The sequence below is a fragment of the Eublepharis macularius genome, chromosome 13 (genome assembly GCF_028583425.1).
Source record: "Eublepharis macularius isolate TG4126 chromosome 13, MPM_Emac_v1.0, whole genome shotgun sequence".
NCBI lineage: Eukaryota > Metazoa > Chordata > Lepidosauria > Squamata > Eublepharidae > Eublepharis > Eublepharis macularius.
This window is the reverse complement of record NC_072802.1, coordinates 23,256,807-23,378,522: the sequence shown is the minus strand read 5'-3', so window position 1 is coordinate 23,378,522 and position 121,716 is coordinate 23,256,807. Positions and strand designations below refer to the sequence as shown.

Below are 121,716 nucleotides of genomic sequence, written 5' to 3'. Positions count from 1 at the left end.
GGATTCCTTACCTTTTTTTTTAAAGATAGTGTCAAGTGGGTAGCCGTGTTGGTCTGCAGTATAAGAGCAAGGTTGGAGTCCAGTAGCATCTGTAGGATCAACAATGGGGTTTCCAGGGTATAATGCTTTTGAGAGTCAAAGCTCCCTTCATGAGATACTTTGCCCTTGTTTTTCTTTTAAATTCTCACTTCTGTTCAGACCTCAGTAGTAAGGCCCACTTAAGATTCCTGCCTGGGCCCATAATGTTAAAGAATGCTCTCTTCAATTTAAAATCTATAAAAACTGGACAGGGTTTAAAGATTCAGGAACTGATTCAATCATTTTAAGGTGCGTTGTTCTCGCAAGTGACTACAGTCAAATGGGGCTAAGTTCATACTGCCAGCAGTTAAACCTCCTCTGTCTCAGGTGAGGGACACCTCTCGGCACCATTTCTCTGTCCCAAGGATGTATCCTTCTCTTACCAAAACCTCCAGCTTTCCCTTCCTCTCTCAATGCCCATGTGCATGCTCAAATACCTTTAGCGGTATGGATTCTGTCAGGAACCCTCTCAGCCACCGTAGCAGCTGTTTCCTATGCCAGTCCTAACTGCCAATGTTTGAACATCTGAACCTTCCTAGCAGGAACGGTGGTGGCATTGTTGGCCAGAGTGTGTGGGGTGTGATCCTGCAAGCTACTCTTTTCGTTTTCCACAGTGACGATCACTATGGTCGCAAACTCAAAGCAACTGTTGTTAAATTGGAAGGAAAGAAAGGTAGTATAATTCAGGTCTGGCATTTGTTTCATACGATGTCGCTGAGCTTTGGTTGCGTGCTCTTGAAGTGGTCAACATATGACCAAGGTGTCGCTGCTTCGCTGGAGAACAGGCCTGAAGGTAACTGGGGGAACTTGAGACAAAATTGCTTATAAGTGCCCAGTGGTGCATTTCCCCAGCAGACTTGTACTAAGGCAGAGATAGGCCTGAAGACAATAACCCGCCTCTCTTGGTGCGGAACATGGACCCGCTAAGTTCTTTTGCTGAAGTCCAAGGGGTTAGCTCGTCCTGCTGTAAAGCTTCTGTCTCTTTAGGTTATCTTAGGCTCAATCCGAACAGTGGGCCGAAGCATGGCTTCCATTTAGCAGCCGGATTGGGGCTAGCCTACAAATGTCGCAAGCAAACTTGGGTTTAGTACTGCTTTCATTTTCCATCTGCTTGGCATATCAAAATTCAGAGTTGCTTTTCTGCTTTCATTTTGCCTCTGCTCGGCACACCCATTTCCACAGCACAGAAGCCTCCAGAGTTGGGGCGACATCTAGAACTATGCTATGCCAATTAAGACATCACACCAGAGCACAGTAGGTGCCAAGCATGGTGGGCAAACCCACTTCAAGCCCTTGGTTTCTGAGTGTGGTTTCCTGGCAGATTCCGAACTGTGTTTTTGACAATTCAGCATCATAGCAGGCCCGTAGTTAACCTCCTTAAACAGAGTTTAACTTGGTGTCTTAATTGAGCCTAGAAGCGTGGAACAAGAAGGCCTCCGTTGAAATCCCACTTCAATCACATGCTTCAACACTCACTCCATCTGTAATATGGAGGTAATAATACTGGCCTGCTTTCCAGGGCTGTTGTGAGAATAACTGCTATAATATCTGAAAAATAAAAGTATAGAAACACCAAGTAATAATACATTGATAGAACGGAGGCATGCAGTTGAACAATTTCACTGTATCTACCATGTAAAATAGCCTCCAAAATAGATCCCAGCTTTCTCTATGGGATGGGAGGGAGGGCACTTGACTGCCTGTACATTCTCAATGACTCTTCCTAATCTGTAGCTCACAGCATACTTTCTATTCTTCTGTCATAAAGGAGTGAAACTCCAGTGACCCTTCTTCCAGCTTAAGGAAAATGGGAACATGAATGGTAACTTGGCTAGCCCAAGAGAACAGTACATGCTCTGCACTATAGAAAATCGTATGGGCAAGACAGAGTGGAGGAGTTGATGCACTATACATAACTGTTCCTGTATATAAATGTAGAGGGAAGATGTGTCGGGGATGGCCTTCACTCTGACCTTGGTAGAGGCAGATGTAAGAGGCTGATTCACACATGCATGCATATTTTTCCACATTTAACTAGCAAACAGTTGGAGCCAGTTCACACATGCATGTTCATTACTTGATGAGATGCATGCATAAATGGGCCGCTACAAATCTAGTATCAAAGAGGGAGACAAAACATCCACAGTGCCTTTTAATGGAGGCAGTTTTGTGTTCAAAGGGCACAGTAATGAAGCCGAGGGGTCCACTGAAAAACGTTGTCTCATGTTTACATGGAAAATGAGAAATGTGCACCCACCCACTGCTGCATCTGTGCATTGAGCCTGATTGGAGTATTGCTTTTATTTTATCGTTAACAGAAAATGGAAAACTGTAACTCTGGTTTTCAAATGATTTGCAATTTCTATTTTATGGAGTTGTGCGCATAATGGCCCACCACTGTTACATGAAAGTTGCTTGGCACACATTGCATGAATGAAGCATGCTTTGTATGAATCAGCCCCTAAATTATGGAAGGTGACCAAAGGGAAGCAGGGAAGTCTAAATGCAAGGTTGGATTGTTGATGGAATGTCATACATTTCTTCCTACGGTGAGAGAGGGGGGGAAATGTTCCCAGTAAGAACATTGTAAGAACCAAGAGGTAGAAGTGATGAACAGTAGGGAAAGACCATGAAAGCCCCACCTCTTGTTCCTGGGAAGACCAAAAGCAGAGCTTGCAGACAACAGCCACTTGGGCATTATGGCTGATAGCCAGAGATTAGATCCAGAGGTTAGCCGTGTTAGTCTGTAGCAGCAAAATAGTAAAGAGTCCAGCAGCACCTTTAAGACTAACCAACTTTATTGTAGCATAAGCTGTAGAGAGCCACGGCTCTCTTCATCAGATGCAAGATGTGGCTCTCGAAAGCTTATGCTACAATAAAGTTGGTTAGTCTTAAAGGTGCTGCTGGACTCTACTATTTAGCCAGAGGTTGACCACTACTCCTCTTGCCCCCTTTTGAGGCCACCTCCATTAACATCTGTGACAATATCTTGTAAAACCCTTAATGTAATTATGCATTGTGTTTACTCTTATCTGTCCTGAATCTACCACTTAGCCATTTCACTGGGTGGCACAGGGAGAAAGAAGTTTGATATTCCTCTCTCCACATGTAACGAAATTAAAGAGGGGGGGGGGGGTAGAGGGAGGGATGTTGGAATAAAGTTTTTTTAAAAACCCTCTGTATTTTCTTCTTCATTTTCTAGAGTCTGAATTGGGCAAAAGGCACGGGATTATTGCTTCTTCAGAAAAGCCTGCTGTCCCCAAGGAACCTTTGCAGTGAATGTTAATTGCAATTCGTGTATGTTTTTAATTTCTGAGAACTGCTCCATTGAATGAAAAGCAAGAATAAAATAGAAATACATAAAATAGTGACAAAGTGTTGTGGACCAAGGTAGCAAATGATCAGGCCCATGCTCAAGGGGTGCCTCCGCCCCAATTTTTAATTTCCCAGGAATTTCCCAGCAACATTTAGTCTGGGTTGTTCCAGTTCTGGACACCACTCTTTTTCAGTCTCAAGCTTTCTCTAAGGAGGAGCTCAAAGCAGTGTAGTTATTTCTCCCCTTCCCCACTTTGTCCTCCCAGCAGCCCCATGAGTTTACTTAGACAAGAGACAGTCACCCGGTGAAAGACTTACAGGGAGACTCGTAGCTGGGTGGGGAATTACATGGGGGTCTCTCTAGCAGAGTCCAGCGCTCTAACCACTACACCCCGCTGATTTCGCCCGGAAAGTGCATTTTCCTGGCCTTGGACGGATGAGGAAGGGCTGCAGCAGTGGCTGATTTCTAAGGGGCAATTTTAAGCTTCAGTACAGGAGGCCGGAGGGGAGGGAGACGCCCCTTCTGCTGCCCCTCAGGCAGACACAGTGGGTATATTTCCCTTACTCCACTTGCATGCAATCCTAAACCGAGTTACGCCAACCTAAGCCCGTTGATTCCAATCGGCTTGGACTGGAGTAACTCTTCTGAGGATTGCACCGCTGGAGACGGAGCCCCGGGGCTGGCCCTTGGAACGCCCCTCTTCCGCGCTGACAGATGCAACGTCAGAGCTCCCGCGAAAGCCTTGCGGGGAACAAAGCTGGACGGGAGCCGCCGCCGCCGCCGCCGCCGCATATTGCAAAGGCGAATGCCCGGGGAAGGAAGGGGGGGGGGGCGAGGCAGAGTCGCGGCGAGAGCTGGTGGAGCGCGGCTCTTTGCATGCTGGGAGTGAGGAAGCGACAACTGTTGACCTTACTTTGCAGGGGGAGGGGGCTGTGGCGATTCCCGGGTGTGCTTCTTCGCTGGAGCCAGGGGCCGCGTGACGCAGCTCGGCCCCTGCTCACTGCAGGCTCAGGCGTCCAGCCCCGCCGCTCTTTGCAGCCTTGGGCGAGGGCAAGTGCCTCTGAGCATGTGCAGAAGGCTTCCCCTTCTACTTTCCTCCCTACTTTCTAGCCTACCTGGCTACAGTTGAGAAACCAGAAACCTGGGATTGTTCTCTACCAGGGCAGACCAACGTTAGCATTTCATGCTTTTGAAAGGATGAGCAAGATTCGGCTCCAGGAGCACCTTAAAGAACTAGATTTCCAGGGTATGAGACTCCTACCCCTAAAATCGCATACCCCTAAAATCTAGCTGTTCTTTAAGGTGCTCCCAGACCCGAATCTTGCTTTGTTACTACAGACCAATGCGGTTACCCACCTGGAACTATCAGGCTGGGTTTACCTTCTCCAACACCTAAGGCTGCCAGCTCCAGGTTGGGAAATTCCTGAAGATTTTGGAAGTGGATCCTGGAGAAAGCAGGGTTTGGGGAGACAAGGGGCATCAGCTGGGTATAATGCCATACAGTCCATATTCCAAAGTAGCCATTTCCTCCAGGAGAACTGATCTGGAGATCAGTTGTAATTCCGGGAGATCTCCAGCCACCACCTGGAAGCTGGCAGTCCTACCAACACCAGCTTAGGCCTTGGTTTCTACCTGCTTGGTGAAATGGAATTCCCTAACTTCAAGTATTATTATTATTGGTGTTGTTGTTGTTATTAGAGACCAAGATCACACCTCAAAAAAAATAATATAGCACTGGAAAAAGTGGAGAAAGGGGCAACTAGAATGATTAAAGGGATGGAACACTTCCCCTACGAAGAAAGGTTAAAGCACTTGGGGCTCTCTAGCTTGGAGAAATGACGACTGAGGGGTGACTTGATAGAGGTTTACAAGATTATGCATGGGAAAGAGAAGACAGAGAAAGAAGTATTTTTCTTCCTTTCTCACAATACAAGAACTCGTGGGCAGTCAATGAAATTGCTGAGCAGTCGGGTTAGAACGGATAAAAGGAAGTACTTTTTCACCCAAAGAGTGATTAACACATGGAATTCCCTGCCACAGGAGGTGGTGGCAGCTCCAAGCATAGACAGCTTCAAGAGGGGACTGGATAAACATATGGAGCAGAGGTCCATTAGTGGCTATTAGCCACAAGGTATAGATGGAACTCTCTGTCTAGGGCAGTGATGCTCTGTATTCTTGGTGTTGGGGGGGGGCAATAAGTGGGAGGGCTTCTAGTGTCCCTTTCCCACTGGCAGACCTCCTGATGACACCTGGTTTTTTGGCCACTGCGTGGCACAGAGTCTTGGGCTGGATGGACCATTGGCCTAATCCAACATGGCTTCCCTTATGTTCTTAAGATGCTTAGTTTATAAGCTTTTGAGAGTCAAAGCTCCCTTCTTCAGATACCTGACAAATCTGAGGACAGGAGGTTTGACTCTCAAAAGCTTGTACCCTTCTTGGTCTCTTAAGGTGCCACTGGACTGAAATCCTGCTGTTCTACTGCAGACCAACATGGCTACCTACCCAGAATTATTATCATCAACATTCTTTTTATAATAATGATATTTTTCAATTTGAAAATAGCTGTGCATTCCCATCTTTTATAAGATTGTTAGCACCAGGGCTTTTTTTCAGCGGGAACGTGGTGGAACGGAGTTCTGGCACCTCTTAATAATGGTCACGTGGCCGGTGGCCCTGCCTCCTGATCTCCAGACAGAGGGGTGTTTAGATTGCCCTCCGCACCGCCAAGCAGCATGGAGGGCAATCTAAACTCCCCTCTGTCTGGAGATCAGGGGGGGGCACCGGTCACGTGACCATTTTCACCGAGGGCAATTTAAACTTTAAAAAACTCCCCCCTTGTTCCAGCTGACCCAAAGTGACGTCATTGTGCGGTCTTGAGTTCCACCACTGAGTTCCACCACCTTTTCCCAGAAAAAAAGCCATGATTAGCACCCTAAAGTCTAACAGGCTTTTATTCTAGCATTTTTTAATTTGTATCTCCCTGTTTTCTCCATCAGAAATGCAGAGCAGCCATACATTGTTCTCCCCTCCTCCATTTTATTCTCAAAGCTGCCACCCTATAAGGTAGGTTATGATGAGAGACTGGCTAGCCCAAGATTATCCAGCAAGTTTCCATGGCAGAATAGGGATTAGAACCTGGACCTTCTAGCCCAACACTTTAAGCCTTACATCGCCACAGTCCACAAAAGCTCACGAGGGTAAAGTGCCATCAAGTCACAACTGACTTATGGCGACCCCTGCTGGGGCTTTCAAAGCAAGTGAGAAGCAGAGGTGGTTTACCATTGCCTTCCTCTGCAGAGTCTTCCTTGGTGGTCTCACATCCAAATACTGACCCTGTTTAGCTTCCAAGATCTGACGAGATTGGACTATTCCATGCTGCATTCCCTCCATCCACAAAAGCTTATGCTAGAATAAAAACTTGCTAAACTTTAAGGAGCCACAAGACTCCTGTTTATTTTTGGTGCAACAGGCTAAGATGGCTATCCCTCTAGAATAATTACCCGTGTGTTCGTTCTCATAATGACACAACACTCCTCTCACAAAACAAAAACCAAGAACGTTGTGGAACTTTAAAGGTTTATGGTGGAAGAAGTTTTCTGTGGACTACAGCCCACTTCATCAGAAACAGTACCATCTTCAAATGGTACATATAAACACACCTTGGTACATAGACAAAATGGAAACAGCGGGCCAAAAGGCCACAAAATGCAGCAAGGCAGGTCCAAGACATTTGTAGTCCACGTTTAAAAGTATATAAAGGCACTGCGACCTTCCCAATCAACTCTAACACAATGTTGAGCATGCCATGATAGCTAAACAAAACTTCAGTTTACAGAAACAGAACCCCCTTGATTACAGATCTCGAAGCATCAACTCCTTCTTGTCTCATTTGTGAGCACTCAAAGGCATCTGACCTGGATGGCCCTGGGTAGCTCGGTCTTGTCAAATCTCCAAAGCTAAGCTGGGTCAGCCCAGGTAATACCAAACGTCATCAGCTCATCTCTTGCCAGGGCTTTTTTTCTGGGGAAAGAGGTGGTGGAACTCAGTGAGTTGCCCTCGGAGAAAATGGTCACATCTAAACTCCCCTCTGTCTGGAGATCAGGGGGCGGGGCCACCAGCCATGTGACCATTTTCAAGAGGTTCCAGAACTCCGTTCTCCCACGTTCCTACTGAAAAAAAGCCCTGTCTCTTGCCTGGAAAACTCCATGGGAAGGATCGTTGTCAGAAGCTGACTGCAATGTGGCAGCAACTTACACACACAGACATCTGACCACCCACCACTGTGAAGCAAATGCTGGGGAGACCTTAGTCTGATCCAGCAAGACAGGTGCAATAATCTCTATGAGTAAGGATTTGAACCTGAATCTCTTGAGGCCAAATCCAGCATATCAGCCCAAGGCGAAGATGATGATAAGGGACTCACTGAACCCAAAGAGGTTCCATGCCCAGTGTGCCCAGAATGATCAGTTAGCATCTCTCATGCTGTCTTGGATCTTCCCAGTAAGAAAAAACATCACACACTCTCAGTGCTCATCAGCGTGAAGAAGACCTGGGCAAGAGTCCAGTAGCACCTAAACAACTAACAAAATTTGCAATAGGGTATGAGCTTTTGTGAGTCACAGCTCTCCTTCAGATACCTGAAGTGAGCTGTGACTCATGAAAGCTCATACCCTACCACAAATTTTGTTAAGTCTTATAGGTGCTACTGAACTCTTGCTCTTTTCTACTGCTACAAACTAACACAGCTACCCATCTTGAAGAAGACCTGGGTGGGTGGGAATTAGGAGGTCAGAGGCCAATTGAGTACAGGGGAAGAAGAGGAGCAGCCCGCCCTCCAGTACAAAGTAACAGCAATTCTCTCAGTTTCTGAGCCCTGCTTCTCTCTTCCCACCGCCTCTTAAAGGGACCAGCTAATGCCGCTTTGCCTGAGGGCTTCCCAAGCCTTGGAGTTTTACTGTTTCCCACTTGGGGAGGGGGGAGCTGAAAATGGAATGTTGGAACAGGCCCGAAGTTCTCTGCTTGCCAAATTCCAAAACATAAGCAGTTTATAAATCAACACGTCACAACAACATCCACATCAGTGTGTCAAGATCTTTTCAAGCCGTTTTCCAACCAATTTAAAAAGAGAAGTATTTTAAATAAAAGGGGATGTTGTCAGTTTTCCATGGGAAGGCTGATGCAGACAGGAGGGAATGAGCGGATGGGATATCAGACAACCGGGTCTCAAAGGAACATCTGGCTGAGCAGTTTGAACCAGTTATGATGATCTGAGAGTTCAGACTGAGAATAGCAGCCACTGCTTTTTTAAATTTCTCCATATGCAACATACTTGCGTAATGCAAAATCAAAGTAAGGCGGGAAAGCTGGCTAAATGATATTTCATTCACTGGAACTGATCTCAAATGGGGTGTATCCAGGTAGAGTCTTAGCTGGACTTTTCCTACAGTCAGTGCTGTTTTTCAGAGGAAAAGCTGCATTATTACAAGATGGGTAGCTGTGTTAGTCTGTCTGTAGCAGTAGAAAACAGCAAGAGTCCAGTAGCACCCATAAGACTAACAAAATTTGTAGTAGGGTGTAAGCTTTCGTGAGTCACAGATCACTTCTTCAGATATCACTTCTTCAGGTATCTGACAAAGTAACTCACAAAAGCTTATACCCTACCACAAATTTTGTTAGTCTTACAGGTGCTACTGGACTCTTCCTCTTTTCTACCACATTTGATGAAGCGGACTCTCGCTTATGAATGTTTACGCTATGATAAACGTGTTTGGTATTAAGAGGCCAAAAAGCTCTTTGTTATACTTGTGTTGTTTCTAAAAGCTGCAGCCTGGAAAGTAGCACAAAAGCAATGCTGCTAATGTATTACCAGAGTGCTATTGGGGTTAGTGTGTCAAATTACAGATCAGAGATCCAGATTCAAATCCTTGCCATCAAGCTCAATAGGTGACCTTAGGCTAATCTGTCAGCCTCGCCTACCTCACAAGGTTGTTGTGAAGGTTTTTTGTTTTGGGGAATAATGGATACTGTCCTGTTGGTCCTTGGAGGAGAGCAAGATAAATGTACAGTCTTAATAATGTGCCTAGATTAGAGAAAGTGTGGCTGGACCCGACCAGACCTTTCTGCAGAGCACAAATCAGTTAAAAGTAACTTAACTAATTGCACCATCTCTGAAACTTTCTTTTCCAGGAGGCTTGCCAAAGTCCAAGCATGGGCATTTCAAGAAGAGTTGTTACAATTTCCTTGTTCAGGCTTGCTTTTAGCAGAAATGGTTAAAGTGGTAGAATTTAAAAGCACTTTCTAAAGAAACCCTATTGGGTTGACGGTCAACATTGGAGTGGTGTTACCAAGCTTTTAGGCAAAGCCATAACCGGCAGTAAATTAATAATCATCTCAATACTATAACCTGTCATCTAGTTAAAGAAACTTTAATCCATTAATCGTATGAACTTCACTGGAGCTGGCAGGGCATAGCGGTGAAGAAAACGAGCTCTGAATTCTGGAGATAGCTGGCTAAAAATATCATGCCACAAACTTACCAGGTGGCTTTAGGCAAGCGATTCTAACTCAAATTTGCCCCTTACTAGCTTTAAGGAGATAATCATGCTGGCCTAGCTTACAGGGCTGTTGTAAAGATTACTCTGCAATATATCCAGAGGAGTTAGCTGTGTTAGTCTGTAGAAGCAAAATCGAAGAGTCCAGTAGCACCTTTAAGACTAACCAACTTTACTGTAGCATAAGCTTTTGAGAACCACAGTTCTCTTCGTCAGATGCATCTGACGAAGAGAACTGTGATTCTCGAAAGCTTATGCTACAGTAAAGTTGGTTAGTCTTAAAGGTGCTACTGGACTCTTTTCGATTCTGCAATATATGGGAAACATTCTTAGTTTCTCAGTGCTGCATGCATATACTGCAGCAGGCACCATCTCACTGGAAGAACTGCCTTCTATGTGACAGAGGAGAAAGAATGTTTCTTCTAAGAGGGCATCTGCCATATGCCATTTTGGTAAAAAAAATTAATTAAACTTTAAAAATTAATGATCTTTTTAAAAAATCTGCTGTCCAATGACTCGGAGGGGCTCTTCTTTAATCAATTAATCCAACCCATTCGTTGACAGCATCCTAAGCAGGTCTACTTAGAATCCTACTCAGGTCTATTCAATGGGGCTTACTCCCAAGAATGTATTCTTAGCATTGCACTATCAGTGCTTCAGTCTTACTAAGTAGTAAACACACAACTATTTATTAACTCAAATGTAGGTTTCTGCGCATGTTCCTATTGAGGATATTTGCTGCTAATGTAGAGCAGTGACTCTCAAAACTCCCACTATGCGCTGTGAGAAAGCTGCTAGTGTGCCATGAGAAAGAAATTAAATATTAGAGGCTCTTGCAAGCCCAAAGTACACATTCTCAGAAGAGGCTGTCTTTCATATCTGTGCATGAAGTATTATTCTTGGAGTGTGTGGAATAATTCTGTCCTATTTCTGCATTCAGTGTGCATTCAGTTCCTCCTGATATACAGCGGCAGCAGAACTACCTGTCTGCAAAAGAGTGTGCCTGTTGCATATCTGCATGAATGTCTTCCTCTAGTCTTGTCTCCTTCCAACTAACCTCCACTGGGGGGAGCGGGTTAATTCTGCCCCATCTCTTCAACAGATAGCACTGCAGCCTTCAGTCAGTTTTGATGCACAAATGCAGAATAATGCACAAATTTACATTATCATCATCAAATCAAGTTTTGATGCACAAATGCAGCAGAGGGCAACTCTGCCCTCCTGCATCTCGGTATGAGTTCTCCCTTAGTCAACATGCCTCCATACAGAAGGGTACCTCTGATCATTCTTGCACATTCCAAATGCTTATGTTGTCAGGTGTAAAAGCAAAGTCTGCCCTTTTTTTTTAACGGAGAAAACTTGTGTTTCTTTGATCTCGGGAGTTTTGGGCAACACTGCCACAGTGCTAAGCAAGCAGTATAATGGAGTCTCGGGTTAAATCAAGGAACATGGAGATTTTCAAGAAGAAATCCCCCTGTGGCACCCAAATTTGAAAAAGAGCAGACTTTTGGGGTGAAGTCCTGGGAAACCGTGTGAGCAGCACAGCCAAGCAGGCGCACACCCGCCGCAAAGCTCCCGTCTGCGTCCAGGCCAGGCAGGTTTGCACATGCAAAGGCTCCCTTTCTCTTCCCGCAAAGTCTCTTCATTCCCAAGCGTTCTCTTTCCGACCGAAACTTTCCCGCAAAGTTGCACCAGCCTTACAAAACCAAAACCCACCCAACCCAGCCAAGGGCATTGCAAAGCGAAGGCGCGAGGAGGCGTTTTTTCTGAATCACGTGCACGGACTCCCCCGCGCCCCGACCGCGCGACCCCGACACGAGTGTTCTTCCCCACCGGCGCAGCCACGTCCGAACAGCTCCGCACGCAGCAGGCGGCTCCCGGGCGTCGCGTGGGTCGGAAGGCTGGTGGCCCGGAGGCGGGGCCTCGGCCGAATGTGCGCAGGCATCGGAGGATTGTGGGAGTTTGGGGGAAACGGCCAGGGAGGGCTCCGGGGAACGTGCGAAAAGCCGGAGGGAGGCGAGGGCGAGCGCGGGCTGGGAGTGCCGAAGGAGCCGGGCGGCTTTGGCAGCGCGGCCCAGCGGCTGGTTTCATGCGCTGCCAGCTGGGAAGGCGCAGGGGCGCCTTGCTTTGAAGCACGCCTCTTCAAAACAACAACAACAATTAGTCGAATTCAGAAAAAAGACTGACAGGATAACCGAATATCAAGATCTGCTTTGAAGTCCAGCGTCTCTGGAAGAAATGTGCAACGGTTGTTCCAGTTGTGATAGGAGTGATAGGTGCTATATAGGATACTGACTAGCCAGTTGCAAAAAGCCACACTTCCTAGAACATGCTATATACGAAGGAAATACCTCACTCGCGCACACCTTGGATAATGCACTTCCAGTCCTCTTTATAGATCATTTGGAAGGGATTTTTTTGAGTGCGGAACAAAAAATCCACCTCAAACAATTGATGAAGTGCATTGAAAGTGCATTATCCAACATGTGCAGAATCAGCACTAGATTGACGGGTAAAATCCGGATCAGTGAAGGGCCAAAAATTCCAGCCCAAACATCTGGAGGACTGTGGAATATATAGAGAAACAAGAAGTCAAATTGAGAGACAAGAGTCTGAAAAGGTAACAAAATATCAAGATCTAATTTGAAGTTCAGCATCTTTGGAAGCGATTTGAAGTTCAGCGTCTCTGGAAGAAACATGCAAGTTATTCCAGTATTGATAGGAGTGGTAGGTGCCATTCCAAAACACCTGGGCAAGATTGGCATAAACAAGATTACAACTGGCCAGTTGCAAAAAGCCACGTGTCCTAGAACATGCTACATACTAAGGCAATACCTCAATGAGTCCTAGATTCTCAGGTAAAATCCAGATCAGTGAAGGGCCAAAAATTCAAGCCCAAACATCTGGTGGGCTGTTGAATATATATAGAGACAACATTGAATTGAGAAAAGAGACTGAAAAGATAACAAAATATCAAGATCTAAGATTTGAAGTTCAGAGGCTCTGTGAGAAACATACAACATTCCAGTAGTGCTAGGAATGCTAGGTACAATTCTAAAAGGTCTAACTAAACACCTAGATGATACTGGCATAGACCAGATAACAACAGACAGTTGCAGTACTTGGAACATGCCACATTCTAAGGCAATACCTCGTTGACGCCTAGATTCTTGGGTAAAATCCAAATCAGTGAAGGACCAAAAATTCAAGCCCAAACATTGGGTGAATTGTAAAAAATATAGAGGTAACAACAAAAACAATAATAAAGCAAGCAGGAGAAAGTAACCGAGTGTACACAGCATTTGTGAATCACCAGGATACTTCTCCCAGTGCTGAGGTCTACAGTGATGAGTACCTTAAAAGCTGCAACTTCTGTAAAAACTGGAGTGGCCAAGGGGGGGAAAGCCAGCCAAGGACTATACCTGGATGAGGCACACCTTCCTGTCCGGTCCTTCTAGGGTGGTCAAAAGATCCTTCTTACGGAGGGCAGAATTAAGGAGATCCTGCCCCCTTTGTGTCCTGTTTCTGTGATGTGAACATGAAGGATGTGCTAGAAGGACATGGCTCGGATGTTTCAAGGCTCAAACCAAAACATGAGTCCAGAGGAGTTAGCCGTGTTAGTCTGTAGTAGCAAAATCAAAAAGAGTCCAGTAGCACCTTTAAGACTAACCAATTTTATTATAGCATAAGCTTTCGAGAATCAAGTTCTCTTCGTCAGATGCCTGATCAAAACTGGGCAGATACAGAAGAGGAGGGGGAAAGAGAGAGAAAAAAAAGGGAGGGGGCATAAATCACAAGAAGGCAGAATGCAATTAGCATGGAGGCTATCAAAACATTCCTTTGCTTGGAAATGTAAACATTTCCTTTTGGTGTGCAGTCAGTTTGTAGCAGTGAAGGTATCCAATTCCTATGTAGTATAAGCCTTCGATGACCACAGCTCTCCCTGCCAGCTGCATCTGACAAAGAGAACTGTGGTCCCCGAAAGCCCACACCAGGCGTCACTGGGCTCCCCCAGATCACGCCTCTGTAAAGAGAATCTGTTACCTGTGGTAATGTGATAACCATTCATAGTCTCTATTCAGTCCCCGCTTGACAGAGTCAAATTTGCATATGAATTCCAATTCAGCAGCCTCCCGTTGGATTTTGTTTTTGAAAGGTTTCTGTTGAACCACAGCGACCTTTAAGTCTTTGGTGGAATGTCCTGGTAGATTGAAGTGTTCTCCCACTGGTTTCTGGACGTTTCCATTTCTAATGTCAGATTTGTGTCCATTTATTCTTTTGCGTAGAGGTTGGCTGGTTTGTCCAATGTACAGAGCAGAGGGACATTGTTGGCACATGAGGGCATATATCAGGTTGGAGGATGAGCAGCTGTAAGAGCCAGAGACAGTGTAGTTGATGCCATTTACCAAAACATGAGTGTTTCTCTTCAAAATGGTATTTTTAAAATTTTATGTTTATTAAAAAGATTTCTGTGCTGCACCCAAAACCCTTCCAGGCTCACAACAGTAAAACCACAACAGTAAAAATAAAATGTAAGAACCATCATTTAAAAGTTAAAACACCTGGATGAAAAACCTGCCATCTTTTTTGTCTCCCTCTCTCCCTATAGCAGGGGCCGTCTTCACTGATGACATTGTGTATATAAGATACAATAATTTGGGTGCGTACTGAAATCTCTATTGGTCAGCCGCTGTTCCTCTGGCAGCTGCATGACAGGTGAAACTCTTCTCAGCATGGTGATTTGACGGGGAGGAAAAGGTCACACCTTACATGTTTTACTCCTGTGAAAGCACCTCACCAAGAAAGGGCAGCCATATATGTATAAACATACAAAGTTGCCTTGTACCATAACAGGTGCCCTGTAGGATCAGACCAGTGGTCCATTTAGTCCAGCATCCTGACTCACATGGTGACCAACCAGTTAACCTGGAAGGCCAACAGACAGAAGGCCTTCCCCAATGCTGTCTCTAGTGCTGGGGTTTAGAGGATTACTATCACCAGATGTTGCAGTTCCTTTTAGTTGTCATGGCTAGTACCACTGATGGACCTATCCTCTATCAATCTGGCCAACCCTCTTTTAAAGCTGTCTATGCTTGCAGCTATCACTACATCCGCTGGCAAGTTCCACAATTGCATTACTCATTGAGTAAAGAACTATTTCATATTGTCTGTCCTGACATTTTGCACTGTCCATCAGTTTCATTTGGTTGCCTCTGAGTTCTGGTATTATGGAAGAGGGAGAAAAAGACTGTCTATCAATCTTTTCCCCTCCTGGTTTTAAAAAAACTTCTACAATGTCCCACGATTAGTCATCTTTTCTCAAAACTGAAAAATTTCAGACTCTTTAGCCTTTCCTCGTAAGAAAGGTGCTCCAACGCCTTATTCATCATGGCTGCCCTTTTCTGCACTTTTTCCAGCTCTGCAGTATCTTACTGTGGCTTTCTCTCGCTCAGCACTGTTTGCTGTGACCTCGCAGGGTGTGAGGATGAGAAGGCTCTTTCCCAGTACCCATTACCTGGGATCCTTTAAGTGGAAATGTTGAGAACTGAACCTGAGGTCAGCCACAGGCAAAGCGTCTGCTCCATCCCTGAGCTGGGACTCCTTCCGTGGCCCTATTAATTAATACCCGGTGCAATATCAAGATGCATTCTGGCAAGCAGAAATGTGACCGAGGTTGCTTTTCTCCTTGTGCAGCTTCATTAGAAAAGAAAGCAGTGCCTGTTGAATTTCTCAACATGCCATCGTTTCTAGGCACAGACGCCTCTGTCAGGAAAGGAAGCAGCACCTCCGCCACGCTCTTAAGCAATTTACTTGTGCTGCAACCTCAGATCCTTATCTGTCATACGGGAATAGCAGTGACCCGCCTCACAGGGTTGTTGAGAGGACAACCACAAATAAAGAAAACGAAATGGCAAAGCCAGCAAAATCTCCCACTTGGCAAAATTCCTTTCTACCACATCATATTACAGACAAATCTGTGGAGAACGTATCGACCAGCAGCTAGCTATACCAAAAGCTTAGCGGATGTTCTGGGTTGTTTCAGCGGTGGTGTGTCTTTGAATACTAGATACTGGGGGGGAGTCAGTCCAGGAGGGCCTGCCTGCCCTGATTTGTGAGTTTCTGAAAACATCTGGTTGGCACTGGCCATTTAGTCTACAGGGGAAATTCCTAGTGGACCAGTAAACAAGAGGGAGCCAAGCCCCGATAGTTTTGCCAGTACTGCAGGGACCACTCTAATCAGGCCTGCCAACACAACACTGGATGTCAGCTCAACTTGTGGCAGCACATAAGGACGTATCTGCTGAGCCATAACCATCATTGATGCTGCTGGCCAGGTCTGATTGAGTGGCCCAGCAGAACTGATGTGTAGCACTGCAGGGACCGTTCCTGGATCATTCTGACTTTCCAATCGCCCCCTGCAAGCTGGCCACTGCTGGAAACAAGATGCTCGACTGCAAGGACCCTTGGTCTTATCCAGCAGGGGTCTCCTTACATTCCTCAAACAGTTGTAATTACTTCATGCCATGCAGGAAACAAAAAAAGCCTTCGTCACTTCCAGAAAATGAATTTATGTATGTATGTGCCAAGTCACACCTATCATAGTGACTCCAGCAAGGGCTTTCAAGGCAAGTGAGAAGCAGAGGTGATTTGCCATTGCCCTCCTCGGCAGAATTCTCCTTGGCAGTTCCCCACCCAAGTACCAACCCTACTTAGCTTCTGAGATCTGATGAGATGGAGCTATACCATGCTGCCCCCCTTCCCAAAATGCATTTAGGGCTGCTTAATGTCTAAAAAAAAATGTCAGGATACTAGCCTGCCTTAGGCATCATGGTGCCTTTTCCTTCCAATCCCACAGGGTTACTCGCCGGAGGGGAAAAGTTATCCTGCAATGAAGCTTAAGTAGCCATTGCTGAAACGAAGGATTCAATCTTTACAGTACATAAATCATAATATAAGCTAATTGTGCCAGAACTCTTTAATAAATAGTTTCCGGGTCCAAAGCTATATAGAAACAGGCTTACTCGGAGCTAAATCTGGAATACCCTCCAAATATGTCGCAAACAGCATTTTTTCCCCTTTGGTCATAACCCGCTGAAACAAGCAAAACAAATGTTTAAAAGCGGCAGCAGCCATAAAAATATCTTTTTCTCAGAGGCTGCATCTTGCAAACCTAAGACTGCAGCTCAGCTGGCTTTCTAGTTCGTTCTTGGCATATCGCAAAAGGAATCAAGCAAAAGGCAGAAGGCCTGATCCTGCAGCTCATTTGAACGAACAGGAAGAGGGGAACAGCCTGTAGCAGTCCCATTTACTTCAGTGGGCCTAGGATACTATCCCATCAATTGTGCCAGAATTTTAAGAAGCAAGAAATCCTTGCATCTTGCCTCGCCCGTTTCCCACCTGTTTGGCTACCTTGGCCAAGCCCCTTTTTCCTTTCCTCTGCCGTATTTCCCGAACCATCGTGCTGTATTCTAGTGACATCATCAATAACTTGGACTCACCTAAGCTTGAGAGGCCCAGGTAGGTCCTGGGAACTTGTCGTGGTCACAAGTTTGGCCCAACTATAACTGAGCCAAAGGTCAGTTCAGAGGCAAGTGAAAACATTGTTTACGAATGGTAAATGTGGAGTCCTCCCAATAGTGTACCCCTAGGCATGAACAGAGTGTATTTCCTCCCATGCTGAGGAGGGGCTCTGGGACAGTTACCGAACAGCATGGGAGGAAATACGCTCTCTGCTTTGCATGTAGATCCCAATTCAATCCTAAGCATCTCATTTTTTAAATTTATTTTTATTTGCTTCACTTATGCCCTGCCCTTCTCCCCAAGGATGATCCAAAGTCGCTTGCCTCATTTCTCCTCTCCCCTTTTCTTCTCACAACAACCCTGTGAGGTAGGTTAGGCTAAGAGTGTGTGAACGGTTCCAGGTCACCCGGCAAGCTTCTATAGCAGTGAGGGGATTCAGACTTCCGTCTCCAAGATCCTCATCCAACACACCATCTACTACGTTATGGTGGAGACATGAAAGACATGAGACCAGCGCAGACGATACTGGCCTTGACAGACCCATGGTGTGACTCACTGTGCGGCAGATTCATGTGAATTCATTTATCTTCAAAACTGATACACAGTTCTCCAGGCTCTTGCAGCTATGGCCCCGCTTCACATTTCTGAAGTCCGGCTTTCAGGTCTGCCTGTCAAGAGTTCAGAGTCTACCAAACCCATCCTTAAGAGGCTTCTTCGCACATTACCTATATTGGCAGTCCAGAAAGGGCTTCCATGTAGAAAAGGGGCACACAAGTCACCACTTGTACTGAGGCCCGGTCTATGCAACGTGACGAACTGTAATGGACCAAAGGAACAAATCATGATCACGTTTATGAATCCTTCCCTAGGACAGGCAATTTTTCTATTTGCAAAGCATTGTCTATGTGAGGGGGGCTATGCAAAAGTGGTACCCCCCAAAGAGGTACAAACCATTTCAGGACCCCAGTAGGGTTGTCAATTTCAGGCTGGGAAATTCCTGGAGATTGGGGGGGGGGAAGTGTGGGATTTGGCGAGGGGAAGGACTTCAGTGGGGTATAATGCCAGAGTCCACCCTCCAAAGCAGCCATTTCCTCCAGCCAGGTTGCAATCTTTGGGGAGAGGAGGGACCTCTGGTGGGTATAATGCCATAGAGTCCACCCTCCAAACTGTTATTTTCTCCAGGGGTAAGATCTTGTTTAAACAGCACCTTAAAGATCAACTGTATTTGCAAGGTCTGCGTTTTCGAGCACTAAAGAAAGGCATTTTGACTCTTGAAAGCGCATACCTTGGACATCTCGTTCGTCTTTAAGGAGCTATTAGAACCGGACCTGACTCTTCGACTGCAAACCAACACGGCTACCCACTGAAAACGATTTTCTCCAGGGGAGCCGATCTCTGTAGTTCGGATTAGCTGTAATCTTGAGAGATCTCCAGCCCCCTCCCCCCTCTCCGCCAGGCTCGCCACCATTCTGGCCACAGCAGCAAACATCGAAAGGCCCCTTTTGGGGTGGGGGGCATTCACGCTGCTAGGCGTCAGAACCGAACACGAGTCTCCGTTTGCAGGCAGCGACGGTGCAGCAGGGACGGCGGTTGCTACTCCCACGTGAACTGCGTGTGCGGGAGAGATCCGTGAACTCGCAGGGCCAGGCGAAAGTGAGGCGGAGTGACGACTCCCTTTCCTTGGCCCATGCCGCCCCCCCCCCACCCGCCCCGCCAAGCTGGGTCTGGATACGGCCGCCCTCTAGAAAGTAGGCCAGGAAGACTGCGCGGCAGGCTGCCGTTCGCCTTTGCAACGCGGCGGTGGGCCTGCGCTTGCAGCCCGAAAGGCGAACGAGACGCGGGCATTCGCAGATCGGGGGCGGAGGGGCGGGGAGGGAGGCTGCTTCCTCCTCGACTTGCAAGTGCTGCGTTTAGCCACGATTCACCTCGAACCGGCACCCGGCGTCGCCCTGCACCTTTGCCAATACATTTGGCACACAGCAAAAGGGAGATCGGGACTTTCACGCGTGACGCCGGAAGCCTCTAGGGGCGTTAGCCTCGGCGTAAAGTGCTGATTTTTGACAAAGAGGCGACCCTGCTCTGCACCTCCCCTAGAAGCTATGATCGGCCCCGGAACACGTACTGGCGGGTGGCTGGATGGGCTGGGGGTGGAAGGCACATGCGGGGACATTTGGGAAGCGGTTCTTCCACGGCACCCTCACTTTAGATGTAAGAGGTAACTTCTTTATCGGAATCATCCATTGTGGTTCCATCCATATATTCAGCAAAGGCCGACTGACAAATCGAGTGTTGATACATGAGAGGAAGCAAAAAGGAGGAGTAAACTTAAAGCTGGCTCCTCGATTTAATGCAATTAAATTGCTCAACGTTTCTCCAAAAGCATCCTTAGTGAGGGCAACTGTAGATGACAGTGTTACGAGAATAACGCCATAATTCCATACCAGACTTGAGTAACACTCATCAGAGCACAAAATGCTAAGGCCCCCAATGGACATGCAGCGCATAATTACCTTAACGTAAGGATGGCATATGGAATCCAACTTTAAGAGAATATTGACAGCATATTTATAACTGAGTAATTTTCAACAACCTTCCACGCTCATGCCTCCAAATACAAGAATGTGTGAACCAACCGTTCACATAAGGACATATGCAGATTGCTGTGTTTCCTAGCGGGAAGTGATTTCCACATAATCACAAATGCGTGAAACAGCCTTCATGGGTGCCTGATCTCTAAAACAAGATGCCCAGAGCCAGTACTGAAGACAAATCCCAGAGTCAAGGGTTACCAGAAATTAAACCCTACTGGTCCGGCACTACCTGTGTACATTCATGAACAGTGGATACAGTTTTGAATTGCACAGGCTTTTGGTTTTTAAATGAACTGGGGTCAGGCATGATGGTGGGCTGACAACTGCAATTCAGCCTTCCCATACTTTTGGATTCAGCAGTGCTTAGCGTTCTGTCAAATACATATCATTGCTCTGCTGTCCATGTAGAAGGGGCAAAATGTGGGTGTGGGGGGACAAGAGGCCCTTTGCTGCACTAGCTGTGTAGGAACCCTTACAGCAGAAGTTGCACATGCAAATAGACATTGGTTGCCCTGTACTGAGGTTTCCTGTGTACTCCAGGATTCAGCGCAACTGGCAGGAGTCACAAACTAACTGAAGTTTGAGATGCAAAAACTTGGGCTATGGTATTTATCCTTGCTCTGTTTTCCTTTTGCTGTGCTGGTTTCATTTGTAGGTTAATTAAAAGATTAACTCTTTTAATGATTATTTCTAAAATTAGAGTGCGTTTGTCCAATCTTAATTCCTACCAGGTATAACCTGCTGGCGGTTACTCAAGGAAACTATCTTGCTCATGAGAAAAAAGGGGAAAGTACTCTGCACGTTACCTAGAGGCACTATTGTTTCATAGCCGTTTATGCTGAATATAGGCTCTTTCACAGCATTTGCTATTTGTAATCCAGCATGCTGTTTTCTCTAAGCAGCACCATCTTATGCAGCGATTCCTATCTAGCACCACTGAAGGAAGGTCAGAATAAAAATATAACATTATAACATACTATGGTTAGGATACAGTCAATGCTTTGCAATGTAGAAGCTCCCAGGTTCAGTGGCTACCATATTTAATTAGCAAGGCTCTGACCACGATGCTGGAGAGCTAGCCAGAGCAAACAACACTAGGCTGATTCTATGCACAGGAGCTTTCTATTTTCTCCGGAATCTCCAGAAAGAGGGAGAAAGTAGACAATGGAAATTTTATTGCCTTCTGTCTTCTGTTTACCGTTGTTATAGAGAAGATGCAGAGTTTAACCAAAGGATAGAAATGTATCATGGCAAGACCTCTTTTATTAGTCTTTAACAGTAGTCTTAGTATTGGCAATTCATAGGAGCAGCAACATACTCTAGGTAATTTTGATGGTAATTTCCCCCCTTCTGGAAATGGCAGATTTAGAACATGGCAATATCTTTCAGGGTCCTATCATACAGCGATCAGGCATTCATTTTGGTAGGACTTCAGATGATTTTCAGGAAGTTTAGATGGGGCAGAAAAAGTAGCGAATACAAGGTAGTGATACGACTGGGACTCTGCAGATTTTAAATACATGCACACTTGTTACCTCTTTTTATGATGCTCTTTCGATGTGCCATTAGTCTTGGAAAGAATCATTGGCAGAGTATCGGGGGAATGCCATCAAAAGCTTCCTTGTAGCCAGAAATTCCCATAGCACGGGATACTGTGGAAATTCACAAAGGTGATGGCACCACTTGGGTAATTTTGCAGTTGAATTTCGTAGTCAGCACTAGGGTAATGTGCTACAGGGAGGTCATTTCGATCCTGGCTCCTGGTTTCCACCTTTAAGATGGAAGAGAACGCTGCCATACAGATGTTATGTTTTTTATTGATTACAAACAGTTAATAGCACCCTTCAATAGCAGCTCACCAGGAAAAGAAGGATTTGCACAAGGCCCAAGTCACCACCAAGTAAGATTATTTACTTCCTTTACAACCTTGTTATTTAAGGAAGAATTGAACCAAAGGACAGAAACAGAGCTGGTTCCCGTACAAAAAAAAAGGCAGAGGCCAAAACCATCCCACTTGAAGGGGGCCAGGGGAATAGAACCGATGCTGATCCCTTGTGGGCAGCCCCAGGCAGCAACACCGCTTACCCCTGCAACATAGGTATGGAAGATCCTCAGAAAGAAGAAGGGAAAGGGACTGAGTAAGGTAAGCTCAGCGCTTCCAGGATTTCTTCTTCGAGGCCCTGCGGCGATCGTGACATTTGGAAAGAGAAATCAAATCCAAGGCAGGTTTCTGTCCTGCTGCTTTTTCCTGATCTGTTTGACGGATCAGATTGGCATCCTCAGCACTGATGGGTTGGATGATGTGACCTGGCAGGGTGATCACTTGGGGGGCTGTCAGCCGCTGAAAAGCACGCTGGGTGTTCCAGGTAGAGCCCACAGGTGCTTGGATGCTACGTTCAAACTGCTGGCTGCTTTCAAAGGGGAATGGCAGCTGGTTCACCTGTGGGGCAGAGAGGCTCAACATCAACCCACAAGCAGAAAGAAGGGCGCAACGGCAGAGTCTGACGGCTCTTCTCCAGCCCTCTACTTAATGACTCACAGGCACAGGGATGAAGAAGAGCTGAACTTCTATCCTCAACAGCACTGGACAGATAAGCCAAATCTTGGCTTGTAACTGAATAAATAGATGCCCAGTGAAAAAAAATCTCTAGGTTTGAACATAACGTTCCCCCCGCCCCCCTTCTAGGTCTGAACACAACACCACTCCTGTTATGCCCTCTGCCCTCCAGCTTTCCCACCTGTGTTCCACTGGCCCTGCAACTGGAAAAGCAAAGGGCAGCTCCCCCAGCTGCAATGATTTCCTCACCTGATGAGCGGCAGCTGAAATATTTCGCTGTTCACTAATGATCACGTGGGGCAGGTGCTGATCTTTTCTTGGGGGTCCAGGGGCTGGTTTGATAAGGAATCTTTTAAAAAGGACAAAGAACGAGGTAAGACAATAGACTAGAATAACGATGGGCACCAGGCCTTGCTTGCCCGCAAACATACCGTCTCCGCTTCTTAGTGCTAGGCTGCAGGCCAGTGCCGCCCCATTCACCCCAGCCTGGGAGCACCAAGTCGACTGCTTTGGGTTTGCCGTCCTGTTCCGCACGACGCTTCTCTTTCACGAAGTCGGCCACGACATTGTCACTAGCAAAGGCCTCACGGATCACCTGTCGCTGGTCTGTTGTTGACTCCAGCTGCAAAGTACAATAAGATCAGCTGCAGAGCTTTCGTATGAGCAAAAGGACTCGCTGGTTTTTCAGATAAAAAGTGAATAAATGTACAAAGAGCGTACCTCATGGCATCTTTTACGCTTTATTTCTAGCTGTCAGTTTAATATACATTTTAATGGGATAGATTTATGGTTTAAATAGCCTCTGGATTACTTTTATGAGAAGCAGTTTAAGTTGTCCTGAAGGTTCTATTGGACTCTAAAGGCAAATATAAATTCAATTCAAGAAGAAATGAACTTGCCCCCACCTAAAAACTAGTAACAAAATGCACAGAAGTGCATTAAACAACATTTCCTTTGGGTGATTCAATAAATTAGAGTTGCTCGCACTCAGTCTGACTTGACTCCAGTATTCTGAACAAAAATGGGTATTTTGCAAAAAAAGACTTAACAAGGAATCCTGTTCTTTTAATTGCCATTTTACCCCTGCAACACGTGGCTAGATTTTCTTGCTCTTAGTCCCAGAAGCATTTTTCCTCTTCAAATACTTTTCTATAGCACAAATTCTCAGTGCTTGAGAGCACATAATTCAACCTGTGAAAGGGACGATGGGCAGATGGTGGCTGGACTGAGAGCCAATTTGTACCAATCAAAAAACTCCAATTCTTGGATGATACAATTTCAGAGTGACGTTTGGGGCACGGGGATATGAACAGCATTCAGAGTCACTCTGACTGGCACAGGCTTTCTAAGCTCATAGGCAGAAGATTTCTCTCAGCCCTGTTCCTTGAGATCCCTTTCAAACTGGGGAAACCAAGGTAGCAACCCCTCTGTACACAACACGTGCTTTTCCCTTAGTCCCTACTACACTGCATCTCTGAATATTCAAAAGTAGAACATCCTGCGTATAGGAAGTTAAAATTAAGTAGCTCAAACTAGTCTTCTTGGACTAGTTTTCTATGCAGAAGACCCCCACAAAAAAAGAGAAAGACATACAACCCCTACCCATACAGCTTTGCCTTTTGATTATTCCACTTGCTGAGACTGCCCTGCGCTTCTATGGACCCTCTGCTTCCAGCACTCACCTCATCCTGTACCACCCTGGGCACAAGCGGACATTGCATGGAAGTGGATGTATCAGCCAGGACTGCCTTCAGGTCGATGAGTGACTGGCGCTTGCCTGTCTTCTTGGCAGCTGCGGTTCTGCCACCATCGGCTTGAGACAATAGCTCTGCCTGAACTGGTTGCAGAGGTTCAGCACCCTCTGATTGCACTGACTGCTCTCTCTGTACAACTTCCTCTGGCTCCAAGGCCTCCATATCTTCCAAGGTACGAAGCCGCTCTAACTTCTCTCTTAGGAGGGGCTCCTCTGGCCCAGGGCTTGGGGGTGCTGGTGGGAGCACATCAGGCAGCATGAGGGCAGCCTCTTCTCCATCAAGACCTGCAGATGGAACACCACAGGTGAAGGCTCCAAAATGCTTCAATGCAAGTATGTCCTACCACCCGCATGCGCTCTGGCTGGTATACGGTTTTGGGCTGCAATATTTAGAACCACAAAACCCTTTTGATGCATTTTAGAGAGCTGATATGGTGCAGTGGTTAGTGTTTGGACTATAAATAGATTTAAATCCACCCCCAGTCATGAAGCCTAGAAATAAAAATATGATTGGTAGGAAAAGGTGCTCCAAATTAATCAGACAGCAGAGTTCTTAATGCAAATACTTATTCCTTGTGTGTCTCACTTACACGAAGGAATGCTTGTTCTACAGGGACATCTGCTATGATGCATGTCATCCAAAAACAAAGAAAACAGGCTTTTGTTTTAGTTCTTATTTTCACTCAAATGCAAATTAAAGATTTCTGTAGTTGGGCAGCAGCTGATACAGCCATCTGTAATTTCCCAAAACAGGAGCAGAAGCACCTTAGAGGTGGCTTTTCCCAGAGACAAAATGCCAGGGGAAGAAAGGGTTAAAGTGATGCCCATTGTCTTGCTTGAGAAAAGCAATCAGAGGAGCTGCATTTACAAAAGGGAAAAAAGTCTAACATAAGCATGGAACAAAGCATAATTGTAGCTGAGCTCTGAGACAAGATTTGAATCTGGATCGCCCGTCTTACTCTAGCCAATACACATCATTACAGAAACCACAACCTCGGACCTGTGGAGCCCAAAGCTGAACATGAGACTCTAGAGGTAGCTGAAAATACACCCAACTCCACCTTTCCACACCCAACCAGCTCACCCTGTGCCTCACTAGTGACTTGTAAACAACGCAGGCCCTGCCGGCGTTCTGCAAAGTCTTGCAACAAAGCTTCCTCATTGGACATGGTCGGTTCTTCTTCCTCCATCCCATCCCCTACAGAGTCTTCTGGAACTCTGGGCTCTTCCTTAGACTCTGCAGAGGCCTTGCCCAGCATCCAGGGATTGTCTGGATCCACTCCAACATGCCCCTCATTGATGACATCGGGGACAAGGCCTCCATCTGCTTCCAAGTCCTTGCCATCTTCCTCGCTGTCCGATGTTGGCTGTGCTTTCTGTGTCAATTCTTTGTTCCGGGCCAGCTGTTCTTGCATGGCCTGCCTAGCCTGGGGAGAAGGAGAGGAGTTGGTGATTCAGTAGGCAAGTTTAAAAAATGTATTGGTTCCACTGCTGTTACAATGATGACTGTAGACCAACACATTCCATTCCAATCACTGACATCAACTAATACCATCAGCCCCTGGGGGGGGGAGGGGAATGTAAATCTTTAGCAGTTGCTGATGCAAAAATAGCGCCCCCCCCCTTTCAGAAAGAATGTATCTGATAGAGAGCTGATATTTTGGAAAGTTGTGGATTATGATTTGGCCACAAAAGTCTTTTTTTTAATCTAAATTCAAAATCCAAAGATGATAATGGAGATAATAGAAAGGGAAGCATTCTATTATCTCCCATCCCAGCACATCCAGGGCTGGCACCAGGGTTTCTGGCACCTGAGGCATGGGGGGGGGGCAGCTTCAGGACTGTCCTTGCCCCTGCCCACACACACATGTACACACCTGGACTGCAGGGCAGCGGGCGGCTGGGTGGGAGGACTGTGAGGCTGCCGGCCCAGCCAGGGCAGGTGACAGGGAAGCTGGGAGGCTGCAGTAGCTGCGGGCCAGGTGTGGCAGGTGGCCGGGATGGCGAGCGGGCAGCTTCCCATCCCTCCCGGTCAGCTGCCTGCACGCTGCTGCCGCCAGCTCCGTGGCACACACCCCCGCCCCCGCTGCCCCCGCGCTGGAGGCGATTGCCGGGCTTGCCTCAATGGAGGTGCCGGCGCTGGCCACATCACAGTTCAAGTTCCTTGCTTGTATCTCTATGGGAATAGTATGGAGTTGAAACCCTCCTCTGAGGGGCTACACTTCAAGCTTGATCTCAAACATTTCTCAATAACAGTTAGTACTTAGCACTTATGTAGTATTTGCAAAGCAGTGCACACACACAATATTGCAGGAACATTTTCAACAGTCCTGTAAGATAGTGTCTTAGTGTTCCCATACTGTAGATAGGGAGATTGCTAAAAGCAGTTCTCACACATAATATTGCTGCAACATCTTCAATATCCTTGTAAGGTAATGTCTCAGTGTCCCCATACTGTAGATGGGGAGACTGAGACCAAGGGAGAGAAGACACCTTGCCCAAGGCTGTTACATGGGTACACAACAGAGGTGAGATTCAACCTGGCAATTTAAGAATCTGAATTCTCAACCACTCACCCTTGGTGGCTGCTCTTGATTTAAGATGTTAATAAAGTCTTAAGACTACAAGCTCTCCCTCCCCAGGCCCATCAATCTTGCAGCTCACCTCTAGGTCATATTTTGCCATGATGACTGTAGATTTGGCCCACCGGCCTTTGTTCTGATGCTTCAAACTCATTCTCTCCTGTCCAAAGACATAAAAGCAAACATCAGCACGGCAACAACAGAGTAAGTGTTGAGTTCAAAGTTCCATCTCAGTGCCATAGGAAAAGGGCCTGCCCCACCTCAATACGGGCTCTCTCCATCTTTTCCAGCTGCTCCAGGGCTGCTTCAGGGTTGCATTTCCGCAGCATCTCAAACTCCTGCAGCACCTTACTACTCTTGCCTTTCCTAAGCAATTTGTGAAACCTTCAGGGAGAGAAAAACAGCTATGTCACGGGCACAGGTAGCCAAGCCAGTTCAGAACCATCACCAACACCTCCTGGGACAAAAAGCAATACACTTCATTACCACCCCCCACCATTCCATTTCTCGAAGGCTGCTCTGCTGTCAGTCTGGGGATTCATGTGTTCTTTCCCCAGTTGCATTTCAGTCAACATGCCTGTGCTTTCAAATTTGGCATTTTCCAATCATCCGAGTTTTTCCAAGAGCAAGATTTTAGGCCCATGAATATTTTTTACTCTGTTTCCCACAGCTTGTACACCAACAGCCTTCCCAATCCTGGCATCCATGTCCTTAGTCTCCTGCAGTCTCCCCAGCCCTAGCAAAAGTCTTGTTCTTTTCAAAACTGGCATTTGGAAGTTGCTGAGCACATGCATATGGCTGGGTATGTGCCATACAACTGCAGATTCTTGCTGGTTATGCAAATGAAACTGAAGTGTACAGTTTTACTTATTATGCATAATGTATGCATCCCCCAGTCACAAGGAATGAGCAGAAATGACACAGATCACTGGAAACCTTTTCCCCCTAGTGCCTTACTATTTTGGCTTTTGACATTTCAAACACTGTGCAACATTTTCAAGTCTACCTTTGCAGACTTGGGGACTAGGAACTTATTGGGGGAAGGGGAAGAAGAGCTGAAATTCTGCATCCAACAGCAATTTATGTACTTGTACATACTACACATAGCCCTGAACATAGACGTCTGTGTTCAAAGTTGCATGGTGGCAGCAGAAAGTGCCATCAAGTCATAGCCAACTTATGGCAATCCCTGCTGGGGTTTGCAAGGCAAGAGACTAACAGAGGTGTTTCGCCACTGCCTGCTTCTGCATAGCAATCCTAGTCTACCTCATTTACTCCGATTGAAGAACTTGAGTTTTCATGGTGCAGGAATCATTCAAGTCCTAGCCATGTTGACTATAAATGTACTTGACCAAACCTTCTTACACAGGAACACCCAAAACTAAGCTGTATCACTGGCCAATCAAAGCCAATACAGTCTATACTAACTGGCAGCAGCTCTCCAAGGTGTCAGGGGTTGTGGGTGGGTGGGTGTGGGGGGGGGGAAGAGGACTTCCAGGTCACCTTCTACCACGACTCCTTTAACTGGAAATGATGGGAACTGAAGCTGGCACCACCTGCAAGCAAAGCGGATGCAGTGCCAAAAGTGGATAGCCATGCCGACGGTGCAAAATGCTGTAGTCAGAGATGGAAAAATAAACGGAGTGGTAGGGATGGAGTGCCTTCTGAGGGCAACTTCCCCTCATACCATAAATGATCCTTTGGGGGAGGCTCAAAGAGATCTCTACCAGGTCCAATTTCCTCCCACCCAGGCTAAAGAGACACAAAGACTGGGCTACTCATTGGCTTCCAGACTAACTCCCAGCCCCAGTGGCCAAAGCTTGTGTCTGTACACACCTCTTAGCTCCTCCCAAATTTTGGCAGCTTGTGAGCAAAAGCAACTCCTGGCCCCAAATCAGATTTGGGGGGGGGGGTCCTACAAAAGGGCTCTTCTCCTACCCTGTCCCCCACCTTGCATTTTGACTCCTATCCTGTTCCCCATTAAAACCCACACTTTGCCAGTTTAGGGAATGTCTGTGCATTTCTAAGCATTGTGTTCCCCCCTCTTCTCAATCCCCCAGAATATGAGAACACAATCCCCACCCACAAGAGATGCATCTGCCTATAACATAGGCAAAAAGGGCCACAAAGCACCCAGCAACTTCGTACTTTTTGCTCTTGATTTTCCGCTCACGGCGTGCCTTGGCTTCATAGTAGGACTGCAAGGCCCGGGCCCTCTGGAGTTCCATCCTGCGCAGCTGAGCCTGAAACATGCCAGACAAGAAGAGCTGGTTGTAGACACGGGACTAATTTCAAAGCAAAGTGGGACAACGGGTGGTAGGGAGGGAAAAAAGCAGAAACTCACCTCTTCCAGGCTCATGGCCTTCAGTGAGGCCTTCTCATGGGGAGTCAGAAGTGGATCCTTCACTGGCTGCTGTGTTTTGTGGAGAAGGTTGAAGATCTCTTCCTCCAGTGGTGTCCGGGGCTTTAGGGTTGGGGAAGGGGACAAGGGCACAGGAGTAAGCTTAGGTTTATTTACATTATGTATAGTCCCCCTTTCTTGCTGAGACTCAAGATGGATTACACAATGTAGGATTAAGAGTCAATGGCTGGAGCATTCATTAAATAATACAATCAGGTAAGAACTGCTGAAAAAAAACTGCAAAAATCTGATACAGAGCTGAAAATGGTGCTGAAACAAACATAAGCAAATTGATATGACAACTCAAACAACACAGAAGCTATCCAGTAGGAGCACATGTACAGTACCAGACAGTACACAGTAAAGGCAGAGTGATGTGATTCAATAAACTTGAGAGAAGGAACTGGAACATAAGGAAACAGAGGATCTCACTTGCAGCTAATGAGATTTCTTTCACAGCTGGATCCCCCACCCCTTTATTTACAAGCCAAGATTTTTGTCGGGGCGAAGAATCCTAGCTCCCCTTCTGCTGATTAAATCAGTTATTATCAATTGTGAATGCATTATTCACTCATTATAATCCTACTGCACTTCTTCCTCTGACCAGCCACAAATAGCTTATAGATGGTTCCTAGGCTAAGAACTAGTTAAGATTGAGCAGAAGAGCCACATCAGGTACTGTGCAGGGGAGGGGGGAATTCTGGGGCTCTGGCCGCAGCTGTTGCACAGCTATAAATCTCAGGGCTCCTTTACGGGGGAGGGGGGGAGGGGAGGGAAGGGGGCAGCATAGTCTTGACTGTCATTCTCAGCCTAGCCTACCTCCCAGAGATAGCTGAATACTGTCCTGAGCTCCTTGAAAGAAGGGTGGAATATAAGTGCTAGGAATGAGAATGATGTACACAGAAAAAAAGTAATCATGCATTCCTACTAAGGGAAAGGTCTGTGATTTAGCTTTGTAAGCTTGGGTTGGGACATGGTGGTATGAAGGGGAGCCCCAAAGGAAGAGTTGTGTCGGAGCTAACGGAGACTCTCAGCAGCCGTGCTCTCAACAAGACAGCGTTCAGCCTACAGGCAGCTGCTGTCTCACAAGCACCTGCTGTACTGCATGTGCCCCATATTTCAGTGGGGGTCAGTAGAAGGGTCACCGAAGGTAAGACTGTGCATTCCAAGATGTCAGGGATCGCTCAGTTCCTTCACCCCCAGATGCTGCAAGAAGGTTGGGGGTTCTGCGCAGAGGAAGTTTTAACAGGAAGGAACACTAAGTATAAACAACAGGCAGCTGCCTAAGTTGAGGAGGTGGTGTTGCATAAGGGCAGGTTTGTGGGCAGCAAGCTGGCAGGAGAAAAGGCCTCGGCGGGGGTGCGGGGGCAACAGAAGCTTAAATAGGCACTGTCTGAGGGTGAAGCCAACTTGCCACAAGGATTACTCAGGGCCCACCATTTTACCTTTTAAACTTTACTTCTCATTATCAAAGGCACCACCATAAGCTTTGTAATTTATTTTATAATAAAATCTGATTACTACCTCAAATCAATACAAAACCTAAAACATTATAGGTACGGCTGGAGCCCAAAATGCCCACAGACATGCTGCTTCTGGAGAACAGAGGGCTGCTAGGTTGGGCTCTGGGGCACACCCTATAGGAACACCCTTCTGAATTCAAGCTTATATTGATCATTCTAAACCACTGTGTACAAAGACCATCCTTCTAACAAACTGCCTTACTCTCTAGCAAATTTGGAGGTAAATGGAACATTCTATATTATGAAGGTAATGGTGAAAGGATATTTTTCTTTCAACAACATTCTATCACCGCAGTTATTAGACTAGTCACCAGATCTTAATCTGTTTTTTCAAAGATAACCCAGAAGTGTAGTGACACGAACAGACAGAATCCCAACCGCCCCCTTGGATGTGAGCATTTGGCCTCACAATAAATCTGTTAAGGTTTTCTTGTTTTCGAGAAACCAGTATTTACCCAAAGCTACACAGCTTTGTCAGACTCAGAGGCGAGATAAGAACATCCAAGTCAAATTCTACTCACCAGATCACGGGCATCCTGAGCAGCAAGAACCTCAAGGGGCTGGATCCAGCTGGCTGTTACACTCAGATCCCCTCCATACTATATTCGCTGTTCCACATGCATTTTTCTCATGAGGGCCCATAATCCCCAGCCTAATCCTCATGGTGGTCAAAGGGTACACCCTCCTCTCTTTTTCACCAGGAGAAAAGCTAGTTTGATCCAACACACTGAACAGCATGGCTTGCCCTGTGCATCAAGCCACAGAAGGAGACAGCAGATACCGCAACAGGGTTCAGCCCAAACTCAGCCGTCAAACTCACTGCCTGGCCAAAGTGGGACTCACCTTCCAATTGCTTATCACTTCTTCAATGGGCGCAACGGTCACACAATCTTGCTGCAGCGGAAAGACCAGCTGCTCAGCATTCCGGTTTTGCCGCACTATTGGATCCCACTTAGCCAGGGCTTGGGATGTCTGGGTATAGGCTGCTTCTCTCACCACCTGCAGAAAGACAGCAAGCCCCTCAGCAATAGAACCCCAACAGCAGTTCAGCCATAAAGGAGGGGTGGAAAATGAACATCTGCAAAAATTCCTTTTTGTTAAGTCCTCACCAACAATGCAATGCTATCAGATTAACATGCATTAGCCAGTGAGGCTATCAACCTATTAAAGTATGTTTAGTTAGCCATTTGTCCTTTATATTCATATTTGGAAAAAAAAACTCAGTACAGATGTCTTTTTGGGGAAGAAAATGTAAATTAGTGGTCCACTGTCCAAGAAGGAGATACTTTAAATTTCAGTATTTGTTGCAGTAATTCACAAGAATCAAAACAGCAGTTAACTTTAGTTGAATAGCCTCTTAATTACATCTTGCAGCCCTCATTACCAGATTATGTGGCTATGAGGGGCTTTGTATGAGCACTTTTGCATGTTACTTTTCATGTTCTCAAGGATCAAGATATAAAAATGAGGAAATATGGTGAACTGAGTCAAATTTGAAGAACCCAGTTAGTGAATCAGTTTCAGGGAGTTTTTTCCCCCAATACAGAGTCTACTTGCCTGTTACTTAAGTGCCCCTTTCCCAAGTATCGGAAAACTTCACAGCACCAAGATGATGTTAAGCTTGACAGTGGCTATGTAGCCAGAAATCATTATTACTAGCCACAGTCTCCTCTCTGCCTTTTGGCTGAGAAATACCCAGGATCCCCAATCTACCTGTTCATAAGAGGACCGAATTGTCATACTGGATCAGATTATCTAGTCAGCATGACCAACAAAATCCAGCCAGATTATTTGGAAACTCACAGGCAGGTATATCATTGCCTGGTATATTGCCACTGAACATGGATATTCTATTTGGCAAATAGCTTCAACAGGTCTCTTGGTCATGAACATGTGTAATTGTTTTGGAAACCATCTAGTGAACCCTACCTTATTGTGTGGTAATAAATTTTTTAAGACAAGGTAGTGATTCATAATACCAAGACATATTTTTGTCATTCTGTCAACACCCACCCCTTCTGCAACTTCTCTGGCCCCTCTTCTACCTTCAACGCACACAGCCAGCTACCTTCCAACTGAGCTCACCCGTTCATTCTCCTCCTTGCTCAGTGGGAGTTGGACAGCCTTTGTCTGTCGGACTTTGCTCAGCTGTTTCCGAATGGAGCCAAGAGCTGATGATGTGGAAACAGGCTTCAGCAGCTCCGAAAGCAGCACTTTCTCATTAGCACCTGTGGCAAACAACAGAGTTTGGCACTGAGGATTGGAAAGTGCCCTTTAAGCCAGATCCCCTATTTCCCCCCTACCCATGCCAAAGGATGACAGAGGATCTGCCCAAGGCAGGAAGCCTCCATTGAGTCTCTCACCTCCACCACCCACATCATATTCTGAGATGTATCTGCTCGCCTCAGTCCTCTCAGCCGCTCGTGGTCTGCAATAAAGAGAATAAACAGCTTATAAATGGACCAGGAAAACAAGATGTGCAGCTAATTCATTCTGTTTCCTTCATTCAAAGCACAACAATATCTCATTTTTGCTTACCTCTTCCCTCCAGCCAAGGTGCTGAGTGTCTCCACCAGCTGCTGGTGCTTCTTTGCAGCCACTTCATCATCCTCCTAGGGAACAAAAGGCTGTCAGCAACAAAGGTCAAAGGAACATCTCCTTAAGGGCTGAGCGTGAACTCATCTGGAACAACAGAAGCAATAATCAAGAGTGCCTCTGAGCTCCCCCATCAAACCCACTTTCACCATAGCACCCCAGTGCTATATTATAAGAAGAAACACCTGCCAGCAAATCAGAATGATCCACTGTGCGTTTCAGATGCAGTACGTTAAACACAGGTCAGGGATAATGCCAACTGCCCGAGAGAGTAACCAAAGGGAAATTCTGTGTTTCCTCGGTGGAGAGAGAATAAAATCAACAGCCACTATACTAAAATTAGAAAGCATGGCATGATAGAGAGTAGGGAGGCTAGCAAAAAGTCCTAGCCTTTTCCCCTTTAGACATAAATTCTAGATTCTTTAGAAATAAAGGGTGGAAGAGAAAGTAAGAGTTCACCTCCTCTTCCTCTTCGGGATCACTCAAGGCCGGCTCGTTCTTCACCGCTTCTTTTTCAGCTGCCATTTAGGAATTACAGCGACCAACAACACAGTCTATCTCCCCACTTCCCTTCCGGTCCCGGGAAAAATCGCCCCACGTGCAATCTCCCCAGCAGGGAAAGCCATGTAGTGCCTGCCGTAAAGGGCGACTGCGCTTCCGCCTTCGAAGCTGGGCGTTTGCAACATTTCCGCCCTTCCTCCCCATCCAGCTATAGGGGTCACTATTGCGCCGTTCTAGGCAGCGACGAATACGTCGCTTCTGTAATATGTATATGCTTATTAGTCAAATACACGCAGATTTGCAACCTTACACAGAAAAGCAAACCCAATAACTTAACATTCCACCGCCCCCCTCCTTTGGTCAGACTCCGCCTACGGCCAATTTAAATCTAAAAAAAGAGAGCCGTGCCGCTGCCAGGCGTTTAACCACGCCCTCTTTAGGTGGTCATCACCAGAGGGCGTGGCTAATCCAGTCAACAGTACTTTTAAATGGTGCCCGACTTTCTCACTCCATCTCCCTCAGTCTGACATTTGGACGTAAAACATGTTTTCCTCAGCCCATCAAGCCTTCCCGCCTGCAGTGATCTTTTCGAATGACGTGCAATCGGACCAAAGAGCAATCTCGTCCCAGGCCAGTAGGCTGACCTCGGACGTGAGCGAGCCAATGGAAAGAGGACTCTCTCCTCCACCCAGCGAAAGTCCAGTTCTTCCTCAAGTTAATCGCTGTATAAATGTCAAGCTGCCCTACCTATAAGAAGCCGTCTTCTAGCACAAGAGGCGGGCCCCAGACTCAGCCTCGCGCTCGTTCCTGTTATCCCCCACCCCGCCTGTCACATTTGAGACAGACGTACCCATCGGTCCAATAACCGGTCTTTCCTTGACCTAGGAGGCGGTGCCAAAGGAGAATTAAACCAATGACATTCCGAGTTCCTAACAGCCACCCCCCATCCCCCCTGTCAGTGTTCCACCAAAGAGAAAGAAAAGGCCTCAGGAAGAAGCAACTGGCCCCATCACCCGTCAAACAGCAGGTAAGAGGAAGAGGCATACGGGAGAAAGGCACGAGGGCAGCGCTGCCCGGAGGAGCAGCCCGTGGAACTGGGCCCGACGGCCGAGCGGGGGGCGGGGCCGAGCGACCGCCTCAGGGAGCGCCTGACGCCCTCCGCCCCTCCCCGCCTGTCAATCACAGGGGCGGGGCGTGCCCGGGGGCGGGGCGCGTGGCTCGGCCCTTCCGGCGCTCGGAGCTGCCCCCGCCGCGCTCCCCTGGCAGCAGCCTCCGCGCCGCGCTCCCTTCCGAGGCGCTGGGTGTGTCCTCTGGATGCACGTGGGGGCAGGTCGGGAGAGACGCGTGTCGGGCCAGACCCTGCCTCGGGTCGTCGGGATTCCGCCCGGGGAGGCAAGGTCACGGCGGGAACAATGGGAGGCAGCCCCGCCTGAAGGCGCGCGGGTGGCGCCCGGCTCGTGCGAGGAGGCGGCGGCGGGTGGGTGGCAGCTGCGGGCGGCCTCGGCTCCCCCGCTCGCCGCTCCCATTTTCTTCTTTGTTTGCTTTGGGCATGGGTGGGGCGTCGCGGGGGAACCGTCCCGAGTTTCTGCGACGCGTCGGGATGGTCTGTGAGCGAGGAGGGGAGTGAAGGGGGGTGGGAAGGGGAGAGCCGTCGAAGGAGAGTTGCCAACTCTGGCCTGGGAAATTCCTGGAGGTTTGGGGGCGGTGCCTGTGGGGAGGGATTCACCTGGCGCCTCTGGCATACGCCCTCGGGAGCATCTGTTTTGCTCCAGGGAAGCCGATCTCTGTAGTCTAGAGATCGGCTGTAATTCCGGGGGAACTCCAGGTCTCACCTGGAGGTTGGCAAAACTAGAAGCGGTCTAGATTTTCAGTCTTAGTCAACCCCCCAAAACAAATCGAGGTGCTCAGGCAGCTGCTTTTTAATCCATGAAAGGGGGAGTTTCTTTGGTGGCCTTTTTTCCCCTCCCGTGGTGAGGAGCATTGGAAAATCCGGTGCTTTCCCAGGTGCTGAAAAATGGATTAAATGGCCCTGAAACAGGAGCCCATTTTTTGTTTTTTGCTTCGGTTCAACCAGCTTGGAGTCTCTCCCTCCGCTGTTCCGTTCCCAGTCATTGCAGTGGAGTAGAATCGACACACTACAACTGTAGGCATGCTTTTGAATGCCCCAAGAGAAATCTGCCTTGTTACTTCCTTGAGTATCTGCTGATGTGAGTACACAGGCCTTAGAGTATGTTAACAGAACAGATCAGTGTCCTTTGGTTTTAATTTCTAGCCAGAGTCTTTAAGAATCTATAAACGTCCCTTTCTTTTCTAGGATTATACTTTATGCCTCAAATATCTTTGTACGTTAAACTGTTGTGAACCTTTAAGATTGTGCTGAGCTATAGAAGAAATGTCAATTAGGTTTTTTTTTCTGGTGGGTAGCTGTGTTGGTCTGCAGTAGAAGAACAAGATTTAGGTCCAGTAGTACCTTCAAAAACCAACTAGATTTTCAGGGTATGAGATTTCAAGAGTCAAAGCTTTCTTCTTCAGATAGGTTTAGAAATGGAAGTATGCAAGTTTTAAAGAATTTGTCCATTTCTGACATTCCGACTGTTAGATCTCTGTGAGGGATGCATTGGCACAGATAAGAATAAGGGTGGGGCAGGAAAAATGGAAGAGGCTTTTGGCTTTTAAATAAACTATTAGACCATCTTCTGTGTGCCGGGGATGATGACTTTGTTGCCAGATATTTCTGGAATAAACCAGTAGAGGTATCTCTAAAAGCTGTGCTGGAAGGCCTGGACTCAGCAGAAAAACTACTAGCCAGTGATTCCTCTGGTCGGTGGGATTGCTGATTTAATGTTTTGCATTTGGCCCAGAAGTTTGATTACTATAAAAATCCCTGCCCCCTGACTGTAAGTCTTGCCTAACATTCTTCAGTATGAGCAAGGCTTCAGTCTGCTGTAATCTTAATTGGCTTGCCATTTGCTAAAGCACATATTTTGTGTCAGGTGCCACTGCTGTTGTTCTTGGTGGTCTGCCTTGCATTCACCCAGGTGGTTTGAGGGGAAGTTCTCTCATAGGTAGGTGTGTCTTGGGGCTGTTTTAGCCAGACTGCAGCTATTTGTTTGCCATAGGACAATTGCTGATCAGTTACAAAGCCCTGGGAATATGTAAGGTTTCCCTAGTGGTAGGAGTTGTGGCATGAGCTACGTTCTGTGCTTCCTGTTGAGTCGGACTGGATCCTTCAGTCACTTACAAAAGTGCTGTACTTTGAGTGACTAAACCTAGTGTAGGATATGGGTGTGCCAGGAAGGATGTAATCCCTCTAATCATAGTTGAGACACTTTTTGTGTCCCCAATGTAGGTGCCTCGTGAGGAGGTATACTGACTGGTTTCTTTGTCTCTCTTATCTTTCCAGGGACTGAGGCTGGGTCTCTGAGGATGGTGTGTACATTCCAGTGGCTGGAGTGGAGACGGACCATAGCTCATCTGTCCTGCCTTCCGTGAAGGTGCAGCCATGTCTGTGATGATAGCAAGAAAGAAGGTGACGCGGAAATGGGAAAAGCTGCCAGGGAGGAATACCTTCTGTTGTGATGGGCGTGTCATGATGGCCCGTCAGAAGGGCATCTTCTACCTGACCTTGTTCCTCATTGTGGGAACATGTGCCCTTTTCTTTGCATTTGAGTAAGTTCATAATAGTTGAAACTTTATGCGTTTTGGAGATTTTTGTGTGGGTTGTTCTGGCTGGGAGCACGAAGCAACGGCTGTTCACAAGTTATAGTCTGGGGAGAGGGAACATCTGTAGGAGAAGACAAGATTGTGGTGGCGGCCCTCCCCCTGTGTTCAGTATGACTTGCAAATGAGCCTTAATGCATACAAGTGTGTGTGCAAAGATGTGTGTGCACGTGTGATCAGGACCCTTTATTTGCCAAGTTTCTTAGTTGCATGATCAGTGCCTCCATGAGTACTTTTTGTATCTTTTCTTTGCAAATTATATCAAATTCATAGGTAAGGAACAAGGTATCCAGGTGCAAAGATTCTCCCCAAACTGAAGCATGTGAGCAGCCCTATGAATTGAGCCCCAATTCTACATTTTCATGTGTTAGAATGGTGTTTCCTTGCTAGAACGTTTACGGACTCTTAGGGCAGGCCGTGACAAATTTTCTTTGGCTTTAGGAAACAGACTCATTTTTCAGCTTTCACGGTTTTGTAGTTTAATTACCCTATTTTCTAATTATTGCTACCACTTGATCAAATCTTAACCTCTTCACAATTTCTTGTAATTTAATTAAAACTATGACAAAATGAATTCATCTACTGAATGGTATAAAGTTAAGTTTATATATGAACAAGTAATGGCAGAAATTCCATGTACTTTTTATTTCATACGAAAAAATGTTCTGCAGTGAAATGATAAACTTTGTACTTCCGCTGAGAATTGCTGGGAGATCCTACAGTAAAACAGTTACTTGAAAATACTAGCTGACCTAGCACCTGATCTTTGTCAAGTCCTGTCTTAGGACGTCAGTAGAAGTGGGTGCTTGTTCATCAGCTCTCTGAATGGCAGGTGACAGCAGTCTTTTTCTTTTTTGCTTCCTGAAACACTAGTACTTTCTCCAGAAAGTTGATTCTGGTACCTGTTTTTGGAAGGGCACAACAAGTGATAAGAGTTTTTGGGATGAGACTTGAAAAGGAGCTTGAACATGGTACCCATGAACCTCATTTTAGGCCTGTTTGGTGTATAATCTGACACACTGAATCAAATGTGTACGTATTTAAAGCTGTACCGTTGTGTCTTGGTCCTGTGCCCGCAATGAGAGGAAGTAGCTGAGCACTTTGAATCACCGGTACCTGTTCACCAGTATGGAGTGCTGTACAAAGTACCAGGTGAGGTTTTGTGTGTTGCTTTTGGCTGGTAGAAAGGAGATGGGTTCAGTTTTGGTTCAGTTTGGTGACAGTTTGAATGGTCACTGTTTGGATTTTTTAGCGTAAGAGCTCCCATTTTCATACCCTGAAAATCTTGTTGGTCTTTAAGGTGCCACTGGACACAAACCCTAGTGTTCTACTGTAGACCAACAGCGGCTACCCACCTAAAACTGTTACTCTGAATCAAATCTGAACCATGTTTGAACCAATTCTATTTTTTCTGTACTATGAGTTGCTTTTGAAAATATGCCCTGAAGGTAGAGGCTTGTAAATTAATTAATAGCCAAACAGAAAGATGTTGCTTCAGTTTATCCCTGCTAATTATGCTTACAGTATCACTTCTGAAAACTGCTGGTTTGCTCTAGCAAGGAAGTGTTCAGTTAACAAGTAGGTTGTTTGGTAACATAGGTAGCTTAAAGCTTGTTTACCTGCCTTATACTGGGACCCCAGGTTATGTAATCTTGTGGCTAGTCATCTGACCAGGACAAGTGAGTACTCTTTCTGGGAATGAACTCTTCATTTCCACTGCGAAGGCTGTTCTATAATATATATTGTACGTAAGTATAACATGGTATACATAAAGAGTTATTTGGGTTCTAATCGAAAGCAAGTTTGGGAGTCAACTTTTGCTGAAGTGTAAGGTCTAAACATAAGGACTAATATTGTTGTGAGTCATATAGTTTTACCCAGTGGCATTGCTGAGAACTGAAACTAGGATAGTCTGTTTACAAATGTGTGCTCTACTAAAATTCAAAATCAAGATGGGTAGTCGTGTTAGTCTCTGTAGCAGTAGAAAAGAGCAAGAGTCCAGTAGCATCTGTAAGACTAACAAAATTTGTGGTAGGGTTATGAGCTATCGTGAGTCTTAGCTCACTTCTTAAGATACAGCATCTAAAATTCAAAATGTTAGCATCTTGAAATCTTATATTAGACCAAAGCATTATAAAGAATACTGTTACTCTTAATCAAAGGACCTTTTATGCATATATGTTATACTGACCTCAAGAAAATGTTATGAATACTTCTAATAGTAAAGTTACTATGAATACTTATTATGTAGCCAAACATGAGGTCTAGTGAGTAATTTACTGCAGGTTTCTGTCCTAGCTGATTAAGTCAGTATGCACCTTCCATAATTAGCGATCAGATTCCATCGTGGACCTGAAAACTGGTCTATTTTGTTCTGTATTCTAAATTATTTTTCTAAACCAATAATTCCAGCCTTTCTTTGCTTGGAAATGTCACATTTTTGAGAGCGTAAACAATGTATATGAAGAATCCAGTCTTTTAACAAAGTTTGTGATCATCTGGTTGTTCATTCTTTCATTCTATACATGTTCCCTAAGAGTAGTGTGAAATATTGGGAGCCAAGAATCCATATTATATAGGTTCCGCTGTAGGTTTAGTGTTTTAGAGATAGTGAATTCTCTTTTGGCCTTTTCTATCTCACATACGTCCAGAGGCTTTGTAAGAATGACAGTCACAAGGATGATAAAGTGATTGACTGGTTTCTACCCAGCACAGCAGTTCTGGTATTTCTTGTTGGAACTCACCTCCTTGCTAGGTCATCTTGCTGAGTACTCAAGCAGCTGCTGATGAGATGAAGTTAGGTTGGTCTGAGTTTGTATTTCATTCCCATGTGGAGCCTTCAGATGTCCTATATTTAGGACATCTCTCCTAAATGTAGTGTGGATAAAATGATGGAAGTATTCCTAGACACTACCTGTTGTGTCTACACACACACACTGTTCTGATACAAAACCATACAGGGTTCCTTATGATGAGGAGACGTTGACTGATCTTGGTGCTGTTAGAACTGGCATAGTGCTTTCCAGCTAGACGCCCCCCCCACCCCCGCATATCTGGAATTGATAAATAATGGGACTTAAGAGGGAAGAGATGTTGGGTGTCTTGGGCAAAGAAACAGAAAATAGCGTGGTATGTTTTGTCTGTTTAATGTGAGTTGTTAACAGGTTAAGTCTAAACTCGGGATCCTTTATTGCTTGTTCTCTCCTCTTCCCTGTCCATCCTTGAGTGTAAATATTTGCTATTCTTGTTCATTGTTGTTTCTTTGCTATTAACCAAAGCCTCCCCTTTAAAAAAAAACCCACCACCGGCCTACTGTCTTCCTGTTGCTCGTCTAAATTCAGACTCTGCTACTTAGATCATCTATAGTGTCGTGAAATGTTTATGGGATATTTACATCTTGCCACCCCTTAGGTTCCTTTGTGTTTGCTCAAGGCCCAGCTGAGTAAAATCCCAGCAGCCACCTCGGTACATAGATAAAATAACATAGGTAAAAATCTCTATGGTGAAGGTTAAAACCAAGGACTGCTATGTACACTTGGAGTATAACTATTTAGCACAATGTTGATTTTGCCACAGCTTTTCATACTGCTGGAAGGTTGACCGGCTTGTTCTGATTGTATCGCTTCTTGTGAACGATGAAAACAAAAATAAAACACTAATTGTGCTTCTAATTGAAGCGGTGTTTATGAAGAAAGGGTTTGGAATGTTTGGCATTTGAAAGCAGATTTCACAGGAGGTCAAAGCAATGGCAATAGGTTCTTGTGAGACTTTTTATGACTCATTCAGGTTGCTGATCAGCCATCATTCAGGTAGAGCAGTCAGTGTCCATCAGATGCACTTATCACTCTAGCAATATTCTTTTTACTTATTGGATTTTAATTTTTTTCTAGAGAACTATACGAGAAATTACTAGCATTTTTGGTTCATTTACTCTTTAAATATTCTTCTGTAAAAGCCAGATTCTTGATGCTTGGGGTTTCTGGATCACACTCTTCCCCTTTAAAAATGTGTCTGGATTGTTTTTAAAACTGATAAAGTTTTATTTGTGTTTTGCATGATTTCCTGGAATTGCTGTCTGTTACTGACATCACTTGACCACTTGGGGTTTGTCCTGGGCAAGGTTCAGTCATGTTGTGTACCATTCACTTCTGTTTCTGTCTGTACTTGTTCATCAGGTGTGATGCTCAAAATGTGGTTATTCCAAAGCTAGTGCAACGAATAACAGATCTGGTTATATCTCTGGAATATTTGCAACAGTGAAAGAGGATATATATATTTATTCTGCTAGTGTAGCCATGCAACTTGCCCGCACCCATTTGGGGCAAGTTAGCAGTCACCACTGGGTAAACAGAGTTATGCCTAACTGTAACTTGACTATACTGCCTGATTTTTTTGTTTGTGCTAGTGGAGGTATTCTAGCTATGTAAATCTGTGATTGGTCAATTGAAGTGTCCTGTACCTTGGTTTCTAGGCTGGAAGCCATATCCCTATGCTCTGTCACCTGGCTAAGCTGCTTGTTCTTGCTTCATACTTCAAAGAGCTCTTGGCCTTTTAGGGCAGAAGGGAGACAAATAGCCACTTGCCTAATTGGCATAATTCCCCTTTTTAGATGGAAACCCAAAATGTAGGCCCAATCCAGGCTCTGAATTTCTAGGACAATTGGATTTAGTGTATGTGCAGAGATTAGAATGTTGGACTAGGATTTGGGAGACCCAGGTTCGAATCGCCATTCTGCTGTAGAAGCTTGAAGGGTGATCTTGGGCCAATTACACTCTCTGAAACTTAATTCACAGGGCTGTTGTAACCAGGGCTTTTTTACAGCTGGAATGCGGTGGAACAGAGTTCCGGCACCTCTTGAAAATGGTCACATGGCCGGTGGCCCCGCCCCCTGATCTCCAGGCAGAGGGGAGTTTAGATTGCCCTCCAAGCCACCAGCGCGGAGGGCAATCTCAACTCCCCTCTGTCTGGAGATCAGGGGGTGGGGCCACCAGCCATTTGACCATTTTCACTGAGGGCTTAAACTTTAAAAAACTCCCCACTTGTTCCAGCTGACCCAAAGTGACGTCATTGTGCGGTCCTGAGTCCCACCACTGAGTTCCACCACCTCTTTTCCCAGAAAAAAAACCCCTGGTTGTGACAAAGAGGAGAATGATGCTTTGGGTTCCCATTGAGGGGAAAGGCAGGTATAAAGTAAGTTAGTTAGGTAAGGTGTAACTGGTATGGAGTGGAACCAGAGAGGGATTACTATGATCTATAACTTATGAGGTTGTGTTTGTTGTATGTCTGGTTATTTGCCAGTCACAAAGCATTGCTTCAAAATTGGATTGCATTGCAGTCTGGTTGCTTCTAGCAACTCTTTATAAGCAGCACGATGTGAATGTGACAAGAGGTAGTTGCTTGGAAAGACCATATGATTTTCCTGTAGTTCGGTTCATCTGTTTCTGTCTCTATCTTTGTTTATTAAATTGTGCTTAGAATTATGGGGGAAGGCTTGGGCAGTAGATGCTGGTAAAAAATCTTTTAAGAATGAGAACTTGACATGATAGCTTGGGGCGGTAGGAGGAATATCCAGGGGCAGCCAGTGGGCTAGCAGGACATGCACTTGATGCCTGCATATGTTACTGATGTGTCATATCTTTGGCCATTTGGCTTCTGAAGCTTCTCCATTAGGAGGACTTCCTTTTCTTAATCAACATTTGTTTATGTGGGTAGAAAAGGGTCTTAACATGCATGTCTTTAAAACATGACAGGTTCCTTTTATCCTTGCCAGTAGGACCAGAGATCCACATGTAAGAGTGGATCAAGAGTGAACCTGCAAGTGTTGCCAGTTTGGTTTCATAATTGTAGCTTGCAGCATTGGTGGTACGTAAAACTGTTGAAGCACCAAAGCTTTTGCATCATCCCTGTGTGAATGTGTCAGAGTCATGTGGTTGTACTTCCGAAATGCTTTTGGGCCCTCTTTGCCCAAGCTTTCTAAACAAGTTTCCAGTCAGAATTTGTATACTCTTTAAAGATGCAGCCCTTAAATATCAGGACAAGCCTTATGTCAAACAAGTTCTCCCATACAAAGCCACCCGACTTCTGAACTCATTGTACTCTCACTTCAGAGGGGTGTATCAGTGGCTACCAGAAGAATCACCTGATTCCATCCTTGCTAAAAAGGCCAAGTTTGTATTTTGAAAGCTTAATTTTAGTCAGGCAACAGTAGTGTGTCAGATGGGTAATAAGTTTTTGAGAAATGCTTGGCATACCAAAACTGTTTTAGTAACAGGTTTATACTACGAGATTACAGGCTGCTGGAATAGATCTGTAATGCCACCTGCAAGTTACCTGGTTTGAAAGGTTACAGTAGCCCGGATGGGATGTTTTGTTTATTCATGATGTTTTTATTGTTTTAAATTATGTTGTAAATTTTTGGTTGTTACACCGCCCTGAGCCCATCTGATGGGGAGGACGGTCTAGAAATGTAATGATGTAGTAGTAGTAGTAGTAGTAGTAGTAGTAGTAGTAGTAGTAATAAATAAACTGCTCTGAAAATGTTGAGAGATGAATCCTTGATGCACTGGTCTGGTTCCCACTAAATACTCTAAAAACCTCAGTACCCAGAGATTCATCTCTGAAGGGATGTATGCATATGTTATGCCATTGTCCTCACAATGCCACATTTCAGAAACTAACATGGGGTTTCCAGCTGGAGTGAATTGGCCATTTAATTTACATTGAAAGTTCCCAACAGGCTGCTGCCCTGGAGGGCCTCTGGCATGTAGGAGGAAGCAGAGCCAACTCCTAGAAGCTCTGCCAGTTGCTGCAGGAGTCATTTGGTTAGACCCTCTGCAGCAACAATGATTGGAGTCAGCTTCTCAGCTGCAGGAGCTGCCAACAGTTGGTGGTAGTGCAGAAGGAGGCTGTGGGTGAACCTCTGCGCATCACTGGTGTGCGTCACTGGTTTAGTTCTGAGCATAATAGCCCCTGCAGATCTGGCTTGTAACAATGTAGGGGCTGCTCAGCTTGCTCCCTGGCCATTTTAACCCACCCTCCTCGCTTCTAGTGATTTGTGATTCTTTTGTGACCTTTCCCTTTCTTTGGGTCCATTGACTAAGTTCACTGGCTCATGAATGCCAGTCTGTCTGGATCCATTTTTTAAAAAAAACGAGCACATGCATTTAAAACTCACCCACATAACTGGAATTATTTATACAAAATATATAAATGTCTACGCATCTTTATAGAACAGTCGGTGCAGAGTTTGAGAATCTCGGCACAGCGTGAGTGCTTTATCTAGAGGGGCAAGCTGAGAAACTGCGCAATGGCAGCTCCTGCTCCATAGTTGCACCTTGGTGGGGTGTGAAGGCAAAAGAGAGGCAAAAAGCACAGGGGGAGGGAGGCTGCAGAAGCCTGTGGAGTTGGTTGGTTTGCTCCATGCAGAGGCGCTTCCCTGCAGACTCCAACCGGGAAGTCAAGTCTGCAGAGCCAAGTGTCAGTATCCTGCTTCCGGCTCTTGTAGCAGGGGAGGCGCAGTCTTTGGCAGCTGCAGCCAGACGATTGGTTGTTGCCTCTCCTCCCCTCTTGTGTATTGTACTCTGATGCTAGAAGCTGCTGTTGGTTTGGACCCCACCTCCTTTAGCGTGTAGCTTACTTGCTGCCTGGCTGTTTTTTTATCAGGTTGGCCCTGATTCTCCAAGGGAGGGCTAGAGGAGGCATGGCAGTGTTCCACACATCTGTGTTCTATCCTGTTATTTTCTAAAGGAAGTGCATTTCAACAGCTGATATGAAAGAAGGCAGCAATTCACCGGTTTCCATGCAGGGCTGTTGCTGCCCCCTCCCCCCAGCACTCCTGTCTTTGTAGTTCTAGAAGGAGTCGCCCTTTGGATCCCTGCGTGTCGCTGCACAAGGGGCTCAGATGCTGGAATATAGCGGAGGAGAATCTCGCCTTTGTTTGCTGACTACATGATAGAGGCTTGTGTCAGGTGCTTGGACTAGAATAAATTATGTAACGCTGTAAATTTTTGCCAGTGTCATACCTTTAAAAGGGCTGCTTTTTAATTACAACCCTTCCTGGCACTTGCTATCACTGGAGTAGAGCTATATTCCAAGATTAATTTTCAGTAATGGCCCCAGTAGAATCCCAGGGAACAGTGCAGGATGTTGCATAAATTGCCTTTGGTTGCAAGCCTTCATTGGAAGCTGCTGGAATACCACTAAACTCTTCTTGTCGAAAAGCACAGATCGGATCTTGCACGGGAAATGACAGGATCCTAGTCATGTCAGTGGTTCTTCAGAAAGTGTTATATTGGTCTGGCTTTGCTTCCGAAGCTTGGAAGTTAAAATATTTTATTTTTGTCTTTGTAATTGGGAGATGGTCTTTCTAGACTACCCGGGTAAGCAACCAATTATGCTAGCTTTTTACACATTCCAGTGGCCACCTAGAAATTCAATTAATTCTTATGGCTATTTGGAACATTGGTTACCATCCAGTATTCATCTCTGCGATTTGTTTTAGCATATCTCTTCATCAGAATCTGCTTGTATGTGTCTAAATTCTTTCTCATAAAAAAGGCAAAGATTTAAAAGTGTTGTTTGAAAGTAACTGAGGGGTAGAAGTAAAATCCGTCAATGGCTCGTGGTTTCCACACCCTCGTAGTAGGATTTCTGAAATGCTCAGGCTTTTTACAGTCCTGATTCGTCTGGTAACGGTGATATCTTTCTTGTTCCAGAGGCACTGAACCTCAGGGAGAGATTTAGTAAAAGGTCAACTTTCTAAGCCATGGTACTATCTCTATTGTTTCCTGAAAGCTTAATTTGGCCCGCAGTAGGCTTTGTCTGATTTGCAGTCCCTCTGGGCTTCTCTCTTGCTGTAGATGTCGCTATCTTGCTGTCCAGCTGTCCCCAGCCATCCCTGTCTTTGCTGTGGTCCTCTTCCTGTTTGCAATGGCCACACTTTTGCGGACAAGCTTCAGCGATCCAGGGGTGATTCCACGAGCCCTGCCTGATGAGGCTGCTTTCATCGAGCTGGAAATTGGTAAGTGGGTGACCACGTCTTTGGCCCTTGTGCTCATCCATCAGCAAACTGGACCTTTGGGTGTGAGAGTATTTTCTGCACTACTCCAGGATGGGGGGTGGGTGGGGAGGAAAAGCCCTGAAAGATGAGCTTTTTTGCCCTGAAAGATGAGCCTGCGTCACTTATTACCACCCCTATACAAACAATAATCATAGATTGGTTTGTATGTTCAGAAGCAACCAATGGAACTGTGCCTCCGGGCCAGCGGCCACCACCACGCATTAAGAACTTCCAAATCAATAACCAGATAGTGAAGCTGAAGTACTGCTACACGTGCAAGATCTTCCGTCCACCCCGTGCCTCGCACTGCAGCATTTGTGATAACTGTGTGGGTGAGTAGTGGAACTGGGCCCAGAGCCCTGCGGGGCTGTCTTTCTAGTGAAAGAGGAGGCTTATTCAGGGACTTCTCCTGGCAGAAGGGAATAGGAACTATGAGCAGTGTTGTTGTATACTGTGCTAAAAATACAGTAATTTCCTGCCAACAAACATTGCATTCTGTGGCTTGTATAAATTTTCACTGTGCTGGTCATGGAAGGAAGTTGAGGATTTTTGTGCTAACATCGGAATTCCTTTTCAGCTGCGACGTCTAATTACGTGATTTCCACACACACCCCTTGGAAAATAAAGCTAAGATTCTAGGATACTGAAAATCTGTATCCAGTTGTTAGTGCTGCCGTGCGCTGTGACCATGAGGGTAGTCCTTGAGGCAGTCCCATGGATGCATTGTGATCTGGAGCCACCACATAGCGGGTTTAGAAGAATTCTTTCTGACATTCTTTCTGTCTGTCCATTGCAGACAAAATTGTGACCAAAGAGCATGCAAACGTCTCCTTGATATCCATGTATAACATCACTAGCCATAACTGCAGAAACCTAGGAAATAATCCATTTCTTTAGGTTCTGTTAACATGAGAAGTGTTTGAGGGTCTTTCACAAGACTATTTTTTTTTTAAATGTGAAATTGTAGAGCAAAGATGCCACTTTCTTAACAGTCAGTGCAGAATCAGTATACACTGGGCATAGGGCACGGAACTGGTAACACATTTGGCCTGTTAATAGAATACAGATATGTATGTGCTGACTCTTGCTGGGGGTTTTATGGCCAGCAGAGAGAGGCTTGCCTTTGACAGTGCTAACTGCCTTGCCTTGTCTGTCTTCTGTAGAACGATTTGATCACCATTGTCCCTGGGTGGGGAACTGTGTGGGGAAGAGGAACTACCGTTACTTCTACCTCTTCATCCTCTCCTTGTCTCTTCTCACCATCTACATCTTCTCCTTCAACATTGTCTACGTTACCCTGAGTGAGTCCTGATGCTCTTCAAGTTTGGAGCAGAAGGGGTGAGGCTGACTGGAGGTTGGCTGGGTTTCTGGGCCGGGAGAGCAGTCCCAGCCTCCTCCTTTGATGTATTTGATTTATGTGGACTAATCACTTTCCTCCTCCATTCTCTAGAATCTCTGCAGATTGGCTTTTTGAATACTCTGAAAGAAACCCCAGGGACATATCCTTTTGGCTTCGGCAGCAGCTGCCTCTCTGTAACCTGTCCATGGAAGGAGAGAGTGGTCCAAAAGGGGGGCGAGATGCCTACCACCTCTCTCATTGGGCCGGAGTTTGGTATGAGGGGGAACAGGGCGGGCTGCTCCCAGTGAAGGGAGGAGCTAAGCAGCCTGCCATGTGACTTATGCTCCTTAACTTAAGTGCTTACAGTCCTGGAGGTTCTGATCTGCTTCTTTACTCTGTGGTCTGTGGTGGGCTTAACAGGCTTCCACACTTTCCTGGTCGCGCTAAACCAGACAACTAACGAAGATGTAAGTACATTTCTCCACACCCTTCCAGCCTCTTACGAGTGACCAGCTTCTTTCTGGCTCATTCTGCCTGCCTTGCTCTGCAGTGGATTACAAGATATAACTATCCACAATCTCAGCAGAAACATTGTGGATGGGGAATGCTGCTTAGGAAGTCCATTACGAGTTGAAACCCTTTTTCTGTTCCCTTAGGCAATAGTAGTTTAAGTTCTGTGGAAACAGTGTCCTTTGGATGAACTTCCATCCCAGTACATGACGGAGCTTTCTAAAAATCAGTGTCTTGGTGAAGGGAATCTCCCTGACCTTTCCTCTTTCTGTTGCCATTTTGGGGGTGATTCTTTCCTGCATCCTGTGTTTTTAGGGCACAGCCTTTACAGAATGTAAGACTGGAGGTAACTTGGTATTTGAGAAAGACACAAAGCAAAAATAATAATAATCTCATCCTGTATAAGCAGCTAAGCAGCAACTTCTGTTAACTGTCACAGGTAAAGAGTCTTTGGTGGATACATCAGACTCTGTTGGAGCCCAACTGTTTTGTGAATGAATTAGGGACTCAAATAATTAGTAAGGCAGTGTGTGCCACACTCTGAAAGAAGCATGACAGGAGAACCAGCATAAAGTGACAGATGCACTTTCCTTTGTGGGGGGGGGGGCGCATCCTGTGGATTAGTGCTGGCAACGGCTCAGGTTTCTTCTGGGGCACCTTCTGCCTCGTGCTGTTATTTCAGATCAAGGGTTCCTGGACTGGGAAGAACCGTGTGCAGAATCCTTATAGCCATGGCAACATCGTGAAAAACTGCTGTGAGGTTTTGTGTGGACCCTTGCCTCCCAGGTAACAATCTGATCTTGATCTGGGGATTGTGTGCGTCTTAAGCTGGGCTCAGTAGAATGCTGGTGTACAGCTAAGTTGAGAGAAGTGTTGATTTCCCCCCCCCCTTTCAAGTACATACGGGGTGGCGATTTCTCCCCACCCCCAGGCTAGTGCCTGCGTAACTTCTCCTTGATATCTCAGTCTCACTTAATGTTGGGGTTGGAGATGACCTACATTATAGCCATTTTGCTGGGTCCGTCTCTGGGCAGAAAAAAAAGGGTTCTTCTGCTTCCTTGATTCTCCTTTCTGCAGTGTATTGGATAGAAGGGGTATCTTGCAGCAAGATAATGCAACCCAAGAGGGCAGCAATGGTCTGGAGCTGAAAACACAGGGAGAGAGGAGTACAGACGAACCCAGTGCTCAGGAAGCCAGCGGTGTCCCAGAAGAAGGCCATGCCCTTTCGGAGGACAGAGCAGTAAGTTTGGTGGACTGGCTTGCATAGAATATGTTTGGCTGAAGTTCTCCCATGCTTGGCCTTAGATGTTCCTTTTGTTGATGGGCAGGGGGAGTAGCTTGAGGGCTCTTTGGGGAACAGTTTCTACCATTCAGGGCTTCTAGTCCCACATGCAACATCCCAGGGAAGTTTCCAGGATTACAGGGGTTGGCAGTCTTATTTTTTTCCTGAAGGGTATTTTGTCGTTTACCTCTCCTTTGAAGCATTGGGTTTTTCCCTCTCTCCCCAGCTCCCTGTGCCAACGTGCAAAGTGCCACAAGAACCGGTGCAACAACCTGATGTTGTGGAACAATCCGTTCCATCCGTGGATCATGGGCAGTCCACGCATTAGCCTCTGGAGTAGACATGAACACTGCTTTTGTTTTGGCTTACTCCGTGTGGAGCTGCAGGGGGGACGTGGATGGGGACAGCTTGGGTGAATGGTGGCCTTCCAGTTTCCCGTTTGACTGTTTGTTCATCAGTGGTGATAACCAGTATCTACAAACTAAAACTGAAGTATGCCAACACTCCCTTTCTAATGGATGCTGAGCACCCATTGTGCTGCTGAGAGCCTCCCCCCCCCCCCCGCCCTCAAGAGGCTGCTGCTGGCTGGGGCGGGCCCTCTTCCCCTGTCTTCAGTCTCTGACACTGAGTGCCTCTCCGGCCCCATCCCTGATATCGCTGAAGTGTGAAACCTGCTGGGAAGGAGCAACGACTGGCGGCAGCGTTCTGTCCCATCTTTCCACTCGTGGCTGCAGTATTGCCTTTTGTTTTAATCAAGATGACTTTGCCAGTGGAACCAGGTTGCTGGCGGGAGCATAGCCAACCAGCTTATAAGCAGGACCCTTCATAAGTGTTCCCTAACTACCAGTGCCATATGGTAGCTGGGCGCCCCAGTGGCCCTTCGTCACAATAGCCAGATGGGGATACTCAGAGTGGTGGTCTTGGCCCCCTCTTTCTATTATGTTGGAAATCTATGATGCAGTGTGTATTCACCCCGCCATGTGTCTTCATCTCTTGTCATTTTCCTCTCTGCCCACTTCTCTCTCTTTCCTGTATAAGTGCTTGCATTGGCTAGCAGTTCAAACTTGGCTGCAGAAAAGATGGTGGGGCCATGAGGTAGCAAAGTTCCATGGCAGCAGGAGAGCCAAGAGCTTTTAAGATCAGGTATCGTCATTGTGGAAGTGTAGGAGTTGGAGGTATGACCAGAGCCCTATAAATCTCAGCCCTCTGCATTCAGTGCCAATTGATGCCCTTGGTATTGCTTGGCTTTATGGTAACTGCTCTTCTGCTATTCTCTTGTATCCTCCAACCCATTCCCTGAATTATGATACAGGGGACCAGCTAAAACTAGGGCTGCCTGGGAAGCCGCCTTGTTCAAGGCAGACATGGCAGACACCACAAGTGGTGGCTAGTCAGGTTTCCTTCCATGCCATTTCAGGTCTTCTCACTCTTGGAGATGAACTGCATAGCAAAACTGCATGGGGCTACGTTTCCTGGATTGTGCCATACAGACTCTTGGTGAGGAGTTACATTTTTGCATGTTCCCCCACAAAAGGTTCATCATGCAGATGGACTCCCAACTTCCTACTTTTCCATGACAGGGAGACTCTTTCATAGAGGATGATTCAGAAAGTACTTCTCCCCCCCCCCCAGCTGCTCTCTAAATGGCGCGGTCCAGAAAACCCCTTTAATTCTGTACATGCAGTTCAGCTGTTACCAAGGGCCATTCCATCTACCATGAGGGGTGTAGATTATTCCCACTCTTCTCTCCCTGTAAAAGTTCTACCTTAGATGCGGACTGTTGGTGAAAGAAGGGGACTGGAAAAAGCTTTTTGGCTTCCCAGAGTGCTGAACTGAATCAAGCACACCCAATCTCAATATATTCCTACTTATCTTAAGAGCATTGAGAAATCCAGCTCTGCTTGGGCCAGGGGACACACACACCCCCGCAGCCTTCCACAGTGTTGCTCTGCCTAGGTTCTCTCTCGCTGTGCGGAGGAAAGATCAGAGAGTGTTTCCAGCACGGCCCTTCCGACTGATGGGGGCTGCTGGTTTAGCACAGAGTGGGGTCTATGTGACATCATCGTTTCTGCTACACATGCTGAGCGCCAGGAGCAGGCAGATGCACATCCAGCAGTGTTCCTCTGCCTTTATGTTGCCCTCCTTCCTGAGTCAAGGCAGAGACTTCCGCCAATCTCCCCTGTTAACTGACCAAATCTCACCAGTGTTGCAACAGTCTTGTTTGGGGTCTGTTTTTTAATCTACCGTGTCAAATTGCTCCAGGGAGCAGGATGGTCCTGGCTGCCTTGAGGCTTCAGTGTGTTCCTCTGATTTCAATGAAGGCATTGGAATTCGTTTAGAGTATTGTGTGTGTGTGGTGTTTTTTTGTGCCGGGTTGGATCACACCGGGGATAGCAACTTGACTTTGCTTCTTTCCCTTCATGGTGAAAGGCTTTGTGGTATAAACTGGGCCTCAGTTGATCATTGACTTCCACTACTGCTCTTAAGAAAACAAGGAACAGTTGTAGGCTTGGCAGGGCACTGCTCTTGTTTGACATTAGCAAGCGGCCATGTTGCGGCCTACTGGCTATGCTTGTTGGCTTTTCTGGCTCCCAGCCAGAATCCTCAAGCCCTGCTTGGAGAACCCATGATTTTTCGGTTCTCCGAACTGTGGCTTCTGAGGAGGTCCCTAGGCCAAATGGGGCAGAGATTGGGGTGATGGACTACGAGCATGAGTTGTTTTAACATTTTGTTAAGAAGTCATCATTCCTTTAGAGGCCTACTCTTCCCAAAAGGTATTAAGATGGCAGGCAGTGCTGTGCTAGGCAGCGAGATGCGTTTTATTTGAGAGTCCGGTGCCACGGACTGAATCATGGGCATCAGATTCAACCCCTTTTGCAGTATAAAAACCCCTTCCCCCGGGCTGTGACAGCACAGACTGCTTAGTCCCAGTGGTGCTTATCAGCTCTGTTAGTTGCGCCTACCTGATATTGACCTTTGCTTTGCCTTGCTACTGCAAGCATCCAGGCATTTATTAGCAATGCAAGCAAAATATCCATCCTCTGTTCCCCAGTCAAGGCAGGCTGCTGCTATGTTGCCTTCTCACTTGGTAGCTGGCTGCTGCTTTCAACTCAAGGGTCGTCTTTTCCAGTCATGCAGCACAAAGTGGAGCTGCAGCTGCAGAGGTTGCATTCTGTGTTGAGTACGGCTCTCGTTGAGTGTCTGCTGCTCCTCTGTGGGTTGAAGCTGCAACCCTCCCCTGAAAGGGGGAAGGACGGGAGACTTTTTTCTAAATCAAGTAGGGGTAGGTGCGAGACATGGTAGCCCTCTTCTGTTCAATCAGCTCCCTTTTCCTGAGTTGTGGGTATGTTGCGTCCATAGCTGGAAAAAATGTCTGAAGCACAGCCTGTTTCAATGCAAAAACACTTCCGTGGGCAGATCCTTTTGCTCAGACTGTCCAGCTGGAGGTTTTGCTTGTCCAAAGAGGAAGATTGTGCTTTGTCCTTGCAGTGCAACTGCGACTCCCGACTTCAAGGCAAGGAGGCCCAAGGGAGGGGCTCCACTCAGGAGGACCCAGCCAGTGATAGGGACTGCGATCCTTCCTCTAACTGGGAGTCCTCCCGCACATTGTCCAGCATCTCTGCCCCTTCAAAACAGCCAGAATCCCGCGGGATGTCCCCCTTTGGCTCTTCAGGTGCCTGCTGAGGCTCTAAGCTCCCTCCTTCTTCTTCAGCTTCGCTGCTTGCTGTGGAGAGAGAAATTATACAGTGAGGATGCATGTTCTTGAAATTACAGCTGCCAAGAATATAAGATCCTAGTAAAGGCTCTGGGTCACTATCCTGATGCACCTCCTCCCCACAGTTAGTCCTCTTTGCCTTGGCATAAGAAGCCATGGCTACAGCAGTTGTGAAAGGGCGGGGGGGTAGGATCCCTGCTACATTTGGAAGCCCCCACCACCACCATGGCCTCCTTCTCAAGGGATTATTAGTCCTTGTAGCAGGGTCAGCCTTAAGGTAAGAGGAAGAAAGGAGCTCTGGGGGTGCTTACTGTCATAATCCAGTAGTAGATCTGCAGCCGTAAGGAGCTTGGCACGGTGTTGGGGGTCAGTGATGTTCAGCTCGTTCAGGTGAGTCTCCTGTAGCTCCTTGAAGTCCTCCAGGGTCTGGTAGCCGTTCAGGAGTAAGGTCGAGGAGTGTTCCTGGGTAGGGAGCACAGCCAGCTGGGTAGGGTAGTTTTATTGGACCTCAGAACTTCAGTTACTGTGGCTACTACCCCCTCATCCTTACTGAGTTCGGGGAGAGTTTCTAGACTATGTAAAGCCTGCCTGCAGGGCATTAGGGTTACTTTTACACAAGTGTGATTCCCCGTTTTGCTCTGATTGCTGCTTTGAATACAAACGCAATGGGGCCACAGGGATTTTCTATACACTGTAGCTTTTTTGCGTGCCATCCTTCCCATCTCCCCCAAACCCTTCTGGCGTGCTTTTCCCCCTCTTTAAGAAAAGGCAGCAGGAATATTGTTAGTGTAATGACACATAACAGTATATCCATTACTACCATTTTTTAAAAAAGTTAAAAAGCCCAGTGGTGAAAGGGGTGGTGGTGGCAGTTGCAACTGGAAGGGGTGCTGAATTGGGGGGAAGGGGGCAATTTTCCAAACACGGGAAAGATGGTCCCAAAACAGGTTTAGGAAAGTGCAGGTGAAGCTGGAGGAAAGCCAATGGGTGGGGGGGAGGGCTGTATGATGGTTTTGTTTAGCAGCCTAATTTTAAACTGCCACTGTTTGCGAGGGGAAAAGGAGCAAGAGTTCTTCACAAAAGCAACTTAAGTACAACTGGTGAGGCTACCCCTGGCTCTGGTGTGGGTCAAGGTGAGGTTAAGAGTGATACAGCAGATCTTGGATAAGGAAACTCATCTTGCTGGTCCTTCGCAGCTTTCCCACAGGTGAGCTGAAAGTGAATGAGCTTGTGACCCGGCCCCCCTGGACCCAAAAGAACTGCTTTTAATACACAAGAGATGGGGAATTTCTGGATTAGAAGCTAATTGGGCTTAGGCAAAACAATGTGGTGAGATGGTTGTGGGTTTTCCGGGCTGTATTGCCGTGGTCTTGGCATTGTAGTTCCTGATGTTTCGCCAGCAGCTGTGGCTGGCATCTTCAGAGGTGTAGCACCAAAAGACAGAGGTGTGATACTGAGAGATCTCTGTCTTTTGGTGCTACACCTCTGAAGATGCCAGCCACAGCTGCTGGCGAAACGTCAGGAACTACAGTGCCAAGACCACGGCAATACAGCCCGGAAAACCCACAACAACCATCGTTCTCTGGCCGTGAAAGCCTTTGACAATACAATGTGGTGAGAGTTAGAATTCTGTCATGAAACGGGGGCTCAGAAGTGCAACCTCTTGGAATCTGAAGATGACTGGGGAAGGCAATGGCAAACCACCCTGTAAAAAGTCTGCCAAGAAAACGTCGTGATGCAACATCCCCCCATAGGTCAGTAATGACTCGATGCTTGCGCAGGGGACTACCGTTACCTTTTACCTTGCTACTCATTAATGCCATGTCTAGGAAAATTTTGGAATGACTGGTCACTATGTAGGGAATGACCTGGTATATGTATACATGAACTACTTCTGCACCAGTGCCAGGCAGTCACAAATCTGTTCTTGGCTCAATCCCCCTATCTCCCCCCTAAGGAACAGTAGAATACACAATCGCCCTGCAAACCGCCCCTGAAAATGCTTGAAATGGCAGCTTTAGTGCATGGACTCAGTAGCCTTATTCAAAAACCCATTAAACTGATCTCCTGCCCTGTTCCATCCATGGTGGAAAAACAGTTATCATTTCGGTCTGGTGGGTTTTTAAAACGGTGAGTTCCAACTTCTACACAAAACATCCCAGGTTCTGCTACTAGAATTTTTTCCCCATTGTTGGAAACATGATGGAATGGAAGATGTTCCTTCCAGAGCTGCTCTGAAGAACGTGTTGCTGCTTGTGAATGGCAAAAAGCTGGTACAAAAATGTACTTGCACTTCTTTCTGCCCTACTTGAAACGGCAACTTCATGCCCGCCCTTCCAAGTACTAGCAATAAGTGGGAGCTCATGTGCTTTACAGGGCGCTGTTGTTCAAGTTCCTTTTCTACATATTAAAAGTAAAGTGGTTTGTGTGCACAGTGTAAACAATCCTTATGATGGGTCTGGGCTCCTGGTCTCTCCCATAACACTAGAACCCAGGGGAGCCCAATGAAGTTGATGGGTAATAGCTTCAGGATGGACAAAAGTGTTTCCTTACTCAACAACTAATTAGATATTGTTGAGTAGATACGTGAATACACATGCCAGGTCATTCCCTACGTCACGATACTCTGAATCCCAGTGTTGGAAGGCCCCATGATGGGAGGGCCATGGCCTCTATACACTTTTCATTGGCCCTCCAGGACAACTGGTTGGCCCTCGCAGGAAACAGAATGCTAGACTGGACGGGCCACTGGTCTGATCCAGCAGGGCTCTTATGGTCTGTGTACTCCGGGCAGTCTCTCAATTCTGGCCACAGTGCTTTGAGACGCAGTGTTAGCGCTGCTGCATTTGTGTGCTCGTGGATGCGCACGCGCCTGTCAGACTTTGCTCAATGAGACAATCCTCTCACCTGCAGGTTCATGCGCTCCAGCAGTTCCTCCAGGGTCTTGGGCTTGGGCCTCTTGCTCCTGCTTCGTGAACATCTGTTTAGGACTGGCACAGGGTCCTCTGGGATGATATCCACATAAATGAACTTGAAGGAGCCCATCTTGTTGTTCAGAATGCCTGTCCACGTGCCTACAGGGGGCTTGGCGATGATACGGATGATGTCCCCTTTCTGTGTCAAATGCAAAATCACACCTTTTAGTAGCATCCCCCACAGATGTGCCCCCACAGATGTGCCCCTCAGGATGAGCCAGGTTTTCATTCAATCCTTCCCAAGATCGCTGGCAATGATGTGGCCTGCAGGCATTTCCATGTTTTGGCTAGGAGAGGATGAAAAGGCTGTGGAAGAGGGCCTTGGTAGCTCCTTCCCTTGCTTGTTAGGATTCCAAATTGTTAGGTGGAGGCAGCTAATAAAATGCTTTAGTAAAGGGTTGGCATTGCTGCCAGCTGTAGCAAAAGCTACAAAGCAGAGTTCAGGAAGGCAGAGCTACAAAAATATTGGACGGAGCAGTGGTGACCCAAAAAGAGCCTGGGCAATTTTAAAATTAGTAACAGCAGAACTTCTAAGAAGTTGTGATTGGAGTATTGGGGGGAGAGATCCAGCCAGCTTGGCACAAAGGCACATTGTACTGCAAGAGGGTTGGGGAGGGGGGGAGTCCATGTTTCTGCTTATGGGAGGGATGCCTTGAGGGCATCATTATTAAAGGGAGGGGAAGGAGAAAAGAAGAGCTGAGCTAAGCTAGCCCTTTCCTGTCTTGCCAGTAGTTAATCTGCTGCACATCAATTGTAGATGACAGTACTATTGAGGGGGGGGGGGTGAAGCAGAACTAAAATACACACCTGGGGGTGGGGGGAAAGGATTTTGAGCCTCCCTCCCTCCTTGCTTTCATCTTGGTTTTTGAGCAAGAGAATCAACATCTTCCAGCTTCTGGGCACCGGCAGTCACAGCTGGAGGGCTCCTGGTCCTTTGAAATGCTAATGAACAGTTTGGCTTGAAAGAGAGGGTTGTGTGCGAAAGAGAAGGACCCCTGGCTGCCAGGAACAGAAATGCAAAGCAGGCGAGTTACCCACCTGAAGTTTCAGCGAGTCCTTGTCATAGGGGCTAGGGATGAAGTCTGTGTGAACTCTGGCTTTGCCGCAGAAAGGGCCATTGTATGGCACAGGGCTGTCCTCTTCCATCTTCTTCCTGCCGCTGCTGTGCCCCATCAGTTTGGGATCAAACAAATCACTGCCTACTGGAGGAAGAGGATAGGAGAAAGGTGGGAAGCAGGGAGAGGCGGGTTCAGTTTGCTCTCCTGACTTCTTCTTGATGGTGTGAAGGAGAGACGCAACAGGCAGAAAGAGTCTCCATTCCTTCCTATTGCTGCTGCCTGGGACAAACCCCCCACCCCAACCCTCCCTGAATTCACAAGTATCACACCCCAGGCTGAGGAAAATGGCTGACTTTCTCCCGATCCTGCACACAGTACTGAATTCCAGGCTTGTGGGGGCAAGAGCAGGCTGCACGTGGTCTCATATCAGTCATGCCTGCTGTCACAAAACAAAAAGCGTCTCTTGCCCAAGCCTGCTGCGCAATCCAGCTAGCAGCTAGCCAGGTACACAGGTAGCTGCTTACACAGCAAGAAGCAACGTGCAATGCAGCCACACATCACAGGAAAAGAAGGGTGGGGGAAATCCTTGGCAGCCTTTCCACCCAATCTGACCGACTCAGAAAAGCCTTTCCACCAAGGCATACAAAATCCACCTGTTGGCTCATGCCCTGGATCCCAGCCCTTTGAGCCCCCCTCCAACTTAAATAACTGGGATCTTCAGTGCAAAAAACAGTCAGAAGGGGAAGGGGATCAACTTGCATTCCCTGCCAATCTGTCCTGAATGTCATTCAAAAGAACAAGGGAGCTGCAGCCTCTAACCCTACATGTTCTGGAAGTAGAGCTGGCTGCAGGGCAAGATGGGGGCGGGGGTTGAGGTGGGGAAGGCAAAGGAGAAATTATTTGTCAAGGCTGAGCTGACCTGCCCAGCCAGGAGCACCGGAAAGCAGTCCTGGGAACAAAGGATGGACACAGGCTGCTGCTCCTAGCTCTAAGCAGCGAAGAGCAGAGCCTGAGAGCCAAGCAACAAGTGACGCCTGACACAGGTTGGACACTTGTCAGCTTCCCTCAAGTTTTGATGGGAAATGTAGGCGTCCTGGTCTTGCAGCTGTAATGGAGAGCCAAGCTGCAAGACCAGGACGCCTACATTTCCCATCAAAACTTGAGGGAAGCTGAATAAGAGTCCAACCTGTGTCAGGCGTCACTTGTAGCTTGGCTCTGAGAAAGGATTCAGCTTTCAATTGCATGTTTTAATCTCATGGTGGGAGGTGAGGGGAAGCTGCTGAGGTTAGGGTCTGTTTGGCTCAAGAGATGTCTGGGTGGAGAATGGGGTTCGTGCACACACAAATGCATGTGTCGGTTTGTCTGCCCTACATTCTCACCTCCAGAAAAGCCTTATAACCCTTAACAACGAGGTCTAGTTCTCGCAGAGATCTGATAAACCCATGTCTCGCCTGCACCACTTCAGACTGCGGGTGAACAGCTCACATGATGAAATTCTAAGAAATGCCTTGCACACAGAAAGCTAGTATATCAGATTGGCTTGGATTCTTGTCCTTGGTATATTAGCTTTTCCATGTGTGGGGATATTATGTGACACTCCCCCCCCCACTCACAGATCCCTACAGTCTGAAGTAGTGTAACTTCAAGAAGAACATGCCATGGAGTTGCAATCAACAGGGTGACCCCATCCACAGGGCGTTCCTGGCAACAGACGAGCAGAGGCGGCATAGCAACCTCAGTCTCATTTGGTGATCTCCCATCCAAGTACTGACTGTGGCTGACCCTGCTTAGCTCCCAGGCTCCGACAAGCCCAGGCTAAGCTGGGATACTGAACTCCAGGATCCGGTTCTATATACTTTCCATGCTGGGCTAGGAGATAACCGTGCCATTTCTTGCTATCTTCAAGCTGAGCTTTGCCCCCTGCCCCACTCACCACTCGGGCTCTGAGGAGTGCTGGGTGAGTGAATATCTTCCGCTGGTTCTGGGAAGATGAGGGCTTCTTTATCCATAGGGCTGTGCAGGAGAGATCCAGCTGTGTCCTCATCAAGCTCCCCCTGAAACAAAGCAAGATTCCTACCATGTGTCCCCCTTTATTCTTAAGGCAGAGAGCCCAGACTGGGTTGATGGCCTTGGCTTTATTACCCATTCCTGACTAACCACAGGAGTGGTTAGTCAGGAATGGGTAATAAAGCCTAGCGTGGAATCAGTTTCCAAGCCTAAGCCAAAGATTCTTCCCCAACTTTACAACTTAAGGTCCCTTTCCCAGGAGGGCTGGGGCAGGAGGGGAGAACTGAATGTACAACCCTGTGAAGGCAAAACACACACTTATTATGGCAGAGTCATGCCCATCACTCAGTTCCTCAAGTAGGGCTGCCTGCTTTGGGTTGGGGAATTCCTGGAGATTTGGGGGTGGAGCCTGTGGAGGGCATGTTTTGGGGAAGGGAGGGGCTTCAGTGGAGTATAGTGCCCTTGAGTCCACGCTCCAAAGCAGCCATTTTCTCCAGGGGAGCTGATCTCTGTACTTTGGAGATCAGTTGTAATTTTGGGAAATCTCCAGGTCCCACCTGGAGGTTGGCAACCTTATGAAGGCATCACTTTTAGCAGCATATATACAAGGACAGGTGGCCTGGCCCCAGCTGTCTTTGGAAGCCCTGAATGTCGGTGATGCTTTCTGAGCCAGACCATGGTTGGCCAGGAGATTTCCACCCCCGCCTAGCCCAGCTTCACTGCTCTGCTCACCTGCTCAGCCAGCGCTCTGGCTGCTGCCTTGCCGGTCTTCCGGTTCATGGTGCGAGAGATGGCAGCTTTCCACCGCCGGCCCAGCTTTAAGCTGCTGCTTTTCCCGGAGTCATCTGGGCTGGGCAGAGCATTTGGAGTGTTGCTTTCTGAGACCTGAATAAAGAGGCAATTGGTCTAGGAGGCAAGGTGCCAGGAGATTAAAATCCACTGCTGGGTCTAGTTGATCCCTTCCCAGCCTAGACCCTTCTACCGATACCCAGCTTCAAATGAAGATGGCTGCCATTCTGTGCAGCTGTGGGATTTCAGTTTCAAAAAAGGATAGGTCAGGTTGTGGCCCCCTTGATGGAGCATGTGCACAAGAGAGAATACTACTGGGAAAACGGTAGTCATTGTTTTGGTTTAGGGTGCTGACCAATGAAGAGGGAAAGCTGCAGCCAACCACCACGGCTAGGTCTGAAGACTATTAAAATGACAGCATCCAGGTGCGCAGGAGAAGTACTCAAGTAGGGGTAGTGGTGGCAAAAGTCACGTGCAGGGAAAACAAGGAGCTAGAAGGGGGATCGTATGGCCGATGGCAGAGGGAAGCGGCCAGCTGGGGTGGGTGGCTGAGCTCGCCAAGGCCGGGAAGAGCTGGGAGACTTGCCTCCTCCTCCAGGCTGAACTCCTTCTCACTTGTAATGGGGGAACTGGGCTTGGTCTTGGCGAAGTCCTTGAAACTGCTGGACCGCTGCAGAGACAGCTGGCGGAGGAAGCAAGAGATGGACGGGTTACTAAGAAAGAAAAAGGCCACCCAGCGAAAGCAGGGGTGATGGCAAAGGGTGGGCAGATGAAGCTGCCTCTGACCATTCTCCATACTGCCTACTTTGGCTTTCTAAGGTGTCAGGCAGAGAAAGGGCCTTATGTTCATTTAGGTGGAGATGCCCGGGGTGGAATGTGGGACCCCTGACCCAGCAGGGTTCTCTCTGAGCCGCAGCACCTCCCCAGCTATTGAGGGACGAGTTAAAAACTAGGCTAGGATCGACAGGAACAGGAGTCCAGGCAGCACTCAAAGGCTGACAACCTTCCCTCCAGCACGAACCTTCATGACTCAGAGCTCATTTCATCAGGTTGTGAAGTGTCTCATTTGTTAACCTGGGAAAGGGACCTGTCTAAGGAACCGTGAGCTGGTGGAGGAAAAGGGAAAACTCTTCCCTGATTCTGCTGTCCATAAGACTACCATTCAGGATACGTTTGGACAGAGCCAAGGGCTATATTTCCTTCCTGTGTAATGTAAACAGCACTGTGACTCCCCATAGATAAGGCAAAGGATGCTCAGTAGAGAATGACTTCGTCTTTGTCTCATCTGACAAAGAGAGCTGTGGTTCTCGAAAGCTTATGCTTCAATAAAGTTGGTTAGTCTTAAAGGAGCTACTGGACTTTTTACTAAATTTTTTGGGCAAGCAATGTGTGTCCCACCTGTTTCCACTGATCTGCCTAGTCCCAAGAAAGACCATGGCGGTCAGCATCCTCTTGGAGTGGCCCCAGCCATTTCTTTCTCTGCGGGCACAAACTCCCTATAACCATGTTTAAGATATACTTTGGAGCACTTGGTGTGGCCTGGTGTCAGAGAGAGGATCCTGGGTTATAGACAGACGCATCACTGATCTAAGGCAGCCTGGCTGTTTCCCCATGTCCTTGGGCCCCACGCTTTTGTCTGCTGCTCAGGCCTTTTTGAAGTGTTGCTCAAAGTCAACACTTATTCAGCAGTAAGCAGAGGAAGTGGCTTAGCGCCTGCACCTCTTGATACTCAAACACCTGGGAGAGCAGCAAATGTGGAGGAAGTTTCTGGGTTGTTTTTTCACTCACTTCACAACAGAGGCACTGCAGACACTATCAAGCTTATGTCGAGCTTATGCGCATTCAGGGTCTGGAAATGCAAATATCAGTGAACCAGAATGCACACCTCAATGCGTTCAGCAAAGTGGGGGTGGGGGTGGGGATTGCAGTCCAGACACACCGGATTTGCAACGCCAAGAGCAAAGAGCTCTCGTTTCGCACCCGTGCAAAAGCTGATTATTGCAATGACCCAACGCGAACTGTGCATGCCCTCTTCCTTGGAAGAACAGGAACCACAGTGCAGCACACCCAATCGTACACTCATCTATTGCACTGGTCATACTTCTGCAGATTTGTTTTAACTTTGCCTGGCTACAGCTCGAAACACTACAAAAGCCTACAAAGCCGATTTGGCCAAGAGACGGCTGCGGGACAATCAAAATGAAAGTGTGTGCGGTGCATAATGGCCAGTATTCTCTGAAAAGCTATTTGCCTGTACTCAGCCTAAGGGATTTAATGTGGCGTGAGATCTGGTAGGCAGCAGCCTGTTTCATCAGAGGCGTTCAGTGGTCTGAGATGATGCTACGTGGATGCAGCTGATGAAATAAACTGTTGCCTAGCAAAGCTCAGCCCTCGATAAGCCGGTTAACTCTTGAAACAGTGCCATTCTTTTGGAATTTCTCACTGTGTTTCTGTGGCCCTCCGAGAGGGAGAGTATGTTTGAGGGAGGAGCAGGCAAGGATGTGGACGGAGGGAACAGCATCCCTCCAGCAAGGAGAAGGAAAGAGATCCCATCCCTGGGGAAAAACGGACGAAGTGGAATGTTAACCTCTCTGGTTTCTGGGTTTGGATTACAGGGATCCATTATTGCTCCCTGCTTCCAGTGCTGCGGTTCTGAGATACAGGAAGTGCTAGCTCCACTTTTTCCTTCCAGCAGAGCCTCAACAGGTGCCATTTTCCATGGTGTGAGGCTGCAGTAGGAGTAGGGAAGGATTTCCCTGCAGAATTACTGTCCGTCATCCCAATGAATGAACATGGTTACTGCTGAGGAAACCTCTCATTCCCTTGCAAAATGGGCGTTGTTCTTGCAGTAAACAGATCCTGGAAACCAAGCAGGCAACCCCGATCCAAGATCGGCCGCTTAACCCAGTGCCACCAGATCAGCGCACTGCAGTGTCCTGTGCAGCCGCATTGCATCACAAGAGACGTAGGAACGCACTTCTCTGCTTGCCCAATGTTATGTTGGCAACCCTAAAAGAATATTGTGGCCCCCAAACCATCGGGCCAGTCCTGGCCGAGCATACTCAGGTTAACGATGCCCAGGTGCCATGGCCACGTTTACCGAGACGTGATGGTCTTAAGGAAGGGAAGGGAGCCTCAGTGCCTCCCACACTTACCTTCCTCTTCTGGGTTGGATCCTTCTCACTGGCGTTGGACGGCTTGCGGCGCAACATGATTGTCCCTCCAGAGTGAATCAAACAGCAGGCAAGGCAAAGCAGCACCAGAGATTGAAGGTGAGCACCCCGCTGACGCACGCTAACCTCAGAGGCCGGGAAATGCACAGGAAACGGCTGCATCACATGGGTTGCTCTTCCAGCAACTGAGCCTCAAGCAGCAGAAGATGGGCCTAGCCCTGTGTTCGCACAGGAAGGAAGTGGCAATTTTGTGTTGAAGATGACTTCTGAAAGCCTGCTAGGGGCCAGAAGAAGAGGGGCCTGCAGACGACTGAAGGGTGGGCCACTTGCCTCGGTGGGGACGGCTTGGGGAGGAGAACCAGGGCACTTAATAGGGTATCTGGGGCGGTGGGGGGGGAGGTATCTAACATCTCCTCTGTCTTGTAGCTCTGAAGACACACACATGAAGGCTTTCCAGAAGAAGGAAGGAGCTCTGTGCAACTTTCAGCAAACAGACACCCCTGGGAGTTAGATCTGATCTGATTTTTTTTTGAAAATATAATGTAATGGTGAAATTTACATTTTAAAATTTTCAAGTAAGGTTTCAAATTTTTGATTTTTGAAGCATGCTCTCCATGAAACTCAGCAGAATAAGTTGTCCTTTCTCCTTGCTAATATTAAATTCTGGGTGTGGCCAGAAGCAGCAGTCCTTGGGTGTTAGCCGTGGGGCAAGAATGAAAGGGCCTTCGCCCACGGCCTGTGTTAGACAGCGTCGTTCCTCAAAACCAGCCCATGATCCGTTTGTTTTGTTTAATTGTACTCTTTTGTTTGAATTGGCAAATTGTGTTCAGTCTGTTGCTGTGAATTCCTTAGGGTCCCTTCAAGGAGAAAAGCAACCTACAAATGCCATAAACAAATGTTAAAAACCACTTTTTAAGGAAATCTAATTAATATTTCAACCTGGGTTTTTTTCTTCCCCCAAAAGCTCAACTTCAAATGCCACTCATTATTGGTAACATTGTAACAAATGCAAATTTACACTTTTAACAAAATGAAAAATTGAATTAGAATGGCCTTGAAATCCACCCCGGATTTGCTTCAGCTGACTTCCCACCCCAGAAGCTACCTGGAGCCCGTTGGATGAATCACTGCAGGTCACGCGGGGCGGGGGGGGGGGGTTTGTAAGAGAAGAGGGACACGTTTCCTGGGCAAACCGGTGAGGGGGGAGCCCGCTGCTCTTCTCCTATGACACCACTGGAGGCGGCCAGAAGCTGTAACATTAGTACATCAGGGGTATAGAGGCAAAGGGCAGCAGGTATCCTTAGCTGTTGTCTTTGACGCTGGATGCTGAGTTAGAACTGTTTGCGGAAGATCGTTATCTTATAGAATTTTTGCCCACCTGTCAACCTTTAAAGTAAGCATATCTATTTTCACTTCTAAGCTTTTGGAGTGCACTCTTATCAACCTATTGCTTAACCAATAATATTAACAATGGCTGAATAGAGGGACAGTGTTTGGTCCAGTAACTTTGACCATTTCTGAACTACTATTTACAAGACTAATTACAAGTACTATTTTACAAGAGCCAGTTTAGTGTAGTGACGGGACTCTAATCTGGAGAACCGGATTTGATTCTCCACTCCTCCGCTTGAAGCCAGCTGGGTGACCTTGGGTCAGTCACAGCTCTCTCAGAGCTGTCTCAGCCCCACGCACCTCACAGGGTGATTGTTGTGGGGACAGTAATAATATACTTTGTAAACTGCTCTGATTGGGTGTTAAGTTGTCCTGAAAGGGCGGTATATAAATAAAATGTTGTTGTTGTTATTAATGGTGCGATCTTAAACAGAGTTACATGCTTCTCTTTTTAGGATTACACTGGACTGCAGAACAATCCTCAGTAGATCTACTCAGAATCCTATTGGGATTCTGAAGGATTTACAGGAAAGTGCTTTTAAGATTGCATTGTAGGTCTCATATTAGTGAAAAATGGGCCCAAAGTTAGTGGATGGTTTCACTAAACACTACCCACTTAGCTTACTACTGTTTGATACAAAAAATATTCTTTTATAACTTGGTGGCTGAAAGCACACTTTCACACACCATCGTGGTGCAATGATGTCATAAAACGCGCCAGGAAGACGCTATCATTCCGACTGTTTAGCACTATGCCGGTAAGTGTGGATTCAGCCAGGTGAAGACTCGCAAACCCATCCTGTTCCTTCTGGAGGGACCCTTGAATGTTAGAAAGCCCCTGCAGCTATCTCAAGTCCCTGTCCGACAATGCCACCTCTACCCCTCACTCCCAAGGAGTGCCAAAAGCAAACTGGTATCTACTCACTGCCAGTAATGACTATAAGAATATCTCCCGCCAGACATGGTCATACATCTAAGCACTCTTTTGCTGTTTAAAGGCTCTGCCTAGCTGCTGTACTTTCAAGCTCCGAGGATGGTGTGAGCTGACTTGCTGCCCCCCACCACATTGCCACATTTCAGATAGCAAGACTAAATAGATATGCTGTTTTTGCAGAGATTGGACTTAAAGAGTGTTTAAGATATCAAAGTTTAATAAAAAGATTACACATGGTCTTTTCGCACATTTCCAGCCGATCAATGGAACAAAGGAAAAGTGAAAACATTCAGTATCTTTTCCCTACCCTACACTCGGTTATTATCTTAATGCTGTTTCAATAGGACAGACTCGCTTCTCTTGAAGTTGAAGAATTCCTGAGCGGTGGGCATTTCTTCACAACATCACTAATGAAGACTGAGCCCTGATTATGAACTAATGAACTACCAGGCAGAATTCATTAATGGTGGACCATTAATTAATTGATTTGGGCTTTCGATGAATTTAGTTAATGGCTGCTGATTTTTATTTAACAAGTAATTATGCCTGATTTGAAGAGAGGCTGTCATTATTGGTGGTGTTTATTTAAACAAAACTCTTTTTTTCTCTCCTCTGTATTTCTATATGATTCATCATGTTGATTATCAAGGCTATGATTTATGAAATCCATGTAAAATCTTCTCATTGGGGCCAATCCAAATGACCCAAAACATTGTGCGAGCTTTTGAGTTCAACAAAACTCTTAATCGGGGTAAATGTCACAAAGGAAGTAGGAAGATGGGTTGGAAGAATGTGGGAGAGTTCAGTCATAGTTTTGGATAAATCAGTAAGAAATTGAAGATAAAATTAAATATTTAGATACCGCAATTGGTATTTAACAAGAGGTAATGAAACACAAGAATGTTAAAAAAAAGTTAGAGCCCCCCCCCCCCAAGTGTAGGAATTGAAAGCTAAAACAGAAAAGCTAGAAGTAAGAATTGGAGGTTATAGAATAGGAACAGAAAACAGTGTGAAATTTAGAAGTATTCCTGAACGATTAGAGAAAAAAGATTTAGTGGGATTCCTTGAAGAAGTATCGAAACATTATCTGGATGTGGAACGAAGTGGATCTCAAGGCAGCTATAAGAATTAAAATGGCCACCAGGTTAAATAAACCTAGAGACATATTGATGGTTGTTGTGGGTTTTCCGGGCTGTATTGCCGTGGTCTTGGGAGTGAAAGACCACGGCAATACAGCCCGGAAAACCCACAACAACCATCGTTCTCTGGCCGTGAAAGCCTTCGACAATACACTAGAGACATATTGGTAACCTTTCTAAGGTTAAGAAAGATAGAACAGTTTGGAACAGTAAAAAAAGATTGCTCAAAGAAACAACAGGTTTTTGAGTGCTTTGCATTCAACCCCCCCCCCCCCGCCCCCGGTCAAAGGGACAGAATCTTTAACACATTTCCAGCCGGAAAACAGATCTAATACAAGAGAAATGGAATACCTCTTTTCCTCTGAGTATCTCAAGAGATTATCTCTTCTCTTGCCTGGGCAGTTAGTTCATCATCTGGATGACCCACCATGTGACATATAGTAGGTGTCTTAACAGTGCGGTTTGCAGTTACATCCTTCTATGCCCATTTATTTCAATGGACTGAGAAGAGTGTCACCTCTTAGGGCGGTGGGAGTGGGAGATCTTTCTTGAAAATGGCACACTCTGAAATTCCCTCCCAAGCGAAATCCACCTTGCTCTAGCCCTGTAGTCTCTCTGTCATATAGTGAAGATAGTCCTTTTTAGGAAAGCCTTTGCTAGTTATTTTGCCAAGGAGTACTTCTGGCTGTCTTTGAGGCTGATTGTGAATTTTGCACGCTGCTGCCGTTTATCAATGCTTGTAAAAGAAGAAATTGGAGACTGTTTCACTGATTAGTAGCAGAGTTTTTATTACAAAATTGTTATTTGTGTTTTTAACTTGGAACCTTCACAAAGAGTCCATTTTTGGGATGGAAAGATGGGATAGAAATTGTTCTAATAAAGAAAAACCCAATAGGGATATATAAAATCCCCAAGAGGAACTCATCTTGAAATCAATTCCCTGGCTTAGATGTTGTCTCCTCTTCTTCCTTTTGTGCTCACAGTCACACTGCATCATGGATTTTTAAATCTTCAAACTGCTTAAACAGGCCGCAATCCAGCACCAAATTAGGCATGCTTAAATCCAGAGAGAAAAATGGGCTTAACTGCACCTTATTCTGTGTTGGATCATGACCTTCCTAGTTCTTCTGTGTGATGGACCAAGAACACAAAAGTTTATTGTACTGGCGCAAAATGACAGAGAAATTTCTTCATTCTGGATACAGTTTATAAGATCTCGTTTTGCATTGACAAATACCCAATACTGACCCAAACTCAAGTTTAGACCAAATTCAGTCAGCAACCTGCTGACTGGGCCAATCACAGATGCCACATAGTTTGTGTGCTTGGGGTCACGTTGCAACTATTGCAATCCTCTTATTACTGTAGATTAATTTGATTACAAACAATGAAAAATAAAAGTCCAAAATTCTCACGCTGGAAACAGGAATGTCTTTAAGTATAGCGGTGGGAGAAGAAATTGGTTATAGTCCATCACTGCTAGTAGATCTAGAAAGTCTCTCTACACAAGACATCTGGCACGTGTTCTTCAACTGTTGGGTTACACTATTTCCTGGGAACTGTAGTTTTAAAAGAGTCGCTTAGGATCACTGTGGAGAGGAAGGTTGAAAATGCAAGCAAAATAAGTTAAAAGAATTTTTCTAGTGCAGTTTGTGGATGCCTTTAGTGCCCCTGCTCACTCTGGGTGGAATCTGCCAGGTCTTAAAATAAAAGTTTCTCTTCCCCCACCCATGGCACTCTGAGTGGAATTGCAAAGTTCTTCTCTCCTTCTCTGAGCAGCGGAGACCCTGCTCGGTCTTTGAAAACTTTTAAGACCTGGCAGATTCCACCAGAGTGTGTCTGTGTGGGGGAGACTAAAAGCTTGCGCCGATAAAACTACACTAGAAAAATGCATCTAACCTAATTTTGCTTGTACTCTCAACCTCCCCACAGCGACTCCAAGCAACTCTTTTAAAACTACAGTTCCCAGGAAACACTGCATCACCAAATACTTGAATAACATGTGCCAGATGTCTTGTGTAGAGAGACAAACTCAACATCCTGGAACGTATTCAATCCTGTCTCCAACGAAGGCACAAAGCAACAAATAAAGAACATACTTATAAAGCATCCTGTGAACTTAGTAACTACCATGAAAAAGGACTTCAGAATTTTTTCCAGCAACTTCAGAATTCTGAGTATGTGTGATAAACACGAAGCTAGCTTTTACAGCATTAAACCTAGGGCCTGAACTTGGAGATCCTATCAGTGAGTGATGGCTCCTCATTGAGCTTACAAATTCATAGTAAAGCATGTAAAGGAATGGCAGTGCAGAGCAGTGGTCAGAGAATACCCTCTAGCAGGGGTCATGGCTACGACTTGATAGCACTTTCTACCCCCACCAACCTTTCATGAGTCAAAGCTCACCGATGAAGTCAGTTTCAACTTTTGAATGCTTAGACCCAGGAAATTTTGTTGGTCTTTAAGACTATTGGACTTGAATTTTGTTCAATACTGAAATACAGTTGTGAATCCACCTTCCTGCATGGGTGTAAATCAATTCAGGATGCTGACAGAAGTGCATTTAAAACTTTGTTTTCACAAGTGCACACCAACAGCGCGCAGGGGATGGTGGAAGTCAAAATTGCTTTAAGTGGCACGTGTGAAGTCAGCCTAAAGGTTCACTTTTATATTAAGTTTTATTAGAATAAAGCCACAAGGAGGACACTGTACTCCGTCCTGATACACACAACAAACCACATGATTCACTAATTAATTGAAGAGAAGAAAATATATAGCTTTAGGGAACTAATTGGGGAAAAACAATTTATACAGCCAGTAAAAGTCATCCTATTATCAGGAAGACATTCCAAATATACTAGATGGAAATAATCACATGTAGCCAAATAATTAACAACATCAATATTCCAAAATTAATGTGTTCAGCTAACTCAGAGTACATAAGATAACTGCTTGTATGTATATCATGCCCCTTCTACTGCAGATGAGGGGAAGGAATGTGATATACACACAACTATTATTTGCACTCTGGAAACTACAACATCTTAATTTCAGAATATGGATGGTGTTAATTATCAAGTTACATGTGATCATTTTTGTATTCAGCCAGTTTCTGAATTTAAGCCAAATTACACATTATGTTGGGGGTCCAGGATTGACTTTCCCAGCCAAGAGGGATCCCCAAACCGGACTGGGGCCATGGTAATGGGGAAGAGTTATCCCCCCCCCTCTTCTATTCCCCCAGTCAAAATTTCCTCTTTCTCCCTCTCTCTTCCTGGGCTATTAGCCAAGGTACAGTAAAAAGACAGTCATATGGGGGAGACTCTTTTTTTCCAATGAGGTTAACAGCAAACCTCTTGCCCTCCAGTTTTGATTGGGGAAATGATGTGGTGTGTAGACCAACAGACCACACAAATGGGGTACCTGCAAGGGCTTGCAGGAGGCGTCTCATGTTCCTCTCCCACATCACGTCCTCTTTCCCTTCCCTGCTCCCCACAGCCTCTCCCCTTTCCTGCATCTTTTTCTCCTTCCCACCCACCTTTGTCTGTCCCTGCTTTCACTTTTCCCCCTTACATCTTAGGCAGCCCTCTCCAGTATGGCCCAGTTGCACAATGCCGGCTGATAGAGACCCAGTTGCATGGTGGGGAACCTGTGAGGACTTGTGTGGGGTGCTTCACTTGCCCCCGTATCCCCTTTCCCCACTCTATTGCCTCTTTCTCTCCTGGCAGCCCACATATACTCACCTTTCTCTATGTCCTTCTCTCCTTCATACCCACTAAACAACTCATCTTTTATCTGTCCCAGATCTTCATCTAGGTTTACAAATTTATTCCATTTATATAGTGCCTATCTCCACAGTGGGGACCCAAAGAATCTTACATCATGCTTCTTGCCTTCATATTATCTTCACAACAACCCTAAGAGGTAGGTTACACTGAGAGGATGTGACTGGATCAAAATCACCCCATGAGCTTCTACAGCAGAGTGCCGATTCCAACCTGGGCCTCCCAGATCCTACTCTGAAACTCTAACCACTACACAACCACTGGCTTTGGAGGGAGCTGCAGTTGAACAGCGGCAAGCAGTCAGGCCTGGGTGAGTCATGCAAGTCACGTGGTATCAAGTCATGTGGTGGTCCTTCCTCAAAGGCCAAAACAACCTTAGAAATAAAGGAAGGACTTATTGGGGCCAGGCCCAACAACAAACAACGGAGAAAATGGCCCTCCCCTTCCTCTGCCTTTTCATGACAGAAACCAAGCCTGGAATACTCTGTCATGGTTGCCTAGCAACAGCCACTGAGGGCTTCTGGTTAAAGCTACAGGAGCTCCTCTAATCAGTTTGAAGCTTTTTAAACCCCAGTTGTATTTGTTTAGATTTCAGAAGTAAGGAAGTGACATCACGCCGGCCACAGGACTGCTTCCACATTCTGTGTGGGGCCAATTCGGCCCGTTTGGAGCCCAAATTGGCCCAAACTGCAGGAACACTCCCATGGTCAGCGCGATGATGTCATTTCTGGAAGTGATGTTGCCGCGCACATTCCTGAGGTGCCTACGGTGCTGGGCAACCTCCGGGAGCTTGCCACCTTCCGCTGACCATTGGCAGGCAAGCTGGCAACCCCCAGGAATTTGCCCACCACCGTGAGCACCTAGGAACCTTAGGTGTGTAGGAAAATCTGCTAGCCCATTCATGGCTCCAGTCTCCAGATTTAACTATCTACAGATCAGGGCCACTTCACTATTAGTACATAAGATGGCCTAGTACAGAGCAAAAGCTTGCCAAGCTCTTGAGCAGTCCAGACAATCCCTGCTCTCCTGAAATCCTTTAAGTGGATGTGATGGATTGAACCTTGCGATATGTAGGAGAAAAGTACGTGCTCTGTTGTGTTATGGGAACTGTATACACAGTCTGTGGCACATTAACTAGGAGCCATTTTATTTACAGAAGCTATCTCGAAGATCCAAGGTAAAACTTAAAACCGGTGTAATCAAACAACAAAACATTTATCTTATCTCAGCTTGTCTTCCTGCCTAATGTGTTCTTAAAGCCTTGAGAGGATTATGGAGCAACAGCTTCTCCCTGAAAGGAATTCTGTGTATTACTGAATCGCAGTGCTGCTCTCAAACTGCTGGAATTTGTTAGTGGTGTGAAGCTTTCTGCCATAAAGTGGAAGGGACCCGGGCTTTTTTTCTGGGAAAAGAGGTGGTGGAACTCAGTGGGTTGCCCTCAGAGAAAATGGTCACATGGCTGGTGGCCCCACCCCCTGATCTCCAGACAGAGTGGAGTTTAGATTGGGCGCGGAGGGCAATCTCAACTCCCCTCTGTCTGGAGATCAGGGGGCGGGGCCACCAGCCATGTGGCCATTTTCAAGAGGTTCCGGAACTCCGTTCCCCTGCGTTCCCCCTGAAAAAAAGCCCTGGAAGGGACTACTGCTGTGGGGGGGGGGGTGGAGGGGAATCAGTAAGATAAAACAATGACCAATATGTTGAGAGCTCCCTTTTCAGTATGTTGCACTTAGATATGGGGCTGTGGTTCAGAGGCAGAGCAGCTGTTTTGCATCTAGAAGGCCCCTGGTTCAATCCTTAGTCTCTCCCTTAAAAGGATCAGGTAGACGGGGATGTGAAAGACCTCTTCCTGAGACCCCGGAGAGGTGCTGCCAGTCAAAGCAGACAAGCCTGACCTTGATGAGCCCATGGTCTGACTTGAACCAAGACAGCTCCATGTGTCATGGCTCAGTGGTACAGCATCTGCTTTATATACGGAAGGTCCCGGGATCAATCCCCGGCATCTCCAAATAAAAAGATTGTGACAGGGTGATGTGCAAGACCTCCACCTGAGACCCTAGAGAGCTCCTGCCAGTCACAGTAGACAAGACTGACCTTGACGGACCAAAGGGTCTTGAGCTAAGGCAGGTTCATATTTATGGGGTGAGGCTATGGCTCAGTGGTAGAGCACTTTGCTTTGCATGCTGAAGGTCCCAGCATAAACCCTGGCATCTCCAAATAAAAAGATCAAGTGACCCTGGAGAGCTACTGCCAGTCAGAATGGACAAGACCAGATTTGACAGATTCATGTCCTGGCTCAGTAGAAGATAGCTCCGCGCGTGTGTTTCATGTTTGTCTTGGCCAATGCAGAGGGCACAAATACTCAGGGAAGCGGGCAACCCAGGCACACTGCCCTCCACTGCAACTCAGCTAGAAACTGTTGGCTCAGAAGTAAAAATATGTCCTTGTTTATCATCAGTCTTTGAGGGAGACGCGGTACGGTTTGATCCCAAAGAAAAAGGATAGTAGCAGTCAGGTAGGCCAAGATGCTCTTAAGCTAAAGGCAGGCAGCAGAGGGAAGTTCTGAATGCTACGACCGGTGAGGCTTAAGAGCAGGGGTGAGGGGCAATGAGATAATGTTGGGTGCCCCTCAGTCCTACACACCAGTCACAAGAGTAGAGGCCAGGGTGCTCATGGCAAGGGTGCCCAGGGAGGCGGCCATCAGAGAAGCAGGAGAAAGGGGCTTCGTATTCTCCTGCAGCCAACGGTACTCTTCGTATAGTTGGCGTCTCTCCAGTTCAGGCCCAACATGTTTGCGGATGGTCTCGTAGTAGCTGTTGAGGTATTGGATCTGCGCAGAGAGAGAGAGAGAGAGAGAGAGGAGGGAGTAGCTGCCTGTGCTTCTGGGTTCTCACTCGGCACCACCCTGCCCTAGCCCGTACGCACCTGCTCCTGTGATAGAAGCTTCACATCAATAAGGTTCCGGTCATAAGGCACCAACGAGATAACCTTGAAAGTCAGGTAGGGTGTTTCACTCACTTGGTGCTGCAAGCAGAGAGAGAGAGGAAGGGTTGCACCAAGTTGGAGGGCCAACTCCAGTTTTATGTGAGCCCTGACCAAGAGTGCTCTGGGTGATAAATAAATTATGTATGCTCAGGAAACCTAATTAAAGGATTCCACGTTTGGGCTGTTAGCACAGTCTATCATTTGGCATCGGAAGCGTTATTAAAGGTGGTTGTGAGCTCATTCTGCAGGCTGGTGTTGTGTGCAAGAGAGAAAATAAATCATACACTTGCATTATGTTTAGAAGCGAAATAAGAGTTCTTTATTGTAGGAACTCCATACTCTGATAGGAAAGGAGGAGAGATCCTACCTACCTATCGAGTCTAAGGATGGACATGGATGGTAGGACAAATGCTGCATCCATGCTGCCAAGATGGAGGGAAGAGAAGGAGAGATGTTGCCTGGAACAATGCCAGGGAGAGAAGAAGCGAGAGGGAGGAAGTCAGGAGGAGGAAATCCTGAGAATAGCAATCTACCTATCAAAGGACAGTCAGAGCAGTAAACAGCAAACAGTAAACAGAGTGCCCTGACCTCTATCTTTCTAACTCTAACTTCGTTTGTCCCCCTCTGAAACCTGAGGAAAGGGACAACGCTGAATCCCCTTCTTCCAACACTGGGGACCACCCCCTTCTCCTCTAACCACTCCTCTTCCCCACCCTAGTTCATCCCCTTTGGCTTCACTTTCCTCTTTCTTGTGGCTAAAGGGACTGGAGCTGACTGGTGGGAAGCGCTGACCTTTCCCCCTGCTCCATCCATGTTGGCGATGGCAGCAGTGGGCCCCCAGGCAGCTCTCAGGCCCTGGCAAGTGCTCCACCTTGCTGAATGCTGATGCCGGCCATGGCAGATTCACCCACGGCATGTTCCTTCACCAGATGAGACTTGCATATGTGAACAAGCAACTAAGCCTGAACCGTGCAGAGCCTTGTCAGTGGAGTCAGGACATCCTTTCAGCTGCCGGTTGTCAAGATGATGATGGAAATCAAGCCATGCAAATGTATTTGCGTGAAATTATCCTTCTGCTATCCTACTGGCCCCAGGTTCAGATCTCATCTTATAAGAACTCCCTGTGTTTTCAGCAGGACTGGTCATAATTTCCTCTTTCTGGGCAATGGGCTCTGAGATCAGGAAGTGCAAGAGCATCATTCATTGGCGCATGTTTTCACAACTCATGCAAAAAAGGGGGGGTGCTTAGAAAAGGGAGTGGAAGTGAAAAAAACTTCAGGAAGACACAAAATCCTCAAAGACCTGCTCAGTATGTTGCAGACTCTTCCCTGCTGAAATTGCAGCTCCAAGCCTGTACCCACATTACCCAAGTGCTGTACCAAGCACACTGTCAGTTGGCTAGACACTGTGGCAGAATCAATCAACAGCAGGCAAGAGAGTATCACCTTAGTTTCCGCTTCTACCACGAGCACAATATCCTCCAGACGGATCCCAAATTCGCCATCCTGATAATAACCTGGCTCTAGGGGGAGAAAAGTTGAGGTAAGGGTGAAATTAAGGAAAGAGTGTATTGTCGAAGGCTTTCACGGCCGGAGAACGATGGTTGTTGGGGGTTTTCCGGGCTGTATTGCCGTGGTCTTGGCATTGTAGTTCCTGACGTTTCGCCAGCAGCTGTGGCTGGCATCTTCAGAGGTGTAGCACCAAAAGACAGAGATCTCTCAGTGTCACAGTGTGGAAAAGATGTAGGTCATTTGTATCTACTCAGGAGGGGTGGGGTTGAGCTGAGTCATTCTGTAAGAGTTTCCCAGGGTGTGGAATGCTAATGGCGGGAGGCTTCACTGTAACCTGAGGAGGTTCTTTTGCATATGGATTGGTGCTTGATGTGCTAATCTTCTCTGCAGGGCTATTGTCGGGTGTGGAGTGTTTTGTTGGCCTGGTGTTTTTCAGAACTGGAGCCCATGCTCTGTTCATTCTTAAGGTTTCTTCTTTCCTGTTGAAGTTTTGCTTATGCTTGTGAATTTCAATGGCTTCCCTGTGCAGTCTGACAAAGTAGTTGGAAGTGTTGTCCAGTATTTTGGTGTCCTGGAATAAGATACTGTGCCCTGTTTGAGTTAGGCTATGTTCAGCCACTGCTGATTTTTCAGGCTGTCCAAGTCTGCAGTGTCTTTCATGTTCTTTTATTCTTGTCTGGATGCTACGCTTTGTGGTCCCGATGTAAACTTGTCCACAGCTGCAGGGTATACGGTATACTCCTGCAGAGGTGAGGGGGTCTCTGCTGTCTTTTGCTGATCGTAGCATCTGTTGTATTTTTCGGGTGGGTCTGAATACTGCTTGAAGGTTATGCTTTTCCATAAGCTTTCCCATCTGATCAGTAATTCCTTTGATATATGGCAAAAACACTTTTCCTGTAGGTGACTGTTTTTCCTTGGTTGTTTGATTCATCCTGGGTTTGATTGCTCTTCGGATTTCATTTCTGGAGTAGCCATTTGCCTGAAGTGCGTGGTTTAGATGATTAATTTCCTCATTGAGAAAGCGCGGCTCACATATCCGTCTTGCACGATCCACTAATGTTTTCATTATGCCTCTTTTGCCATATGCAAAAGAACCTCCTCAGGTTACAGTGAAGCCTCCCGCCATTAGCATTCCACACCCTGGGAAACTCTTACAGAATGACTCAGCTCAACCCCACCCCTCCTGAGTAGATACAAATGACCTACATCTTTTCCACACTGTGACACTGAGAGATCTCTGTCTTTTGGTGCTACACCTCTGAAGATGCCAGCCACAGCTGCTGGCGAAACGTCAGGAACTACAATGCCAAGACCACGGCAATACAGCCCGGAAAACCCCCAACAACCTAAGGAAAGAGTGCTTCCCCCCCCCCGCCCCCAGTGCCCATATACCCAAGCTCCTCTGCATCCTGCAAAAAGCCAGAAAACCTACAAGAGATCTATTGGTACTCAGACCACTAACAATACTTTAAAAAAAGCAAGACTGTGCCTGAAAAAATTCTCACTCTTTGATTGCCCACCCCAATATGTATCTGATGAAAGGAGCTTTGACTGCCAAAAGCTCGTGCCCTAGAAATCTAGTTGGTCGTTAAGGTGCTACGGAACCTGAATATTGCTCTTCTAGTACAGGCCAACAGAGCTACCCTCTTGAAAGCACCCCAATATGACATGTGCTCTGGAAATACGTCTGCAGGCCGAAGCTTTGTGTGAGAGTCACCCCAAGGTGGCTTGAGAGAACAGGCTGCTTATTCAGAGCCAAGCTACAAGTGACGCCTTACACAGGTTGGACACTTGTCAGCTTACCTCATGTTTTGATGGGAAACGTAGGCGTCCTGGTTTTACAGCTTGGCTCTCCATTACAGCTGCAAGACCAGGATGCCTACATTTCCCATCAAAACTTGAGGGAAGCTGACAAGTGTCCAACCTGTGTCAGGCGTCACTTGTAGCTTGGCTCTCATGAATTTAAAAATTCCCTCTATTAGGAGCAGAGAACTGGAGAGAGGGCTCATATGTTACAGCATTTTCTGGGATCCCTCTTAGGGGAGAAAGGACAGCTTTTACACTGACCCCTTGAAGGAGATAATGGCAGTCATTAGCTCTTATGGAAGGAAGTAAAAGATGTGTATGACGCAACTGTAAGGGTGAGAGCAAAGCCTGCCCTTTGGCCCACTGAGTCCCCCAGTTTCTCGGGGAGAACACGGTCTGCCTCTTTCCCGGCAGGTTGGCAGATAGTGACTTCTTCACATTACCCTACAGACCTCGGTGGGCATCACTGAAAATGGAGCTCGATCCTATCTGCATGGACCCATCCTTTCATTTGCAGTCTGGGTTCCATTTCTTGGTCACAAAATGCGACGGCGGAGTGTGATAAAAGAGTCAGAACGTGGAAACTCTTTTCTCCCCCCCACCCCGCCAGATTCTCCTTCCCCCTCTCTCCTCACATCCCTTATTTATTGTATTTATTTATTTATTTATTCGATTTTTAGCCCTGCCTCCCCGCGAACAGGCTCAAGCAGCTGTAGCGACCCATCCCAGCTGCCCTCAAGTGCAGCAGCCACACCACTCCCCAGGAAGGCTGAATACCGGACGATCTTTTGTGAGTTGCTTTGACCCCGCTCCACTTCATCAAGGGAAACTCGCAGGCAAAGCAATGACGGCGCACGTTTTGTCTTGCTGCGTGATACGGGGGAGAGAGAAGCAGATCGCTGGCCCTGCTTCCAGCAGAGGTTGTAACGTGTCGTTCCAGTCCGCCTCTCCCTTTTGCAGCCCCTAATCAGCTGCATCAGTCCCTTTTGTCTCTTTTCGGATCACCATCCATTTGCTTTCTGCCCTGCTGTTCTCCCTTCTGCCTGGAACAGCTCTCCCCCACCGGTCCTTCCAGCTGTCTCCTTTTCCTCCTCCAGCCCTTCGAGCAAAGCATGTGCTTCATCCCTCCCCACCGCAGCTCGCTTTGCCTTTATTTATTAGCAATTTATACCCTACTATTTTCCCCCAAATAGTAGAGTCCAATAACACCTTTAAGACTAACCAACTTTCTTGCAGCATAAGCTTTTGAGAAGCACAGCTCTCTTTGTCATTGGTCACCTAGCAAACTGTTGTGGGAGAATGGGAATTTGAACCTGGCACTCCCAGATCCTAGTCAGCCCCTCGAACTTAGGGGTCACCAATTAAAAATACCCCAAACCCCCTCCCCATATGTTACTAACATTTGTTCTGCCCTAGAAACACAACGTGGACTAAGAAGAGCACTAGAAACAAAGATAAGTTACACAGAGAAAATCCTTTCAACCAAAAGTTTTTTTTTAAAAAAAGCATCACAGAGAAGATCTTTTTGCGACCTTTTTCTGGGTCTTTCAGGGGGTGCATGAGCTACTTCGGATACAATGGTATGTTTATTTCTGTTATAAGCATTAGTATACTGCACCTAGCACTTTCAGAAGCACTTATAAAGTACTTTACATGGTTATTTGGCAGTAGTCGTAATGCGGTGGGGGTTTCCCTTTGTATTGTAGATTTACTGTGATACTCCTCTATTTTTGTCTCATGAGCTACTCTGCAGCAGTCAGCAAACTAGCAGTAGCTGTCTCTTGGAGACCCCCCTGCTCTAACCACTACACATTACTGACTTTTCTGCGCCCAACTCTCCCCTCCCTTTCTCTATTTTGTCTCCCCCCCCCCCTTACCTCTCCTCCCACTCTCCTATTGTCTGTTTAAGTTTGTAAGCCTTTGGAGGCAGGGACCATGTCACTCCTCTACAACCAGGGTTGGCTCAAAGACTTTGGGTACCCTAAGCAGAGAAAACAGCAGCTTGCCACATCCCTGCACTGGGGTGCACAGTTGGGATGCAGCTGCAACTATACTGCAGTGAGGTGAGGCAGCGGCAAGGCAGCAGCCACCTCCTGTGGCCTCTGACAGGGCAGAGAAAAGGAGGGAGAGGGGCAGGCTAGGCCCCCCTCCACAACAGTGGGAGGGAGGGAAAGAGCATGCTCCCTGCAGCCACACACTGGGCCAGGGAGTGCCTCCTTGGGCTGCTGTTTGCAGCAGCACTCTCAGATGCAGGGTGCATGTATGATAGGGCTGGTTGGCACCCTCCACCTCTGGTGCCCTAGGCAATTGCCTAGGTCCATCTAGTGGACAGGCCGACCCTGTCTATAATGCTGAGAACATGTGCTAATATCAAAACAAGTAGAAGTAACTCCCGACACATTACAGGACAAAGAGAACATCTTGCACACCCCCATTCTCAATCTCAGAAACGGCAAACAGCCCCTTGTGCAACACGTACCTATCGAAGTGAACATGCCCCTTTCCAAGGGTATGTTGTTGGACATGAAGCCCACAGGCCCTAGGAGTGAGAGAGAGGCTATTTTTAAAAAAATTACATTCTTTATCTTGTTCTTTCGCCAAAAAACCCAGTGCGATGTTGCTTGGGAAGGGGCTGTGGCTTAACATTACAGCCCATGCTCCAGTCTCTGGCTTCGCCAGTTAAAGGATCTAAGGGAGTAAGTACTGAGAGAGTTCTTTTGCTTGAAGACTGGAAGAGCTGCTGCCGGTCAGAGTAGGCAATACTAAGCTAGGCAGACCAACAACCTGACTTTGCATAGAATAGGTTAGGTTACCCAGGATGAGCGGGGATTTGAACCCAGATCTCTATAGGCCAACCATTCCACCACACAGGCTTTCAATTTTTTCCAGCAGCCTATTACCTAGATGTTGTGCCAACAAACAGTTATATGACACGGCCTGAGAGTCAGAGCCCAGCATGCTGTGTGGAACTGCCAGGAGATTCTTGGTGCACAGGTAAGGTTGCTTGCTTTTTCTTTGGTACTCCAACCAGCCATTTGTGGCAGACAAAGGCCAGTATCTCAACTACACTGTTGCACAAAGACAGAATATGTACCTTTGTCATTGGTATAGAATGTCAGACTAGGACCTGAGTTCAAATCCTCACTCTGCCATGCTTATTAGGTGACCTTGAACCAGTCATCATCTTTCCTACCTCACAGGGTTGCTGTGGGGATTACATGGGAGGAGGAGAGAAGAATCATCAATGCCTTCCTGAGCTTTTTGGAGGAAGCCAAGGATAAAAATGAATGGATGTTTGGAAAACTCAAGACAAACCTATGCTAGCAGAGTTGGAGCAGAATGTGCTTCATTTGGATGTCCAGAGCAGAATCAATAGATGAGCAGTTGGTAGGCAACTAGCCCACAAGAACGGTAATAATAATAATAATAACAACAATAACAACAACATTTGATTTATATACTGCTCTTCAGGACAACTTAATGCCACACTCAAAGCACTTTACAAAGTATGTTATCATTATCCCCACAACAACAATCATTCTGTGAGGTGAGTGGAAAGAGCTCCCAAGGTCACCCAGCTGGCTTCAAGTGGAGGAGTAAGGAATCAAACCTGGCTCTTCAGATTAGAGTCCTATCGCTCTTACCATTACATCAAACTGGCCCTTTTCCCAAAGCTGTCTATAGTGTTCAATGTCACTGTGCAACAATGTAGTATCGGACACAGAATTCAGCATCGCAAGAATTTCAGCGTTCATTTTAACAAAGAAAAGTTTCTAGCCCTCAAGATTGCAAAGGTAAGACTGAAAGCATGTACACAAGGCCTTGTTAAATTTTCAACAGCCAGCTGGATTGGGGAAGGACTTCAGGGATTACTTTGCACAGAATCCTGCTGTCGGAGGGGCTGAACTCTGCAGATTGCCCTCAATGACAGCAAGTCGAACCTGCACTCTGCAAAAGAAGCAAACAACCTCAATTTATGCCATTTGCAGAATCCCGCTGAAGCTGGGTTGTCCCAGCACAGAACTTTTAAAAATGTTTCCCCCCCCTCAGGCTAGCCCAATCTCATCAGATCTCAGAGGCTAAGCAGGGTAGGCCATGGTTAATACTTGGTTGGGAGTCCACCAAGGAAGTCCAGGGCTGTTCTGCAAAGAGACAAGCAAAGGTAAACCACCCCTGCATGTCACTTGCCTTGAAAACCCTACGGGATAGCCACAGAGCAGAGAATGCACAGTCCAGCCTGTTTCTGATGACACTTACACTCGTGGACAGACAAGAAGTTGCCGATGCCGTGGCCAGTGCCGTGGCCATAGTTGAGTCCCACTTCCCATAAGGCTCGGCGTGCGACAGCCTCCACCACTCTGCCTGAAGCACAAAAGCCAAGTCATGCCAGGGAACAGCTGGGGAGAATAAAGGGGTCTTCTGTACACATTCATATTAGTTATTTGTGCAGCACCGAGAAAGGAACTGAGAGTTTCACAGAAAAACATACACATACCTCCACCCCCAAAGGGTCACAGTCTACATGTTAACCCAGAAGATCCATCATAGATTTCCCAGTTCTATCTCATTTTTTACTAAATGCAGTTGTGGAGGGCTGCTAATTTTAGCGGGAAAATGGCATGGAGGTAGAGGGTGTTTAATCCTTCCCCCACCCCCGACACTGTTTTCCCAAACTGAATCATAAACATGAATCTTGAATGTTGTCTCCACAGGGTAAAAAACCAGGCACCTATAAACATTTTGGGTAAATAAAGGGGTAGATGGGGCAATTGAGATCAGGAAAACAGCTTGTGGGTAAAGGATTAAGGAGAGCCTACCATCCCCGTAAGACTTCCCCAGTCATTTTATCAATCTTTTCCCACCCTGACTGCAGCTGCAATTTGTAAAAGGATATAAACCTGAAAAAACTCAGGAGATGCAATCATGGATCTCTCAGCATTTGGCCCTTAAGGATGAAGTGGAAGAGGGAAGGAAGCGAGATTGAGTAATGCTTGAGGTCTCCTGCCAATTGCCCTACTCAGGGCTTTTTTTCTGGGAAAAGAAGCGGTGGAACTCAGTGGGTTGCCCTCGGAGAAAATGATCACATGGCTGGTGGCCCCGCCCCCTGATCTCCAGACAGAGGGGAGTTTAGATTGCCCTATGCGCTGCTTGGCAGTGTGGAGGGCAATCTAAACCCCCCTCTGTCTGGAGGTCAGGGGGCGGGGCCACCAGCCATGTGACCATTTTCAACAGGTTCCGGAACTCCGTTCCCCCGCGTTCCCGCTGACAAAAAGCCCTGGCCTTATTACAGGTTCCAGGATCCTTCCTCCACAGGGAGAGTTGGGAACAACTCCTTTCCCATACAAACTTATCAGAGCTTAAAACTAATTTGGAGAGTGGTGGGGTTCTGGATGCCAGAACTGCTGGTTCTTTTTATTCCGTCGGACATAGGAAACCAGGTTGCTTGCGACCTCACCTGATGTTTTTGATGGAAAGGTAAGTCTGGAAAGGTCAATGTTTCCCATCAGCACACGTGTGTATGCTTCCTAAGAAGAAAAGAGAGACATCGCCTTTTTATCGCACCCTTTCGCCAAAGAGCTCAAAGTGACATGAGCTCAAAGTCACCTCCCATTTTATCTGCACAACTACCCTGCAAAGTAGTTAAGACTGGTCGCAAAGCCAGCCAGCGAGCTTCATGGCTAAGTGAGGATTTGAGCGCAGAACTCGCCGTCCTCCTATGACACTCTAAGCGCTACACCAAACTGGAGATTAAGAGAGCAATCCTAAACAGGTCTACTCAGAATTCAACTCTGGCTTATTCAATGGGGCTTGCTCCCTGGAAACCATTCTTATGATTACACAGTAAATGACCTAAAGCTGCAAAGCAGGAAATGAGAAAGGATTTGAAAAATACTTGGAAAGGAAAAGACCTCTCTTACAAAGCTGCTCAGACCATCTGACCCTCTAACCCAGCACTGTTCATTCTCACTCGTGGCAGCTCCCGAGGTTCTCAGGGCAAAAGTCTTCCCCAGGCCTGGCACCCGAGTTCCTTTTAGCTAGTGATTGATAGGGAGATGGGTTGAATCTGGGGTCTTCTACCTGCAAAACTGCTGCTCCCATGCTGAGCTTTGGCCCTTCCCTCTCAATGGCAAACAGCAACAATAACTACTAAAAAAAGAACTTCTCCAGAAATAGTAGTGTCCAGTAGCCTCTTTAAGACTAACCAACTTTATCATAGCATAAGCTTTCGAGAACCACAGCTCTCTTCATCAGATGCATCTGACAAAGAGAGCTGTGGTTCTCGAAAGCTTATGCCACAATAAAGTTGGTTAGCCTTAAAGGTGCTACTGGACTCTTTACTATTTTGCTACTACAGATTAACATGGCTAACTCCTCTGGATCTTCTCCAGAAATGTATATGAATTTTTTTAAAGCATGGAAAAAGAAAAATCAATCCTACGTGTTCATTACCAAATGCTGGGGGAAAGCCACAGGCAACCTACTGTGCTTGCAGCTTTCCCCAGGAGCATTTGCCTGGCTGCTGTTGGGGATAAAGTCCTGGACCAAACAGACCTTTGGTCTGATCCAGCAAAGCAATTTTTCACTAGTGTGATAGAAAGAACTTTTTCTTTTCCTTCTCCCATAATACTAGAGCTCAGGGTCATGCAATGAAATTGACTGTCAGTAGATTCAGGATAGACAAAAGCCAGTATTTCGGCACACAGAGCACAATTCATTACTTAATTCAAGGGCTGCAAGACGGAGCAATAACCACTATCTTTGACAGCTTTGAAGATACACAAAATTCATGGAGGATAAATCCATCACTTGCTAAATGGAACCTCCATGTTCCCCTTCACCAGTTGCCGGAGAACAATAATAGGCTATTGCGTTCTTGCCCTGATTTTTGGCATTCTGGAGATATCTTGCTCTGGAACGGGGAATTCCTGGAGATTTTAGGGGTGGAGCTTGAAGAGGGTGGGGTTTGGGGTAGAAAGAGACCTCAGCAAGGTACAATGCCATAGACTCCACCCTCCAAAGCTGCCATTTTCTCCAGGGGAACTGAGCTCTGATGTCTGGAAATTTGTTGTAGTTCCGGGAGGTCTCCAGCCGCCACCTGGAGGCTGGCAACCCTACATTGTGACTGGCCACAGTACGAATCAGGGCGCTGGATTAAGTGGACCTCTGGTAGGATCCAGCAGGACTTTGTGGGGAGGATACTACTAACAATACAAGAGCAGGAAGGCTGTGATGTCTTTGGCACATAGCCATGTCTTCCCTTCTAGGTGAGTCAACAGATGCACCTAAAACCTAAGTGGTGGTGGAAAGTGCCATCAAGTCGTAGCTAACTTATGGCGACCCTTGCTTGGGTTTTCAAGGCAAAAGACTAACACAGGTGGCTAGTCTGCATAGTGACTCTGCTCTTCTTTGGAGGATTCCCATCCAATTACGGAAAGGCCAATCCTGCTTAGTTTCCAAGATTCGCCAAGATTGATCTTGCCTGGGCTATCTAGGTCTGAAGTCCTAAGTAAGCGTCAGTAATCAATTAAGGCTAGAATTTTATATCTGGACCTGCCATCCCTTCCCACTCAAACAGGAAATTACTGGCCCTTTGCATAACTTGCAAAATGCAGACTGCAATGTCTGCCACAAGCAAAGGACAGACGAGTTGCCAGATGTGAAATAGCCCTGGACGACCAATGTAAGCAAGTCAAGCCACCCCCACTGCAGATAAAGATCTAAATTAAAATAAAATATGGGGGGGAATCAAACAGTAGATCTCCTAAGACCCCCTCCTCCCATGAGTTAATTTATTCAAAGTTTCCTATTGTTTCACTCCAGATACACACATATTTTCTAACCCTTGCAAAGAAATCGTAGTCAGCTTTATTATTCCAGGTTCCATTGCATTGCACGGTTTGGAAAGACAGCCACTGAGCAGGAAGCTAGTTCCAGTTCAGTGTACTTAACCAACAGCCATAGCTAACTTTGCATTGTTTAAAGGAAAAACTTCCCCCTTTACAGAGGGCTCTGTACAATTTTCCATCAAATTGCATAGGACAAGTAGAGTTACTGTGGGCCACTGATAGAGGATCACAGACATAGATTCCACAAGAGATGGGGGACAGAGATACTGGCTAGGTTGTCCCTCGATTGGACCCCCCCAAAGTAGGGGCAGACAGCATGAGGGCAGTTTGGGGGCTGAGCCAAAGGCATCCCCATGGCAGTGGGGTGGGGGGAGAAAGAGAAAGCAATAAAAGGAGCAACGTGGGGAAATAGGGTATGAGCAGGGAAGCACAAAGGCTGGGCTCATGGATTTCCCGGCGTACTCATGTTCCCAATCCAGGTGTGTATGAAGAAGTAGGCTTACCTTCTGAAAAGGAGTGGGCTCCCCCCAGTGGACAGTCCGGGTTATGTCTGTTGTTCCATCCCTGCCGCAGAAAGAGAATCAAAACTGAAGGGTGATTTGCCGGGTGTCGCTAAATGGACAGAATTCCCTTCCCTAAGCAACATACCATGCCAAGGGTATTCAAAGGATCACCTGATAGACTTGTTAAAGCCCCAGTATTTTACAGTCTAAAAGCAGAATTCGGGAACAACCCTTTGAACTCCCCAGAACTCTTCTCTCGGCAGGATGATCACCTTAAAAATTAAAGGGGTGGGTGGAGGTGGGTAGATAAGCCTGGGGGCAGGATGGAAAAAGTCTCAAAGCCTGCAATTGATGATGGTTTTCAAATGGAAAGCAGGAGTTGTTGCAGGCTTCGCTGATGCTACACTTTGCAGAACAGATTTCAGGTTGCACCAAGTGCTACTGAGGCTGCTTCCACACTAGCAGGCAGGCTTGGGGGCTGCTCAGCGGTTCCTTTCCCACAATAGTTTGGGTGCTGAGCTACGGTGTTTTTTCTCCGAGCTGCCTCACAGCACCGTTGTCCATTTGCGGTCTTTCCAGGTTTCCCCCATCCCTTCTCTGTGCTTTCTTAAACCCCCTTTGATCCAATTTTGAGAAAGCATGGAGGAACAGCAAGGAAACCACGGGAGGGTAACAAACAGAGAACGTCAAGAGGAAGCTTGGAGAAAAGCCACTGGGCTCAGCACCCAAACTGCAACAAAAAAAAACTTGTGTGAAAAACCCAGCAATTCCACACCCCCATTTAATAATAACATTATATATTCCTTATAAAAATTTAGCAATGTTCCATCCTGTGGGCAGGATCCTACCATTACGTTTACTTTGAGATAAAGTGAGTAAATTCCATTGAGCACAGGTTCCACTTCATCCTGCAATTGCCCCTCTAAATAATGCAATTGCAATTTCTCTTTTGTTTGAGCGTTTCTGCTTCACTGATTAACACATTCATTCCTATTAACTCAAGGTGACGCCTTCAGGCTTGAGTGCCTCCTCAATCAACTCATTTTCCCAAGGAAGAGAGAGCAGCAACTTTAAATGCTTTTCCCTTTGAAGCCAAAGTGATTGTTCATTAACTTTATTTTCTTCTTTATTATCTTAATTTTATCATTGCATGGCTACAGGAGGACAAAACAATTAAATTAGCCATCATTTTTGCTACAAAGAGAAAAGCAGCAACGAAACAAACAACCCCTCCCAACAAGAACTGATTAAGGAATGCCAGTAAACAAGGAGTAATTAGACAGAAGCAGAATTCACTTTAAAGCAACAGCGGAAATTTTAAAGGGACAGTATCTGCACTTGCTCTTTGTCAGTGTACACATGAAAGGCTGGTACTGCAAAATGGAAATCTGGTATTAACAAAGAGATGGGAAAACAACACTGAAAGTACTGGAATGCAATGGATTATACGTGACATAGGGTTAAATCCAGCCAACTTGCCCAGTTTTTACTATAGCTGGTACCTCATGACTATTGTCAATGCAGGTATCACAATCTCTAGCATAGCTTTTTGAGTAGTCGAAGAGGATTCCCTTATCCCTTTTTAAGAAGCTGAAAAGGAGGTTGGATCCAACCCAGAGTCTAGATTTTCCATTAAAAAAAAATGAGAGAAGGGAGGATATCTATTCCAGACAGAACAGCAAGACTGGAAGCAGTAGACGTAAGGGAGAGAAGAGAAGCCATTTCTTGTGATTAATTTGTTTATTTATAGTCTTTCTCACTGAGACTCAAGGCGGATTACATGGTGTGAAACAATGTAATCAAATAGCATGAGAGATCTAATAAGCAATGCGATAGGACTAGGATTACACAAATTAGAAACAATGCAAACAACTATCAGACATTTTCAATGCTGAAAATGGAATTACAAAAGTAGAAAGCAGTGCAGAAAAAGCAGGATAATACATGCAACGAATAGTAGCACAGGCTGCAGTCCTGCTCTTTTTAAAAACGCACCTTCCTGAACTGTTGTGTTGTACTATAGCAGCTGTACTCTGCTTTAATTGGGTTACAAACTTTAGCACTTCTCCATTATGCTCTGAACCACTGGCCCATTTTACCTTTTTGCTTTTTACTAGGTAAACAGCCTGAAGAAGACATCTGGGCAACTCAAAGGCTTGCTTGCTGTCTTAGGAGTGGATATATTACTGCGGCTTTTACATTTGATGCTTATGGATTTACATGCCTACCTGCAATTTTTTCAGTTGCTGAGTCTATTACCCACACCAAGTCTGAACATTTTTAGGACAAGCCTTCCTCCCTAGTGATACCCTAAAGCAGCTCCTTTAAAAAGCTCTCTCATCCAATAGCAGACATTCCATTAAATTCTTCTCATTTGTATCCAGCTCTTCTTCCGGGGAACACTTTTGCTATTTTACATTTCCAATATGATATTTTTAAACTTTATCCTTCCATTGCGACTGACTTTGTATGTTTTAGAGTGCTTACATTTGGTTACCCTGCTTTATGCCATTTGAAGAAATGGTGCATAAATGAATATGTCAAACCCGACAAAAGCCACAGCTGCTGTCTGAAGACACCCGTGGTACCCCAGGAGTCTCTCTGCAGGCAAACTGCAGACACTTGAGCCTGGCCTAAGGTGAGAAGTTACTAGATGCCTCATACGCACAGATACTGGCCTCCAGAATCCACAAGGTACATTTCATCCACAGACAGTGTCCGGCTGGTAGTATTGGAGGGGCTGGAAGAGGAAAAGAGAGAGGTATGTTACAAGTGTCATCCTGCTACAGTGACTGGGTCTTTGATCTCAGCAGCCAGCTACAGGAAAATACAAAAACAAGGTGGCCATATGTATATTATGATCTTAAGAAAACCAACAGAGGCTCTTTCTATACACTCAGGGCTTTTTTCTGGGAAAAGAGGTGGTGGAACTCAGTGGTGGAACTCAGGACCGCACAATGACGTCACTTTGGGTCAGCTGCAACAAGGGGGGAGTTTTTTAAAGTTTAAATTGCCCTCGGCAAAAATGGTCACAATGGCCAGTGGCCCCGCCCCCTGATCTCCAGACAGAGGGGAGTTTAGGTTGCCCTCTGTGCCACCAAGCGGCGCGGAGGGCAATCTAAACTACCCTCTGTCTCGAGATCAGGGGACGGGGCCACCGGCCATGTGACCATTTTTAAGAGGTGCCAGAACTCCATTCCACCGTATTCCAGCTGAAAAAAAGCCCTGTATACACTTACTCTTAAATGTCAAGCGGTCATTAAAAAAGAGTCTCACTCAAATTGAGGACACATAGGTGATTCCATATAGCAAAATGGAACTTCCATGTTCAGAAGTAGTATACCTTGGAGTGCCAGGTGCTGGCAGTGGGGAAGCCAAGTGGAAGGTCTCTTGACTTCGTGTTCTGTTTAGGAGCTTCCTAAGAAGCACATGGCTGGCCACTATGAAAAAGATGAGGAAGGAGATGGTTCTTTTTTTCTTGATCAAACTCCTCTGGGGTCCAGAGACACACAAGGGACCCACAAGGACAGGCAACTACATGCACTGTAGTTTGTATCAGGGCCCAGGATTTTTTTAGATTTGGTTTCTTTCGTTCAGAGTCCTCGGTGGTGAATGGTGCACTTTATCCTTTGTAGCAGGCAGTGCTCAGCTTTGGGGCTGGGTCTCTTTCCACTAATTTCTTAGGGCACATCCACAAAGACAGTCGCTGAGTGAGCCTGTAAATGGTTTGGAAGGCAAGTGCAAGGAAACAAGTAGAGGCTAGGCTTTTCTGGAAAGAGGGACAGGCACTCTTGCTCTTTGGTTGCATCTAAGCATGCCCCTGAAACAAGGCCTTCTCCAGTCTTATCAAAAGTCACTCTGTATGGTGGTTAAATGACATTGCTTCTGGATTTTTATTTTCAAACGCACCTGGAATAATTACCCACAATTTGCATTTGCTTTGAGAAATACCATATTTAGCTACCAAAGAGAGAGATTCATCAAATGGGTCCACCTACAATGGGGCGTTATTCTTATGGCATTTGTACACCCTCTGACCACTAAGAGATAGCTACACCATTGGCTTCTCGACTCTTTGGCCATTTTCACACGTCTTACTGGCCACACCACAAACCAGAGTCTTGATGGGAAATCACAACAGGAAGACACTGTCGTTCCAGGAGTCCTGTGCGATTTTGCATGGACAGTAAGACGTGTGAAAATGGCCTTTAACTAGGGAACTATCTAAAATGTATCTTTGGGTTTGCTAATAAAAGGCGAGTCATGTTTTTCTTTGCTTCTTCCTCTCTGTTCTGATTAGTTCTGGAGACAAGCCCCAATGAGTACTGGCTTTTCTTGTTTCCCAAGTCAGAGGCACCACGGAGGCATTCCCCCATTCATTTCTGGTATAGTCAGAGATCTTTTTTGCACCTAGCATGGCTTAACCCAGTTAAGTCTTTGTGACATCTGTACTCCATCTGGTTACAAACTGCAGCCTTTGAGGGTTCCCCCCCCTTTTATAATGAACATCCAGCCTTAAATGTCATTGATATTTTAATGGATCCTAATAAAAGACATTACACTGCTGTTGCTTTCAGGTCTTTTTCTAACAGGCCAACCGATGCAACCTGTGCTTTTTACTTCTTTTCAAGGAAGCAGAGAACTCTTCTCTGCCTTTTGCTCAGCATCTATATGCCGCCCCTATTTCCGCCTCCCGATACCTGTAGTGGGCCAGAGCTGCATTCAGACCGCTGGCAGAGATGGTCTCAAAGCTGGGTCCATGGCAGTACAGCTCCTCCCTGTGGAGGAAAGGAGAAAACCCTGGGAATCTTGTCTGGATGTGATTAGATCCTGTAATTCATTTGTCCTATGACAGGGTATCACTTGCACAGATTGACCTTTTGGCTTTTCTTTGTAAAAAGAAAAACACTTCTCTCAGCTTTCAAGGTGTGTGCATGCACGCGCACACACACACACACAAGTAACTACTTCATGCACCTGACAAAATGGGTTTCCCCCTTAAAAAATGGATTCTACATTTTTCAGACTTTAAGATGACACAAGACCTGCAGTTTTGGCTACAACAAACTGTCAGCCTCCCTTCTATGAAACTGTAATCATCCTGAATGTATCATCCATTGACCGTTTCAGACATCACACCAAACCACAGTTTGCATTAATTATCATTTAGATACCAAACCATGGTTGAGGTTCCACACATGCAGGCTGTTTGCCTGCTTTCGACTTCCATCTGCTCAGCACTCATTTTTCCATAGCGCAGAATCTCCAGAGAGGGAACAGCAACCATAGCTAACACAAACCATGGTTTGCACTCCAACCGTTCCTGAATCTCATTTGTTGGTGGGCTGCAAACCACAGTGTCATTTCAGCTATCATATGAAACCACAGTTAAGCTTCCTTGGCATGAAGTCTGACTTGAGCCACTAGCTCAGGGCTGTTTCCCAGACCCAGCTTGAGTTCCTTACAGCCACAGAGCAGCTTTGGGGAATGGCTGTTAAAAATAAAGGAAGAGCCCAAACGGCCTCAGCATGCCTCAATGGGGGAGAAGAGGCTCCTCCCTCCTCCCTCAAGCTGTTTTCCCATGTCAAAATAGCATGGAAGGGAGGTTTTTTTCTCCTGTTTTTACTGCTCCATATGCGCAGAATACTCCACATGGAGCAGAAAAATAGGAAAAAAGCATCCCTCCTGTGCTGTTTCGGCACGGGGAATCTGCATGTCTAGCTTGACCTTCAGTGAGCCTTACAACAATCCTATGAGGTAGCTCAGCATTAACAACTCCATACTGCTGACTGGAGGCTGAGAGACGAACGGCTTGCTGATGGCCACCGAATCAAGGAGAGGACAGGAGAGATTTGAACCAGGAACTTGAACACTGCCCAGGCATTACACAACAGCACCCATTCATGTCTCATTTCTATCCTCCCATGTTTTAGCCCCATTGCCTTTTCTCCCAATTGCCCCCTTTCTTTCAAATATTCTTGTAAATACAACTCAAGGAGGCTGCACTCTTTCAACTGACCTACGTAAGCGATCCACGTAGTGTGCCCCAGAGATTTCATCCACAGAACCGGTGGGAACATTCTTTTCCAGCCAGACCAAGTATCGGATCAGTGCTACAGCATCTCGTACCTGGGAGAGCCCATGGCAGAGAAGAGACAGATTATCCTGGGACCAGTTTGTGAGATGGTGTTGGGGAGGTAGGATGAATTGGCGCAGTTCTGACCAAATTTTAGGCTTTATTTGAGCATGCATGGTGCCCTGGTTGATCTTACTATGCACAAAGGCAGAATTTGAATAATGCTTAGTGAGGCTTAGCTCCAGAAACTATTTTAACTTTCAGGGTGCAGCTACAAAGGCTGTGAAGTTGCACCAAATACTTTCAACGTGTGCAATTGCTGTTGTAAACCTGCATTTGGAACCCTGCAGAGGGAGAAGCAGTTCCGTGTGTTTGCATGCATGTGAACAAAAATGCAGATGGGCAGGGGGGGGGGAGCATGCACGTGTATGTATGAACACACACACACCCTGTTAAAAATGAAGCAACCCTGGGCTGTATTCTGCTAAAAGAAAATGGTAAGAGTTTACCTTTGTTTGTAATGTTATACAAATGTCTTTCTATGAAAGCAGTAAGAATTATCTCCTACGTATCTGGGATCAAAGGTGAAGAAGGGCTGCAGAGTTCAGGGTGTGACTTCTAGATAGGTCGATCCCCATTCACCACGGTATAAAATCAATGACATACTATTCAGACACTCAAGCTCTCTCTTGCTCTGCTTCCAAGGCGCTCAGGGCAGCGAACCTAGTTCTCCTCTCCCCAACTCAGGGATTTTTTTCTGGGAAAAGAGGTGGTGGAACTCAGTCGGTTGCCCTCGGCAAAAATGGTCACATGGCTGGTGGCCCTGCCCCCTGATCTCCAGACAGAGGGGAGTTGAGATTGCCCTCCATGCCACTGAGCGGTGCGGAGGGCAATCTAAACTCCCCTCTGTCTGGAGATCAGGGGGTGGGGCCACCAGCCATGTGACCATTTTCAAGAGGTTCCAGAACTCTGTTCCACTGCGTTCCTGCTGAAAAAAAGTCCTGTCCCAACTGATCTTCACCACAGCATTGTGGGGTAGGTTGGGCAGAGACAGTGTGAGAGTGGATCTGAACCCAGACTTCCCTTATCTGCTCTCTAATAATCACTATACTCTGACATACGTGGGCGGCTTGCAGCATCTCCTGCTCCTTGGCATTCTTCACTCCTTTGGTTATCATGACAGGAGAGTAGTCCTCTGCCAGGAGTTTCTCCTGTGGCACAAGAAGGGGAAGACCTTGTCAAGAGGGCCTTTCTCCACTTACTGCAATGTTTCCTGCGTGTGACAATCTCTTGCACGACATCCTTCTTACCTGGGGGATGTTCCTATAGAGCTCCAGAGTGGTGTACTCTGTTCCGATCCAAATGCGAACACCGTCCTGCTGGGCATAAGATGTCACAACAGCACTTGCGTTTTCATAGCTCTCCACCCGAATGCACAAGGAATCCAGGCACTGCGCTGTCAGCAACTGGAGAGCCTTTTCACTCAGCCGACGCACATCCACAAAGAGACTGAGGCCAAAGCAAAGGAGAGAAGAACACCAAAGCAGAGGCCGTTGAAGGTGGGGCAGAGAGGAATGGGCTTATTCTGGGTGTGAAGGGAGCCTTTTTCCAGCACAGGGCCATTTCCACATGGCTTACCTTCCCTCGGAACAACCCGGAACATCGCACAAAAAACGCGGAAGGTCGCGTTTTCTCGCGTGAGATTTGTGCAACATTGTGCAAATCTCGCATGAGAAAACACAATCTTCCGCGTTTTTTGCATGATGTTCCGGGTTGTTCCGAGGGAAGGTAAGCTGTGTGGAAACGGCCCAGGTGTCACTTTTTCCAAAAAGGTAAACAAGAAAATGGCCACTGATTGTCATACATCTCTAGGTTCATTTTAAAAATATGGAAATGTAGCTATTTATTTACTTGTTTGTTTGTGTTTCTATTCTGCCCTCAGGCAGGCTCAGGGTAGATTACATCATTTAAAAACACAACACAAAAATAAATATTCAATGATGCATAAAAATTCATAAAATTCATAAAACCTTAGAGCTTAATTGATTATAATAAAATTAATATCAAGATGGCAGCAAACCACGACATAGCTGTTTGCTTAGCTTCACTTGGATAAACTGATGGGCAATGCAGACGTCATTCCGGGTGCAATTAACTGTTAAAAAACAGGGTGGTGGTAAAAACATCTAATGGGGAGGGATTAACTCATTCATCCACTCCCTCTCCCTACATGGTCGTGGAGGCCTAGCCCAGCCTCAGCCATATGCCTGGAAGAACATCTCTGTCTTACAGGCCCGGTGAAAGGACAACAAATCCTGCTGGGCCGTGGTTTCAATAGACAGAGAATTCCATCAGGCCAGGACCTGAAGGACCCAAATGGCCCTGGCTCTGATCGAGGCCAGGTGGGCTTCCCTGGGGCCAGGGAATAGCTGCCTATTTCTCCAATGGGGACCCAAAGGGGCTTATATCATTCTCCTTTTCTCCATTTTATCCTCACACTAACCCTGTGAGGTAGGTAGGCTGAGAAAGAGAGTGAGTGGCCCCAGGTCACCCAGCAAGCCTCCATGGCAGAGTGGGGTTTTGAAGCCAGGTCCCCAAAGCCAAGTCCAACACTCTCCAGGCTAATACTGAGAATGAAAAAGAAAAAAAGCACCCCTGCCCACCATCATAGCCTTTGGTTTTACATGAACTGAAATACACATGATGACCAAGTGGCCAATTTTTAAACAAATGTTTTGGGAAATATTTTAAAATAAGCCACTATCAAGACCCACTGTGTTTAAGGCAGTTTTTTAAAAAAACGACCCACTGGTTTTTGCAATTCTGCATCTGGGCTGCTGTAGCACAGCGGTTAAGTGGTTCAGCTGTGAATCAGCCCTCTACTGGTTCAAATCCCACTACTGCCACGAACTTAGTAGGTAGCCTTGGGCAAGCCACTCCTCTCAGCCCCAGCTCCCCAGCTGTATTGTGGGAATAATAATAATAACACTAACTTGTTCACCGCTCTGGGTGAGGCACTAATCTGTCTAGAAGAGTGGTATATAAGTGCAGTTATCATCATCATCTTCTTCTTCAAAATACAGTAGACTGAAGAGTCTTTTCCAATTTTTCCCCTACATCAGTAATTTTACAAATGACCCATTTCCACACTGCAAATCCCAGAATTGTCTTGCTATATCAGGCCATGACTCCACCTTGCTTCAAAGTTCTATCCAGCCCTGTGGGTCACAGCCTTTACTTGATTTTGCCCTCCACACCAGCTCATCAGAAGTATACTGCCTCTGAATATGGAGGTTCTACTTGGCTATCACAGCCAGTAGCCATTAACTGACCCGTAATCCATGAGCCAATTCAATTTTAATAGCATCATTTGTGAAAAACACCCTGATTCCACTTTGGAGACAGCTTAAGTTGAACCTTGGCTCTGTCTGGGCACTTGCAAAGTAACAGGAGAGAACTGACAGCAGAGTGCCTTTGAATACACGTGTAGTTTTCTCTTTTATCCCTTTTATAATGGGTGCTACATTCTTAAGGTGGTGCGGAGCCCAAGTACCTGATATTCTTTGTAGTGAGAAGAGTGTAAGCATAGAAGACGGGTGTGTGAGGGATGTCATCTCCTCGAAGATTGAAAAGCCCTGTGGAAACAAAGGAGTTTTACGTGCCTTTCCTGTGCTGCTCTTAGGTGACTGAAGGAGGACTGGGTAGTGGCTTAGACAACAGAGCCTGTTGCAGACAGAAGGAACCATGTAGAAGAAGGCCCCGATACAGGAGAGGGAGATAGGGGAGCCATAACCGGTGCAGAACCAAGAGGAGGATATGAACAGGTAAGATTAGATCTTCGAATGTCCTAAGATTTGGATCTGGAGCACCTGGAGCATGTCACATAATATACAATATTATGTATATTAATTAGGGTTGCCAGCCTCCAGGTAGTGGCTGGAGATCTCCTGGAATTACAACTGGTCTCCAGGCCACAGAGATCAATTCACCTGTAGAAAATGGCTACTTTTGGGGGTGGGCTCTATGGAATTATGCCATGCCAAGGTCCTTTCCCTCCCCAACCCTGGTTTCTCCAGGTTTAACCCCCCAGCTCTCCAGGAATTTCTCAACTTGGAGCTGGCAACCCTAATATTAATATACAATTTAATATTTAATATATTTAATGTATATTAATATACAATAATATACAATTTCTCATGACAATTCTTTCTTACTTAAACAAGGCTCAGGGTTGCAACGTCTAATGGAAAAAGTGTGCTGGGTGGGAGAGATGGGGAATCTTCTCCCGACCTTTTCCCTCCTCCAAACTGTCCTCCTCCAAGCTGCTTTCAACATGGGGAAGAAGTGGCTACTATATACGTGATAACTGTCACATGTAGTTTGAGCCCCAGTTTTCATTTTTGAAAAAAAGGTTCTAGCTCTCAAGGATGGCCATTTCCACACTACTTACCTTCATCTGGAATGCCGCAGAATGTCGTGAAAAAATACGTGGAAGATCGCGTCTTCGCGCGTCTTCTCGCACGACAAGACACGATCTTCTGCGTTTTTTCGCAACGTTCCGTGGCGTTCCGGATGAAGGTAAGCAGTGTGGAAACGGCCAAGGTTGGAAATAGCAGATTAGTTCCGGTGAAATTGGAGCTTAGTGTCTGGTGGTAAACAGGATTACCCACCGAGGGGGTGGGGCTACAGTGCCCTGAACAGCATTTCATATAACATATGAAGCTGCTTTATAAGAAGTCAGACAATTGGTCTGTGCATAGCCCAGTGTTATCTCACCTAACTGGCAATGGCTCTGCAGTGTTACTAGCAGAGGTCTTTTTAGGCCAGCCCTAAAATGGATGACATGATTTAACCTGGGACCTTACACACGCGAAGCTCGTGCTCTGCCACTGAACTCCAGTCATTATCAACTTAACATTATCAGCCTAACAACCTGAGCCGCAACAGAGCTTAACAGAGTACTCACAGGCCGTTTCCTCCAGACCAGAAAGCAAGACTGCAGTGGGTTTCTTGATATGATTCTCCATCTGTTTCAGGATATTGGAAACCTTCTCCTGCCAGGTGCTCCCTGAAACAAGGTAAAGAAAGTGATGGAGGGGGGAGGCTTCCAATAGATGAGAGCACCTTACATGGTTTTCTTTCACTTGCCTCCCATGTGGATAGTGGTTGCCATGTGGATCTTGAAGGATAGATAATGGAATATGATGGGGTTGGTTCCTATGGAGGATTTCAGTGGACAGAAGGGATTTCCATTCATGAAATGCACTCTTCTTGCCCTTCTGCTCCCACGCAAAGGGCTTCTCAACATACCACTCTTGGGCAACTAAGGACGCCAGGCACAGCATGAGAGGGGAGTTGGAAGCCTGGCGCAGGAAGGGAAGATCAACAAAAAGCACCCCTGCTTCTGTCTGTGGAAATCCTCCATGGGATAATAGCCATTATTTATAGCCTTCCTAAATCTAGATGTTATACAGTGATGCAATGTTAAAAAAAATACCCAGCTTACAGTCTAAAAAAAAAATTCAAAAAAACATACCAGATTGTAAAGCAGAAGGGATCAAAAATCAAGGGGAAAGGAGAATTGAGAGACAGAGATTCGAGGTCAAAGTTTCACGAGAAGAGACAAGATTTCAGAGACTGTTTAAACATTTGCAAGGAGGGAGAGATAGGGTTGTGGAGAGGCAGAGATTGCCAAAGAAAAGACGTAGTAAGAAAGAAAGCTATGAAACAGGAGGTAATCTGAAATCTAGCCAAGGGGAAAGTACTGACAGGGCGAAGACAACTAGAGAGCATATAAGAAGAAGAGAGAGATAAGTGGGAACCAAGGAGATTTAAAAACAAAGAGTAGTAATTTAATCTGGACCTGATGGAAGCGACTAGGTTAGAGTGTAGGCTGAGTTAAATTAGATTGGGGTAGAAGATCACAAGCTTTTGAATGTCACAGAGAGCCAGTGGGGTTAGAGGGTTAGACTAGGAAGTGGGACACCTGAATTCAGACCCCCTTCAGCCACAAGGTGACCTTGGGACAGATGCTCTTTCTTAGCATAATCTACTTCACAGGGGTGTTGTGAGGCCAAAGTGAGGGGAGAACTATATGATGCTCTGAGTTCATTGAGGAATAGCTAGATTTCTTCCATGCACCAAATGGAACGGCAACACACTTGCAGGTGTACATTTGAAGCAAATTAGACAAGAAGTCTGCACTGCTTGACCCAGGGTAGATTAAGGAATCCTGGTCAGACACCTGACTGACTGTGCACATGTGTGGTACATATTTATTGGATGAGTCTGTAATTCCTTTGATAACCCAGATCCACAGTTTGGGGATGTTGCTGCATCTCCTGGTTGGTTGGATGCTGTGACCAAGAATGTCTTGAATCAACTTTGGCTGGTCAGGTAGCTATGCCCCTTTCCAGACTGATCAGATCTAGCTGCGGTTGCTTGTGTCTTAGCATCATCCACACCAGGGCTTTTTTTCAGTGGGTTGCCCTTGGAGAAAATGGTCACATGGCTGGTGGCCCCACCCCCTGATCACCAGACAGAGGGGAGTTTAGATTGCCCTCCGCGCCGCTCCAGCAGCGTGGAGGGCAATCTCAACTCCCCTCTGTCTGGAGATCAGGGGGCGGGGCCACCAGCCATGTGACCATTTTCAAGAGGTTCCGGAACTCCGTTCCACCGCGTTCCAGCTGAAAAAAAGCCCTGATCCACACTAAACTACTTTAACACATTATGCTTGAGATTGCCATTGAAAAGTGTTTGGAAACATCACCTGGTCTGGATTGCTGGTAGAAATGAACTACTACGAGCATGTTAGCCTTACTCTGTGCAGTCTACACTGGTTGCCAGTCCATTTTTGGGTCCAGTTCAAAGTTCTGGTCATTGGCATGTATCTTACAATGTAATTCTTCAAACATTTGCAGAAGAGAGGGCAGCAATTTCTGTTGATTCCTGTTCCCACTGCAGACCGCCCTCGCCCCCCCTGCTTTGCCCCCCCCTGCTGTTCTGAAGGGTCTACTGAAGCCAGGAACAAAATTTCAGGAGGTTCAGTAAGTTGGAGCAGGAGAAAAAGTGGGACAGAACTGTTCTTCAAAGTCTGTGAATGGCTGAATACAAATCACTACCTTTAAAGCCCTAAATGGTCTGAGGCCACAGTATCTCTAGGATCCTCTTCCCTTATACAGAACTGCTTGGGCACTAAAATCATAATTTGAGGCCCCCTCCATGTGCCCCTCAGGTCTCAAATATGATGGGTGGCCACTGGCCATGAACGAGAGACACTGTAACTCTGGAGTGCTCATCCCCAATAATAACAACAACAACAACAGCAACATTCGATTTATATACCTACCATCCTTCAGGACAACTTAATGCCCACTCAGAGCAGTTTACAAAGTGTGTTATTATCCTCACCTCCCCTGTGAAGGGGGTGAGGCTGAAAGAGCTCCAAGAAGCTGTGACTGACCCAAGGCCACTCAGCTGGCTTCAAGCGGAGAATCAAACCCGGCTCTCCAGATTAGAGTTCTGCCACTCTTAACCACTACATCAAACTATGAAATGTTTTAAATGTTTTAATGTTGTTATCCGCCCTGAGCCTGCTTGCGGGGAGGGAGGAATATAAATACGATAAATAATAATAATAATAATAATAATAATAATAATAATAATAATAATAATAAATAAAATAACTGGCCTGTTGATATTTTGCAAGCTGTTGAAGAAGGTAATCTTTAAGACATTTACATCATGGCCAGTTTTTGTAAGTAATTTTAAGCTGTGGTCATGTTCTGAAAGCATGGAGAGTATTATTTTTTAGTTATTTATCCTGTTGACTAATGTCTTTCTTTAATGTTGCTGGTGATTTTTTTCTTTTAATTATATTTGGAAATTAAAGGGCCCAAGAGCCTGGCTGCTGTTTTAACCTGTGTCATTGTTGTGTTTTATATTGTTTTAACCCTATTGGAACCCATTCGGAGGATCTGTTGTAGGATGGCTATAAATGCTTCTAATATACACACAAACAAAAACGTTGTTGATAATGGTCTAATGTACAATTTTGAAAGCAGTTGCACCATCATGATAAACATTTTTGTGGGGGGACAGCACTCAGCATTCACAAAGGTGTTAGAACTGCTTTGAAAGTGACAAAATTTCTACACAAAGTTTTCTTTTCTACATAAGCAGCCTGCACATAGATTATATGTGAATGAGCCAATGATTTTGCTACATGCGCTGGAAAGCTAATCACTGTTTTTGCACTGGTGCATGCTCGGCAAAACAGACATCTTTGCCATTATCCAGTGAGATGATCTACATAACAAGGAGGGTAATTTGTAACCAGAAATGCCCTTTTTGTAGGAATTCTCTTATACTGAATGTGGACCATAGAGATGATCACCACAATCTAGGTATGAGGAGACTGTTGAAATAAACCACACATTATTTAATTTATCTAAAAGTTTCCTACCCCTTCTTTCCACTGAGACTGACCAGCTAACAATTTATTTTAAACAACACAAAAGCTCACCTTATAAGCATCTTAAAACAATACAACCTAAATTTCAAAACATATTGGACAACCATAGTAAATAGCAGTTGGAATAATAAAACCGTTCGTATTATTTGCTACCAAAGACAAAAGAGAACAGGATAGTTTTAGGTTGGCACCAACAAAATAACAATTTCTGTGTCCAAGAAGCGTTCCTGGGGAGGCAGTTCCACAATTAGGTTACCAGCATAAAGATGTCCCATTTGAAGAAGGGATAGCAACAGCAGGGTCTCAGGGCCAAGCTACAAGTGACAAATGACACTTGAATGGCAAGTGTATTTCTCCCTGTTCACTTGCCCTCCACTCAATCCACTTGCCAGGCAAGTGTCTTTCGTCATGTGTAGCTTGGCTCTCAGATGACAATCTCAGCCATCAGTTGGGTTCACAAGGCCATGGAGCATTGCTGAATCGCATAAGAAAATCTCAGGTCCCTGCCCTGAGAAGCTAACGCTATTTAGACAATGGAGATGGGGAGAAAGGCAACAGAATGAGAGACAAAGGAAGAGAGGGCAGGGCACACAACCGATGGGGGCAAGAAATGTACACAACAGAGGTGACCTGCTCAAAGTTAGGCCAAGGCAAAAAGAAAAAGAGAAGAGAGGCTAGTCCGAGCCAAGTTTTGGTGCCTCTTCCTGGCTTCTCTGCATTTCTCTAGTCTTATACTGAAAACAGGTCAATGCTGCCAAAGAAAGAGGCATTCATCACGTCAGAACATACCCGTGAAGTTGTCTGGGAGTGCGTAGATCTTGCTGGTGGGTGGAGGAGGCCTCTGTGCACCCCACACCTGGTCTACTAGGTTGCCGTCTATGGGGATGGGGATCCTATCTGAATCCTGGAGGGCCTGATTGTAGCTTTTCCAGTCATCTGAGGAAAGAGATTATCAAGCAGGCAAGTCCAGAAAGTCACACCCCAGCTGTTCTACGATTCCCAGGGCAAGGGATTAGCCAGAGGGGTATAACGGTTGACAGACTAGAACTGGGGAAACCATGGTTCAAATTCCCACGAAGTTCACCAAGTGACTTTGGGCCAGTCTCTTTCACAGCCTAGCTTACCTTACAGGTTTGATGTATGGATAAAACAGAGGGAGAACCCGTAGCAGGTCCTCCTGAGCTCTTTGGTGGAAAGACGGGATAAAAACCCTCATAGATAGGAAAGAAAGAGGAGGACCAAACACCCAACAGGACCTTCCAAAGGAAAGGCAGGAAACAGAAGGCAAGGTCCTCAGGACACACCAAGACAAGCATTAGTGAGTGTGGCTCTTTGCTGTGGAAAACCCCCTTCTCCAAATCCACCCCATTCAAGAGGTTTTTCCTACCAATGGAAATGAGGTAGGGATCCAATCCAATGTTCTCCCCAGCAGGAACTTCCTTAAGTATCCACTCCCCAATAGATGAAATCCAAACTGCAAGAGAAAGGAGACATCAGCAACGGGATGGCTGGGGGCTGTGCGGCTCATGACACAGTGGCTTGCTCTGATACCACTGGATGCAACAGCTGGATGCTGAGGGGATGTAACAGAGTGGCTAAGGGAATGAACCACAGGAAAGATGAAGGCATGAGTGGATGTTTTCTGGTGCAGGGCAACCTCTGGCTCTTTCTTTTAAGAATGTATTAAAATGCAACAATACATAATCAGAACCAGTATCTAGAGCAAAGAGCATGTCAGGTTCAGAAATTAAAAACAAATGAAGGAAGAGAATGAACACAGTTAAATATCTAACAGCCAAGTAGCCCTGACATGCGGATATCGAAATCCAAGAACTGGGGGCACTTGGCTACACGCCAGATGGTTCTGCAAACTTGGGGGAACCTAGAAACTGGAAAACCTATAAAAATACATTGTGGGGTTTAAAACTGGGGGGGGGGGCTTAAAACTTAGAGCGGAACCACGTGACAAAAGGCACAGGTTGGACACTTGTCAGCTTCCCTCAAGTTTTGGTGGGAAATGTAGGCAGCTTGGTGGAATGTTGGACAAGTGACAGTTGAAAAGTCCACTGGACAGCAGTCAGAGAGCCAAGCTGCAAGACCAGGACGCCTACATTTCCCATCAAAACTTGAGGGAAGCTGACAAGGGTCCAACCTGTGCCTTTTGTCACTTGTAGTTCCACTCTTACTTACGTCTCCTCTATCAGACAAATCATTGAGGTGGCTGGACTGAAGGGTGGCCGACAGGCCAGGCGAGTTTCTGGAAATGGCAGCAGAGCTACAAGAGGATTGGGGAAGTTGCTGGGCAACTGGGAGAGGGCAGCCTGGCATAGCTCCCTGCTTCGCTACTGGATAAAATTAAGGAGCCTGGGAGAAGAGAGGTGAACAGAGCACTGGAGCTGGGGGGAAGGGGAGGCAATGGGGTTGCCAGCCTCCAGGTGGTGGCTGGAGATCTCCCAGAATTACAACTGATCTCCAAGTGACAGAGATCAGTTCACCTGGAGAAAATGGCTGTTTCAGAGGGTGGACTCTATGGCATTATATCATTTTGAGGCCCCTCCCCTCCCCAAATCTCACCTTCTCCAGGCTCCACCCCCCAAATCTCCAGGAATTTCCCAGTCTGGACCTGGCAACCCTAGGAGGCAATGCCACCACAACCGCCTTCTCTCTGGCAGCCAAAAGACCACAAACAGCAGGGGGCAACCCCGGATTCCCTGGAGATAGTGGCAACCCGGGCTTCCCTGGCCTGCCTCCTGCAGGATTGCTGAGGCTGCTGGGCCTGGAGGATGCCTTGCCTTGGAGCCCTCTGGCCTGTGGTGGTGCCCTCAGCCAGGCCAAGGTGGCCGTGGAGATAGCGGGGTTAGCCTGGAGCTTCATGGGCAACAGGTAGGAGGAGAGTGATTTAGTTTGGGGGGCTGGATAGGGGCAGGACAGGAAACCTGGCAGTGATGGTGGGGTAGCCTGATGTGGCTCCCTACAAACCCCCCCCCCCCATGATTCTCATGGGGTCCCCACTTGATCATTTCTAACAGCATAAGTCTTTTTTAAAAAATGCAGCCAATTGTTATCACCTAAAATATTCTTAGAACTTTGTATTGCTGTTAGTTTTACTATTGATTCCAGTTCCCACATCTTTAAGAACCATTCCAATTTGCCAGGCAACGTCAGTTGTTTCCAATAATGCACAAACACCATCCTGGCAGAGGTCACAGCATCCAGCAGTATCTCTCTCGAATCAGTAGTTACGATACTTACACACAAGGATCATTTTGTAGAAAAAATGCTGCGGGAACTCATTAGCATAACTCATTAGCATAACTCATTAGCATATGCCACACCCCTTGACATCACCAGAAGCATGTCATTAGCATAACTGATTTGCATATGCCCCACCCCCTGACATCCCCTATCCTGGCTGTTTTGGACCCAATCCTGGCCATTCAGGGCTGAAATTGGGCCCAAAATGGCAAAAAGGGGCTGGAAATGGCCAAAAAGGGGCCCAAAATGGTCAGTATTGGGCTGCTGCTGAGCGGGAGAGTGATCCACCACCCATCAGAGGCCTGATCCGGGCTGTTTCAGCTCCAATCCAGGCTGAAAAGGGCCCAAAATGGCCAAAAATCAGGTGGGCGGGGCCATCTGTCATGTGACTTTTTTGGAGAACTACTGGAACTGCGTTCCTGCGTGTTCCCCCTCAAAATGAGCCCTGCTTACACAATTTAAAAAGAAAACTGTCAGGTGTCAGGGCTGTGTTTCTTCCTTCTTTTGCTCTTCTACTGATACTCATACCCCACTCCAACCCAAACATGGGGGTTTGCCCCGGCCCCTCTGTATTAGGTATTTTAAGACTTTTTTCAGGTGTCCAACATGTTTATCCTTTTTTTGAAGTTAATTTTTGAAAAACGAGAAGCATTGCTCTGGGTACAGCAGGGGAGGTGGCTACCACAAGGGCCAGGCAGTTAACACTCCGTATAGCTGTATTCTCTTGGAAACACAACAATCCGGCTGTGGATCAATGATGGAGAACCTGCTTGGCACATAGGAGGTTGCACCTTCAGTCCCCGGCATCTCCCATTAAAGATCAGGAAGTAGTTGATGCAAAAGACCTCAGCCGGAGAGCCACTGCAGGTCTGAGTAGCCATTACGGACTCTGATGAACCAAGAGTCTGATTCAGTGTAGGGATGTTCCATGTGTTTATACGGCAGCTTGTGGGATTGTTTGGAAATTTGTATGAATGATCAAAAGAGGTTAGCACAAATCCATAGCGGAGGTTTTGCTCATGCTACATACATCTCTGTCTTCACCCAAAGTCCCTGGTTTAATTCTCACCAAGAAATTTCTGGGCGGGTTAGGCGAGCTGCTGTCTCTCAGCTGCCCATTGACAAAATGGGGAATAACAACACAGGCCTCTTGCTATTGAACTGTTGTAAAAGTTACATAGACAAAAAGTATTGTCACTACTACACAGGGGTCATTTTGTAGAAAAAGAGCGGGAGGAACTCATTAGCATGACTCATTAGCATATGCCACACCCCTTGCCATCACCGGAAGTGTGTCATTGGCATAACTGATGTGCATATGCCACACCCCTTGACATCACCTATCTTGGCTGTTTGGGACCCAATCCTGGCCATTCAGGGCCAAAATTGGGCCCAAAATGGCAAAAGGGATGAAAATGGTCGAAAAGGGGCCCAAAATGGTCAGGATCGGGCCGCTGCTGAGCGGGAGAGTGATCCACCACCCATCAGAGGCCCAATCCGGGCTGTTTCGGCCCCAATCCAGGCTGAAACGGGCCCAAAATGGCTGAGAGTCAGGTGGGCGGGGCCACCTGTCATGTGACCTCTTTGGGGAACTGCGTTCCTGCGCATTCCCCCTCAAAATGAGCCCTGCTACTACAACATCTAGCTGTAAACTAGCTGACATCCACAGATGAGGTTAGGATCTCTGCACACTGCGATTCCCCAGATATTCAGGAAAACATGACTTTGTAAATTAACCAACAGGAAATAAAAAAACCCCAATAGGAGAACAAAATAAGGGGATCCCAGCAGAAGGAATATCTCAGAGCGGGACCACAAGTGACGCCTGACACAGGTTGGACACTAGTCAGCTTCCCTCAAGTTTTGATGGGAAATGTAGGCATCCTGGTCTTGCAGCTTGGCTCTCCGACTGCTGTCCAATGGACTTTTCAACTGTCACTTGTCCAACATTCCGCCAAGCTGCCTACATTTCCCATCAAAACTTGAGGGAAGCTGGCAAGTGTCCAACCTGTGCCAGGCGTCACTTGTGGTCCCGCTTTCATTCTCTGGCCTGCTGATATTTACCCAGGGGAGAATCCTCAGGTTTACAGAAACCTGGTAAATTTATCATAAGGCAAAGAAAGCCCCAAAATGACTTGAAAAGGACTGAGCGTGCTTTAGAGGGGAGAAATGTTCACAGCAGATGAGTTCAAGTTAAAGGGAAAGAAGTAGGGTTGCCAGCCTCCAGGTGATGGCTGGAGATCTCCTGGAATTACAACTGATCTCCAGGTGACAGAGATCAGTTCACCTGGAGAAAATGGCTGCTTTGGAGGGTGGACTCTACGGCATTATACCATTCTGAGGCCCTTCTCCTCCCCAACCCCACCCTCTTCAGGCTCCACCCCCCAAATATCCAGGAATTTCCCAGCCTGGACCTGGCAACCCTAGAAAGAAGGGAGGGCAGGAAAGTAGCCTACTCAGAGAACCTGAGAGATCCTTGGAGGGGAAAGATTGGGGGAGGGAATTACAAACTGTGCCCCTCCCATGATTCTTCATGGGCCCCAACACTGTCACTCTATATAATAGTAAAGAACATAAGAGAGAGCCCTGCTGGATCAGTCTAGTAATTCACCTGGTCTAGCCTCCCATTTCATGCTGCTGCCCATAAGTTGCCCTGGGCAGTCAGCAAACAGGGCACAGACCCCAAAGGCCTCCCCTCAATGTTGCCTCCTAGCACCGGGACGTGGAGCTTTGCTGCCTCTGAAAGGGGAGGTTCCTTTCAGTCACCCTGGAGAGTAGCCACCGATGGGCCTTTCCTCCATGCATCTGTCTAACCCGACTTTAAAGTCGTCTCTGCTTGTGTTCGTGGGCAAGTGCGGGTATGTGTGTGCATGCGTCACGTTGACTTATGGCGACCCCAGGGGCCATCCAGGTCAGGGCATCTATGCTTGCGGCCCCGTCACCAAGCCTTCATGCCTATCACAAAAGCAGCATAATGGGGCCACCTACAGACAAGGAAGAGGTTTACTTCCCAGGTATGCAGAAAAGCATAACTTTGCATATTAAACAACAGAAAAAAGTTCCACTGTGATGAGGACAAAAGAGGCTTCAGGAGTACAGATACGTGGAGCGCTCACAGTCAATTAAAAGAAGGAAGGAGTGGGGGACAGAAGAAACCAACCTGCTCAAGCACCTGAGAGTTTACTGAATCCTGCATGGGGAGTCCAAACTGTTCCCCCCACCTATGATTTCTCATAGTATGCCATTAAAGGTATTTGAATTGAATTGATTTCTCATAGGCCCCCGAGTTGTTGTTGCTACTCTGTCAAAGCCACCAGACAAGCTTGCTTTAAAAATAAAGCAGTAGTAGGCTGGAAAGTACAGCATTCAGCAATTCCTGCCACTGGGAGCCCCAGATGCAGAAGAAAGAGCTTTTGTAATTTTCATAGCTGCAAAGAGAGAATGCTGGAAGATCCAATTCTCTTACTACTGCAGTACCACAATACGGCAGGATGTACACCTGCTCCAAACACTCGCCTCTGCACACCTGCTAAAGGCACATGAACTCCTACTGCATCTGGTAACCTGTTTTACAGCCCGGCCTCCAAACCCACTGCAATACACTTACATGGGCTTGCTGGGTGGTGCAACTTGGTCAGAAGGGAGAGCAGCACAGAGGCACAGTTTAAGGTGGCGACTGACCTAATTTCTGCAGCTCCCAGTTGCAATCCATCTGGCGTTCAGCCTGGATCCAGTAGCGACTGTCAGTGAAGAGGGCCGCCTTCTGCAGGGTGACCACTCCAGTCCCTAGGACAGGTGGGTAGAAAGAGTCAGCAGGTCTTGATTTCTAAAAGGAGAGGAGTCTAAGCATCACTGAGAAACTAGTCCCTCAGTGTGAATGGCCCCGTCTCAGCTATGCATTTGTCGGATGTGTTTACCCACTGGGGAGGGAACAGCACTTTGCACATGCTTAGAGGAACAAGCCAAATTATTATCACTCAGACTTTTCTGCTGAAATTAGGTTCCAGGGCTAAATCTACTTGAGTCCTGGTTCTAATTAAATCCTGTTTCCAAAAAAGCCTAACAGTATTTTCACAACTGATAAGATAAATGCTTTTTTAAAAAATGTGGAGTGCATCACTTGGGACTGTTGTTAATGCCAACAGAGACTGGATTAGAGCCATTTTTAAACCAAATGCACATTTCCGCCAATGGCGGTTTGACACTCAAATTACAGATGCGGAAAACCAGATTTAAGTGGTGCTCCAGAAAACCACCCAAGTCCTTGAGTCTGCTGAATGACCAGGGCCCTTTTTTCTGGGAAAAGAGGTGGTGGAACTCAGTGGGTTGGCAGCACAGGGGGCAACTCTTGGCGGGAGGTGGTGCCCCTGGCACAATATGTGCGCGCGCAAAGTGCGCACACGTTCCCAGGACCAATGATGTCACTTTGGGTCAGCTGGAACAAGGGGAGACTTTTTAAAAGTTTAAATCGCTCTTGGCGAAAATGATCACATGGCTGGTGGCCCCGCCCTGGATCTCCAGACAGAGGGGAGTTTAGATTGCAGGGATGGTGGCAACCACTGGAGATTTACTACCCACAAAACATCCCAGTGGTGCTGGCAGCCACTGTGGAACTGGGCCAGACTTCTCCTGGAGACAGGCTGCCAAGTGGATGGAAAGGTAAACATAGCAGCAGATAAAGGTATGTTGGCTAGTGGGCGGAAGGAGAAAAAGAAGCAGGAAAAGGGGAAGGGCTAGGGGGGCTGCCAGGGATGGGAGTAGGGGAGGGCAGGGCAGGGCTTTTTTTCTGAGAAAAAAGGTGGTGGAACTCAGTGGGTTGCCAGCACAGGGGGCAACTCCTGGTGGGAGGTGGTGCCCCTAGTACCACATACGTGCAAAGTGTGTGCACACTCCCAGGACTGCACAATGACGTCACTTTGGGTCAGCTGGAACAAGGGGGGAGTTTTTTAAAGTTTAAATCACCCTCGGTAAAAATGGTCACATGGCTGGTGGCCCCACCTGATCTCCAGACAGGGGATCTGGAGATCTCTGTTAGATCCCTCGGCAATCTAAACTCCCTTCTGTCTGGAGATCAGGGGGCGGGGCCACCAGCCATGTGTCCACAACTTCTCACTTTATACAGAAAACACAATGCTGTGTTTCCCACAGGAAACATGTCCACTGGGAGGGGCATGCATGTAGCTGGGAATTCTGAAGCCCTTAGGCATGTACACAGAGGAGTGCCTCTGCTGCTTACAAATCTGTTTGCTGAAGGAAATGCTGGTGCACTCACAGCAAGCATGCTTGCGCCATAAAATGTGGAGTTGCCCAGTGCTGGAGGCCCCACCTCCAGAGTACTGGTGAGTGGGCAGGTGAGCTATAATTACCCAATGGAGCAGGGGATAGCCACCATTCAGAGCCAGCCTAGTCAACGTTCAGCACAAGAGCGCAACAAAGCGCCAGTATGAGAAAAGCCCCATTTGTATACCATACAACATTACTGATAATGGACTTGTTGATTAATAATCCATAAAGTTTTACCAGCCCAAACAATGGTTGTTGCAAGGAAATGGAACACACCAAGTCTCATTAGGTAATAAAGACACACAGGAGCACCTTGCAGGGTGGTTGTAGTGCACAGTCTGTGTGACTGTTCCTCTCTATCATTTCCCTTTTTGTAAAGCATTTCTAAGAATCCCTTACATCCCATAAAAATTGTTGTCTGCCATTCCCTTCACAGACTGGTTATTCTAGCATAGCAGTGATGCCTCCAATATACCTTTACTTAAGAGTTCATTCCATTTTTAAAAAAACAATCAGATTGTTCTGTACGGAGCCACATTTGAGCTCTAGAGCCAGAAGATGCAGTGGCAGGGCCCTGCAGTGCAGAAAGAGAAGTGCATTCTCTACATGCTCAGATATGCTCTTGTTCTAGGATTCAGCCCTGGCATTCAAACCTGTTTCTAAGACCAGGTCCTCCTCTGGAGCAGGTTTTTAAAGAGACTTGCAGGTTTTTAAAGAGTCGGGTCTGAATTCTCCAGACTCGACTTGGGTTTCCGCAGCCATACAGCAGTTAACAAGTAAATGGCTGTTAAAAAATAAAGGAGAACCCAAAGAGCCTCAGGGCCAAGCTACAAGTGACAAATGACACTTGAATGGCAAGTGACTCCCAGTTCACTTGCCCTCCACTTGCGCTCCACTTGATCAAGTGGAGCACAAGTGGAGCGCAAGTGAACAGGGAGGAACACACGTGAGTCTGTTCACTTGCCGTTCAAGTGTCATTTGTCACTTGTAGCTTGGCCCTATGAATGCCTCCGTGGAGGGAGGAGGGGCTCCTCCCTCCCTCCCCCTCAAGCCTTTCCTCCATGTCAAAATAGCACAGGAGGAGTCCCCTCCTCCCGTTTTTACTGCTCCATGTGTGCAGAATACTCCACGTGGAGCAAAAAAGCAGGGGGGGAAACCTTCCTCCCCTGCTATTTTTTAACATGAGGAAACAGCTTGAAGGGGGAGGGAGGAGCCCCCCCCCCCAGGGAAGCATTCTGAGGCCGTTGGGCTCTCCTTTATTTTAAAGAGCTGTTCCCCAAAGCTGCTGTGAAGCTGCATGCAGGGAACTGCATGTCTAGCTTGGCCCTCAGCCATGGGTCTAGGAGATTCGGAAGCGAGCCAAAGTAGATGAGGGAAGAAGACTGGCAGATCTGGAAAGAATATTCTCACCTGATGATCCGGTAAAGCCTGACATCCAGGATAACCTTTTGTCCCGTTCTGCAATGTACTCACTCTGGGAAACAGAAAAGTAATCCAAATTATTTGTCAAAAGAGCAGAATTCTACGACCAGCACCAATGATAGAAATCATGCAAGAAATATGCAAATTACTTCTGCTTGTCATTGGACAACCGAACAAGTTTGAGGGATACGATGCCCCATGTTCAAGAAAATCCTCTTTTAGCAAGTGATCTTTGCAGCTTTATGGGCTGAAAATGGTAGGGGTAGGTATGGTAGGGGTACATGGGAGCTAAACAAAAGCTGAAATTCTTATAATGATTAATCCTATATGCAATAGCACATTCTATGCTCGCACAGTGCAAAATTCACACAGCATGGCCACTGATTAGTCCTGATAGTCAAATATTTATATTTTCCTCTCAAGTTCAAGGCAGGTAACAGAATGTTAAGCAAAGATAGTGACATTAAAAGACTGTCCATGTAACCGCTTTATCACCAAATGCCTGTTTTCAGTTTCAGAAGCTGCGTAAGACCCTTCTGTTTAAAAGGCTCTTATGATGCTAAATATGCTCCACCTAAAACTCTGGAGAACCTCCAGGGAAGGGAAATGCTGGCTCTTTTGGCAAAGTCTGTCGGGACAGAAAAAGACAGGCAAGATTCACAACCCCAGGAGGATGTTCTTCATCTTCTACTATAGTGAGGATGAAGCCCATTTCATATTACAGAAGAACTAATGTGACTTACCATGTGCGCATCCGTGGAGGGAATGATGTAAGCTGTGATGTTGTGGGAGCGCATGAGCTGCCGCAGAGTGCTCAGTCGCTCGCTCGTGTTGGTCACCGTAGGAGGCAGATGCTGACATCACAAAATGACAACAACACGTGAGCAATACAGCACGGGGTGCAGGAGGAATAGAGGCTGGACAGGTCAGCCATCCACTCTGTTCCTCTATTAGCTTCTTTCAAGTTAGTTCATGCTCTCAGTACACGTCTAGCACGTTCTTAGTATACTTCTTGCACTTTGCTGGGTCTCAGGCACAATCTCTTTGGGAGGAGCTGCCATGGACCATCAGCAATTTGGTGGTCCAGAAAATACACACAGGCATACATACACAGTAGGTCCTGCCTACTTCCAGCCATGCTGAAGAACTCACCGGAGGCATGATTGTGCAGTTCCTGACACTTCCTGATTCCGAGGTCCTTTGCTTGGAATATCCTGTGACATAGCCTAGAAAGGAAAGACAGAAACTCCTTAAATGCATAAACCCTGCTTGGATGGGGGGACAAAGCAGCGAAGGGCTTGTTAACCACCCCAAGATATTTGAAATTTAACATATAGCATTTGACAAGTCACTATTAACAATGGGCTGGTTCACACATGGAAGTACCCCACCTGAATTCCCACTGAAGATTATGAACTGACTGTCCCATCCTGAAAGCTATTGCATCTGAGTTGGACATGGATGTTCTGTCTGGCGTGTGAACCCCACATACACCAGAATGAGAAGTTATAGAATTGGAGGTAGGTGGGTTGCAAAATGAACAACACCACTCCAGGTTATGGGTAGAGCATTTTTTAAAAAAGGGATCCCCTCAACTGCATTCTGAAGTGGTACAATCCACCTCATCCTGCTGTATGTAAAGCTTGGGCCTCTGATGCTAACTCTGTGATGACTCATTCGTGCACCCAAACCGCCAACTGATGCTGTAGCCATTAGCATACTGGCTAAGTTGCAAAGCAACACGCTGTTGGTTCGGCTCTCACTACTGCCATGAGCTCTGCAGGTGGCCTTGGGTAAGCTGTATGGTGGAGATAATAACAACACTGACCTTGTTCACCACTCTGAGTGGGCCACTAATCTGTCTAAAAGAGTGGTATATAAATATTCATGGGTGAGCCAGCTCAAATAATTGCAAAACCCATCACTTATATGTCTTAAATCACTCTAATCCAACCTTGATGTCTCTGTGTAAGGCTACCTGGCTGATCTCAGGTGCGGGGTCCCGAGATACTTATCTGAGAGTAAATTCATATGTGCTACTTACAGCATCTTGCTGCCCCCTCCCATGGTTGGTATGCACTCCCAGAAAACAAAAAGTTTTCACTGGCTTTTTGAAATGACTAACGGCCACGCAGGGCGCATTTCAGCCTTCCTGCACGTATGGTTTTAGTACGAGCATCTGAGGTTTAACCTAACGAGATTTCTGATTGTGCTAAAAGTGGAACCAAGGCAGAACTGACTCTATTGGCTTAACAGTTGACATCAGTGGGTGGCTTCCCGGAAAGGGCATGCTTTGTGTGGGAGTATGCGAGCCGTTCTTCAGCAATGATGGTGAGCAAATAATCAGAATTGGCACCAGATGTGCCACGTTCTTCCTATTGGCAATCGGTAGGGGTTGACATCATCAGGGAAAGAGGTTTGCCGCACTAGAGAATGTGGTCAAACCAGAGGCAGGAGAAGAGCCTATCCGGAGCGAGCCAGGGGAAAGAAACAGCAGTGAAGGGGGGAATAGGGATATCAGCTTATATCCTATGCATGTTTACTAGTCAGAAGCAAAGCTCGTTGAGTTCAATGGGGCTTGCTCTCCAGTAACTGTGTATAGGATCACAGCGTTCCTGGCCCTGCACCAGCAACACCCTGGTAATAGGAAGAAGTTAACCAGAGAGGGTTTACTTTGTCAGTTTTTTTCTCTATACCAAGAAGAGTTTGCCCTGCTTCATTTCCTTGTGCAATTCTGCTATTGAAAATATCAGAGCAGGGCCAGGGGGAAAAGAAGGCCACTCCTGAAGCATTCGGGCTTAGGTGCCAGGAGAAGGAAGAGGGCGGCATCTAGTGAGTCTGCAGATGCTAGCTGCTTAAAAAACTGTGCCAAATTTTTGACATACCAAGCATAGATTACCACTTTTGACACTGACCTAGTGACCTTGAAAGCTTCAGTAGCTAGTTTGTGTTTCTGCACTGGATTTATTTATTTTGTTTAGTTACAGAAGAGTAACTATGACCATGAAAGCACACCTTTAGTATTTTTAAAGCTCAAGTCCTAAACGCGCACACACTGGCCCACTGAATTCAACAGGGGCACATCTTGGAAGACAGCGTCTTTGCGCGCAAAATCGTGCCAGGAAGATGCTGTTATCGCAGAAGACAGCATCTTCTCGTGTGATTTCGCACGATAACAGCGTCTTCCTGGTGCGATTTCGCACGCGAAGACACTGTCTTCTGTGATGTGCCGGCAAAAAGTAAGACGTGTGAAAACGGCCAGGGTTACCAACAAGTAAGCATGCTTAGATTGGTCAGCAGCATCTCCTGTTTTCAGGATATCTATCAGGTCAAAATATGTACAAATTAACTGTATTATAAATGAATTGAATCTAAGGAGGGGCCATGCTCAAGGGTTGCCAGCTCAAGGTTGAGAAATGCCTGAAGATGAGGGGGGGGGAGGTATCCTGCCCTCTGTAAACAGGCCTGGTCTCCTCTCGAGTAAGGCCTCAGGCCAGGTTGGATAGACTTGGGAGACTCTACTGGAGCTGGAGGTGAGACGTTGGATCTGGAGCACAGGATTTGTGACCAGTGGACTGGTAGGTCCAGCAAGGCAGCCTTCTCAAACCTTAGCCTAAATAGGCTGGTTGGTAATCAGGCTCAACTGTACTTGCTGGCAGGCACTGAGGCTCCTGAGACTAGGCTGGGTGGGCTTTGTCTGGGATCCTGCGAAGAGTGCCCTGTTCTGGATCTAGGGATCCCATTCTCCTGGTGGGGGCAGGGATCTCCTGCTCCCACCATTTGCCCCCACCACCGCTTACCTGGCCAGAAGGAGGAAAGGTGGGGAACGGGATCTCCCTGGCACACTCCCAGGGCTGGTGCAACGTCACTGACATCATCACGCTGCCCCGAGAGCACTCCCGTGCTTTGCAGTGGGTTGATTTGGGCCCCAACAAGCCGAATGGGTCCGGTTTGGGGCCCAAATTGTCCCGCAGCAAAGTGCGCGCATGCTCCCCAGCCTTGTGCGATAACTTCACTTCTAGGGTTGCCAGCCTCCAGGTAGTGGCTGGAGATCTCCTGGAATTACAACTGGTCTCCAGGCCACAGAGATCAGTTCATCTGGAGAAAATGGCTGCTTTGGGGGGGTGGACTCTATGGAATTATGCCATGCCAAGGTGCTTTCCCTCCCCAAACCCCACTTTCTCCAGGTTTCATTCCCCAGATCTCCAGGAATTTCCCAACTTGGAGCTGGCAACCCTATTCACTTCCCAGAAGTGACATCATTGTGCCCATGGGATGCCATGCACGTACTTTATCCCTGAGCACTGAAAAGGTGAGTGCTGGGTCTCCCCTCTCCTGCCAGGAGGGTAAGGGAACCTGGCAACCCTATCTGGATCCAGGATGGGATTGCCCACAGTCAGCCTGGCACTTTGCCTCCTTTATACTACTACGGCCTGGGACTTCTGCTGCTGCCACTCTTGTGAAGTGGGAGCAGGTCCTGAGGGGAGTTGGGCTTGGCTTTGCATCCTGCCTGGAGGAGATTTGGCAGCTATCTCTGAAGCTAGTGGCAAGGTATCTCTTGCAGGCTCTGGCAGAGTGGCCTCTGGCACCACTGGAGCATGGTCAGCAGGTGCCTCTGCAGCGTCAGGCCCTCCCTGATCCTGCCAGCCCTCCTGGTTCCCTGGCCTTGGCTCCTCAGGCTCTTCCTCTGAGCACCCTGAGTCAGAGTCACTGGGCTGGTCAGAGGGGGTCATCATGACAGATGAAGCCTGGGGAAAAATGAGGTTTGGGGAGGGGAGGGACCTCAACAGGATAGAATGCCATACACCCCATAGAGACCAGCCATTTTCTTCAGGGGAACAGATCCCTGTAGCCTGGGGTTGGCAGCTCTTGGTTGGGAAATTCCTGGAGATTTGGGGGTGGAGCCTGGATAGGGCGGGGTTTGGGGAGGGGAGTGACTTCAGCTGCCATACAGTCCACCTTTCAAGGCAGCCATTTTCTCCAGCGTCATAGATCCAGAAGAGTTAGCCATGTTAGTCTGTAGTTGCAAAATAGTAAAAAGTCCAGTAGCACCTTTAAGACTAACCAACGTTATTGAGGCATAAGCTTTGGAGAACCACAGCTCTCTTCTGGCATCTGACAAAGAGCGCTGTGGTTCTCCAAAGTTTATGCCTCAATAAAGTTGGTTAGTCTTAAAAGTGCTACTGGATTTTTTACTATTTTCTCAGAGGGAACTGATCTCTGTCATCTGGAGATCAGTTGTAATTCTGGGAAATCTCCAGCTACCACCTGGAGGCTGGCAACACTACTGTAGCCTAAAGATCAGTCGTAATTCTGAGAGATCTCCGGACCCCACCTGGAGGCTGCCAACCCTAGGAAGAGTGCATGGCTGACACACATAAAAGTCACAGATTAAGGCCCTCTCATCTCTGCGTAAAAGAATCTTGGGCAACTGGTCTCAAAAACGATCTTAATATCCCTGAAATCCTGGACGACTACTGCCCTCTAAGTAGAATACTGCAATAGATGAATCAATTATCTGAAATGGCATAGGGCAACTACATATGTTCATCGAGACCAGGGATTGTTTTTCAGCTGGAACACTGTGGAACAGCGTTCTGGCACCTCTTGAAAGTAATCACACATCCAGTGGCCCTGCCCCTTTCCTCCCCAATCAGCCTAAGTGTTGCTGCTTTCAAAGCTGGCAGGTTTTTTTCCACCAACAGAAGGATGATTACCCTCTCATCAGCTGAAAAACTGTTTTAAAATTCTGGCAGCTTTTTCAGTGGAGGGGAGAGGGAGGAGGGTTTCTCTCCTCATCCTCCTCTCAGCTGAAAAAAGCAGCGGGACATTTGAAAGCAGCAATACTTTTCTTGCAAGAAAAGTGTTGCTGCTTTCAAAGCCAGCAATTTTTTTCCACTGAGGAGGATTCCCCTCCCATCAGCTGAAAAATGGTGTTTTAAAATGCCAGCAGTTTTTTCAGCTGAGAGGAAAGGGAGGAGGGACCCCTCCTCCTCCCCCCTCAGCAGAAAAAAGTAGGGGCATTTGAAAACAGCAATACTTTTCTTGCAAAGCCGGCAGTTTTTTTCCACTGAGGAGGATTCCCCTCCCATCAGCTGAAAAATGCTGTTTTAAAATGCCAGCAGTTTTTTCAGCTGAGAGGAAAGGGAGGAGGGACTCCCTCCTCCTCCCCCCTCAGCAGAAAAAAGCAGGGGCATTTGAAAACAGTAACATTTTTCTTGCCATGCAAGAAAAAAACTGTTGCTGTTTTCAAAGCCTGCAGCTTTTTCTAGCTGACAAGAGGGGGATTTCCCTCCTGTCAGCTGAAAAGCAGCTGGCTTTTGAAAGCAACACTTTTATTGCCATTTGCCAATAGCAAGAAAAGCGCTGCTTTGAGCTTTGGTGTACTCTGTAAAGATTCCTGAATCGTTAAGGAGCATACTGAAGCGTTTAAATACCCGAATCTCAAAGCGGCTTGCCGCTTGAGATTTGCACCACCTCTTTTCCAAGAAAAAAAGCCCTGATCGAAACCATTTGTTTGACAGTATCAGGTCTCTTTTTACTGGGTGGTTGTGAGAAACAATTTTGAAAATTTACCCCAGTCTTCACAATTCTATAAACCCTCAAGCACTTAATTTACCCTCTCCTCTTTCTCCCCTTAAACAGACCCCTCAATAGTTCACAATATTGTGGGCCTCCTGGAGCATGCTCAGTCCACATTAGGCCATTTTTGGAGTTTTCTATGTTTTGGTAAATGTAGCAAATCATATTTTTGGCATCTCTGGGGAGTTCCCTAGAAATGTAGAAACCCCTTCCTTATCTGTGGGCAGCCTGGGTTTCCTGTTTTTAAAATTGGTTTGAACCACTTGTTCCAGTATTAGATACAGCGATCATTAACACAGCCTGGCATTTTATAGGATTTCCACAGCTAGCTGCAGGCATTGCCCAAGGTGCCCACCCAAGTGTGCCCTTCACCCCCCCTACCTCCTAAAGGAGGGGGTAGAGCATAATTTCTTTACCTTTGTTGGTGCCAGCGCAAATGAGTCATGCTCCACTATCTATCTAAGCAACCTCTTACACTTGTAGGGAGATTGTCCTGGAGTCCTCTGCAATATTGCAAGAACCTGGGCGTGTGTGTGTGTGGGTGTGTGTGTGTGATCTGTCATTTCTGGTAGGTGTGGGTGGTGGTGAGCCAAGAATCTCTGGTTGTTGGTAGGCCCTCTGCCTAGCGTCTGCTTAGCACGCAGAAGGCCCCAGGTTCAATCCCCTGCTAAAAGGATCAGGTGGTAGGTGATGTGAACAAACTCTGCAGAAGAGCCATTGCCTGTCTGAGTAGACAATACTGAAGGACCCCAAAGGACCAGTGGCCTGATTCAGTATAAGGCAGGTTCATGTGTCATAAGGAGAGGGGGAAGTAGTTATTGAAGGTATGGAAGCTTCCCCTCCCAGCACTGCCCCTAGAAAGCCTACTAATTTCTCCCTCAAGCTTCTAAGATCAGGTTTACATACTTCCGGGGCTAGAAACTTGATTAAAGTAAAACAAAACAGATTCTTATGCTGCAGAAGTCTATTCTGCACCTAACAGTACAGGTATAACCAGGGCCGATTCCAGATGGCCAGAAATTGCAGTTTTTCTGCGGAAATAATCGCTTACCGGCCATGCGTTCACTTTCGTCTCCATCCGCTTTGTCTCGCAGCGTGCCGTGCCATCCCGCTTCCGGATGTTCGCACGGCCAACTGAGGTACCCGGGACTGGTTGTTTCCTCCCTGTCACAGTTGACGTCGGGGGCTTTCATTGGTTCGCATTTCGGGGGGTTTTTTTAGGGTTTTTTTTACGTGTTTTGCGCAAATGCGCAAACGTGCAGGTATGCGAATATGCAGCGTAGACTTTTGTGCGCTTTTGTGCGTTTGTGCATTTGTGCGCATTTGTGCAGTTTGATGTGCACAAACGTGCGACTGCGCAAATGGCGCCCGGTTTAAAAAAACAAAAATTAAGGGAATATTGTTGCCGGCCGACCGGCAAAGAAAGGAGGGAAAGGGGAGGGCCTCTCCGCGGTGACGAAGCGTCCAGAAGTGTGCAAACCCGCAATACTGCATTCACACCATCCACTTATAGAGCGCAACTGAGCGCCATGGACCACAGGTAAGCCGGGACGGGAAATTGCGGGTTTTTACGAGTGAGGTCGCTGAAAAAGCGAAAGCACTCGCTCTATTTGTGCCCATCTGGAATCGTCCCAGGGCTTTTTTTCTGGGAAAAGAGGTGGTGGAACTCAGTGGGTTGCCCTCGGAGAAAATGGTCACATGGCTGGTGGCCCCGCCCCCTGATCTCCAGACAGAGGGGAGTTGAGATTGCCCTCCGAGCCCTCTGAGCGGCACGGAGGGCAATCTCAACTCCCCTCTGTCTGGAGATCAGGGGGCGGGGCCACCAGCCATGCGACCATTTTCAAGCGGTGCCGGAACTCCGTTCCCCCGCGTTCCCCCTGAAAAAAAGCCCTGTAGCATAATTGCATGAAATATATGGGCTGGCGAGTTGTCTCTTGTGTTCTATATAAATGACAGCTCCATGTGTTGAAGGGAGTCCAGCCCTATCCTTGTGAACTTCAAAAAAGACTAAAAATATGGCCACAAAACTCCAGTCCTCTTTGCCGTGAGGATCAGCAAGCGTACACTGCCGGGGTAGCACTAGGACATGATGCTGCCATTCTGGGCTCAAACCCTGATTATATCATCCACAACAGAGATGGATATTTTTACAAGAGGAAGGAAGCTAGCTGGGTAAATGTTGATTTGTAGGAAGTGCAAATCCAAAATACCTCTCTCCACAACCTTTCCGTTGTGCAAAAACATCACCACGAATCACAGAATATTTGCCTAAAGCTTGTGCAACAGTTTGCAGGCTACACAAGGTCTTTGAGCTGTCTACAGGGATGTGGATCCTGCCCATTTATCTGTCATGGCTTTCCTTCAGGGATCCTACGACTGGTAGTTTGATGAGCGTGCTGAAAATTTCTTGTTACCGAGCTACAATTCGTATCAAATCATTATTGAGGGTTTTTTTTAACGGCAAATTGCATGCACCAACAATTATGTATTCCTGTACATATTGATAGCTACTGTATAGACCTACAGAAATGTCTGCAGCTAACTGTCACACCAGGTCAAAACTGAAACCAGATGAAAGAAAGGGATTTCTTATGAATTACCTTGCTGGGACAGACTATAGTCTATCTACAATAGCATCCGGGATAAGGCACTTGGGTGGGGGGAGGTGCCCAAATAGGGTTGCCAGCCTCCAGGTGGCAACTAGAGATCTCCTGGAATTATGACTGATCTCCAGTTGGTGTAAATCAATTCCCCTGGAGAAAATGGCTGCTTTGGAGGGTGGAGTGTATGGCATTATACCCAGCTGAGGTCCTTCCCTTCCCCAAACCTCACCCTCTCTAGGCTTCAAACCCCCCCCCCCAAATCTCCAGGAATTTCCCAACCTGGAGCTGGCAACCCTATGCCCAAAAGTGGCAAAGCAGAAGAGGCAGAGGCTAGACATTACTCTGTCAGTTTGTTCTCATTTATGGCAGTCAAAACTCACTGAAGACCTATCCACATTATAGATTTTAAGTGACTGAATAGTAACGCCATCTTCTCAGAGAACCGTGGGAATTGCAGTCCTGCAAAGGGCTAGGCTAGGGATCTCTGTGGCACTTTATTTATTTATTTATTTAATTCAATTTATATTCTGCTCTCCCTGCAAGCGGGCTCAGAGCAGATCACAGGCGGCAATAAATACCATAAAAACAAGTTGCGTAAATTAGATTACAACATATCAGTCAAAGTCTAAACCGGACAGTTGCGCCCATGTTACACATCACCCAAGCTTTAAAACGCATTCGTGGGGCATGGTGGCCAGCTATCAGATGACAACAATCTGGGGGGCGATGCTCCCCCACACCTGGTAGGAGGCCGGTCAAGTTGAAAGATAGTTCAGATGGAGAAGTCCAAATCTCATCAAAAAGATCAGAAACAGGTGGCATTCAGAAACAATGTCAGGCCAGGCTCGAAGCCACAAGACATGAAAGGTAGTTCTTTAAGCAGAAATGTGGTCAAGATTAAGCAAGAAGCCAATGGCAGTAAGTCAGCCCAAGGAGATGGCGAAGACCCAGCCACATAAAGTGTTCTCAGTAATGGCAAGCAAGTTGTTCAGACTGGAGTGTTTAGTCTAGAGGCAGCAGCTTTATACTTCCAGGCTAGATCTTATTGGACCCTTCAGTCAGCTGATTCCAGCAACTTCATTTGAGTCTTTTTAGGCAAGGCATACTTCTTGAGGAGGGCGCTGCTTTCTCTGAAGCTAGACAGCCAAGAGTCTGGTGGTGGTGCTGGCCCCAGGTTCTGTGTCCAAACCCCAAAGCAAATGATACTTCTTCCAGAATTCTCAAAATCTGTGTGTTTGTGCACGTGCGCAATTGTGTGCAAAATCAAGTAGCAATCAAGTAGCAATTGACCTATGGAGACCTCTGCTGGGGCGTTCAAGGCAAGTGAGAAGCAGAGGTGGTTTACCAGTGCCTTCCTCTGCAGAGTCTTCCTCGGTGGTGGTTGCCCTACCTTACTTAGCTTCTGATATCTGGTGATATCTGGCTATGCTATGCTGTCTTCCCTCTGGAAACGGATACATAAACTCTATTTAAACTTATTGTGGAGATTGAGCCTTATTTTAATTGCAAACACCTCTGGGCTGTTCTTACAGAAGAGAAGGTGAGCTGGTTTTATTTATATACCATCAGAATTAGAAATGTTCACTAATTAATCTTGGGTCAGATTTGAAAACACAACACCTACACAGAGCTACAGATATTTGATTTAGACAGTAGATAAGCTGTTGGCTTTTGCTTTGATCAGTACTTTAACAGCCACTCTGTTTCCCAACAACTTTCCCCTATAAATGTTCCCCTGCATTACCATTGTGAGATAACCATGTGATTGTCAGCCATATGGTAATATGTCATTCTGCCCTGAACCTGGGAGCCAATACAAACAAGGCTTTGTCACTTGTTCCAGCTGCAGAAGGGGCTGCATTGCCAGCGCTGCAAAGGCTCTGAAGGGAGGCTAAATGGCAGGCAAGATTAATACGTGTTCAGGTGTGAGTTGGACAGCTGGTTCAGCAACCCCACAATTGTTATATCATGTGCCAAATGGATGCCAGCCCAATCAGCCCCCTATACTCACCACGCAAATGTGGGCATTAAAACTAGCTTGGTCAAGCAGGCAAGACTTTCCTTCCCGTTTCAACATTCCAGGGAAGAATTTCTGTCACTCTCCAAGCATGCTTACCGTGAAGAAGAAAAATCCAGAACCCCAAGATGCAAGAGAAGTAGACCATGCCTTTTTCAGGTTGGAGATTTGTGAAGAAGGATTAAAATATCAGTCAGGGCCAAGGACGCTGCTTTGATGGACGGCTGGGTTTCCAGTAGGCAAGCCCAGTGAGCTTTCCAGATCCTATCACTCTCTGTGCCCTGGAGATCAACTTCTTCCCCAAGATAAAGCAAACAGACAAAGAGGACACGTGATGTTGATACAAAGTCCAAACATTACCATTAGACAGCAGAAATTCTGTTGTCTTTGGAACGTCTTCTGGTGCTTTTTATATTATCAAGCCAAAAGAATGAAAGAAATGAAAAGAGACGCTAACTCAGTAGTTTATTTAATGCCCAAAACATCTAAAAGGGAGGAGCCACACGGTATC

At 46.7% G+C, this 121,716-nt stretch overlaps 4 protein-coding genes across 8 annotated transcripts; 1 reads left to right on the top strand and 3 right to left on the bottom strand.

Moving 5' to 3' along the window:
- Positions 1–21,302: 21,302 nt before the first annotated feature.
- On the bottom strand, positions 21,303–34,095 carry UTP14A (UTP14A small subunit processome component). Its single transcript, XM_054997072.1, has 14 exons — positions 33,928–34,095; positions 33,412–33,485; positions 33,237–33,301; positions 32,959–33,101; positions 31,717–31,872; positions 29,294–29,413; positions 29,098–29,192; positions 27,210–27,333; positions 27,032–27,109; positions 25,452–25,794; positions 24,297–24,652; positions 23,046–23,236; positions 22,864–22,963; positions 21,303–22,497 (listed from the first exon to the last, which is right to left on the bottom strand). Exons 1-14 carry the CDS (start codon positions 33,991–33,993, stop codon positions 22,207–22,209), a joined length of 2,202 nt encoding a protein of 733 aa, XP_054853047.1. The 5' UTR covers positions 33,994–34,095; the 3' UTR covers positions 21,303–22,206.
- Positions 34,096–34,933: 838 nt separating this feature from the next.
- Positions 34,934–52,216, top strand: ZDHHC9 (zinc finger DHHC-type palmitoyltransferase 9). 4 transcript variants are annotated; one of them, XM_054996652.1, is made up of 11 exons: positions 35,209–35,446; positions 36,044–36,176; positions 37,373–37,638; positions 46,548–46,708; positions 46,921–47,079; positions 47,911–48,048; positions 48,198–48,247; positions 48,452–48,553; positions 49,279–49,382; positions 49,674–49,836; positions 50,105–52,216. In XM_054996652.1, the coding sequence occupies exons 3-11, from the start codon at positions 37,472–37,474 to the stop codon at positions 50,204–50,206; spliced, it is 1,146 nt and encodes a 381-aa protein (XP_054852627.1). In that variant the 5' UTR covers positions 35,209–35,446; positions 36,044–36,176; positions 37,373–37,471; the 3' UTR covers positions 50,207–52,216. The 4 variants fall into 4 exon arrangements, with proteins under 4 accessions (XP_054852630.1, XP_054852627.1, XP_054852628.1 ...); XM_054996655.1 differs by lacking the exons at positions 35,209–35,446; positions 36,044–36,176 and adding an exon at positions 34,934–34,996; XM_054996653.1 differs by lacking the exon at positions 36,044–36,176.
- A 488-nt stretch (positions 52,217–52,704) lies between these two features.
- Positions 52,705–63,675, bottom strand: SASH3 (SAM and SH3 domain containing 3). Of its 2 annotated transcripts, none has more exons than XM_054996513.1 (8): positions 63,578–63,675; positions 61,009–61,104; positions 60,366–60,518; positions 59,560–59,680; positions 57,607–57,770; positions 56,501–56,707; positions 53,905–54,055; positions 52,705–53,602 (listed from the first exon to the last, which is right to left on the bottom strand). In XM_054996513.1, the coding sequence occupies exons 1-8, from the start codon at positions 63,632–63,634 to the stop codon at positions 53,421–53,423; spliced, it is 1,131 nt and encodes a 376-aa protein (XP_054852488.1). In that variant the 5' UTR covers positions 63,635–63,675; the 3' UTR covers positions 52,705–53,420. The 2 variants fall into 2 exon arrangements, with proteins under 2 accessions (XP_054852488.1, XP_054852489.1); XM_054996514.1 differs by having other exon boundaries at positions 57,607–57,767.
- An 8,296-nt stretch (positions 63,676–71,971) lies between these two features.
- Positions 71,972–121,511, bottom strand: XPNPEP2 (X-prolyl aminopeptidase 2). The gene is made up of 21 exons (XM_054996983.1): positions 121,305–121,511; positions 111,156–111,229; positions 110,747–110,857; positions 109,992–110,055; positions 106,980–107,084; positions 101,431–101,517; positions 100,833–100,979; positions 96,537–96,638; positions 95,124–95,205; positions 92,881–93,079; positions 92,692–92,781; positions 91,514–91,623; positions 90,195–90,272; positions 88,163–88,234; positions 85,495–85,555; positions 82,600–82,669; positions 81,402–81,506; positions 79,624–79,683; positions 75,273–75,349; positions 73,768–73,866; positions 71,972–73,672 (listed from the first exon to the last, which is right to left on the bottom strand). The coding sequence occupies exons 1-21, from the start codon at positions 121,351–121,353 to the stop codon at positions 73,478–73,480; spliced, it is 2,037 nt and encodes a 678-aa protein (XP_054852958.1). The 5' UTR covers positions 121,354–121,511; the 3' UTR covers positions 71,972–73,477.
- Between the last annotated feature and the right edge of the window lie 205 nt (positions 121,512–121,716).

Excerpts from the sequence above, each read along its gene's own strand:
- UTP14A (XM_054997072.1), bottom strand. The coding sequence starts at position 33,993 with ATGGCAGCTGAAAAAGAAGCGGTGAAGAACGAGCCGGCCTTGAGTGAT. Across the intron at positions 33,486-33,927 it reads ATCCCGAAGAGGAAGAGGAG|GAGGATGATGAAGTGGCTGC; the intron begins GTGAACTCTTAC and ends TTTGTTCCCTAG. Across the intron at positions 27,334-29,097 it reads CGGAAAATCAAGAGCAAAAA|GTTTCACAAATTGCTTAGGA; the intron begins GTACGAAGTTGC and ends CTCTCCCTGAAG.
- ZDHHC9 (XM_054996655.1), top strand. The coding sequence starts at position 37,472 with ATGTCTGTGATGATAGCAAGAAAGAAGGTGACGCGGAAATGGGAAAAG. Across the intron at positions 37,639-46,547 it reads GCCCTTTTCTTTGCATTTGA|ATGTCGCTATCTTGCTGTCC; the intron begins GTAAGTTCATAA and ends CTCTTGCTGTAG. Across the intron at positions 46,709-46,920 it reads TTTCATCGAGCTGGAAATTG|AAGCAACCAATGGAACTGTG; the intron begins GTAAGTGGGTGA and ends TTGTATGTTCAG.
- SASH3 (XM_054996513.1), bottom strand. The coding sequence starts at position 63,634 with ATGTTGCGCCGCAAGCCGTCCAACGCCAGTGAGAAGGATCCAACCCAG. Across the intron at positions 60,519-61,008 it reads AGTTCAGCCTGGAGGAGGAG|GTCTCAGAAAGCAACACTCC; the intron begins GCAAGTCTCCCA and ends CTCTTTATTCAG. Across the intron at positions 59,681-60,365 it reads CCAGAGCGCTGGCTGAGCAG|GGGGAGCTTGATGAGGACAC; the intron begins GTGAGCAGAGCA and ends GCTTTGTTTCAG.
- XPNPEP2 (XM_054996983.1), bottom strand. The coding sequence starts at position 121,353 with ATGGTCTACTTCTCTTGCATCTTGGGGTTCTGGATTTTTCTTCTTCAC. Across the intron at positions 110,858-111,155 it reads ACTGCACAATCATGCCTCCG|CATCTGCCTCCTACGGTGAC; the intron begins GTGAGTTCTTCA and ends TTGTGATGTCAG. Across the intron at positions 82,670-85,494 it reads AGCCCACTCCTTTTCAGAAG|GAAGCATACACACGTGTGCT; the intron begins GTAAGCCTACTT and ends TTTTCTTCTTAG.